This window comes from Haliotis cracherodii, unplaced genomic scaffold (genome assembly GCF_022045235.1).
Source record: "Haliotis cracherodii isolate W230 unplaced genomic scaffold, xgHalCrac1.p SCAF_24, whole genome shotgun sequence".
In the NCBI taxonomy this organism is placed as follows: domain Eukaryota; kingdom Metazoa; phylum Mollusca; class Gastropoda; order Lepetellida; family Haliotidae; genus Haliotis; species Haliotis cracherodii.
The window spans coordinates 3,972,658-4,087,154 of NW_027266280.1; the positions used below are offsets into that span (position 1 = coordinate 3,972,658).

Here is a 114,497-nt window from a genome sequence, read left to right on the forward strand (position 1 = left end):
TTGTACAGTTGCTACAGTTATTATAGTATTACTTGTAGAATTGCTACAGCTGTTATAGCGTTAGTTGTAAAGTTGCTACAGCTATTATAGTATTACTTGTAGAATTGCTACAGCTGTTATAGCGTTAGTTGTAACGTTTAACAGCTATTATAGTGTTAGTTGTATAGTTGCTACAGCTATAATAATGTTAGGTTTACAATTGCTACAGCAATTGTAGTATTAGTTTTACAATTGCTGCAGCTATTGTAGTGTTAGTTGTACAGTTGCTACAGCCGTTGTAGTGTTAGTTGTATAGTTGCTACAGATATTATAGTGTTAGTTGTATAATTGCTACAGTTATTATAGTGTTAGTTGTATAGTTGCTACAGCTATTATAGTGTTAGTTGTACAGTTGCTACAGCTATTATAGTGTTAGTTGTACAGTTGCTACAGCTATTATAGTGTTAGTTGTACAGTTGCTCCAGCTATTACAGTGTCACTCAATACCCGGCGACCCGCATCATCCCGACGATCCACCCGAGTATCACCTCTGCGAGTCTGACCCTTCTGTGCCCCCTAAGTGTGTGCATGTTACACTCAGTGCTAAAACACAGTGCAAACTCCTACTGACACCGGTGCAAGTTGTAATGTGTTGTAAGAACACTTGTCCTGAAAATCCAGCTCCGCTTATCAGCAATACCTCCAGGGTTCTGCCCTCCTATACAGGAAACACGCTGAACATGTCAGGTAAAGCTAACATGAACAGTCAGTACAACAACCAGAAACCGAAATCTTTCATTCTCATTGTGGATGAGAGTACGCCTTGTTTGCTCGGAAGAGATTGGATAAATATCCTGAAACTTGATTTGACAAAACATATGCCACAGCCAGAGACCCGCCATTACAGACCATCCCAGTCTTCCCAAGGTCACGAGATATCCCAAATATGCCAAACCGACCAGCCTGTCATAAGTGACATGTGCGCTCTTCAACATGTCACAAGTGACAAATGTTATTAAACACCTGATATTTTCAAGGATGGTATCGATGAGATCGAAGGTCCTTTCCGTAAAATTAACGTGGATTCTGACGCCATGCCGAAATCCTTCAAGCCACGTCCTGTTATATACACAATGAAACAGAACATGGAAGCTGAAATAGACTATGGTATCATTATGTCTGTCCGGTTTTCAGAGTGACACGCCCAACGTGTCTGTACTTAAGGGCGACGATTTGTGGTGACTATAAAGATATCATTAATCAAGTCTCAAAATTAGATCCATATGCAATTCCGAAGATTGACGATCTGTAAGCAGAGTTATCCTGTAGTAAAACGTTACCAAGACCGATCTCGCAAGCACTTATCTACATTTTCCGTTGGCGTGAGTGAGTATGGTTTTACGTTGCTTTTTAGCAATATTCCAGCAATATCACGGCGGGGGACACCAGAAATGGGCTTCACATTTTGTACCAATGTCGTGAATCGAACCCGAGTCTTCGGCGTGGCGAGCGTACGCTTTAACCACTAGGCTACCCGACAGCCCCTTTTTGCGTTGGAGAAGAAAACCCTGGGAGTACATTTCAATCAACAAACACTGTGAATTGTTTCGATATAAAAGATTGTCTTTCGGCATATCATCCTCACCATTTCTTTTTCAAAGATACGTTGACAACTTACTGCAGGGATGACAAATGTCGCGAGGTTGTCAAGATGACATCATCATCTCAGGATTGTATGATCCAGATAATGTACAACATGTTGATACAATATTCAGAAAGTTAGCTGACGCTGAGATCCGAGTGTGGAAAGAAAAGGGTGTCCTTCAGGCTACAGAGGTCACATACCTTGGCCACACGACTATAGCAGGAGGTTGGTTGGTTGGTTGGTTGTTTAACGCCACACTCAGCAGTATTCCAGCTATATGACGGCGGTCTGTAAATAATCGAGTCTGGCCCAGACAATCCAGTGATTAATATCATGAGCATCGATCCACGCAATTGGGATCAATGACATGCATCAACCAAGTCAGCGAGCCTGACCACCCGATCCCGTTAGTCGCCTTTTACGACAAGCATAGTCACCTATTACGGCAAGCATGGGTTGCTGAAGACCTATTCTACCCCGAAATCTTCACGGGTCATATACAGGAGGATTACACCCAGTGGCTGACAAAGTAGATACTATATCAAAAGCACCTGTGTCGACAAACGTGTCAGAATTGAAATCAAATCAAGGCTTCTCAATTACTATGGGAAGTTTCTCCCGAGCATCTCCACTGTTTTGGCTCCATTTCATCAACTCCTGCGTGAGGATGCGAATGAAAGTTTGTTGTTTAACGCCACACTCAGCAATATTCCAGCTATATGACGACGGTCTGTAAATAATCGAGTCTGGAACAGACAATCCAGTGATTGAAATCATGAGCATCAATCCACGCAATGGAAATCGATGACATGCATCAACCAAGTCAGTGAACCTGACCACCCGATCCCGTTAATCGCCTTCTAGGGCAAGCATGGGTTGCTGAAGAACTATTCTACCCGGATCTTCACGGGTCGCGAATGGAAGTGGAGTAGTAACCAAGAACATTCTTTCAAAGAGTCCAATAGATTCTTGAAATCATCACAAATCCTAGTGCAATACGACGCTAACAAGGACATGATGACTTGTTTGATAGGTATTACTTAGAAGTTGGCGGATGACAAGATAGACACAATTTTTATGGATAACAACTTCTTTAATACTGTAAAAAGCGACGTTTCGGTATACATCCTTATACCGTTGTCAAGCAAGACTGAATGAGGGACATAGTGCAGAATATATATAGCAAGTGGAGGATGAACAGTAGAGGATTAATCCTCTATTGTTAATCCTCCACTTGCTATATATATTCTGCTCTATGTCCCTCATTCAGTCTTGCTTGACAACGGTATAAGGATGTATACCGAAACGTCGCTTTTTACAGTATTAAAGAAGTTGTTATCCATAACAATTGTGTCTGTCTTGTCAAGGACCTGATGTATGTCAATACGGCCTCAGAGCTGGCCTGTCGCATCAGATGCCTGGCGGAAGTTAAAGACCCATATCTTTCTCGTCTTGATCCCTAAATCAAGCAGAACGTAATTACGCGCAGATTGAGAATCAGTAGGCTGAACATTAACGTCTTTTGCTGAACACTAGCTCCACTGGGTGAACGTTAACGTCTAATGATGTACACTATATCCAAGAGGCTGAACATTAACGTCTTTTGCTGTACACTAGCTCCACGTGGTGAACATTAACGTCTAATGATGTACTCTATATCCAAGAGGCTCAACATTAACGTCTAATGCTGTACACTATATACAAGAGGTTCAACATTAACGTCCAATGCTGTACACTATATCCAAGAGGCTCAACATTAACGTCTTTTGCTGAACACTATATCCAAGAGGCTCAACATTAACGTCCAATACTGTACACTATATCCCGAGGCTCAACATTAACGTCTAATTCTGTACTCTATATCTAAGAAACTCAATTTTAACGTCCAATATTGTACGTTATATCCAAGAGGTTCAACATTAACGTCCAATACTGTACGCTATATCCACGAGGTTCAACATTAACGTCCAATACTGTACGTTATATCCAAGAGGCTCAACATTAACGCCCAATACTGTACGCTATATCCACGAGGCTCAACATTAACGTCCAATACTGTACACGATATCCAAGAGGCTCAACATTAACGTCCAATGATGTACGCTATATCCAAGAGGCTCAACATTAACGTCCAATGATGTACGCTATATCCAAGAGGTTCAACATTAACGTCCAATACTGTACACGATATCCAAGAGGCTCAACACTAACGCCTAATGATGTACGCTATATCCAAGAGGCTCAACATTAACGTCTAATTCTGTACTCTATATCCAAGAAACTCAATTTTAACGTCCAATACTGTACGTTATATCCAAGAGGCTCAACATTAACGTCCAATATTGTACGTTATATCCACGAGGTTCAACAATAACGTCTAATGCTGTACGCTATATCCAAGAGACTCAACAGTAACGTCCAATGCTGTACGTTACATTCAAGAGGCTCAATAATAACGTCCAATGCTGTACACGATATCCAAGAGACTCAACTTTAACGTCTAATGCTGTACGCTATATCCAAGAGACTCAACTTTAACGTCTAATGCTGTACGCTATATCCAAGAGGCTCAACAATAACGTCTAATGCTGTACGCTATATCCAAGAGGCTCAACATTAACGTCCAATGATGTACGCTGTATCCAAGAGGCTCAACATTAACGTCTAATTATGTACTCTATATCCAAGAAACTCAATTTTAACGTCTAATACTGTACTCTATATCCAAGAGGCTCAACATTAACGTCCAATGATGTACGCTGTATCCAAGAGGCTCAACATTGACGTCTAATTATGTACTCTATATCCAAGAAACTCAATTTTAACGTCTAATACTGTACTCTATATCCAAGAGGCTCAACATTAACGTCTAATTATGTACTCTATGTCCACGAGGTTCAACATTAACGTCCAATACTGTACGTTACATTCAGGAGGCTCAACATTAACGTCTTACGATGACCGGGAGCTGCAAGAGGCTGCACATTAACGTCAAATTGCCATGCAACTACAGCCACTGACTATCTCCAGACGTCATATATCTGTACACTGTTGTCTACGGAGTAGTCGATTACTGTGACCCACGCAACCTGCTCCAGGGTTATCGGGACAGTCAAACTAGAGTTCCGCAGCTGCACAACTAGACAGGCGACACAACCCGACACCAGCATGGCGTCCTTCGTCCTTCTTCTAGCAGCCTCCTGTCTGGCCCTGGTGAGTTCTGTTTGTGGTACATAGTGTTTGCATGAAGGTAATAATTGTAAATTTGCACTTCTGAGGCGTCGCAATTACCTGCGTCCTTTAGAGATGTGTTCTTTATTCTTACCAAAACCTATCCCACAAACCCTCTGATCATGTTCCTTATTTCCTGATTTGTCAACACCATACCCGTGTCGCGCTTTAATTTCACCAAAGTGTTATACATCTAAGACCTGCAGCCCTTTTAACCTTACCTCCCAAATCAAGCTGGCACACAGTGAATTAACTGAAATGCTATAAAAATGTGATAAACTTACTTACTCTGTATTCCTATATTGTTATTCGACTCATGTCCCGACTGAAGTGTTAAAGTCTATTATATGTATAATAACCATTCCGGTTGCGCGCACATAAGAAGCGCCGTGAAGATCTGTGTCTTGGTCTTCACCAACCCATGCTTGTCGTAAGACGCGACTATGCTTGTCGCAAGAGGCGACTATGCTTGCCGTAAGAGGCGCGTTACTGGATCGGGTGGTCAGCCTTGACTTGGTTGAAGCCTGTCATCGTATCCCAAATGCATGGATCGATGCTCATGGTGTCAGTGTCATGGTGTCATGGTGGATTTTCCGGTCCAAGCTCGATTGTTTATAGACCACCGTCATAAAGCTGGGATATTGTTGAGTGCGGCGTAAACAACAAACAAACAAACACAATGCCATGTACTAACTCATTCCGCTGACTCTAGCACCAGTATAGGTGTACGCCAAGTGGGAATCGGAATCAAACATGGTAAGGGGGGATAGCCTAGTGGTTAAAGTGTTCGCTCGTCACGCCGAAGATCCGGGTTCGTTTCCCCACACGGGTACAATGTGTGAAGCCAATTTCTGGTCTCCCCCGCCGTGATTGCTGGAATATTGCTTGCTTAAAGCGGCACAACACATTACTCACCGACTCACCCAAACATGGTAAACTGAATAATGAGTTCAGTTAGTTCAATGTTGCTAGCGTTGTCAACTATTGGTCTGTCACTTCCAACTACACAACGTGTGGTCAGAGCGACAAAGGCACAACATTTGTCTCTACTCTTTATGTTCTCTGCCATTTTCTATGTAGTTCTTTTAACACTGAGACGTCAGTTTTCGTATGTTTGCAGGTGTATGGTCAGAACACCACGTCCTGCAGTACGGCCACGCAGTGTCCATCCTACATGTGCTGTCAGCAGGTCAAAGCCTGGCCCCAGGGGCCGATTGGCAAGAGAGCCCTAGGGGAGTGCAGGCCCATTAGGACACAGGGACAGAGTAGGTTGAATGGGGGTGAGGGTTCCCAGAGACCCCGTGGTAGTGGGGCTGGGTAAAGATGGCGAGAGGGTTATTAACCCATTTGTTTGTACATTCATCTGTGATGTAGATTAACTGTGTTGTATGTGGTATATACTGTGCTATATACGAGCTTTATGTGGTATATGCTGTGCTATATATTGTGTTATGTACGAGCTATATGTGGTATATACTGTGCTCTCTATTGTTATGTACGAGCTATATGTGGTATATACTGTACTATATATTGTGCTATATACAAGGTATATGTGGTATATACTGTGTTATATATTGTGTTATGTACGAGCTATATGTGGTATATACTGTACTATATATTGTGCTATATGCGAGCTATATGTGGTATATACTTCGCCATATATTGTGCTATATGCGGGCTGTATGTGGTATATGCTATGCTATATATTGTGTTATGAATAAGCTATATGTGGTATATACTGTACTATATATTGTGCTATATACGAGCTATATGTTTTATATACTGTGCTATATATTGTGTTATGTACGAGCTATATGTGGTATATACTGTACAATATATTGTGCTTTATCATATAATGGGTAGGTTTCTCGGCAGGATAAAGTCAACGGATAAAAACGGTATCCGTTGCGGTCATATGCGGATAGAGATGCAAATATCAAAGGTCAAGTAGGGACTACTTTCAGTGTTTATAAACAAACATGGCGTCGCCCTTGTCATTCGGCGATCGAGTCAGAATTAACCATCGGGAATCTGTTGAAACAACTGGGATAATTGCTATCATTATCAAAATAACAGACTGAGTCTAATATACTGAAAATCAGTGTCTAACTGTGCTGTATCGAAGGCATTTTATATGTTGTGGCAACTTTGGACATATAAATTTCGAAACAATTTTGCGAGGGCACTAGGCCTAGCCAACCGGGATCAGTTGCCATATCTGTGCTTGTATACCTCTGCGGCTTGGAACCTTTTCCACAAATTAAAATAGATGGATTTGGCCGAAATATGTTCGAAATGTTACCTTGTTTCGTTTTGTATAACGTTATGACAGGACAGACCGACTGTCAACAACATCTGACCGTGGCCGTGACGTCTCATAGACTAGGGTTAGAGTAGCTTCCCTTTGACAAAGGGCAGTTACTCTAGCGGACAGACCGATGGATTGCCGCGAAAGGCAAGTAAAAACAAATGTTGGTTTGCGTATATGTTGTTTCGCCACTGTATAAGAAACAGATTTCAGTTTAAACTATATTGGTTACTGTCACTGTCCGACTGATACATCACTTACCCTGTGACGTAATAAATATTTATGCGCGCATTTCAGGAAAACTCGCAATATTTCGGTAATGTTTGTGAGATGGAAAGCGATTTTCAAGCACAGAATTGAAGAATGACAGTACCTGATAAAGAGGTTATCACGCTTGTGTGTTTGGGGATGGTAACTATCCTGTATTAGGAATATGCACTATGTATTTAGCTCGCCAAGGCTCGCTAAATACAATGTTTATTCCTAATACAGGATAGTTACCATCCCCAAACACGCGTGATCACCTCTATATATACGAGCTAGATAGTATACACTGTGCTATTAGCTGCAGAGGCCGTATCCCTGTGTTGTTCCCTATACACGTCTTGAACTTGATACACAGAGCTAACGACTGTCCATCCCATAGTATTTTCCAATAAGATTCCCGATTCGAAACTAATGCACATGACTCGTAATGCCAGGGCAACTGCAACACGATTCGCCTCCTAAATCACTCGCCTTCAAACACGTGTACTTACATTTTCGAATAATCATCTTTCTATGTACTTATCGGGATGGAATCATAGTATACGGAGTTTGGGCTTATAAAAAGCCTTTACCGGTCCGGTGTCGTACTCAGTAAGTACATATATTGTTCAATATATCTAAAATATAAGTACTGATATTTGAAGACATGTGTCTTGGGAGTGAATCTTTTTGCATTTTTTATTAGACCACGAGGCATGCAATTTCCTAAAGTATATAAATTGCAGTGCAAATTTGTATCGGGCATCTATCAGGAAAACTCCACGTCAAATACTACGCTATGTGTGGTAAATACGTGCTATATGTGTTATATACTGCACAATGTGTGGTAAATACGTGCTATATGTGGTATATACTGCGCTATGTGTGGTAAATGCGTGCTATATGTGGCATATACTGTGCTATATGTGGTATATACTGTGCAATATGTGGTATATACTGTGCTATATGTGGTATATACTGCGCTATGTGTGGTATATATTGTTCTATATGTGGCATATACTGTGCTATATGTGGTATATATTGTGCTATATGTGGTATATACTGTGCTATATGTGGTAAATATTGTGCTATATGTGGTATATATTGTGCTACATGTGGTATATACTGTGCTATATGTGGTATATACTGTGCTATATGTGGTATGTACTGTGCTATATGTGGTATGTATTGTGCTATATGTCGTATATACTGTGCTAAATGTGGTATATACTGTGCTATATGTGGTATGTACTGTGCTATATGTGGTATATATTGTGCCATATGTGGTATATACTGTGCTATATGTGGTATATACTATGCTATATGTGGTATATACTGTGCTATATGTGATATATACTATGCTATATGTGGTATATACTGCGCTATATGTGATATATACTATGCTATATGTGGTATATACTGCGCTATGTGTAGTACATATGTTTTGGTTACAACTGCCTGTGTTACGAACACGAGGAAAACTTACTTTCATCCAAGATTAGATCTTTTAGATAGCATTGGTAACTGCAGCTGTCTTGGGTCACAGGAGTAACACTGCTGCCCGCTCAGACAGTACACGATTTACGTCAGCAGATTGTGCCACTATGTTAAGACCATAAATACGCAATTATCATAATTCAAAGATACACTGGATATATGACCTGTTAAAGTTGCGTCATACATTCAAATCTTGGACTGAAATGTTCTCACATGTTCAAATGTTTGACTAGTCATTTTCTGTCATACACTTAGAGTTTGGATCATGCTCAAATACTTTAACAAGGCTAAATGGTCGAAAAGGGGGATTTTACCAACCATTAGCAAGTCTGTGACCAAAGATGATTTCTTTACCGTGCGTTAGGACTGTATGTATCCACAACAAAATCTTGTATTAAAGGATTGTTCATGTTCAACGATCGTCGGGTCATAGGTTTTCGGACATCATATATTTTCGGACCGCCATGGTTATCGCGATTCCCCGCGCTATAACAAGGAGTGTGGCGTCACACAAGCATTGTAAATACTCAGATGATGACCTGTCTTTACGATAAAGTCGTCTCTTATAAGTGAGTGAGATGAAATTACAAATAATAGTCCGAAAACCCATAGCACGGAGATACTTGTACTTCCGTTTTCACATATTTTAGCCTAACGTGTACATGAAGTGATGCTACAAGTCCAACACGTGTGTTGAAAAGATTAGTTCTCTTTCGTAACGTTGTTGTCCTCAGGACTGTCCGGAGTGCGAAAGTTCGTTGGTTCGATCCCCTGGCTGAAGGTACTTGTTATTACCTTGCCTGGCGGTCGGCTTTAAGCTGAGAAAACAAGGACTTGTCGGCTTGGAGTCAGTGTGTTGCGTCTGAGTAGGGTATATATGTTGAGCTAACATCTCACCTGTGACGTCATCCCCATCACTCCCTACTGTGACGTCATCCCCATCACTCACCTACGGTGACGTCATCCACCACTAAGCTACTGTGTCGTCATCCCATCACTCAACTACTGTGATGTCATCCCTATCACTCCCTCCTGTGACGTCATCATTATAACCCCCTGCTGTGATGTCATCCCTATCACTCCCTACTGTGACGTCATCATTATCACTCCTCCCTGCTGTGATGTCATCCCCATCACTCACCTACTATGTCGTCACCCCATCACTCACCTACTGTGACGTCATCCCTATCACTCCCTACTGTGACGTCATCATGATCACTCCCACTGCTGTGACGTCATCATTTTCACTCATCCTTGTTGTGACGTCATCCCCATCACTCACCTACTGTGACGTCATCTCCAGGTTGCTGGGTGAAGAACAGGCCTCTTGACGGCACGCGCCCCCTGCAGGTTATGGACGAGTGTCCGTGTGAGTCGGGACTCAGATGTGTCGGCATTGGCGCCACCGTCGTGCCATATGGAGAAGCAGGTAAATCTACCCTCGTAGGAATTATTCCTGAGTAGTAGTAGCAGAAACAGCAGCACGGCTGTAGTCATTGTAATAGTAGCAGTAACAGTAGCAGTAATTATAGTAGCAGTAGTAGTAGTAGTAGTAGTAGTAGTAGTAGTAGTAGTAGTAGCAGTAGTAGTTTGTTTGTGTGTTTGTTTGTTTATTTGTTTGTTGTTTAATCCGCACTCAGCCTTATTCCAACTATATGACGGCGGTCAATAAATAATCGAATCTGGACCAGACAATCCAGTGATTGACATGATGAGCATCGATCAACGCAATTGGGATACGATGACATGCATCAACCCAGCCTGACCACCAGATCCCGTTAACCGCCTCTTTCGACAAACATAGTCGCCTTTTACGGCAAACATGCGTTGCTGAAGAACTAGCAAGTGGTTGTAGTAGCAGTAGCAGTAGTAGCAGTAGTAGCCGTTGCGTCACCGGCAGCAGAAATAGTAGTAGTATTGACGACGTTAGAATGATATAAGAGCGCCATGTTTAATATACAGCGCGGGGTGGAACTGCGCATTCCGACCAAGGTATAAGGCTGACAAAGGAAGAATCACAACAGAACAATAACACACTACACATGATGAACTATCGTAAGTTTGACATACATTTCATCTGTTGTAGGCAACTGCGCGATGTGAGGATCACAACGTTGTAATAACCGGCATTACGTGGGACGATCGTTTAATAAAGATCATAATATATTCTTGGCTTACTTTTTTACGCAAGCGAGTTATTTAAGAAAAGAAGGGATGTATTTTGTGATGCAAAAGCAGTTATACTTGTATTTGTATGTTTGAAAACAGCCCAGGTCTTACACTGGCTATTCTCAGGTGTTACCGTTATATATTTACACTTAGTTTTTCCTGATCTTCCGTATAAATGTCATATCTGATTTCACCTGGAACATGCATGTGTATAAATGTTATATCTGATCTCACGTGGAACATCCATTTGTATAAATATCATATCTGATTTCACGTGGAACATCCAGGTGTATAAATGTTATCTCTGAACTCACGTGGAACATCCAGGTGTAATAAGGTTATATCCGATCTCCCGTGGAACATCCATGTGTGTAAATGTTATATCTGATCTCACGTGGAACATCCAGGTGTATTGATGTTATATCTGAACTCACGTGGAACATCCAGGTGTATTAATGTTATATCTGATCTCCCGTGGAACATCCATGTGTATAAATGTTATATCCGATCTCCCGTGGAACATCCAGGTGTATTAATGTTATACCTGATCTCACGTGGAACATCTTACCCTACACGTGAATGTAGGATTCTGGCTGGCTGAGACCCATTCTATTATTTTCGAATGTACTAAACTGTTAAGTACATTACCTACATATTTCCATATTTCCCTAGCTACATATTTCCCTATTTCCCTCGCTCGAATTGTCGAACAATTGGCATTACATTTGCAACATACCGACCGCATTGTGTATCTCCATTTCATTATGTAAGATGACATTCCCCTACAGATATTTCCCTATCCCCTACAGATATTTCCCTATCCCCTACAGATATTTCCCTATCCCCTACAGATATGTCCCTATCCCCTACAGATATTTCCCTACCCCCTACAGATATTTCCCTACCCCCTACAGATATTTCCCTACCCCCTACAGATATTTCCCTATCCCCTACAGATATTTCCCTACCCCCTACAGATATTTCCCTACCCCCTACAGATATTTCCCTACCCCCTACAGATATTTCCCTATCCCCTACAGATATGTCCCTATCCCCTACAGATATGTCCTATCCGCTACAGATATTTCCCTACCCCCTACAGATATTTCCCTATCCCCTACAGATATGTCCCTATCCCCTACAGATATGTCCCTATCCCCTACAGATATGTCCCTATCCCCTACAGATATGTCCCTATCCCCTACAGAAATGTCCCTATTCCCTACAGATATGTCCCTATCCCCTACAGATATGTCCTATCCCCTACAGATATGTCCTATCCCCTACAGATATGTCCTATCCCCTACAGATATGTCCTATCCCCTACAGATATGTCCCTATTCCCTACAGATATGTCCCTATTCCCTACAGATATTTCCCTATCCCCTACAGATATTTCCCTATCCCCTACAGATATGTCCCTATCCCCTACAGATATGTCCCTATCCCCTACAGATATGTCCCTATCCCCTACAGAAATGTCCCTATTCCCTACAGATATGTCCCTATCCCCTACAGATATGTCCTATCCCCTACAGATATTTCCCTATCCCCTACAGATATTTCCCTATCCCCTACAGATATTTCCCTATCCCCTACAGATATGTCCTATCCGCTACAGATATTTCCCTATCCCCTACAGATATTTCCCTATCCCCTACAGATATTTCCCTATCCCCTAGAGATATGTCCTATCCCCTACAGATATGTCCCTATTCCCTACAGATATTTCCCTATCCCCTACAGATATGTCCCTATCCCCTACAGAAATGTCCCTATTCCCTACAGATATGTCCCTATCCCCTACAGATATGTCCTATCCCCTACAGATATTTCCCTATCCCCTACAGATATTTCCCTATCCCCTACAGATATTTCCCTATCCCCTACAGATATGTCCTATCCGCTACAGATATTTCCCTATCCCCTACAGATATTTCCCTATCCCCTACAGATATTTCCCTATCCCCTACAGATATGTCCCTATCCCCTAGAGATATGTCCTATCCCCTACAGATATGTCCCTATTCCCTACAGATATTTCCCTATCCCCTACAGATATTTCCCTATCCCCTACAGATATGTCCCTATCCCCTACAGATATGTCCCTATCCCCTACAGAAATGTCCCTATTCCCTACAGATATGTCCTATCCCCTACAGATATGTCCCTATCCCCTACAGATATGTCCCTATCCCCTACAGATATGTCCCTATCCCCTACAGATATGTCCCTATTCCCTACAGATATATCCCTATCCCCTACAGATATTTACCTATCCCCTACAGATAATTCCGTATCCCCAACAGATATGTCTCTATCCCCTACAGATATGTCCCTATCCCCTACAGATATTTCCCTATCCCCTACAGATATTTCCCTACTTCCTACAGATATGTCCTATCCCCTACAGATATGCCCCTATCCCCTACAGATATTGCCCTATTTCCTACAGATATTTTAAGAATTAAATAGATCTAAGGGGAAAAACTAAAATATTATCTTCTGTCGTCTGTTATTTTTCGATGAATGTGTAAAATGAAAGAAGTGGATAAACGTCTAACCGCGGTATTCTTACAGATTCAGCCCAAAGCACGCATGTATAAGACACACTGGAACATAATTAGGTGTCCGGTGGGATAGATTCGTGGTTCGCCACTCACTCCAGACCACCACTTCAGTTCATGCGTTAAGGGTGTTCTCGCTGTCTCGACCATTGGAAACCCGCAAAACATGCACAAAACTGTGTGAGATCTATGAACAATTCTCGAGATCTAGCGTTCTCGCATTTTTAGTTTCAAATGTCGAGATCTCAGGATTATAATTTACAGTAGTCTACATCTGACCAACCATATCTCGATTTTCGTGGAATATACACCAATCAGCAATACAATACACACATTCCACGGGATGCATCTAAAAAGGTTATATATGTTTATATAAAATAGCTAAGTTATAAATCGCAAAGAACAATGAACATCGAAGCGTGGTTTATTTCGCGATAAAACATTGTTCCATCATGACGTCATTTCCGGAGATTCAAAAAATGCGCTCGCAACTTGATGACATCATATATTGGACGACGTTATTTTTTAGAAGGAAGTGTCGAGTGAGTTGTCTCCCATAGATGTAGCAGATAAACGTAGTGTCCGGACGATCGCATCCAAAAGTGGCAGCGATATCAATGATAATCGGTATTAGGAGAAAAGGTACAGATAATTGACATGAGGATTGTGAGAATATGCGGGAAATACCGAACTTAACCCACCTGTTTGTAAAATGGACTTGTCCGACCTTTCTATTCGCGGATTCTATTCAGGGAGTCATCATTATTAAATTTTGAGTAAATATGTTTGACGTTTGTACATTTGAGAATAAACAACTCCCACAATATTTCTTATATTGGGTGGTGTGTTAGCTTGGGGGTGAAAGTGTTTGTTCGTCATGACGAAGTCCGGGTTCGCTTCCCACATGCATATGTGTGCAATATGTGTCCCCTGCTATTGCTAAACACAACGTGTCAGGTTGGTGGAGGTAAACCAGAGTGGCGCAGCCTACTGGGCCACCAGCCCCTCATGTTACCTGTATATTGAAATGTCAAGTAAAAGAACACATAACGTATACTCTCATTCATATATGTATTCCAATTTATTTTAAAAAGTCTTCTTGGTGATTTTCTTGGGAGTTTCTGTTAGGTGCAAATGCCTGAAACACAACAATGACTCTGTAACAAACCAGGTTAATTTGCTGACAGTGTAACACAGGTAATATATGACCTACTATTGCAAGGTGTGTGTGTGTGTGTGGGGGGGGGGGGGGGGGGGGGCGGGTGGCCAAGTCGTCTAAGGCGCCGCTATTCTCTGTGAAGAGATGCTTCCCTTGGGCACGCCAGAAACCTATGATTGTGGGTCCGATTATGTTTCTAGGTTTGTCAGCACCATACCCGTGCTCGTGGGTTTCACACAAGCGATAAACGTCCTGCATCACTTCGGGCTTTCCTCCCACATTAAGCTTACACGTCGCAATATAACTGGAATACTGTTAAAAGCGGCGTTAAACCCAACTCACTCACTATTGCAAGGTAAAGGAATCTGTCTGACAATAGGTGGCCATAGTAAGGGCCAATGGCGGTCAAGCATTTAGCTCGTTCGGTTATTACATAAATCACGACTTCGATTCCCTACAAGACTACATATAGTATGTGACACCCGTTGTAGGTGTCTTTCCTTGATTGCTTCAAGGTAACTGATTATCCAAGTGATGTCACAGGAATGGTTGGATGTATAGGGGCGTGGCAGGAGGTGGCCGGACGTGACGATGCGGCGGGATGTGACTGAATGTGATATGTGAACGGGCGTGACAGAGTGTCGGGATGGGATTGGGTGTGGCAGGACATGGCAGTTAGGACGTGACAAGAATTACAGGAATGTACAAGGCATCAACTAATGTATTGAACTACGCATTAACCAAGGCATTAACTAAGGCATTAACTAAGTCATTAGCCATGACATTAACTAAGTCAACAGCCAGGGTATTAACCAAGGCATTAACCAAGGCACCGGCTAAGGCATTAACCAAGGCACCAGCTAAGGCATTAACCAAGGCATTAACCAAGGCACCAGCTAAGGCATTAACCAAGGCACCAGCTAAGGCATTAACCAAGGCACCAGCTAAGGCATTAACCAAGGCACCAGCTAAGGCATTAACCAAGGCACCAGCTAAGGCATTAACCAAGACATTAACCAAGCCATCATCCAAGGCATTAACCAAGCCATTAACCAAGGCATTAACCAATGCAACAGCCAAAGCTTTACCAATTATTGCAACTCCATGATACCCACCTAGCGTCTTGTCGGCGTCGTCAATAAGTGTGCAGTTGTACTTAACGTTACAGGGGCAACTCTTCACCAGTCCATCAGGGCGGGGGTTGTTACTGCTGTTGAAGTGGTCAGCTCGGCAGTCTGCACAGAAGACGTCAATTAATGTACACAAGATCATTCCAGGTATCTTCAGCAGACAATGGACAAGATCAGACCAGAACCTTTCCCCATTCAATTTCACAGGGAGCTTATGCAAACATGAGACGGTCATGTTCTATTGATGAGTACAATGAATCAATCATGCATTTCCATTAAAAGACCAGTCTGGCGTTTCGTTTTCCCCTTTATGGTATACCTGAAGTTCGTCCGACATCAATTCACTCTACTTGGAAGTTTACCTGAATCGTAGTGTCCCAGCTTGTCACACACCCCGAGGTACACCCCCAGGTCAGCCCCCCTCCGCCCGAACCCCGGCCCCTGCACCCACTCCGCGCAGCACTCGTTGTCGGCGCAGTCGTCTCCGTCGTTGCATCTGCGAGGTAACGCCGCCCTATCAGACGCCGACCTCATACACACACCTGGAGAGAGTGAGTCAGTGGTCAGTATCACATATACCTGGATGTCACAACATGTGAAGGGAGTAAGAAGCGTGACACTCCGTCACTTTAAACCTTGCATCTAAGCATCATTCACATCTAACCGTCAGACGATGTTCAGGAAAGTTCAGGGAAGTCGTCCTTTCCATCAACCGTTAAACATCGACAAAAGCCGTAATTTGCATATCAAGACCTATAAATGGTATGATGACTAAACATTGGAAGATTACATATTATGTTTGAGACTCAGATGCATCTATACCCTACTTCTGAGATCCGACGTTTCAGTGAAACATCTCCCAGGTGGCGCTACTCCTCGTCTCCCGAAACGTCCGTCCGACTCGGTCACGTGTACACAACATTCATCATCCGGGCAACCGGTGGAGGAAAAGCACCACTTTTGACTTCCCGGAGGATATGGTCGCTGCAGCAACTGCAAGATGATCGGACAATACCACTAAATACTTTCCCCACGTAACATGTTTTCGAGCCCATAAACAGTACGTAACCATGCGCTTAATGACGTAATCAAGGTAGGCTCTTCAAAGCTCACCGAAGAAGTGTTCGCCACTTGTCACTGAAGTTATGTTGCGAATTAAGCAAAAGAGGTAAGATATACAATAGGTAATGAAAAGTTACTTTTTCACAAGTGCAGCGGCTGCTGTTTGTACACTTCCTGTCTGTAATGTCATGTGACTGATCATCTATTTTTAACTCGACTGTCATGGAGGGGCTCGAAATCAGGTGACGGTGACAAGATGGTGCCTGATATTCTCGTCTCGTCTCGTCTTGCTTGGCGAAGCATTATCATGATTAATTTGACCCGATGTAAACAGTTGTGAACAGATATAAATGTTCTCAAAGGTACATGTAAGGCTTAATTTTAGTGTATTGTGATTGTCATTAGACACGTAATGAGAAATGCTTCTTTTGGACTCGAAAACACGGTACACGAGGATACACTGTATCCTGACCCGCCGTGATATTGCTGGAATATTGCTAAAAGCGGCGTAAAACCTCACTCACTCACTCACTCACTCACTCACATTATGTCCTGAACACACTCAGGTAATCGAATCCTAGAGCAAGGCTCGGGTTTAGATGGACTCGAGTACCCAAGCTCACCTAGCGCGACATTCGGCACCACTCGACCCTTTCCGTAACCTGCAAGAAGACTCGTCCCCCTATCGATGAATGTTATGTGCGAAAATACGACAAATCAATTAGAATGCGCGTATGATTTCAAGTTCTTCATCCAAGAATCCCTCAGAAATAATTTTTGATTTTACATATGTCCTACATCTAAAATTATACCCAAGACACAGTTAAGTGTGTTCAATCACACTATAATTCTGCACGTCCCGATGTGCTTTAAATTGCATCTGAAATATGTATAATATATGGGTAAATATATGTAAACCATTACGCAATGAGTTGACAATTGTTTTAGGTATGCCCGTTTGCGCTAAGACGGAACCCGGTCGCATAAATGGCCATGAGAGGGGCACGAGTCGGTATTCGGCTTGTCCCGGAATAACACGAGTTGGTCACGAATGCTAGCGCGACTCCTTCGTTACGCTCTCGGGGTCATCCCTGCCACTGGTGTGCAAACGGCCATTACAAAAATATATATTTGCCCTCTAACACCAAATGTAGTGGCATTTATAGATGTATGTATCTATGTTGTTGGGGGAATGCCGTTATACTGAATTGAGAAAAAATGTAAGACTCATTTACCACGTACCAGATGAATTTACGTTTGTTCGTTTAATCAGATTCGGTCGATTTTGTAATGTAAGCGTTTGGGAGCTTTGATTGATGACAGTGATGGTATAGAGAGCTCCACGAATGCGCTGTGAAGAGCTTCTAGAGTGCCAGACCAGGGGAGGTAACTCGCAACATCACTTCTCTAACGCGTGTTCAGGCATTGACGAGAAGCAGTACAGTGGCTTGACGCATTTTAACTGAAATGATGGTGAGACAAAAAGACCAAAATGTCGATTGTGTAACAAGTTGTATTACTGTAGAAAACGGGTACTTGAGTTGGGGTCTCCCCTCCATTGTAACACACTATTGGACCGCCACACCCCTCCATAGTGAGTGAGTGAGTGAGTATGGTTTTACGCCGCTTTTAGCAATATTCCAGCAATATCACGGCGGGGGGACACCAGAAATGGGCTTCACACATTGCACCCATGTCGGGAATCGAACCCGGGTCTTCGGCGTGACGAGCGAACCCTTTAACCACTAGGCTACCCGACCGCCCCACACCCCTCCATAAGATAGGAAACAGTGTGTGTTTAATCAGTGTGTTAAAAGCTTTACACTGACGTGGAAGAGATTAATCAGGGTTTCAATCCTGCCCCACACTGAAACACGTGGTAGCTCTTGTGCTACTGTCTACCCAGCAGCGAATGGGTACCCGGCAGGATGAGATGGTAATGTGACTGTTAACCTTTTAGCGCCTCACAGGCAGCTTGGGTTGTTTACTCCCCAGGGAGATGAGAATGAAAATCGTTGAGTGAGTGAGTTGGATTTCACGCCGCCTTTTGCAGTATTGCAGTAATATCCCGGCAGGGGACAACAGAAATGGGATTCGCACATTGTACCAATGGGGATTCGAGTTCTGGAGAGCGAACGCTTCAAGTACTTGGCTACCCCAACGCTCCGGTCAATTTTACATCTACGATTGAACAGCTCATTATGTAAAAGACTGCACAACGTGAAATTACATGAAGTTACATCACGTGGAGCTGACACGCCGTAAGATGACTCTAATGCTGTTCAAAGAGACCAAACTGACACAGTCGTGTATAATAAGTATAACGCAACATTCTTACCTGGGCTGTCTTAAACAGGAATATCGCAAGTAAAATCTTAAACATTGTGTCGTGGTGTCCTGTAGTGCGAAGATAAAAGATAGAAGGCTCGCCTGAGGTCTTATCTGGCACAGTCGTCACACTTCTCACCCCACACACGCCGCAGTATAGAGTTACAGGCAATCATAGATTCACCTTTATGTTCTCAGTGTTAATCTTTTCACTCTAGGGTTTGTTTGTTTGTTTGTTATTATACGCCACACTCAGCGACATTCCAGCTGTGTGACGGCGGTCTGTAAATAATCGAATCTGGACCAGACAATCAGACGATTGATATCATGAGCATCGATCCACGCAATTGTCATATGTTAACAGGATGCCACATAGCGACAGGCTAAGAGAGTCGCCTCATCATCGAATCCAAGGTGTTGGATGTATAACAAATTCTGTTGCATGTTTGCGGGGCTGCTGAAAAAAAGCTTAATTTCCTGGAATGAATTTTGAAAGATATTTCTTTAATGAAGAGACGGGACATGAGGGAGTGCCAGTTGAATAAACTGTTTTTACGGACATCTTTATCCCCAATCCTACTCGGTCTATACTTAGTGGCATCGCTGCAGGTCAATGGGTTGGTTCAAGCCGATGTCATGTGTTTCCACACGAAATAAACCTGGATAACACCTTGCTATATTCCAGCTATACGACGATGGCATAAAAATACTCCATTCTGGACCAGACAATCCAGTGATTGATATTATGAGCATCGTCCCACGCCGTCGGGGTACGATGACGCGCGTTCAACCAAGTGACCAAGCCTGACCACCCGATCCAATAAGTCGTCTCGCATGACAAGCATAGGCTGCTGAGGACCAATTCCAACGCGGAATCTCCACATTCAGTTGTCGTGAGTATGACGAAACTTGAGCAAGAACTGGAGAATGTGGCAGATAGAGGTGATTCCTGATCTTGTGACCGAAGATGTTTCTCGCCGCTGTCAAGCCCGAGCTAAAAGATACTTAGCCATCATCATGATGACAACCTGTCTCTGGTCACTTTGCGAAAAGTAGCCTAGTTGTTAAGCGTTCGCTCGTCACACCGACACCGATTCCCGACATGGGTACAATGTGTGAAGCCCATTTCTGGTGTCCTTCGCCGTTATATTGCTGGAATATTACTAAAAGCGGCGTAAAACCATACTCATTCACTCACTTTGCGTAAACGCAACAAAGTGACGCCTAAGAACGCAGTCATAATAAGGATTTCCTTAAGCTTTCAAAGTTAGTCCCGTGAAGATTCAGGGTAAGAAGTGCTCTTCAGTAACCCATGTCGTCGTAAGAGGCGACTAACGGGATCGGGTGGTCAGTCTCGCTGACTAGGTTCATGCATGTCATCGTATCCCAATTGCGTAGATCGATGCTCATGATGTCAATCACTGGATTGTCTGGTCTGGACTCGACTATTTACAGACTGCCGTCATAAAGCTGATCGCGGAGTTAAACAACAAACAAACAAAAACAAAAACAAACAAATCAAAGTTTTACCGGCATCAGAACACTATATCCGACGAAATAGTTGTCATGATAAATATTACATTGGGAGCTGGTGGTATCAAACTGAATCCTGGAATTGTGGTTTGGGGCCGGGATGTTTTTTCGAGACCGGATAATTTTTCTGCCACTGCCGAACAATTTATTTTGCTTGCCGAACAATTTTGCTTGTTTGAGGGGCATGGTAAGGTAGATGTCGGAGTGCGGTTTCTGTACATGTAGTTGCATATTGCATGTCTGCAAGTGCATATGTAATTGTATTAAGTTTATGTATATACCAATGCACCCCTTCCCTTCAAAATACACCAATCATAATCCACATAACGACCAAAGGACAGTTTAACCTTTAAACGCTGGAGTTCTCACGGCCTTAATATAGGTAATTGTTTTCATAGATTAGTATTTGATTTGATATAATCTTAGATGGACAATAATGACCAGCCACAAAGGGTAACACTGACCAAACCCAGATAAGATACCTGATATAGTTGGGAACATAAAGACATGCTGAGTCTAGCTCTCCTCTGTGCTGTGGTAGGTGTGTGGCAGATCCTTTTTTTAACTGTTTAAATCATGTATTTAAAACCATTTTAAACCCGAAACCTCATTTCCAAACAATCAGTGTTATGTCTGTCTGTCTGTGTCAAGGGACTTTCATCAGTAACAATGATTTCATTGACCCTGAATAGGACAGCGAAACGTCTTGGCCCACGTGATCGGCAGAATGTGTTCAATTAGTAAAACCTTAGGTTAGAAACATATTACATGTCTTGGTATAAACGGGAATTATGTTTGGACTGATTTTCTTTGGATATGTAAGCAGGACAAACGTACCGTGAATATATTTATCTAGTCATGGTGAGTTTTCTTGTCAGTTATCCATACCTATTTATTTGATCATATCAGAATAAACTTACATTGGACCATGTCTGATAGTTTTCATACAATCTTTCAAAGCTTGCAGTAGGTATGAAATTTGACATTTCGAGTTGTCCAAAAACGATCTTTAAAATGCCTCCTGCTTTTTAAATTTGGTACAATGTCAATGGAGGCAGTACCGTCACAAATCAGGGGTTACCTGTAGTGATGCCGCCACACACATCGTGTACAGTTTCCTTCTATCAGATGGAGTGTCGGTAGAGGGTACATACTACATTTCAGATACAAATTACCACACATATGGTAGATATTTACGTATGTGTACTCAAGAGTGGCAAAAAGCGTGTATCTGACCATTCATACTTTGGGATGGGCTGTGCCTTATATTTTATTATTTGATCGCAAGTTGAATGATTTTGCATGTGCATAAAACCCATACAGGTATTCCGGGCATATATTGCCCCTGTACTTGTGGAGCTGACTCAATAAACTCATGTTGGTTGGTTGGTTGGTTTGTTGTTTAACGCCGCACTCAGTAATATTCCAGCTATATGACGGCGGTCTGTAAATAATCGAGTCTGGACCAGATAATCCAGTGATTAATATCATGAGCACCGATCCACGCAATTGGGATCGATGACATGCATCAACCAAGTCAGCGAGCCTGACCACCCGACCCCGTTAGTCGCCTTTTACGACAAGCAGTCACCTTCTACGGCAAGCATGGGTTGCTGAAGACCTATTCTACCCCGGAATCTTCACGGGTCAATAAACTCATATGGTTCATTTGGCGTATTGTGTGTCACTTTATCCCATGCTGTCAATCACTGGTTGGGCTGTTCCAGAGACGAACATTCTCTTACTAGCGTTTTCATGTCAGTACAAATAGGTTAGATAAGTCAAGTAGGATATTTCATGTCAAAAATGTGTGTGGACATCACGGAGTGTACCGTATCTCTCCCCAGCTGACTGTGTGGGTGGAGGGTGTTCCCACGGGGTGTCACACTGGGGCTACGTGTGGGGACAGGCAGTGTTGTGTGGACGTCAACACCGTCTCCAGTCGTCGTGATGCTGCTGCTGCTGCTGCCGCTCCCGGTGTATGTGTCGACATGGGAGGTGTCAGCGCAAGTAGGTGTCTCAGACTTGGTGTAAGACAGTGGAATGGAATACATTGCGTAAACGGTAATCGATAAAGAGTGGAACAGGGATGTAATTGTCGCTGAGGAAGAAGGGTGACCTTAAAAGGATACTTCACTACAAATTTAATCACCAATGTGTGTTATATATAAAAATACAATATAATATTTGTATTATATATTTGTATTGCAATTCCTTTCTATAATCACAGGAGTCCGTATCTAAAAATAGACGCCCTCGTGCATATTCATGACCATGTGGAGATGGTCATGAATATGCATGAGGGCGTCTATTTTTAGATACGGACTCCTGTGCTATAATATATATACAAAGTACACAATTCATTGAGATCAGTTTAGTACGTTAGCCATGTCAGGATCCACTATCTGCATCACTCTGAGTTTAAACACAATGTTACCAGATGGTTACAGATTGATGAAATCGAAGTTGAACATGCCCATGAATAATTTCGTAACGAATGATGACGACATGTTTCACATAAGCACATACTTTTGCCGCGCCTTATTCTTGCGACCAATTAAAGCCATCTACTGTCATGAACAATGTGTAAAGCAGCCAGGCTCTAGGCAACAAGACAAACAAATGTCTCTGAACGATTCACCTTGTCCAAAAGTTAAATGACAACTGTTACGTGTCGATTCCCAAATTGAAACAATATATTAACCCAGAAATCTGTGCGTAAAAGAACTTAGTGTGAAACCATGAACCAACCAACAAATGGTGTATAATCAACAAATGTATTACAATAATTATCTAGGTTTACAAATCAATACAAATTACTGCACAACAATTACAATGGCAGTACACAGTAGTGTGATTGTACAATATTCAACGGCAATGTATAATATAATGGCTGTGGTTAGTTGTCGTCAGATACAAAATTACAGTGGTGATAGGAAAAGTCAGTGATAATAATATATATTCACCCAGCAGCGACAGTGGTCAAGCTTCCGAGATGGGCTATAGCTAGGTAGGTAATCAGAGATGATGAGTGATCCTCACATGAAAGCTGGCCCCGAAGCGATGAAATGTGTTAGATATGTAAACACGCTTTTGTCCCACTATATATGTAGTCCTTCTAGCTACTGGAAATTTCTACATAGTGCCCTCACCAGTCAAGCGGCACTAGAACATTACAGAATATTCTGCATGAGTCCACGATATACCGGACATTTACGTCACACTAGCATCTACATATAGTAACTTCCTGACGACTGCGTACATTAAATTAGTCTGATACTGCCAGCTCCTATTGTATTATGTACCATGACAACCATTTCGTCGGAAACAGTGTTCTGATGCCCGTAAAACCAAGCCGAGTCAACTTTGATTTGTGTGTTTGTTGTTTAACTCTCAGCAATATTACAGCTATATGACGGTGGTCTGTAAATAATCGAGTCCAGACCAGACAGTCCAGTGATTGACATCATGGGCATAGATGAACGCAATTGGGATACGATTGGGATACCAAGTCAGCGAGGCTGACGACCCGGTCCCGTTAGTCGCCTCGATATAGCGGACATTTACACGTCACACTAGCATCTACATATAGTAACTTCCTGACGACTTGCTTACATTAAATAATTCTACATTCCTGACGACCAAATACAATGCAACGAGAGTCTACCGAATCTCAACAGACAGCCAGACAGTTTATTCAGTAAGAAGGCCACAGGCCCATAATACAGACAATGGTTGATTGCATGAACCACGCATGCCAAGGAAGTAGTCGATTTAAGTTTCTCTTAGCCGTTGGACTTTATATAGATATAAACATGTGTTATATACAACATCAAAGTTTTCTGATGAAATAATTTCAGTAAAAGATGTTACAGTTTGAAACTTGATATACTGTTTAAGATACATATTTCTTAGGGCTGAATAACGCTCACATACATTTAAAACATGAAATTCATCTTCAATAAAAGATATACCATTTTCTATACAATATTTACATAATCGTTCAGTGTATGGGACATTTGTGAATCTCAACAGAAACAATATAACACACTTACACTCATTGTTCAACTATAAAATACATTGCCATAGAACACAAAACTGTTCCATAAAATCAATACTCGCAGATATCAAGAACTGGTTACAACAACATCCATTCTTTGAATAGTCATGCCACAGTAATCCTGATCAGAACAAACAAATATCCAAAACAATTTCATGACCTATTCCATCAATACATTGTACACCGTAACATTCCACCTTGTTGTTCCTGAAACTCCCAGTGGTCAGCAATCTCTCCATTTCTTCTGGTGGCGTCAGCACAATCTTTCATGGTTATGTTGCTCTCTAAAACATACGGGGCGGTCGGGTAGCTTATTGGTTAAAGCGTTCGCTCGTCACGCCGAAGACCCGGGTTCGATTCCCGACATGGATACAATGTGTGAAGCCCATTTCTGGTGTTCCCGCCGTGATATTGCTGGAATATTGCTAAAAGCGACCTAAAGCCATACTCACTCTAATACATACCAAATAATCTTGTTAATCAGTTCCAGTCAAACGAAACCTGATTTTCATCGACAGTGACAGTTGCACCGACTAAAACGTATTGTTGTGACCTATATATCAATCCGTGTGACGTTCCACAAGTGGGAGTCTGAAAACGTAAACATGTAACAATACACCCCAAATATAGCCAAATACAACAGAATGAATCGTTAATGATGCAATTGCCGTCATATAGTTTCAAAATGATACATCACATCGTTATGGAATAGTTCCTGGTATTTATGTCTTGGTGAATGGATTTTCCCAAAGGAATTAATAGGTTTGTTGTTTTGCTTCGCATTTCAAAGGAATAAATGTATCTCTACGCATAATGTACCGTAAGAGTTCAACAAATTCGGTGTGTTTGTTTCTAAATGGGAAAAACTTTAAGGTGGAAAGTATATGATACATACAACTCACCACTCTTTTTCAATGTGGGAAATATCAATCTCGTCTCGTTAATCGGAATGTTCCAGCCGATGGCGAGGCATTTACTGATTATCTAAGACAAGGCTGATATTTTATTTAAAAACACTCGTGATGAATCCTCCTTATATTTCCAGAGTGCCACACAGCGGCCGGCTACGCCTGGCACAAGCCACAAGGACTGGTCAAGTTGTGTCCGTGCAGGACAGGTCTCATTTGTGGACCTGTCAACAGTTACGACGAGTTTGGTCAGAAAGGTACGGATTGACCTAATTCAAAAGAAGTATTGATTGAACTTAGCCAAGATCAATGTAGGATTACCATCATTCAGAATGTCCATATCCAGCACGTTCTGTTATGGGGCCTTTACACAGGATGGCGACCTTTGTGCCTCCAGTGTGCGACCATAAAATTTGCCAGGTCGTCGTTGGAGGCTCAAAGGAGGCAGAATGGTTGCCTGGGTCGTTCCAAGGTGGTACACAGGAGGTTCAGACATCGCCATGAACGGCATGGTCGCCGTCAATGAACATTGTTCAAAACAGTCGCACAAAGGTCGCCGAGAAGGTTGGTTGCTCAAAGGTGGCTCAAAGGAGGCAGAAGGGAGGCACAAGCATTGCCGCTGTTGCAGAATGAAGGCACAGTGGTCGCCCAATTGTCGCCACGTAACAGATGCGTTCTGCTGAAATATTTTCCTGTCAATCTGGGCGACGCTTCTGCCTCCCTTGTACCTCCTTTGGGCGATTAACAGCGTGCATTGAACGATGACTTTGGCGACCACCATGCCTCCATTCGGCGACCACGGCAATCCTTGAGACACCATGGCAATGCTTCTGCCTCCTCAGCCTGCCTATAAATAGAGGGCGTGTACCTGCAGTGTGTCATTGTGGTTACAGACGCTGAACAGCTCGAGCAGTTACTGCTGAACAACTGCTGGAGCAGTTACATGGAAACATGATTTTCGGGGTTTAGGCGACCATTGAACGTCCTGGCCAGTTTTTGTTAGGTCCGTGTGAAATTCGAGGGCCTCAGTGCTCCGTGCTGGACCAAGTGTGTCAGTTGGGCATGTAACAGTGGGGATGTTCTTCAAATGGGGATACACAACACAGAAATGTACGGGGTCGGCCTGACTTAGTTTGACTTCCAAAAGACCACATTTTACAATAATAAGGCTCACTTGACCTGTTAATAGTGTGGATAGGGATGTTGGTTATCACGTCGTTTCTAATTCTGCTATGTAATGATCCTACTTATTCTGGGAACAACATTAAAATTTAAATTCTATATATAGACCAATGGAGCCATATTATTCCAATACTATTCATACCAGCGTTAGATACTATAAGGAACACTATGTTACTTCCGTGAAAAACAAAATTCATTTGCTTTTCCTTGTGCCTTTTTTGGATGAACGGCGCCCCAATACGTGGATCCAACATTCTTGTATCTATATCAGCAGGAGAGGCAGTAAATATAAGTTCAATATGCTCTTCTGTTGAAGGTTACTGCTCCTTCGGAGAGGCAGTAAATATAAGTTCAATATGCTCTTCTGTTGAAGGTTACTGCTCCTTCGGCTAGGCACTAAATATAAGTTCAATATGCTCTTCTGTTGAAGGTTACTGCTCCTTCGAGGAGGCGCTAAATATAAGTTCAATATGCTCTTCTGTTGAAGGTTACTGCTTCTTCGGAGAGGCACTAAATATAAGTTCTATATGCTCTTCTGTTGAAGGTTACTGCTCCTTCGGAGAGGCACTAAATATAAGTTCAATATGCTCTTCTGTTGAAGGTTACTGCTCCTTCGGAGAGGCAGTAAATATAAGTTCAATATGCTCTTCTGTTGAAGGTTACTGCTCCTTCGGAGAGGCACTATATATAAGTTCAATATGCTCTTCTGTTGAAGGTTACTGCTCCTTCGGCTAGGCACCAGCAGCAAGACCCAACATCAACGTGGCGTAGCTCCGGCTTTCTTTCATCAACATTTTGGATTCAGTGTATTAAATACTCTTGGAATGCCTTGGTTTGTTGACTTCAACCTACACGTTAAGAGGACGGAGTAGGTAGTATGTGTACGTGCACTCGACAACACTCAACAGACGTGTCTGAGTAACACACATAACCTATAATCTTCAAAGGTGAAGTCGTAATGTTTGTTTGTTTGTTTGTTGTTTTACACCGCAATATTCCAGCTATATGACGGCGGTCTGTAAATAATCGAGTCTGGACCAGACAATCCAGTGATTGAAATCATGAGCACCAAACCAGTAGGTCAGCATAATATCTTCCATTGGTAGTCTGGCCTTTTTCAAGATAGCCAATCAGCAGAATACCCTTGGAATCCCAAAAGACTGAAGCCATCACCTTTCCAGCAGAAGGAACCGACTTGGCTTGGGGGGGGGCGCTGGTGATTCCGGATGCCTCCATTGTTTAGACTGAATTTTGGTTTCTGGTTGAAAGTGATGAATCCAGGTCTCATCCATGGTTATATATCGGGCCAAAAAATCTTCGGGAGATGCTTCAAAACGACATAAATTATCACGGGACGTCAGGAATCTGACACGTTTCTGTCATGCACCCGGGTAATGTTTCCGGAATGGTTGCTGTTGAAGGCCTTCCTGGACGCGGGTCATCGTCAAGGCTCTCTCTGTCACGCTTGAAGCCCACTTCTTTACAGTGGAAAAGGAAGGGGCATCATCCCCGAAAGTGGAGACCATGTCAGCATGTATCTGTGTTGGAGTTTCAGTACCCTTTCAGTTGCAGGTACTTGATGACTGCCCTGTAGCCAGTTTTGTCCATTTCTGGTGATTTCAATGGGTAGGTTCACAAGATGGTCTGGTACAAAGACAATGATAACACTACAGTTGCAGTTCTTATGTCTATGATTCATAAAATGATTGTACTTGTTGGTGGCAAAAGTTTGTTTCAATCCGATTGAGATATCCCACTTAGGCTTAGAACTTTTCAGCCAGCCCTCGTATGTTTCATTTCCATGGTTTTAATTGTAGAAATCTTGTGGGTTTTTTAATGCTTTGGCTAAAACTTACTAACAATCACCAGTAGCCAGAGGGGTGGTGTAAATCCTGCTTAATTATTAATTATCCTATTAATATATAGCTTGATTTGATATGGCTGAAATATTGCCGACGTGACTATAAACATAAACTCACCCACTCACTCTCGTTGCTGCTGCTTTTGTCTCAATAATTTTCGTTGTTAATTTTTTGTTCTGACATTGCACTTGAATTAAGCGCTTGAATTACCATAAGTTGAAAGTCTAGAAAAAAAGTATCTAGGGCGTTTGTGCTGTTATCTTTGCACACACACCAGCTGGGACATGTTGTTAATACGTATGTACATGTATAGTAATGTCAACATTGCCCATATTTGGGCATATATCAATATTCATGCGCATCCAGATTTGCAACCGATTTTATGTTGGTCTGTTAACGAACAAAACTTGTTATATGTATTTAATAAAATGCCACACTCATTCTGGTTAGATACCATTTTTACGAAACTCATGAACTTTCTGTGGTATCTGACCTCGTTTTTGCTCGGTCAGATACCATGGTCAGATTATTTTGGTGTCTAAGACTCGACGTTTTCACATTTGGTGTTTGAGGGGTCACAATTAAAAGGGGCCACAGCTGGCGTTTCTAGGGAAACGGTAGAAACTGGTTTGACAGATCTGGAGTTATCGCCTACAGCCTCCCTGACTTATCCCCGACTTATCCCTGACTTATCCCTAGGTTCTCCCGAGTATCTCTCACATCTTTATATTCACCTTTTAATGGTCGGCCATTTGATCATTTGTGACTAACACTTGTTATCGCACAGGTTCATTTTGACCCTGTCGGCCATTTTGATTGTACTCGCGGAGCGCTGACACTGTGACATACTTTTTGAGGTAGTTACTAATAGACCTTTATCACCTGAACTACAAAAATCCGTACAGCAAGTTTACCATTTTTATGTTAATGTCACCTTTTGAGGAACTGATACAGCTAGATGTATGGCTGTCTGTGTAAACACGAAGTCACGCGTACTAAATGAAAGCGTGAAAACACCCTTCGAGGTATAAAATAGTGATATATAAAAATACGTGTTATAGAAAATTGACATTCACGTTGTGTGTGTTTGTCAGCTCAGCAATATTCAGCTATATGACGGCGGTCTGTAATTAATCGAGTCTGGACCAGACAGTCCAGTGATCAACATGAGCATCGATCCACGCAATAGGGATACGATGACATGCATCGACAGCGAGTCTGACCGCCCGATCCCAGACATGGGCTTGACACATTGTACCCATGTCGGGAATCGAACCCGGGTCTTCGGCATGACGAGCGAACGCTTTAAGCACTAGGCTACCCGACCGCCCCTTAATTGCATGTTCAAAATAAGGTTTGTGATGGGACGGATCTTGATATTTTATTTCATTTTACATTAAAACACATAAACCAAACCCTTGTGAACATTGAAAGCAAATTTTGTTACATTGATGTATAAATAAAGATGGTACACCGTTTAAAAAATGAGAAAGCATTCAAAACGCCTGAAGGTAGACATGTGGGGAACAATTCCAAATTGGACCCGTGAAGATCCGGGATAGAATAGGTCTTCAGCAACCCATACTTGCCGTAAAAGACCGCTATGCTTGTCGTAATAGGCGACTAACGGGAACGGGTGGTCAGACTCGCTCACTTGGTTGGTGCATGTCATCGATTCCAATTGCGCGGATCGATGCTCATGATGTCAATCACTGGATTGTCTGGTTCATACTCGATTATTTACAGACCGCCGTCATAAAGCTGGAATATTGCTGAGTGCGGCGTTTAAAAACAAACAAACAAACATGCCCTGTTCATTTCAATAATGCTGTTACTTACATACTGCAGTTACATTATACTGAACTTCAATCAAACCGAATACATTACAAATGAGTTTATCCAACTTAGCACATGAATTCCGATCGGATTAATATATACATTCAGACAGTAATAACTGTTAAATATCAGCAAATGTCGACAGAAATACTACGTCAATGTTCCACTGAAGTCCACCATATTGTCAGTATCAAAGTTAACAATACAATCTACACGTCAAACCACGCAACGACGTGTCATGTTAGAACAGAAAGCATTCGATTGAACACTGAATACTCAAATACAGATTGAACGACGATCAACAAATAAGTGTCATTGACGGTCACTGGGCCTATTGTTGATCTTAACTGATCGCCTTTCTCCGGAGACGGCGATAGAGGCATGCCTGTCTCTGAAAGCGATAGTTTGTAGGGGGTATTGAGAAGGTAATCGGTCGATCTCGAGTGTCGGGTCGCTAGGTTTGGGAGGCTTGCACTGTGAGAGGGACCACAGTTACACCTCGACCGCGTTAGCGTGGCTGTATCTGACACTCGTCTCAACCCAGTCTGAGTATGTTTTTGTTGTTTGGTTGTTTTTTATTGTTTAACGCCGCACTCAGCAGTATTCCAGCTATATATACAAGTAAACTGGATATACCTTTTATAACCATCTTTTTGTGTTTTTTGTTTGTTTTTTGTTTAACGCCGCACTCAGCAATATTCCAACTATATATAAGTAACTGGATTTATCTTTTAGAACATCTTTGTTTGTTTCTTTGTATTTTGTTATTTAACGCCACACTCAGCAATAATCCACCGATAATAATGACAGCGGTCTGTAAATAATCAAGCCTGAACCAGACAATCCAGTGATTGACATCATGAGCATAGATCTATGCAACTGGGATACGATAACATTTATGAACCAAGTCAGCGATCCTGACGAACCGATCACGTAAGTCGCTTTTTTAACGACAAGCATGGGTTGCTGAAGACCACATCTACTCCCGATCTCCACGTGGGTCACCCTGATCATGACCTTGTCACACGTATCGCTTGGCACATGTCGACACTCGATAATTTACATAACTCTTTATTTGCTTACGTTTGCTTTTCTAAAACCTCAATGTGTATGCCTAATTTCTATTTAGTACTGAATAACCTGTCTTCACGGCCAATCGTGGATCTAACATGTCCGGTTTACAGTGAATTCAGGCAGTATTACTACGCCATTGCTTAAGAAGCAGTGGGCCCGAATGTATTATGTAGCGGAATAAGCCGAGTGGACACGAATGTATTATGTAAGTATCGGAATATGCCGATTGGATCAGAGTGTTATGTAGGTAGCGGAAAAAGCCGAGTGGACCCGAGTGTATTAGTCGGTAGCGGGAAAAGCCGAGAGGAACTATAGATTTTGCCGTAGGAAGGGTCAAGGCGATGTACGTCCTACTCGTTTACCCACTTTATTTTGCTTACAATTAAAAGATCGATTCAGGCGTTCAAGGACATGTTCAGCATATTCTGGCACAACTAAGGGAGACAACTATGTACAAAGCAATGAGGCGCCTTGCATCCCTGAAGACTCCAGAATTTAGGACTACACGGTAACGTTGAGAGTTTCGTCAAATGTAAAGAAATGTAGGCTGAATTTTAGTTTGACAAATAACATATTAAGCCAGTTATCCCAATGTGGAAAGGATCTATGCTAGATATTCTCTGTGTACAAGTTGCCTTGTCGACTGATAAAAAAATAGCCGCTTTTGCAAACTTGATCACACTCCCTAGATCACGTGATCTCAACGAACGCCACAACTATGACCACTGTCCTTGACCTCAACTGAAAGCATGGCATAGGAAAATGAAGAAGGAATTACCACAAAGATTAAATCCCTGTTGAACATTTCCCCGTGTAAAAGACCACGGTGCGTCTTCAAGGTCGTGCCAATGCGGTCAGACGGTGTCTGGTCGACGGATCCGTGTCATCGCGACTGAACAGTATAACGGTAGCTGGCTAGCAACTCCATGGCTGCGGGAACACCAGGTTTACATTCCGCTTTTCGTAAGTTCCGTTAAATACCTCAAGGGTGATCCGCCCCGTGTAAGGTAGGTATATATACTTATGTCATGTCCACACAGAACAGTCAGAAATTGGCTGAATGTGCTCTATGTCATCAAATGCCGCTGTTTTAGTTCTGTTTATAACAAATACATATGAAGCCTGTATCATGAGTTTATCAATTTGTCATTTTAATATTTCCCATTGTATTATTACTTTCGTGTATCTAGACTATAATCTACAAAACAATCGCACAGGTGCAAAATTTAACAATTTCAGAATGTTATTAAATATACTGTCAGTGGTATGTGTGATTACGGTGTCCATGTCGTATTGTCACGTACTGTTCCTGTACACCCAAACAGTGTGGGGTGGGGCCGTGTCCGTATTGTCACGTACTGTTCCTGTACACCCAAACAGTGTGGGGTGGCGCCGTGTCCGTATTGTCACGTACTGTTCCTGTACACCCAAACAGTGTGGGGTGGGGCCGTGTCCGTATTGTCACGTACTGTTCCTGTACACCTAAACAGTGTGGGGTGTGGCCGTGGTGTTATCACCCGTTGAGTTGATATTTGTCGTTATCGAGTGTGGACTCACCCTTCCTCAATCCGCGGTGGTGTTATAAGGCGCCTACAGCATGGTAGGTTCAGGCGTTGTCGATGATGCATACCTTTTGTCAAATATCCACAACACGTAAATAGTGTATATGTAGTGATATGTAGATATGCAGCTTACCATTGTGTACACATACATACTTTACTACCATATGGTCTCTGACATTACTGTAATTCCCGTTGCCTAAATATGGAAACAACCCTACCCATAGCCTACACATGGATACCACCCTGTCGGCCTACCCATAGCCTACACATGGATACCACCCTACCAGCCTACCCATAGCCTACACATGGATACCACCCTACCAGCCTACCCATAGCCTACACATGGATACCACCCTGCCGGCCTACCCATAGCCTACACATGGATACCACCCAACCGGCCTACCCATAACCTACATATAGGTACCACCCTGCCGGCCTACCCATAGCCTACACATGGATACCACCCAACCGGCCTACCCATAGCCTAGACATAGATACCACCCTGCCGGCCTACCCATAGCCTACACATAGATACCATCCTACCGGCCTACCCATAGCCTACACATGGATACCACCCTACCGGCCTACCCATAGCCTACACATGGATACCACCCTACCGCCGTACAGGCCTACCCATAGCCTACACATGGATACCGCCGTACAGGCCTACCCATAGCCTACACATGGATACCGCCGTACAGGCCTACCCATAGCCTACACATGGATACCGCCGTACAGGCCTACCCATAGCCTACACATGGATACCACCCTACCAGCCTACCCATAGCCTACACATATATACCATCCTACCGGCCTACCCATAGCCTACACATGGATACCACCCTACCAGCCTAACCATAGCCTACACATAGATACCATCCTACCGGCCTACCCATAGCCTACACATGGATACCACCCTACCGGCCTACTCATTGCCTACACATGGATACCACCCTACTGGCTTACCCAGGGCCTACATATGGATATCACCCAACCGGCCTCCCCATTGCCTACACCTAGATATCACCCTATCGGCCTACTCATTGCCTACACATGGATACCACCCTGCCGGCCTCCCCATTGGCTACATATAGACACCATCCTACACACTGCCTACATATAGATACCACTCTACCTGCTGCCTACACATGGATACCATCCTACTGGGCTACAACGGATACCATCCTACTGGGCTACCACGGATACCATCCTACTGGGCTACAACGGATACCACCCTACCCGGCTACAAATGGAAAACACCCCACCGATGTCAATGTGGTATTCGTCTAGGACGTCCGCCACTTCGGGCTTTCCTCCCACATCAAGCTGGAACAAGCTGGCCGCCATGATATAACTTAAATACTGTTCAAAGCAGCGTTACACAAAACACCCTCTCCTCCCTCATTCAAACATTCATCTATCCACGGTATTAGATACCCATAGTATATGCTATATATTAGAGAGACGTGGATAGTAATAACATCACAACATGATCAGAAGTATCTAGTTATAGCGCGGTTCATAGAGCCATCGAAGGAGACCCGCGTGACATGAGCTAAACACCCGTAAATATGCCGCTCTGTGCCGAGATTGTCAACACACCTGTAAACATATCCGTGGGTATTACAAGGTTTTAATCATTGTTCGCGGCCACAAATAAGGAATTCGTCACAATAATAATTGCGGCTTATCGGCCGACAGTGTGTACACGACAGGCGACTTAACATGTTTATAGACGTATCTGGTTATACCTGACAAACTCAATGTCGACTCGATATCCATCAGATGTGATGGAGTGTAAACATACTATTTTTTTATGAGTGGGCCTCAATACTATCAAGCGGCAGAGTGAGAACCTGACACTAGTCATCGTCCTTGCCAAACGGCCCAATAGTTAAGGTACCATAAGGACAAGAAGAAATTTGTCATTTTTACGGATTTTGCTATATGTTATCATAATAAGGACAAGTAGACTAAAACAGTTGGTTTCTATCACTGAAGAGGGGTGTTCATATTCATTAGACCAGACACTTTTTTAGTTTAAGAATCGTTGGCCCCAAAAAATAAAAAAATAAAAAATGTAATGTTAAATTGATTTAAGAATTGACAAGCTTTCACACTAACCGCGTTTCTAACGAACGATTTTAATCCAAAATATAACGTGCCACTTGTAAATGCACGCAGTATAAGCTTGGTGATCGATATAAACAAGAACGGCCTCCAAACGTTGAAGTGCGTTTAAACAGAGAAACAAATGGTCCACTTAGCCTGTTTGGCATGAACTGGGCGCCCAATGCATTTAACACTACCGCGTGAGCACGGCCGTTTAATAAGAACGTACCCCCTGCGGAAACATTAAACCCATTAAACCCCAGCCATAGAATATAAAGGACTTGTGGATAAGAAACATGGCCGCAAAGTCAATAGAAATGGTGTAGGGTTGCACACTTACTGATTTCAGTTGTGCTACTGAGAATGTTGACAAGTGGCGTGTTTACACTGGGCTGCCGATTACTGAATAGTGTTATTGACACTGGGAGATATAGCATGCTGTTTTGACTTCCTATAAACCCGGGAGGACACAATGAAAGCTTACTTGAGAGAGAACGAATGCCGGTGTTGAATTATGATGATTCTGTATGACCATTTGTGGTATGTCAGAAAAAATTATGAAAATGGTTTGGATTTGACGGGGAAAAACTGTTACAAGGCATATTTCCATTGGTTTGATATTCAAACTAATTCTAAACTATCATTGTATGTCTTATGTACACTGGGCGAAACAACCACAATTAAAAATGACGCAGAGCTATCTGCTTGCAATATGATTCGTCGCAATCATCGAATTGTTTGCGAATAGAATACATAATAAATCTGCAATATCTACAAAAAGAGACACGGGTCAGACCTTTTGAGAATTGATTAATTCACATTCGTTACGGTCTATTAGGTAAGGTTTAACATTGTGTTCAACAGCAAAATAAAATTAAAAGAACGAAATGTGTCTATTAAATATGCCTTTATCGAATCGGAATATGAAATATAGATTACACGAGTTGTGACTAAGATACATTTTATATGACAGGCACGAATGCTTTCATCTGTTTTTCACACAACCTAAAATCACAAGATTTTAACATTTAATCGATGCATATTTTGTCAGTTCTCGTGATCGTGGTGGCGCATTAATTCATTACACAACGGCCACAAGTGACGTCACCTGGCTTACTGCTGACTACTGTGACCCTCCACGAAAAGGTTTCCGCCATATCTGTGGATTACCAAAGCGATGATGATAATGCAAACCAGATAGATCAAAAACGTTTAATAAACACCCCGAAACCATTAAGTTTCGAAACAGATGTAGGGACATTCGAGTGAAGCACGAGAAAATTATCAATAAAGTTCAATCATAAAAATAGTCTGTCATCATGTGACCTCAGGTCATCCAATCACGGACCTGGAATTCAATCTACAACCAACGTGTGATGCCTGTTGTGTGTTTCTCACCAACAGGTGTGTGAAAAAACAAATATCAGAGGACAAAATTATTCTCAGATCTGTTTTTGCACGTTTGCACGTGCAAGAGCTCATGCAGTTTACGTTGTATATGATTTCTTTCCATATTTCCAGCCTCGGTACATATGTACTAACATACGCTATCCCGCAGGCATGTTGTTAATACGTTATCTTACAATTGGAGGTGTGATATCACATTTGATATGGGTATCAAACAAAATGTCCATGTAAGTCATAATGCCACGCTGTGCAAACCACTCTGTATTCATTACTGTTTAATTTCGGCTTGTTTAAATACAATCACACGTATGCGACTCGACAGAATATTAATAAATTAATAACGAAGTACGACAACTACAGGCAGGGTAGAAACTGAACTATGGGTTATTCTCTCGAGCTTTGAATTCGCAATGCACAACCAATATATGAGACGATGTGATTTAGTTTAAGATAACGGTATTTTTAAATGTTGGACCTGTTCCAATTTAATGTGTGTGATCCGATCGGGGATTTTACTGTGGCGTTTACTTAGTATCATGGAAGTGTGTTCTGGCTTAACGGGCGTTTCGCTGTGAGTCGGACATCAAGCAGGGGACTGGGTTCTCAAGTGGAGGACATTTTTTTACAAATAACTTCCTTGTACCCCTATAACACATCCATAGTGGCGTGTGGCCCCTTTAACTTACCAACACAAGGAGTGTGGCCCCTCTAACTTACCAACACTAGGCGTGTGGCCCCTCTAACTTACCAACACTAGGCGTGTGGCCCCTCTAACTTACCAACACAAGGAGTGTGGCCCCTTTAACTTACCAACACTAGGCGTGTGGCCCCTTTAACTTACCAACACTAGGCGTGTGGCCCCTCTAACTTACCAACACTAGGCGTGTGGCCCCTCTAACTTACCAACACCAGGAGTGTGGTCCCTTAAACTTACCAACACTAGGAGTGTGGCCCCTCTAACTTACCAACACCAGGAGTGTGGTCCCTTAAACTTACCAACACTAGGAATGTGGCCCCTCTAACTTACCAACACTAGGAGTGTGACCCCTCTAACTTACCAACACTAGGCGTGTGACCCCTTTAACTTACCAACACTAGGCGTGTGGCCCCTCTAACTTACCAACACTAGGCGTGTGGTCCCTTAAAATTACCAACACTAGGAGTGTGGTCCCTTAAACTTACCAACACTAGGCGTGTGGCCCCTCTAACTTACCAACACTAGGCGTGTGGCCCCTCTAACTTACCAACACTAGGAGTGTGGCCCCTCTAACTTACCAACACCAGGAGTGTGGTCCCTTAAACTTACCAACACTAGGAGTGTGGCCCCTCTAACTTACCAACACTAGGAGTGTGACCCCTCTAACTTACCAACACTAGGCGTGTGACCCCTTTAACTTACCAACACTAGGCGTGTGGCCCCTCTAACTTACCAACACTAGGCGTGTGGTCCCTTAAAATTACCAACACTAGGAGTGTGGTCCCTTAAAATTACCAACACTAGGAGTGTGGTCCCTTTAACTTACCAACACTAGGAGTGTGGTCCCTTAAACTTACCAACACGAGGAGTGTGGTCCCTTAAACTTACCAACACTAGGAGCGTGGCCCCTCTAACTTACCAACACAAGGAGTGTGGCCCCTCTAACTTACCAACACTAGGAGTGTGGCCCCTCTAACTTACCAACACTAGGCGTGTGGCCCCTCTAACTTACCAACACCAGGCGTGTGGCCCCTCTAACTTACCAACACTAGGAGTGTGGCCCCTCTAACTTACCAACACTAGGCGTGTGGCCCCTCTAACTTACCAACACTAGGCGTGTGGCCCCTCTAACTTACCAACACTAGGAGTGTGGCCCCTTTAACTTACCAACACTAGGAGTGTGGCCCCTCTAACTTACCAACACTAGGAGTGTGGTCCCTTTAACTTACCAACACATGGAGTGTGACCCCTCTAACTTACCAACACAAGTAGTGTGGCCCCTCTGACTTACCAACACAAGTAGTGTGGCCCCTCTGACTTACCAACACTAGGCGTGTGACCCCTCTAACTTACCAACACAAGTAGTGTGGCCCCTCTGACTTACCAACACTAGGCGTGTGGCCCCTCTAACTTACCAACACAAGGAGTGTGGCCCCTCTAACTTACCAACACTAGGAGTGTGGCCCCTCTAACTTACCAACACTAGGAGTGTGACCCCTCTAACTTACCAACACTAGGCGTGTGACCCCTTTAACTTACCAACACTAGGCGTGTGGCCCCTCTAACTTACCAACACTAGGCGTGTGGTCCCTTAAAATTACCAACACTAGGAGTGTGGTCCCTTAAAATTACCAACACTAGGAGTGTGGTCCCTTTAACTTACCAACACTAGGAGTGTGGTCCCTTAAACTTACCAACACGAGGAGTGTGGTCCCTTAAACTTACCAACACTAGGAGTGTGGTCCCTTTAACTTACCAACACATGGAGTGTGACCCCTCTAACTTACCAACACAAGTAGTGTGGCCCCTCTGACTTACCAACACAAGTAGTGTGGCCCCTCTGACTTACCAACACTAGGCGTGTGACCCCTCTAACTTACCAACACAAGTAGTGTGGCCCCTCTGACTTACCAACACTAGGCGTGTGGCCCCTCTAACTTACCAACACAAGGAGTGTGGCCCCTCTAACTTACCAACACTAGGAGTGTGGCCCCTCTAACTTACCAACACTAGGAGTGTGGCCCCTCTAACTTACCAACACATGGAGTGTGGTCCCTTAAACTTACCAACACTAGGAGTGTGGTCCCTTAAACTTACCAACACAAGGAGTGTGGTCCCTTAAACTTACCAACACTAGGCGTGTGGCCCCTCTAACTTACCAACACTAGGAGTGTGGCCCCTTAAACTTACCAACACTAGGCGTGTGGTCCCTTAAACTTACCAACACTAGGCGTGTGGCCCCTCTAACTTACCAACACAAGGAGTGTGGTCCCTTAAACTTACCAACACCAGGAGTGTGGTCCCTTAAACTTACCAACACTAGGAGTGTGGCCCCTCTAACTTACCAACACAAGAAGCGTGGTCCCTTAAACTTACCAACACTAGGAGTGTGGTCCCTTAAACTTACCAACACTAGGAGAGTGGCTCCTTAAACTTACCAACACTAGGAGTGTGGGCCCTTAAACTTACCAACACTAGGCGTGTGGTCCCTTAAACTTACCAACACTAGGAGTGTGGTCCCTTTAACTTACCAACACAAGGAGTGTGGTCCCTTTAACTTACCAACACTAGGCGTGTGGTCCCTTAAACTTACCAACACTAGGAGTGTGACCCTTTTAACTTACCAACACTTGGCGTGTGGTCCCTTTAACTTACCAACACTAGGAGTGTGAACCCTTTAACTTACCAACACGAGGAGTGTGGCCCCTTTAACTTACCAACACAAGTAGTGTGGCTCCTTAAACTTATCAACACTAGGAGTGTGGGCCCTTTAACTTACCAACACAAGGAGTGTGGTCCCTTAAACTTACCAACACTAGGAGTGTGGTCCCTTAAACTTACCAACACCAGGAGTGTGGTCCCTTAAACTTACCAACACTAGGAGTGTGGCCCCTCTAACTTACCAACACCAGGAGTGTGGTCCCTTAAACTTACCAACACTAGGAGTGTGGCCCCTCTAACTTACCAACACTAGGAGTGTGACCCCTCTAACTTACCAACACTAGGCGTGTGACCCCTTTAACTTACCAACACTAGGCGTGTGGCCCCTCTAACTTACCAACACTAGGCGTGTGGTCCCTTAAGATTACCAACACTAGGAGTGTGGTCCCTTAAACTTACCAACACTAGGCGTGTGGCCCCTCTAACTTACCAACACTAGGCGTGTGGCCCCTCTAACTTACCAACACTAGGAGTGTGGCCCCTCTAACTTACCAACACCAGGAGTGTGGTCCCTTAAACTTACCAACACTAGGAGTGTGGCCCCTCTAACTTACCAACACTAGGAGTGTGACCCCTCTAACTTACCAACACTAGGCGTGTGACCCCTTTAACTTACCAACACTAGGCGTGTGGCCCCTCTAACTTACCAACACTAGGCGTGTGGTCCCTTAAAATTACCAACACTAGGAGTGTGGTCCCTTAAAATTACCAACACTAGGAGTGTGGTCCCTTTAACTTACCAACACTAGGAGTGTGGTCCCTTAAACTTACCAACACGAGGAGTGTGGTCCCTTAAACTTACCAACACTAGGAGCGTGGCCCCTCTAACTTACCAACACAAGGAGTGTGGCCCCTCTAACTTACCAACACTAGGAGTGTGGCCCCTCTAACTTACCAACACTAGGCGTGTGGCCCCTCTAACTTACCAACACCAGGCGTGTGGCCCCTCTAACTTACCAACACTAGGAGTGTGGCCCCTCTAACTTACCAACACTAGGCGTGTGGCCCCTCTAACTTACCAACACTAGGCGTGTGGCCCCTCTAACTTACCAACACTAGGAGTGTGGCCCCTTTAACTTACCAACACTAGGAGTGTGGCCCCTCTAACTTACCAACACTAGGAGTGTGGTCCCTTTAACTTACCAACACATGGAGTGTGACCCCTCTAACTTACCAACACAAGTAGTGTGGCCCCTCTGACTTACCAACACAAGTAGTGTGGCCCCTCTGACTTACCAACACTAGGCGTGTGACCCCTCTAACTTACCAACACAAGTAGTGTGGCCCCTCTGACTTACCAACACTAGGCGTGTGGCCCCTCTAACTTACCAACACAAGGAGTGTGGCCCCTCTAACTTACCAACACTAGGAGTGTGGCCCCTCTAACTTACCAACACTAGGAGTGTGACCCCTCTAACTTACCAACACTAGGCGTGTGACCCCTTTAACTTACCAACACTAGGCGTGTGGCCCCTCTAACTTACCAACACTAGGCGTGTGGTCCCTTAAAATTACCAACACTAGGAGTGTGGTCCCTTAAAATTACCAACACTAGGAGTGTGGTCCCTTTAACTTACCAACACTAGGAGTGTGGTCCCTTAAACTTACCAACACGAGGAGTGTGGTCCCTTAAACTTACCAACACTAGGAGTGTGGTCCCTTTAACTTACCAACACATGGAGAGTGACCCCTCTAACTTACCAACACAAGTAGTGTGGCCCCTCTGACTTACCAACACAAGTAGTGTGGCCCCTCTGACTTACCAACACTAGGCGTGTGACCCCTCTAACTTACCAACACAAGTAGTGTGGCCCCTCTGACTTACCAACACTAGGCGTGTGGCCCCTCTAACTTACCAACACAAGGAGTGTGGCCCCTCTAACTTACCAACACTAGGAGTGTGGCCCCTCTAACTTACCAACACTAGGAGTGTGGCCCCTCTAACTTACCAACACATGGAGTGTGGTCCCTTAAACTTACCAACACTAGGAGTGTGGTCCCTTAAACTTACCAACACAAGGAGTGTGGTCCCTTAAACTTACCAACACTAGGCGTGTGGCCCCTCTAACTTACCAACACTAGGAGTGTGGCCCCTTAAACTTACCAACACTAGGCGTGTGGTCCCTTAAACTTACCAACACTAGGCGTGTGGCCCCTCTAACTTACCAACACAAGGAGTGTGGTCCCTTAAACTTACCAACACCAGGAGTGTGGTCCCTTAAACTTACCAACACTAGGAGTGTGGCCCCTCTAACTTACCAACACAAGTAGCGTGGTCCCTTAAACTTACCAACACTAGGAGTGTGGTCCCTTAAACTTACCAACACTAGGAGAGTGGCTCCTTAAACTTACCAACACTAGGAGTGTGGGCCCTTAAACTTACCAACACTAGGCGTGTGGTCCCTTAAACTTACCAACACTAGGAGTGTGGTCCCTTTAACTTACCAACACAAGGAGGGTGGTCCCTTTAACTTACCAACACTAGGCGTGTGGTCCCTTTAACTTACCAACACTAGGAGTGTGACCCTTTTAACTTACCAACACTTGGCGTGTGGTCCCTTTAACTTACCAACACTAGGAGTGTGACCCCTTTAACTTACCAACACGAGGAGTGTGGCCCCTTTAACTTACCAACACAAGTAGTGTGGCTCCTTAAACTTATCAACACTAGGAGTGTGGGCCCTTTAACTTACCAACACAAGGAGTGTGGTCCCTTAAACTTACCAACACTAGGAGTGTGGTCCCTTAAACTTACCAACACTAGGAGCGTGGTCCCTTAAACTTACCAACACTAGGAGTGTGGCTCCTTAAACTTACCAACACTAGGCGTGTGGTCCCTTTAACTTATCAACACGAGGAGTGTGGTCCCTTTAACTTATCAACACGAGGAGTGTGTCTCCTTTGACTTACCAACAGTAGGAGTGTGGCTCCTTAAACTTACCAACACTTGGCGTGTGGTCCCTTTAACTTACCAACACTAGGAGTGTGACCCCTCTAACTTACCAACACGAGGAGTGTGGTCCCTTTAACTTACCAACACTAGGCGTGTGGTCCCTTTAACTTACCAACACGAGGAGTGTGGCCCCTTTAACTTACCAACACTAGGAGTGTGGCTCCTCTAACTTACCAACACTAGGAGTGTGGCCCCTTTAACTTACAAACACTAGGAGTGTGGCCCCTTTAACTTACCAACACTAGGAGTGTGGCCCCTTTAACTTACCAACATTAGGATTGCGGCCCCTTCAATCTATCAATACTAAGGAGGTGGCGCTCTTTTACTTATTAATATTAGGTGTGTGACCCTTTATCTAATCCATAGCTTAGGGCCCATACATGTATACGCTGACAAAGAAATATTCTTGTTTAAATTATGTTATAAAACAATTATTGACCACAATTCGGGCAATATCATAAATGGTTAATAATTGTATAAAAGTGTGGTTTATGGATAATTGACAAGTTATCTATTCCATAATGAATAGTTTGGTATAATCAATATGTTCAATACATTCATAAAATGAGATATGTATTAACGATACAATTAACTCCACGGCTCTGTGTTCGCCGTTGTGTAATTACAGACCAAGAGTCATCGACCTGGGACCAGAGGCCAGAACAGTAACAAGAACTGCCGTGTCTTTCATCAGCAGATGTCAACTAGAAGCAATATTCGCACATTCACAGCTGATCGATCTATCGACTCCAGACGCACGCCAGACGTGGGGGGAATCTCAAGCACTCTGACGTAGAATGCCGTAGATTATCCCAGTGAGTGATGAACTTCACCGAACTCAGCATGTGTGTGAACCGCCATGCAATGACTGAGATCTACTGATACATGGGTAAACATGCCTGGACGAGAGGCAGTAGAAAGAATATAGCATTTAGACTTAGTTTACACGGCTCTCAGTCTCTTGAAGCTGACGAAAACATCCCTGTTGCTAGCAAGTCTGTCAATATGCCTAGCGTCGGTGGCAAGTTCACCCAGCCCGTTTCTCTAGAAGGGGAGAGACGGAAAGCCATGATGTTGGTTCACTCTGTGGAGAAGGACATCGTGCTCTTCAGAGAAAGGTACTTCCGGAAACCCCAAAACAAGTTCAACGATGACACCAATGATTTCATAGCGTTCGTGTTGGAGAAAACCGGCTCAACCCGGAGACCGCCGAAGAGTTTCCGGGAGTTTTCCATGCTGGTTGATAAGACTCGCTCTAGTGCGGCGTTGCTGTATCGAGAGGAGATGGCCGTCATGGACGCTGTCGTCGAGCGGCAGATGATGTTTGAGGAGCTCATGATGTCGGGGATGGAACGTTTAGATGACGCTTTGAAAAACCATATCGGTAAGTTCTGCCACAGCTTCGTGTCTGAGGCGGAGGGCATGGATGTGAGATGTGTCATGGACTACGAAAACAACATAACAAGATGGAAAGATGTTATTAACGATGGTAAAAGTCTGTTGAAGGACATCACACAGAGCCTGAAAGACCATGGCACGCCATTTCACCATTTCGTAAGGAATTATAACAAGATCCTACACTATATTGGTCTGTCGCTGGAGGTATTCCCGCGCATCTACAACCCGCTGAAAGACTGGGTGACGGCCGACGAGGCCTATGCGCGAAAGGTGCAGGACGAGCTGAATCTCGTGATGAAGCGGAAGATGGACATTACTGAAACGGGCAGACGTCAGCAGATGAGAGCCGACAACATGAGTCACAAGGTCCAGCATCAGAGCTACCAGACGAAGAAGCTGAGGGGACGGCTGTATGATGCGATGGACGACCGGAAGTTCTGCCGGAGACGGGAATTGGCACTCATGGATACATATGCTAAGGTACGAGTGAGTGAGTGAGTATGGTTTTACGCCGCTTTTAGCAATATTCCAGCAATATCACGGCGGGGGACACCAGCAATGGGCTTCACACATTGTACTCATGTCGGGAATCGAACCCGGGTCTTCGGCGTGACGAGCGAACGCTTTAACCACTAGGCTACCCGACCGCCCCTAGTCACGATGGAGGTCGGTTTGGAGTCAGTATACTCTGTCTGAGTGGGGTATCTATGATATCTTGCCCCTGGCATCCCAGTGTGCACCATACACCATAGCACCATAATACCGACATTAGTCCAGACTAGAGGAAGCAGACATACCAGACATACACACATACACGTACGCGCAGACACACACGCACGCACACGCTTTATAAGTGCAGCAAACATTAAATACTCATATCCCCCGCCAATATGACATGTCCGGTTGTGTGGAGCACTACCACCATTTCCAGTCAAAGCCGTTGCCATAGAAACTCGAAAAATATTTTTTTCAAAAATCCTTAACTATCAAAAGGCACCAGTTCACTACCAGACATATAAATGTGCAAAGTTTGGTATCTCTCATGGGTTTTTTTCTGTTCTGTTTCGGAAACGAAACGTGACGGACGGCCAGCACCCATTCCTATCTCCCCCTTCCACTCCGTAGCGGGGGATAATCATCACAAACCCCATTTAACCTCCATTCCCTGTCTCCTTCCAGAACGCTAGCCAACTGGAGCAGAAGCACCACTACCTGGAGGAGACTCTGAGTCGGCTCTACAGCCAGGAGCCGAACGGACGTCCCATGTTCGACCGCCACCTGTCCTCCGTCGCCTCCCTGCAGGAGGACATCGACAAGCTGGAGAAACGCCAGGATACCCTGCAGAAGAACCTGGCCAACATCAAGAAGGAGAGGTACCTGGTCCAGAAGGAGGTACACAAACTGCAGGTGAGTTGGTTTTATGCCGAAAGTTTTATACTAACGATAAACCTGGGCTATCCTCAACTGCAGGTGCTAACGATAGACCTGGGCTATCCTCAACTGCAGGTGCTAACGATAGACCTGGGCTATCCTCAACTGCAGGTGCTAACGATAGACCTGGGCTATCCTCAACTTCAGGTGCTAACGATAGACCTGGGCTATCGGGAATCAGGATTCGAACCCTAGTTCCACAATCATAGGTACTAACACACTTCAAGTCAACGGACCCGTGAAGATCCGGGGTAGAATAGGTCTTCAGCCACCCATGTTGCCGTAAAAGGCGACTATGCTTGTCGGAAGAGCCGACTGGATTGTCTGCTCCAGACTCGATTATTTACAGACCCCGTCATATAGCTGAAATATTACTGAGTGCGGCGTTAAACAACAACCAAACAACCAATCAATTCAAAGTATGACTGTATAACCCTCTCTCGATTCTGCTTTCTGCAAGGTGATGTATGACAAGAGCATCAGGTCCGAGGACGTCGTCCATACCAACGCAGACTGTCAGGTAGCGGGGGTCAAGGTCATACAGGACGAAAACCGAGTACTGGCGGAAAAAGTCGAGATTCTCCGTAGAATCAAGTCGCTGAAGTCACATCCGCACACAATCAGACACATACACAACGAGGGCTACATTCCGGGCCGCCGTATAGATATATCAGGTAGGTACAGGGCAGAGACTCGGCGGTTTGACGGCCGGCGAGCCATCGAAAATAGGGGATGGTTAGCTTATCAAATACAGTAAACTACGGTTATAACGAACACGCTTATAACGAACTGACGGATATAGCGAACTAACTTTTTAGTCCCGACTATTTGCTGTAGTTATGCTGTATATATGCTTATAACCGTAGTTTACTGTAACATGTTTATCTCTTCGAAATAAACTCGCAAATTATTGACAGACAAATGTTCCATATGCATCCATTAAAACTAACATTTTTAGTCCATTGGTCTATAACACATAATGATAACAGATTGAAAAGCCCTTAAATATGGCAATTTTTAATAGGACTAGTGCAAATTTCTAATGCTGCATTTATAATGTATTTGTGTTTGGAGATCTTCATTATATTACTATGAAAACCAAACTTGTTTGTTCGTTTGTTTGTTTGTTTGTTGTTTAACGCTGCACTCAGCCATGTTCCATCTATATGACGGTGGTCTGTAAATGAGGCAGACTGGAAATAGCAAAGTGTCAAGTGTCATTTCCCTGAACACAATGTCATATTGAACCGAGTTATCCGTAGTTGGGTTAACACTAGATGAGAGTCAGGATAATGATTCTGCCATTATAATAAGTTACAGCGTGTTACAAAATACACATAAAGTGTATCTAAATTAAAATGTGTTCCAGATCGCCTCTTGACCGCTTTCCGGATCGTGGCGCCGGATGTAGGGCGCGACTGGGCGTTTCTCTATCAGAAACTGCCGTTCAGTCCGCTGAGGGATGCCGTGACTCGGACTCACGACATAGAACGTAAGTAACACGTCACGGGATAAGTTTACGATCAGTTGTTGAACAGAGTCAACAGACCCCTTCCTGAAAGAGGCAAAAAATGATCCTCAGGAAGCCAGAGTGATACGTGACCCTTAGGATAGGTCCCCATTACCCAATACATGCCGTAAAAGCTGACTTAACGTGAGTGGTTACAATGTGTGACCAGGGCCAACTTGCACAAAGCAATCTTAGCGCTAAGATGATCTGAACTCCCATACTTTAACATAGGCTTACGATAGTCTGAGCGCTAAGCATAGTCGCCTTTTATTGCAAGCATGGGTTACTGAAGGTCTATTCAAACCCGGATCTTCACGGGTTGCAACGCAGAGGAACGCAGTTTTAAAATCTCTGCGCAAACATTTCTTTTGTAGTTGACTCAGCATAGGTAAAGCTTGCTACTGAGCTTATGATTTGTTTGTTTGTTTGTTGTTTAACGCCGCACTCAGCAATATATTCCTCCTATATGGTGAATGAGTTTGGTTTTACGCCGCTTTTAGCAATATTCCAGCAATATCACGGCGGGGGACTCCAAAATTGGGCTTCACACATTGTACCCATGTCGGGATTCGAACCCGTGTCTTCGGCGTGACGAGCGATTGCTTTAACCACTAGGCTACCCGACCGCCCCTCCTCCTATATGACGGCAGTCTGTAAATAATCAAGACCAGTCTGGACCAGTCAATCCAGTAATTGACATCATGAGCATCGATCCACGAAATTGGGATGCGATGACAAGCATCAACCCCGTTAGTCGCCTCTAACGACAAGCATGGGTTGCTGAAGACCTATTCTACACCCGATCTTCACGGTCCCTCTGTGGTGTAGCTAAAAGTTGCTAACTGGGGCATTAAACAACATTCACTCTTTTGTCCACGCTAGTTAAAGCCTAGGTTTGAGTCGGGTTCACAACTCACTCACTTTGATTATTGTTCATGCTGCATATGTCTTTACAGTACTGGATCTGTCCTCACAGCGGAACGACCTGAGTCTGCGTGAGACGGTGTTGAAGAGTCTCGAGCGATGGAGGCGTCTCAGCCATGACGCCACAGTTCCAAATCTCGTGAAAGCTCTCAAAGATATTCGGAAACGAGATCTGGCGAAAAAACTCGAGCGGGAGATGCTAGTGACCAGTTGATGTCGCTCGGACATTCCGAATGTACACGAACTGACGAATTGCATCTCGAAAAACTCTTCCTTTCAGCTGGTCGGGACGTGTCTGTGATAAACTGAACTGGGCTTATATATCTTCGCCTATAATTTCGTTATTTGTTTCGAAAAATATCTCAATCAAAACAAGAGGCATTGTATTTATATTCTTGTTTTTACACTACACAGGCATTTATAAGAGATGCACGTATAAGTATACATGTCTTCATCGCACTTATCCTTTAAAACAAGACGGTACAAACCTGATCTGTCACTTGGATACATCTCACAAAATAAAATCATGCGTCACAAGTACACGTCATAGTTTTGGGGATTATGCGGGACATTGCCTGAAAATAAGGTACATAAATATGTTTTAAACATAAAGCAGTGTTTTTTGCAATTAATTTTACTCCATGAGAGGAAATTCAATGTCCCACATATCTGTGCAAACTTGCATTGTTCGAGGTAGACTCCGTGCCCATAATTCTCGTCTGACGTTAATTCTTAATATGGACAACACAGAGAAACTTACCCCATCCCTCACAATCACAATGCATTTGAGGTGAAATGGGGTTTAACGTCGCGTCCAAGATTATTGCACTTATAATATAGCGACGTGCATGCACGTGTATGTGTGTGGCTGCTTGTACTAGTCCGGACTGATGCCGATTTATAGTGCTAGCCCACTGAGATATCATGCCGCAGTTTAAGATGAATACCCCACTCAGACACAGTATACTGCCTCCGAGCCGACCAGTCCTTGTTTAAGCCCCTTATGCCGAGCGCCAGACAGTGTAACAACAAGTACCATCTTTTAACGTCTTTTGGTATGACGCGTCTGGGAATCGAACCCCGGATCTCCCGCTCTCCGGGCGGACGCTCTACCATTAGACCACGGAGGCTGTCCCAATGCATTAAGGGGCGGTGGCGAAGGGAGTCGGCTTGAGATGGCGAGTGTTATAGGCCACTTATGACATTGTTCCGGCCACACCACCACGGAGACAAGGGGAATATTTTAGGGGAAGTCCGCAATGTTTAAAAACTACGTCAAATAGGGACAGTATCATCACAATTCATTTTTGATTGTGCACATTACACCACACTAATGTCAAAATAAGTTTTCAATTTCGATCTGTCATGTTACAACACGGATTACTTGATCTACTTAAAACGAAGAGAAATCACAAGTCTCGACACCGTCCTGCAGCGGGAGATCCAACCGCGCCACCTCAAGCCGTTATCCCGGTCACCAGCAGCTAATCTAGCCTTAGTATGACTAAAAATACACCCAAGGCACAATTAAATGTGTTCAATCATACTGTATAATTCCGCATGTCCAGATGTGATTAAAATTGCTTCTGAAATATATGTGAACCCCAACGCGACGAGTTGACAATTATTTTAGGTATGCCTGTTTGCGCTAAGACGGAACCCGGTCGCAATAATGGCCATGAGAGGGACACGAGTCGCTATTCGGCTTGTTCCGGAACAACACGAGTTGATCACGAATGGACCAAAGCAACTCGCCTTGTCTAGTTCGTCTTAAATAATTAAAGATTGTTTTTTTGGATTGTTTTCTTATGAATAATGTTTCTGTCAGCATAAGGTTTGAAGTGTTTGTTGACGTTCATCAATCCTTAATAACCTTAGACATGGTGATGTGAAACATACCAATAAAAACGGTATGATACTCTACACTGTCATGTTGATTTCGGTAGGCGAGACATAACAATGGGCTCGTGAAGATCCGGAGTAGAGTAGGTCTTCAGCAACCCATGCTTGCCGTAAAAGACGAGTATGCTTGTCAGAAGAGGTGACTAACCGGATCGGGTGGTCAGGATCGCTGATTTGGTTGAAGCATGTTATCATATCGATCTAATTGCGTGGATCGATGATCATGATGTCTATCACTGGATTGGCTGGTCCAGATTCAATAATTTACAGACCGCAGTCATGTAACTGGAATATTGCCGAGTGCGGCGTAAAACAACATACAAACAAAGACATGACAAAGGACATGGTCATGGTTATTCTGAACAGGGCAATGACATTCAAGAGCTGACATTCACACTTGTCCACACAAGGTTACGTCCCGCTACAAATATTGTGTTTTTTTAGTGCAGCACACAGATAAACTCCAGCTATATGATGGCACGCCAAGGCTCGATAAATACAATGTTTATTCCTAATACAGGATATTTACCATCCACAAAGTGGCCCAAAAAAGACACTCGCGTGATGTTTTGTTTTTGTTTTGTTACACACTTTTGTTTTTGTTTTTGTTTTGTTGAACATGGTACACACTTTTCGTGCACATTTCACAAATGAATGCTCATCTAAACTTGGCTAGAACAGCATTAATGAGCCTTTTTATTCACTTTTATTTTGGGATGCCATTGCCACACGTTTGTGCAGATATGTTTACCTGATATTTGTCTCGTAAGATTTAATGCAAAGTTATGTTTTTTTACCAAATCTGAAACAATTTCGGTTTGCAACAGATGAAAGACTCCTGTAAGCGTCAAATGTTTTTAATTTGCCATACTGAATTCGGAAAATGCGTAATTTCATAATAAATAACATGAACATGCCAAAATGTCAATTTACAAATCAATAGCGTGTGTGTCCACCTCTGGTTGCGATGCCAGCAACACATCTTCGTCTCATGGAATGGACCAGGCGTCGCACAAAGTCCTGTGGGATATCTGTCCATATCTGCTGGAGCATGTTTCGAAGTTCCTGGAGTGTCTGTTGAACACGTGGTTGACTCACGTTGTGCTCGATTGGTGAGAGATCAGGGGCGCGAGCTGGCCAGGGGATGACATTCTCGTTGTTTTGTTGAAGAGAATCGAGTGAGTGAGTGAGTGAGTATGGTTTTAAGACGCTTTTAGCAATATTCCAGCAATATCACGGCGGGGGACACCAGAAACGGGCTTCACACCCGGGTCTTCGGTGTGACGAGAGAACGCTTTAGCCACTAGGCTACCCGACCCCGCCATTATGTTTAAGTAAGGAGAGTTACTCGGACATTCACCTCATAGGAGACCCTTTCTCTACACTGCTGTCTCGTGCAATCTACCAGACAGGATAGTAAATTCGCTGTGACTGGATGCTGTTATTTAAGTTAGTAGAATTCACAAGGTTTTGTTTTCTTAGTGTACGCGCTTTGAAAATTTATTATTTAATGAAAATTTGCAAATTGCATTTGCAGGCACAAATCCGTCACGCTCCGAACCTGAGCGTGACGTTATGTCATGTGTGACGTCATCGCATTCTTTGACGTCACAATCCAAAATGTTTGCGACGGCGTCACAATAACTGAAAGAATACCACAATGGCGTCCTCCAGTAGTTCCGAGAATCAACCCAAAGCGGTGAAATCGTCGAGTTCTACATACACAGTACTGACCAGAAGCAAGAGCAAGAATCTGTCTGTATGTAGATCAGCAGATTCGTGGTGGGACAAACTTCCGGACGAGGCTCTCATACTTGTGTATGGCTACCTTGAAGACCACGACAGAGCCTCCATGTCCTCGGTCTGCAAACACTGGAACAGCATCTTCAAGACGCCTACACTCTGGCGGGAGCGTCATTTTATATTCGTTGGTATGAGAGCCCTAGACCACACGAAGAAAGCATGTGAATTTATTACCAACGTGGGTCCTCATCTAAGACGCCTTGTACTGGAATGTGGACATCCAGTTCTTCACACAGCCAGACCCATTGCAGAAGCTGTGTCAACCTTTCTGGGACATACGATCAAAATTCCCCAAATGAGGATCAGTCATTTCAAAGTCGTATACCTTGACTGCTACCACAGCTGGAGATTCTTCGACCTGTCAAGGGGGAAACTTATAGACGCTTTGAGTAAATTTATAAGGAAACAGAGGACTTTACGAAAGCTTGACCTCTCCGGAGCTCATTTGACGTCTGCAGAAGGCATGAGATGCCTCTCTTCCGCAGCGCAAAGTCCTGCCAGAAAAACCATCCACTATCTCCACATCAAGGACCTATTCGAGTTACGTTACCCAGCATTCCAAGACAACCGCTTCCGGGACAATCTGGCTCGCTTCACCAGCCTCCGACAGCTTTATCTCAACTACTTGTACGTTGATGAGCTCGTGCTGCAAGTTCTACGAACTAATAGCAGAACAAGCCTCCAGTATTTTCGGATCGTTGTGGATTCGTGTGAACCATGTAATCACAGCATCTCGGCGTATGCGTGGCGGGATTTCTGTGACGGCTGTCCTTATGCTAAGGTTGTGTTTCATTTTCTAGGGAAGCTGTCGACTGAGGATTACAGGAGGGTGTTTGCCCGGTGTGTTCCGATATATGAGATTGATATTCTCAGCTGGGATCGCTACCCGAGTGACCGGGATCCCAATTCAGAGGACATGTCAGCCGTGCTCGCCCACATCATCTCGACATACTCAGCCCAGCTAGGTATATATACCGACCTACCTCCACCCGATATATTACATATAGTACGACCACCTCCGTGTGGATAGAGCGTCTGTTCGGAGAGCGGAAGTCCGGAGTTCGATTCCCGGCCGCGTCATACCAATAGATGGTTGGTACGCACACTGACACGTGCATGCACGTCGCTATAAAAGCGCAATAATGTTCAACGCGACGTTAAGCCCCATTTCACCTCACTTCACATATAATACATTGTGGTCGGAGCTTCATGTGTTTTGTGGGGGGAAGGGTGGCCCAGTCGTCAAAGGCGCCGCGATTCGCTGTGCAGAGTTGCGTCCCTTGGGCACGCCAGAAACCTATGATTGTGGGTTCGCCCCGATTATGTTTCTAGGTTTGTCAGCACCATACCCGTGCTCGTGGGTTTCACCGAAGTGGTAAACGTCTGAGACCTGCATCATTTTGGGCTTTCCTCCCACATTAAGCTGACACGCCGTTATATAACTGGTAAACTGTTAAAAAGCGGCTCACTCACTCACTCACTCACTCACTCACTCACTCACTCACTCACTCATGTGTTTTGTGTACACCGCGTTCCCCATCGCCCGTTCCCCTGTAAATACTCACGGCTGCTTTCCAGTGTAGTCGCTCTTTTTAAACAACGAATCAAAACATGACATGGTTCCAGCAATATGGAAGCCAGCGTGTTTTCAGAACAATGAGCGTTCAGCATAAACCGCACAAACAGTTGTACCATTGTCTGAACTCTACGCATTGCCACAATATCAGGCAATAGTAAGGTTCGCACAATGTCCATGCACGGAGTATGAGGTGAGGTGAAATTGGATTTAACGCCGCGTTCAAGATTATAGCTCTTATATATGCACACGTGTGTGTGTGGCTGCTTGTACTCGTCCGGACTAATGCCGATCATATAGCTAGCCCACTGAGATACCACGCCGCAGTTTAACATGAATATCCCAATCTGAATACTGACTCTGAGTCGACCAGTCCTTGTTTTAGCCCCTTGATGCTGAGCGCCAGATGGGATAATACCAAATAACAGCCGGTCGGGGATCGAACGCACGACCTTCCGCTCTCCGGGCGGACGCTCTACCAAAAGTCCACGGAAGCGGTCGCCTCATTGTTGAGGTTTTAACGGCCTCATTGGCTTACATGGAATAGACATGTGCCACTATTACACCGCACGGTATTTATTATATACTTCAGTGTGAATTACTGAGTTTTCTGAAGTTGAGAAAAGTGATATTTTCATTGCAGTGAACCTAACACTTGATTTTTCACTGCAGTGAACATTACACTTTGACGGAACTATTCTCACACAAGAGCTACCTCACCTTACATTGTCTCCCTTTATCGAAAGTGTCTGGCTCGTACACAAACTGTTGAAGTCCTTTTTACGTTAGTTACACATTGACAAGGCAAACAAATTACAGATGGTCACTTATGAAATCGCTTCTTGCAGTTTGTTATTCTCTCGAAAATGTTTCGTTATAAACTGTATATATTTCATTTAACTCGTCAATCGAGACTGTTCGTTCGATTTTTGTTACTTGACAAGGGTGTATTCCTTCACTTCAAACAGCGGTCTCGTAGTTTCCAAGAATAGTTTTTGTTGAAGTTGATTTTGTATGTAATCATATCTAAATGTATGATAAAGAATTTAAGTGATCCCTAAATATTATTTGATACTTTTGTTTTTATGTTTAAGATTTTTCAAACACAAAACTACTTTTTAAGTCGCAAATACAAGGGGTGGGCAACCGTTCCTGTGTGTTAGGTAAAGGAGCTTAACGTTTCAAGGTCTTACATTTGTAATGAAATAATTTAATTATCCGGTAGACAACTACACACAAAGTATATAATAAATCGGATATTCCATGTGTCTCGTGTAATATCATGTTTCTCTCATCTCGTGACAGGAGAAGAGAAGATATTTTTACTCATGACAATGCCATTGGTAAAAATATCTCCTTTGCCCACCGTCACTCGAATAGAGGATGTTTTCATGAAGTGAGTTGAGTTTAATGCCGCTTCGAACAGTATTCCGGTTATATCACGGCGTCAGAGCTTAATGTGGGAGAAAAACCGGTGAAACAGGTCTCAGACGTTTACCACTTCGGTGAAACCCCCGAGCACGAGTATGGTGCTGACAAACCTAGAAACGTAATCGGAACGAATCGGGATTCGAAAGCCGCAATCATAGGTTTCTGGCGTGCCCAAGGGACGCAACTCTGCACTTTGACCTCCATTTTTCATGAAACGAAGTGCCCGAGCTGACTCCGGGTTAGAATAGGTTCCCGGAATCTGTGCCGATCGTAAAAGGGGATAAAAAGGATCGGGTGGCCGGTAACTTGGTTGATTGTGTGTCATGGTACCCCGACGGCACAGGACGTTGCTCATAATATCAATCCCTGGTTTGTCTGGTCCAGACTCGACTATTAACAGGACGCCGTCTTTGGCTGGAATATTTCAAGGTTAAGCAAATAATAGTCGTACTTCTCTTGCAGTGAACTTCCGACTCGCGTTTGATCACCTGAGCAACGAACCAATCGACTCGGCGCTTGTGATGTTGCTCGACAGGTGCACGAAGTTGAAGGACGTGTGCATCAACACTGCCATTAGGATCGACACGGTGGAGAAGATTTGTGCAACACTAAAGAAGAAAAGACCTAGAGGTACGACCCGTGAAGGTCCGGGGTAGAATAGGTCTTCAGCAACCCATACATGCCGTAAAAGGTGACTGTGCTTGTCGTAAAAGGCGACTGACGGGATCGGGTGGTCAGGCTCGCTGACTTGGTTGATGCATGTCATCGATCCCAATTGCGTGGATCGATGCTCATGATATTAATCACTGGATTGTCTGGTCCAGACTCGATTATTTACAGACCGCCATCATATAGCTGGAATATTGCTGAGTGCGACGTTAAACAACAAACAAACCAACCAACCAACCTAGAGGTACACACACACACACACACACACACACACACACACACACACACACAAACACACACAAACACACACACACACACACACATCAAAAGTTAGGTACAAAAAGTTAGTTAATAAAAGCAAATAAGTTCATACATAAGTTTATCCGAATATATGATATTAACAATACGAAGACATACTCGGCGCTAATCTCTATTGATCATATAAAGGATAATGTTGTAGATATTATTACCTGTGAAATATATAAAAGTGTACATATGGGATCATCCTCGATTCATACGTCCGTCATAAGTTCGCTTCTAGACTGGAAGCGCACCCTGTTCCCAAAATTATCTTTTTTTAAATATTAACGATCCGATGTTATACTTTCCTCGTCTCCGATGCGTTTCAAATGCATAAAGAGTCTGAAAACATAAATGTTCTTATATATCTGTATCAAATTGTATTCTCTTGTTGCATTTTTCTTGTATGCTGAGGGGGAGGGGGCTACTATTATCGACAGGAGTGGTTGTTTCACGGAGTCGTCAGGGGAATTCTAGCCACTGTAATGACTGCTAAGTTTCCATGGTGCAAAATCCCGTCTAGTTGTACAATTTATTTAAAGTACAGCGTCGTGAATCCTAGCCTGAAAGTAGTCCCGATCGATTTCTATGTAATAAACATTTTCAGACATATATTTCCATCTTGAAACAGTCTCTATTTTATCTTATAGAACAATATTCGGGCGTGTCTTTTTTGGGGTGGCATTTTGTTTGTTTCATACATTATGTACATGTTCTTATAATAAAATTAAGACTCATCCCGTCTATAGGTAAAGCCAGGAGACATCTTTATAGGTGACAAGTCGTATAGACATACCATACAGCCCATCTAAATATTTTTTTTATTTTTTTTAAATTTTACAATTCCACACGTACACTTAATTCCCCGTTTCCATGTTTCAGTGTTGGAACACCTGGAGTTGAAAGTTCGTGACCTGACCCCAGAAGAAGTAGCGAGGTTACGGGGCATCGCGGTTTTAAGCAGCGAGGAACTCGGTCTGAGGAGCGTGGAAGTCCAGCCAGACGACTAACCAATCACAGGCCTTGCCACGCGGCAGAGACCAATCGGATACAATCAGATTAAAACGTTAAGGTTGCTCCCAATGTCCCCCGATCATGATATAACAATTGCAGTTCAAGGCTTGTGAAGGATATTTATTCTGTATCTTCATCGATCTATTGATGTATGAAACCGTGTAAAAAATGACTTATTTTATGAAGTGTCTCAATATTTCTCGTGCAATAAAATATATTGAGAGTTTGAGTTTTCGTCTTTCCAACTTTTAGGTGAAACGAAAAATTGCTTTGATTATTTCTATTAATGACAATTTCGACATTTCACTGTTTGGGGCGAAAGGGTAGACAACCCATGCTTGCCGTAAAAGGCGACTATGCTTGTCGTAAAAGGCGACTAATGGGATCGGGTGGTCAGACTAGATTGATGCATGTCATCGATCCCAATTGCGTGGATCGATGCCCATGATATCAATCACTGGATTGTCTGGTCCAGACTAGATTATTTACAGACCGCCGTCATATAGCTTGAATATTACTGAGTGCGGCGTAAAACAAACCATCCATCCATCCTTAATCATACACCCCATATGGTACGGTGCGTGAAGCCCCTGCCATGTGTCCCCCGTGGGACATTGTATAAAAAGCGGGATAAAACCAACTCGCTCACCCAATGGTCGGAAACTGGTGGCTGGTAATAAACTGCGTGCACTCCGTGCTCCGTCATACGTATTCATAGATGTAGTGGGCATCTGTAGATAGATGTAGACGTGGGCCACTGAGAGTTGATTTTAATTTGTGGACAATGAATTTGTTTTCGTGATTTCTTGACGCTTCTGATTTGGTTTGATACTCTCATTTTGACGTGTGATATGACTGATTATTGGTCACATGATGTGGCACATGGCAACGGATGTTTGTTCATTAAACATGTCTTCATCCCTCTCCGGATCGGCCTATGTAGAACCACGTCAGTTGCGCGCGCCAGATCGTGTAGTTATCACTGTAGACTCAGGAACACGGGTGTTGTGCTGACCAGATCAAAGATCATTTCTTACAAAAGAACATATTTCTTTTTCATTTCACACTCCTGCCCCGTTTTCTCTTCTTTATAATGTGGGGCGGTCGGGTAGCCATGCATCTTTGTATCTTACCTTAAATCAATTAGGATGCATCAATTTCGCTTTTTGAAAAACACATAACATCAGACACAGACATTATACATATCTCAGGACATTCTTATGTTGACAGCGATCCAGATGGGAAAAAGTGTTTGGCCGTGATAGGGACAAAAAAGATGTTTGACCTAAAAAAATCGAGTATTTCTCGAAAACTTCCCAAAAATGAATCTATGACGATCCCATTGTTAATTCAGAGACTCCTTCAAGACACAAAACTCTTCTCATCAAATGTTTGACACAGGAGTAAATATAAATGAAAACTCAAACAAATAGGTAAATATAATAAAATTTAATACCTTATCACAGACTCACTAAAGCTATCGCAACTAAAAACTAAATAATATCAACAACAATAAAATATACACAAACATAATTGCTGATGTCCATAAGCAAAAGTAAACATATCGAAGCCACTGTGAAAAACAAAGAAATATCTACCATGCAATATAACTTTGAATACACAGCCATATAATCAGATAAAACTTGATGCTTGTCTAAGACTAGGTTCTGACCACATATTATAATGATAGCATAACAGAAGGAGCTAGCGGTCCATTTATGCAAACATATCGAGAAACTATATATATGAATATAGGACAGACAAAAATCGAAAAAATCGGTACATATTTCATAAAAGCTACTTTGATTTTAGAATCATGATTTGTTAATGGAATATCCCAACAACATATTATCCTACGGGCAACATGAATCACTTTGCCTTTTAGCTGCATCATTGAATGGTTAGGGGTTATGGAAACAAACAAAACAACATGGAAATAAGTGTAATCTCATGTAGCAAGAGTTAGGTTTTCACAATTTCAACACATTTGTAATCTGTTTTAAAAAGTCAAAGAAGTAATCCCACTAGCACCAAATGACAGTTACAAAATATACCTGTGTCAGAGTGGTATTTGTTAGAGCACCAACCACGTATGAAAATAATCGCAACCTGTACCCCAAAAAAATATGTAGTGGACAAATATTATCATCACAGTTACAAAAGGGAAATGTCATGAAGGGACAGTCTCACATGGTGAGTGAGTGAGTGGGAGTGAGTGAGTGAGTTGGAGTGAGTGTGTGGGAGTGAGTGAGTGGGAGTGAGAGTGAGTGAGTGCTTGAGTGAGTGAGTGCTTGAGTGAGTGAGTGAGTGAGTGCTTGAGTGAGAGTGCGTGCATGAGTGAGTGAGTGAGCGAGTGAGTGGGAGCGAGTGAGTGAGTGCGTGAGTGAATTAACTGTATTTTATATTAGGGCGTTTCATCTTGTAGAAAGAAAGCAAATCTTATAAAGTCAGACATAGTTCTCGCTTCCACAAAAAACGGGTGGCAAGAACTAAAATTGTATTTTAATGAGATTGAAAGAAAGCCCTAAGAGACGTGTACCACTTTGGCCACCCCTACAAGTTCAAGTATGGTGCTGACAAACCGAGGAAGAAGCAGAGATCACTGGGATTCGAACCCACAGTCATGTTTCTTGGCAGTCGCAAGGGACACAACTCTGGACAGAGAATCACAGCGTCTTACATGACTGGGCCATCCTGCTCCAGTGTTCCTATAAGAAGGGTGTTTATTCCAGTTACCAGGTAACCATTCAACAAAGTGATATCAGACACAGGCATATTATCTGCTGTCAAAGAATGAAATTAAGTTTGACTAGAAACAATCGGTATTCTTCACAATTATAGTCTGGTGGGATCCTTGACAAACTGATAATTACTTAGAATATCGCAAACACACTTTTATTTGTCACGTTTTCTTTATTTGCACCGGCCAAGGTCAAATCTGTTACACAAGGGATGGGATACCGGGTAATCTCATAACAGCTTATATCTTATATTTCTGTTTAAACCATCACGGTGACATCATGTTATTATTGTTGCAGTTGATTCTGAGCCAGGAATTCACTGGCCATTCAAACGTACATTTTTAACAAGTAAAATTGATGGTCATTAAGCAAAATTATAGGTCATTATGCAATACTATAGATCATTACGCAAAATTAATCAGAAATCATAAAAGTCAGATTAAACCATAATAATAATAATGTCATGCTATTGATCTTGCAGTTGATTCTGAGCCAAGAATTCACTGGCCATTCTGAACGTGCATTTTCACAAATCAAATAGGTAATTATGCAAAATTAAACAGAAATTATAAAAGTCGGATTAAACTATCATGAAGATATCACACTATATTGATGTTGCAGCTGATTCTGAGCAAGAAATTCACTGGCCTTTCTGAACGTTCATTATAAACAAGTACAACTTTCGCAACTATAGGTCATTATGCAAAATTATAGATTATTTATATATCAAGCATAACATGGTATAGGTCACAGAAATAAAACAAATCTGTTAATAAATTATTCAGAATAAAAAATCAATAAGCCCCGTCCGGAACCAACAGATTCGAGTAATTTCTCCATTACAGTTTCCTATGCGAGCCTGTATGATAACCAGCCATATGATCATGATTATGCATTGTTTTCTACCACATGAAACACAGATCATGAATGGCGCGTCCTGTGAACCAAAACCCTACAAATAACATTATGGAGAGGTATGAAGCATAACTATTACATGAAGCTGAAGTCATGACGGTGCAAAGCCTAAGGCATGCGATCATTGATCGTTTGACAGCCGATGAGTATTTTCTATGATTTTGAATCAACAAGACGAATCCGCAATTAGCATGATTTGGGTCGGAAGTATCCATGAAATGCTAATTTCAGGATATAATGAAATATGTACATGCTACATAAATACCAATGCAGATTATTCAGTATGTTTTAACAAAGGTAACATCTTTAAACACACGTTTCTGTCACATTTTCTTTTTAAAAGATATGAAATAAACAATTCTTGTGCCTTTTTTTCTTCAAAGATCAAGAGACAAGGTAAATTAAGCGAGATAATTCATGCAAAGCCTTTTAACTCAAATGTCGTCTAAACAAGACAGTAACATGACCTCAGAGAGTTGACACTTGACAGTAACCCAACTGAATACAATGGCGGGAATCACGTGAGACCCGAACCTCGGTTTCAAGCCTGGGTTTCAAGCATAAGATCTAACATTAGGAAAGACTGATGTTTATAAGAGTAGTTTGACACACAAGTATACAGGCAGGTCGGGGAGTCCGTAGAAAGTGAGTGAGTATGGTTTTAACACCTACAGCTGTTAGCAATATTCCAGCAACATCATGGCTTCACACAGAGTGTTCTGTGCTGAGTTCGTAGAGAAGAACAGATTGTGACATGAAAGACATTTGAAACACAGTCATGCCCAGCCACACAAAGTGGCCATCACTTCACATATAGACATTATATACATTGTGGTTACCCTAGTCACCTGTATTACATTACATTCACGCTAAAATTCAAAGATTTGAACATGACTTTAAAAGGACTCTTATGAATAATTTCACATCAACGCGACATATACACATTGTCTGAATGTGTTCAACAAACAAAATATTTGTAAACTTACATGTCATAAACACAATAATTCATATCTTAATTATAGAAACTTCTCCAAACCCTATCTGTATTGTGAACTAGGTTTCGTCCTTATTGCTGAAGTGAGTGAGTGAGTTGGGTTTTATGCTGTTTTTATCCTACATCATGGTGGGGACACCAGACGTTTGCTCTGGCTGAAGACGTTATGCACTATGATGTAACAGCCGTTCTATTGCACAGACGGAGGTGTCACAGCGGAGACATGGCCGCCTCCTGCGTCTCACTCACGTTGTTGATGTCCACTAAGGGTGACCGTTCGCTTACGTTGCTACGCCTTGACCGCCGTCGCTTTGATTTGGCCATCTTGTCTGTGGTTGATGATGTTGGTGTGGAGTCTGGCGTTGTAAATGACGCTGCGTGTGAAGGAGGAAGGTCGGGGCTTGAGAAGGAGCTGGAGGAGTCGTTGGAGGAGATGCTATGTGACTGGACCAGCTGCAGACACAGGCAGATGATTGTTACCATGGTGATGATAAAGTGTTGCATCATCTACTATCTAAACTTGTTGGGGGGGGTTTCAGAGGCAGAAATATTTTCAAAAATGAAGAGATATGTTGTGTTACAAATATGGATTTCTTCTGTTTTATAAACTATAGTTAATTAACCATCAATGTTAACCATGACAAAGCTTCTGTATATTGTCTCCTGAATCTAGCCTAACTCCGAGTGACATGAGTGAGTGAGTGAATTGGGTTTAACACCGCTTTTAACAGTATTACAGTTATATATGACGGCGGTCTGTAAATAATCGAGTCAAGACCAGACAATCTAATGATTGACATCTTGAGCATCGATCCATGCAATTGGGATACAATGACATGCATCAACCAAGTCACCGAGTCTAACCATCTAATCACGATAAGCATAGTCGCCCTTTACGTTAAGCATGGGTTACTGAAGCGCTGTGTGTGTGAGTGAGTGAGTGAGTGAGAATGAGTGAGTGAGTATGAGTGAGTGAGAATGAGTGAGTGAGAATGAGTGAGTGAGTGAGTGAGTGAGTGAGTGAGTGAGTGAGTGAGCGAGCGGCACCTAGATACTGTTTAAATGGATACACCACTCAGACACAATATACCAACTCCGAGCTGACCAGTCCTTGTTACATCCCCCCACAGCAGCCATCAGGTGAGGTTATAGTCTGACATACCTTGAACTTCTTCCTCAGGGCTCTGGTCATGATGGGGGTGAGGCCCTGCCCGGTCTCCCTCTTCCTCTTCTTCTCCTGGCTGTCAATGATGGGGGTTCCCCCCGGACTCCTGGAGACATGAATGTGTGAATTACTTTGTGTATAATACAACCCAACTTTTGAGGGGAAACGTGATGTCTCGTATGTCCAGTCAAACATGACATTGTATAATGTATTGCTTCAGGTGAATGAATATGAGGTATACTATGTCAAACTAAATTTTGACTTAAATTAAAGATTACTGGACATAATAATTTATTTATTGAATTGTATTTCCTGTTTCAACAGGCATTTGATATGATGTAAGATTAATATTATTGTGTGTACTTGTCTCGTACAATAAGCCTGAAATATTTAAACTCATTATGCCTGAAATATTTTAACTCATTAAGCCTCAGACTGGGTAACAACAAGTACCATCATTCAATGTCTTTTTGTACAACCCCGAGACCTCCGAAAACCAAGGAGTAGTGAGAAAAAGTACTACCCCTGTACAGTGTATAAAGACATAATCTGGCCCGCCTACCTCTGCACAGAGAAGGGATAATCCCTGGCCCACCTCCCTCTGCCCTGAAAAAGGATAATCCCTGGCCCACCTCCCTCTGCACAGTGAATGGATAATCCCTGGCCCACCTCCCTCTGCCCAGAGAAAGGATAATCCCTGGCCCACCCCCCTCTGCCCAGAGAAAGGATAATAACTGGCCCACCTCCCTCTGCCCTGAGAAAGGATAATCCCTGGCCCACCTCCCTCTGCACAGAGAAAGGATAATCCCTGGCCCACCCCCCTCTGCCCAGAGAAAGGATAATCCCTGGCCCACCCCCCTCTGCCCTGAGAAAGGATAATCCCTGGCCCACCTCCCTCTGCACAGAGAAAGGATAGCTGGCCCACCTACCTCTGGATGGTGAATGGATAACTGGCCCACCTACCTCTGGACGGTGAATGGATAACTGGCCCACCTACCTCTGCACAGTGAAAGGATAACTGGCCCACCTACCGCTCGACGGTGAATGGATAACTGGCCCACCTACCTTTGGACGGTGAATGGATAACTGGCCCACCCACCTTTGGACGGTGAATGGATAACTGGCCCACCTACCTCTGCACAGTGAAAGGATAACTGGCCCACCTACCGCTCGACGGTGAATGGATAACTGGCCCACCTACCTCTACACGGTGAATGGATAACTGGCCCACCTACCCACTGGACAGTGAATGGATAACTGGCCCACCTACCTCTGGACAGTGGTCTTCCTCAGCTTCATGCGGTTCACCAGGACCTCCTGGACAAGCCTGGACACAGCAAGAAGGGACATCACAAACTATCGCAAGTTTCATAAAATATTAACATAATGGTTAAAATATATAACATCACATTGTTAAATATTGTCAACAGTTCCAAAACATCTGTTGGAGTAGATGTCATCTGCATATTAAAACATTTCACTGCATTTTATCAAACAAACTCATCAAAACTGTGAACCTTTCAATCACAATCAAGTCGTAAGCAATGACTTGTAACCATGGTAACCGATTGGCAATGGGTTGTAAATGTGACAATGTCTGTAACAAGATCAATAACGACAGTCTTCACAATGTTTGTTATACATAAAATTTATGAAATTGGTTCAAAATATTGTATGGACATCATGAAATTTGCAATGGTTGGCATCTGTGACTATGTTTTATTATTTGTTTCTTGTTTACGCTGCACTCAGCAATATTCCAGCTACATGACGGCGGTCTTTAAATAAAGTAGTGTAGGCGATATGAGGTGTAGGCCAGATGAGGATAGGCCGATGACATGCATCAACCAAGTCAGCGAGTCTGACCACCCGATCCCCTTAATCGCCTCTTAAGCATGTTAAGACAAGCATAGTCGCATTTAACGGCAAGCATGGGTTGCTGAAGACCCATTCTACCCCAGATCTTCGCGGGTTGTGACTACTCTGTGGGTACAGGAGCATCTTACATGTGTTGTATGTTCTCCTTGCCGAGCTCCCCTAGGGTGATGGCTGACTGTGTCTTCCTCAGCGACACGCGCTTCAAGTCCTCCACACTCACAACATGTGCTTGACTGTCTCCCTGTGACAAGGAGTCAGGCAAGAGTGAGTAATTGAAATCCCACTAAAATCATGGGTACAGTTTGTTTGTTTGTTTCATTATTTGTTGTTTAATGCCTCTCTCAGCAATATTCCAGCTATATGACAGCGGTCTGTAAATAATCGAGTCTGGACCAGATCATCCAGTGATTGATATCATGAGCATCAATCAACGCAACTGGGATACGATGACATACATCAACCAAGTCAGCAAGCATGACCACCTGATCCCATTAGTTGCCTTTTACGACAAGCATAGTCACCATTTACGGCAAGCATGGGTTGCTGAAGACGGATTCTACCCCGGACCTTCACGGCAAGCATGGGTTGCTGAAGACGGATTCTACCCCGCACCTTCACGGCAAGCATGGGTTGCTGAAGACGGATTCTACCCCGGACCTTCACGGGTTCATGAGTACAATAGAACATGGATATAATGAACTACAAGGGACCAGAGAAATCAGTTTGTTATATGCATTGTTTGTTATGTAAACGTTTTCACTCGGAAACGTCTGCCATCTTGGATAAAACAAACACAATACACGTAACTGCAGCTTTGCCCCCCATGATAGCATGTGCTAGTGAAGTGACACTTTGACATGATCTCGTGAAATTTATGTCTGTCATACAGATAAGATTAGTCCAGTTACAGGTAAGATAAACATAAAGTTCAAAAAGTTTGAATTGTCACCGCTGATTGAGTTGATTCGCCGCTGATTGCATATCGCCAATTATCAGTGACACTTGACACTTGAGTGAGATTTCTCAGTTCTCTACACACATCACTAATTAGGGGTTTGGGCTTGTAGGGCATCAGATATTAGTTCACTATATACATTTGTTCGCTGCTCCCTTAGTTCTCCTCCCCAACCCCATCGGCATCTATTCCAAATCTCAAAATTCCCAAATTATATATAAGCAACACCTAAAGCCCCCTCTTGGGTTGCACAGACCACCTTCGCCCCTTTCGGAAACACATTAAATGGCCTGGCCGGGCCCGTGTGCGAAAAAAAGCATCAGTCGGAAAGCGCACGTTAAATCTCCTAAGTAAGTAAGTAAGTAAGTAAGTAAGTGTTCGCTGTAGAGAGTTCATTATACTCACTTTTTATATGATAATATAGAGGAGATAAATCGGGGATTTTGTAACAGTTCGTTGTCTCCATTTGTTCTCTCTATCCATGAAGTACTACTGTAGTCAATTATACAAGTTGTGTGCACATTCAGTATCGGAAATAATTGCCTGCCTGTGGCTGGAAACGTTTCTGTCGGGCTGCATGAACTTTTCCTCCATCTGCCCGACTGTCTGGGCAGATAATTTTACGACGAATTATGTATTCAGTTTGATTATGACTCCTTATAGATTCTTAAGTACTTGTTTGCATTATTTCAACTGAAGCAAGACATGATTTGTCTATTAGTTTTTTTTGCGATATATTCGTAATGTCTGAGTGTGGGCAGGAAAATTTGAAGATAGACAGGCAACACTTATGGGTCACCTGCCTGACTCTCCTATTGGGTTTTAAAATGATTTCGAACAGTGTGCACATTTGGTCAGGTTCATAATGGAAAATATTTGTATTGACACATCTGACCTAAATATGCCCACCTGCATAACTGACACTGTTAGATGCAGCATTTCAATAATCAAGTGGCAAATATTGCAAAACTTAAATTTATTGGTCATTTGTGGATTCAGGGACGGGGAGCACGGGCGCACAACCCTCTCCTCCCTTTCAAAACATGCTAATTATGTCAACACATACAAAATTAAGAAATGGAGTATTTGGTAACATTTTTCAACAAAAGTAATATTCAATTGACTAATTTTAATAATAAAAACTGTTTCCTGAATTATCATTATGCAATCATCTCACGTTTGACTTTTTGTGCACTCCTTCCCTCCTTTCCCGAAAACTGTATCTTCTTTTAGCAAAATAAATGTTCAAAAACTTTAAAACACACATTATAGTAATTAGAAAAAGACACTGGTCTAAATAATCACATACGTATGACCTTGGCCAAACTGTATCGCAGTGACCATGTCATCTTTATGCTGTGATATCTCAGTACCTGTTCGTGGTTTCCGTGTGGGGTGTCTCGCGGCGTTGACCTCAGTTTGACCTTCAGTAAGTCAGCTGCTGTAACGACCATCTTCCCAGATGACTTGTTTTCCTCTGGTGTCTGAAAGGAAGGTCCACGTTCAGTAATATTTATATTTTCTTAATTAATCCCCTTTCTTTCACAAATACAAACATAATGCTAAGAGAAGCGGCAATGTCATAGCTGAGGCTATATACACTAACCCACAAAAGAATCGCGAATACCATACATGTGGGTTAATATATGAAGAACTACTCATATTCCTGAGATATTAGATTGGTTCCATGCAAAAATGAACATACTGTTAGTGTTATGTTTTGTGAACTGACGCTGATGAATGCCTCACGTCACAGATCCATGACTCGAAATGCACCATTTGTCTTGTGCAGGAATAGCGTGTAAAGTTTGGAAATAACGTGCAGCATATCATGATAAGAATAAGGACACTGTGGTAACACTTGACTGATTGTTAGTTTTGTCATTAATTGGTACACATTGGAAACATCTCTTCTTTACATACATACTTGTCTAAATGTTGCAATGGTTTGTGTTTCTTTTATACAAACATAAAAACAAAAATCTTCATGTCAGTCGCAACGGAAAACACATGTTAAACATGTTAAAAACTACTGGTTTGAAAAGTAGAATTTCAAGGTGTCCAAGGTAGTCAATGTATTCAAGGAGTTCAGGCCGGAGGGATTTTACGGAAAGCTTTAATCAAACTCGCTGGGGTCACACTTGAGTAGGCTAATCACAGCGATAGAATTTTTAAGTGTCAAGCGCACCCATCTCGCATACTAGAGACAGTAAGCTGTCTTGCGTACATGTTACATCTGTGACTGTTCATAGACCCCAATATAGATTGTGTGGGGATCCAAGGACATAGGACATTCCAAACCATGACAAAGATTGATGTTATACTCCCACACCTGGTCATCACACCTCTTTTTCTTCTTGAACACCAGCTTCTGGAGGGGCGGGGGCGGGGGGCGGCGGTGGAGGTGGAGGGGGTGGAGGGGCACAGGGGGGTGGGGGAGGAGGTGGTACCCCGCAGGCCGAGCCAGGAACAGCCTTTTTTGCATCTTGAACCAACGTTTCCTACAAAAGAAGATAATGGTATGAGTGCACAGTGTCAATGTCACATTAACATCACCATCCTTGCCACTTCGTAGGCTTCCCACATTACTTGAGTTAGGACTCAATATATGTAACACATGTTATATTTGGGATCACACTTTCTCAGGCAAGTACAAATTCTAGTACTTTTGAGTCCCATCCAGGATTTGAGCCCACATTTTCAGAGTCAGGCACTCAATCACAAGCACACAAATACTGTTACTAAACCCTCTCGGACACCGAGGCTTCCACAAACATGGTTGGACTACACAACAAAGTAGTCGCACCTAAGGGTGTGTGGTATTACCGATACACCAGATATATTCTGTGCAAATCTTCAGCAATACATATTATTACGATCTGTTTGTAAACGTAGCAATATATTGGGGCAAATATAAATAAGTATATTTATGTGTTTCTAATCGATATGGAGATGGAAAAAAGCATCTTTCTGATACAACTTGCCTCTGACAATCTTTTTATCAATTAGCTTGTACACATCGCGAATATCAAGCTCCTCACAGCTATAGCCCGTTCGCGGAGCTCTCTAAACTATAACGAAGGTGTCACGTGCTGGGAAGGAGCTTGCTACCATGTGACCATATTATCTCCCTTGATGGTTGCTGGGATACAAAATGGCAGATGATTTCGACATCACAAAGTGATTGCACCACGCCACAAAGTGGTCGCTCCACGCCACAAAGCAATCACAGCATGCCACAAAGCGGTCGATTCACGCCACAAAGCGGTCGACCATCAAGAAGTGATCGTGCCACACTACAAAGCTGTGAATTACTGAAGATGATGTAAACTAATCAGTGAAAAACATTCCAGACACAGTTAAGGCTGATATTAACCACTCACAATAATTTCATAGTGCAACACTTTCCAGATTTACAATGACAGATGAGAGATTCACAAAACAAATTTGTTTGAGATAGTTGTGATTGAGCCAAGACTATACGTGCCTTCTCTTGTCGGACTGTACGAAGCTCGTGCTCCAGCTCCTGGACCCGCTGCAACGTCTCCTGTAGTTGCTGCTGGTACTGAGGCTGCATCATCCACACGCCCCGCACTCTCTCCACACCCTGCAAACAGTTGACTGTTGTCACAGGCCTCCAACCAATGCATTGAGACATCGAGTATGTACTCACAATCATTCTCATTGTGAGCGATTTCTTTGGGTATCCAAAAGGGGTGAAAGGATACATTGGTGCACAGGTGAATCATGAGTTTTCATGAGATGTTACGATACACAATATTTTTTTTCTGTATCGATACAAGACATACACTTGCTGAAATAAATTACTTACTACTCAGATTAATAACCCCTGGCGTTTTTGTCAGTCAGATATAGCAAATTGTGTTGTAATTAGCATTTCAAGTTCACTACTAAAAATAGCCGCTACGACCATGTGTCTGCAGCAGCTTTTCCTTTTGAACCTGCTCTGAAATATTTTTGTCAAGACGTTTCCATGTGATTTGATGTAAATATGCGTATCGCAATACGCATCGTGACCTACATACCATGATATGTATCGTGAACTTGCTGCATTGTTTCACCCCTAGGATCCATATTATCACTGATTATATTTGAAATCACATGGGTCCAGTCTATTGTGTATCTTTATACTAATAAGCAGTCATTTTCTAAAATAATTCTGTGCAACATGCTGATATGAAATGTCAGTATTAAACAGATATATCATCTTTGGGACTGTACTTGAAACATAGAAACAAATAAAAGTTAGTCTCGTTTTTTCACACTACAGTCGAAATCATTCCAGCAATATACATCTGTTAATAATTGCGTGAGGGAGTATGCTTTTAGCTATACCCCAACAATATCATGGCAGGGAACACCAGAAATGGTCTTTTCGTGTGGTACCCATGAGGGGATTCAAACCCGGCCTTCAGCATGGTGAGCGAATGCTTCAACCACCAGGCTACTCCATCACCCGTCATAGTTGAGCATAGACTAGACAAGTCAGTGATTGATATTATGTACACTGAACAAAAAATATGGGATCATGAACTTTTTGTGGATGTTTTATTGTAGTATGAGCACACAATTTTATAAAAAAACAAAAACAATCATGATCCCTAACTTTTTTGTTTATTATATAACATATAGATAATGCCCCATGTCACTGAGGTACAGGGATACAATGACATGCAACCAACCAAATAAGTCTCCAAGTTTGACCATCCTATCCATAAATTGCCTCTAAGATGAGCATAGGTTACCATGGTTACTGGGTACTTATTGCAGAGGGGAATCAAAATGAAGAAAATGTCTTACATTTCTTACTGTGTGAAAGCTTTGCTGACACCAGTCGAAAATGTTGTTGATGCCAGTTGTTATGGTAACCAGACTACTATAACCTGAAATGTGATCCATGATAGCAGTTGGTGACAGCTGGTTGCCACGCCAACCAAGTGGAGTAATAGTGTTAGGACCGTCTCTTTTCTGCCTGCAAAATAGATTGAGTAATTTGTTGACAATAAAGTACACTTACATAATGTTAACCAACTACTCTTTCATGTCGCTGTGCTGAACAAAGTTATGCCTATTTCCAGTCTAGGTGGAGATCCTTTTTGGTGCCATGTCTGTGTCAAGTGAAAAAGTCTGTTTTGGTGACTTTAAGTTCATACAGAGAATTTCACCAGTGTATTTTGATATCAAATATATCAACACTTGTCAATAAAAGTTTAACATGTTTAAACTCATAAAACTCTTAACTGCATAAAAATCAAACTAATAACTTGGCCTGCTAGTCAATAAAAGTTTAAAACTGGTGGTGGTTCATTTGATATTAAAGACATGAGGCTGAGACTGTATTTATCATCGAACATCATTATTTTAACTTCTAAAACTTTTATTCCATACACTGCAAAACTTAATATGAGAAATTCAAAATTAAGCATGAAAGGCAAGACCGAGGCCCTTATGATTGCTCAAATGTTAAGAGATTTAGGCTGCCCCTAGAATCAAATACTATGGGAGCACATGTCGACAGGTCAAGGACCACAGGACACCCCCTCATTTCCAATACTGCTTATGTAGCGACCAAACATTTTCCGAATCCTGTAATGGGATTCGAACCACGGACTTTCTCATCCGAGGTCGGACGCCTTGTCCACATGACCAAAGAGGTTAACCCCGTCAGGAAGCTGACAAGGTAAGGATGTCATCTGTGGGATGACGCCACTCCCTGCTATACTAAGAAGCTTTTTACTAGCCTGTCAAACCCAAACTGATTAAATGAAAAGTGAGTGTAGCCATTACTTTAGATCTAGAGCGGTCCCGCATGAAAAAATCAGATCGACAAATGGTCGACAACATGATCAACGCTGCGCGCTGTTTGGATACAATAACCATAGGATCATCCAAGTCGACAACCACCCAATCCCCAGATGATCACAGGCTAATACTAGGTACAGTTGTGGGGCGATCTGCCAGCTGTTTTTCATCAAATATACAGATGTTACCGTATTGCATTTGTCAAATAGTTTGGTAAAACACGTACGCAAAGAATAACAACTGAAGTAATGGATAGAAATCTGCATTACCTAGTTTCGAAATTCTTTTTCATCAGGGCTGATATCAGATCATCATAGTCTGTCACAAACGTTAACTCCCCTGTCGCGGGCGGGCCATTTGAAGTAACCGGGCGTATGTCAACAGGAAGTGACTTTGAAGATGGCGCTTGCCTTACGACCAATGAAACGCGAGGTTTTATTTTCCGAACCAATCAGAAAATGTTTTACATGATCCGGAAGTAAACGTTTCAAGATGGAGAAAAGTGTCGAGACTTTGGAGGCTATGGTATGAAAATAACTGTACAATGTGTGAAGATCACCTTTATTCTGACGTACATAGAATAATGTAAATAAAGAATATTACATTATGAAGCGGCAGTTACCAATAAGACTGCAGAATGCATAAAAAATTGTCCACGGACATGATTTCTTTAACATGATCAGTGTACGACATTCTAGATCTATAACTGTTTACATCGTCACAATTTCATTCACTAATCACTGTCATGCAATACAGCCCAAGGCAGGCACGAGCTGATGATCTTACGGAAATAATTGCAATCTTGCTAATCTAAGCCTAGAACCATATGAACTTTGTGAGATACGAAGTACAGACAGTGGCAATGTATCGCACGACTCTAAAGTAACCCTGTATCTCCGCAAGCTGAGATTGGTCTAGGCACACAGGAATAGTTAACTGAAACAACTGCTTCACGTTTTCTAGCAGCTTCTTGAACTAGCTAAGTTTGTCACAGCTGAGACCTGCGATGGAGTCCTACAGTCAAGTTATGTCTTGACTGGAGGGCCCAATCGCAGCTCTCAGCAAGGTTTGTCATGATTTGTCTCAGTGTTGATTTTGTTTTAGTTCCAGAAAACAGAGTCGGATCTTGACTACCTGTCAAGAAAGCTTGACTTTGAGTTTGACAATTCCGGTAATGCAGAGGTAACTATATTGTAAAGCATGTAACCAGAGACCATATAATCTCTGATTTAACTAAATCTGCTTCATCACCTTTTACCTCACGCTTCTATTTATTGCCTGTTTTTCATATTTACACAGCCAAATTTATCAGTAACTATGTCATATGCAGTTTGTTTAAATCAATGAGGGCTCAGTGGTACCTGGCTCCTGACATTCAAAGAGATAGTGGTTTCAACTTGTTCAAGATCCTTTTTCCTTGATAGCCCAGGTGACAGTCATAAACTTAGATTTAAAGCATTGCTGCAGTGTAAAATTAAGGGGTGTCCTTAATGTTTTGTTTGTTGTTTCACTCCGCACTCAGCAATATTCCAGCTATATGACAGCGGTCTGTAAATAATGGAGTCTGGACCAGACAATCCAGTGATTGATATTAATATTGAGCATCGATCCATGCAATTTGGATACAATGACATGCGTTAACCAAATCAGCGAGCCTGACCACCCGATCCCGTAACGACAAGCATAGTCACCTTTAACGGCAAGCATGGGTTACTGAAGACCTATTCTAGCCCAGATCTTCTCAGGCGGGGTCCTTAATGTCTTCTATGGTATTTGAATCTTGGAAGTCATAAATCTTTAACTTATAACATTAGGGTTATGTCTTATGACAAGGACAAATTCAAACATAATTTCAAACACTGTACCTCTGAGTATGGTGATGATCTATTTGGAGATTTGACATAGTTTTTGTTTAAACAAATCCTGTATACATATATTATTAACTTAGCTTATTATTTGAACTATGGGTGTCGTGATAAGCCTACATGTTAATACCTATCAGGATACTCAAGTCATAAGATCTGATTATATTGAGACTGTGATTCATTCAGCGATATATTGTTGCATCCCTACGTCTCATGGTATACATTATTTGCTTCCATGTTTTTTTCTCAATTTGTATTCATGCAGGTGCCTTATTTTGCATGATCCCGACCTACACCATGTACACCATGTACCTAATGCTTCAGGTTTGTGTGGGGTGGTCGGGTAGCCTAGTGGTTAAACATGTTATAGCGTTTGCTCATCACGACATGGTTGTTCATCATGACATGGGTACAATGTGTGAAGCCCATTTCTGGTGTCCCCAGTCGTTATATTGCTGGAATATTGCTAAAAACGGCATAATTTCTTCTGTGCAGGCTAACCCAGTCCGCTTGATGCAGAAGGTGTCTGAGATCAAGAAGGAATATGGCAACATTGTCCAGGAGGCGGTCGCCATACAGGAGACGCAGAAGGTTGGTGGTGTACAGCAAAGTGAATTGAACTTTTACAGGGCTCCAGATAAAGGCTGTATCGACGTATGCATGGATAAAAATATGCACAATACAGTGGGGGATAATCATGATAATTTAGAAAACATATCAGATATGTATCACGGCATGTATGTACGAGCTAACATTCATAAATATATGTATTTCCCCCAAAATACATTCTGATTTCTAGTGGCATATTTTCTGGAGTATAGTGCACACATTTTCCCACAGAAACAGCTGTGTAAAGGGATGCACGTTATATACTCCATAATCAGTTTGGATGTTTTTCCCCCCAACGCAAAGATATTACGGTGAGCATGTAACACCGCATATCAACAAATCCGTACTGAAGCACGCAAATTAATCATGTAATTACAGTGTCTGATTACAAATAGTGTTCATTGTATATCTGGACTTATGTGACTTATAATACTTGATTTTTCCCCAAAAAAATACTGAATATTCTGGAGGGAAGTGCGCATTATACAACCAACATACATGTACAACGAAAACAGTATTATTTATTTTGTATTTACCTGTTTACACGAGAGTAGCAATGCTGCAGTGCATATCCCAGATGAAATACAAGATTAATCCATTAAATTCCATACCGTACTCTAAGTGTAGATTTGCCAGTACTCCTATATTGAAAAAAAGAGTATGTACCATGTGTACTCCTGATGCTGAAAAATCATCTGGATCCGTGTTTTTACCATCAGTGTCTGCATGTTTTAAAAAAGGAATGTCACATTTTTAACACCCCCTTCAGTGTGTTTGTGGAGGGTGGGAGTGGGGGGGGGGGGTCACTGGTCAGTATTCACATGTATTTTTATACAAAAAGGTATTTTAGGGGTGGGGGAGGGCGGAATAACATGCTTTGATCCTTCATTTTAACTATATTATCATGGTAATACTGGTGATATTATTTGACATTCCACCTTGACCTTTTTTAACCTTACAATCTCTTTGGTCGGCCAGTGGTATCAAATCAACATTAGCAATTCATTTGTCTGTTCGGTTTAAAAAAATATTTGCTGGTATAGACTCTAAGTTCGAAACCTCTACATGAAAATCACAGTATGTTTATCTCCTAGTTTAGGCATGAATATAAAATTTCATTTACATTGTTTCTTTTGGTTTTGAATTAGGCTCCTTTGAAAATTGTACTTGCGACTGAAATACTGCATTTGCTAACAGGAAATCCAGGATTCTAATTAGCAGATAGACAGTTGCTTCCAGGTTGATTTCGGCAGTAACAATGGTAGCCAAGTTACATGGCATTTCCATCATGCAATTTCAAGGGCAGTAGTAAGCCATGAATAGTGATCAATGGTTGCAGTCATGAATGTGTTATTTTGATGATGATTAACAATGTGTTTGAATATTGTAATGACTAATTTGATGCCCCTGGCAGGAGGCAATGGACTATTTCCGCTCTCAGCTGCTGTCGGCCTGTCAGATGCTCCAGAAACTCCAGACAGACACGGAAGCCGAGGTAAGGCCTAGCTCAAGTGTTGAAGTTTATTGACTTCCCAGTTGACCAATATGTTTACCTGCTTAAATAATTTGCCATTTCAAGACAAGCCAACAAAAAGGTTGCCTTGCCTACACAGTCGGAAGCCTTTGTTGAATGTGTGGTGACTAGATTTGAAAGTTGAAATTAATAGTTGAAGTTTGTTGGTAGAACTGTGGCTCTGAACAAGTTGGTACTCCTGACAGAGTTCATCAAATATGAAGGCGCTATTTCGATACTAGCATCAATCTTAAAGTCAATTCTAGCCTCATCTGTTCCATTTTAAACATGCTATTAAGTTGTACCCCTGGCCTTCTGATGGCACTCTCACACTGGCTCTCTCACACCTTCACTCTAACACTGGCTCTCTCACACCTTCACTCTCACACTGGCACTCTCACACCTTCACTCTCACACTGGCACTCTCACACCTTCACTCTCACACTGGCTCTCTCACACCTTCACTCTCACACTGGCTCTCTCACACCTTCACTCTCACACTGGCTCTCTCACACCTTCACTCTCACACCTTCACTCTCACACTGGCTCTCTCACACTGGCACTCTCACACCTTCACTCTAACACTGGCACTCTCACACTGGCACTCTCACACCTTCACTCTCACACTGGCTCTCTCACACCTTCACTCTCACACTGGCACTCTCACACTGACGCTCTCACACTGGCTCTCTCACACCTTCACTCTCACACTGGCTCTCTCACACTGACGCTCTCACACTGGCTCTCTCACACTGACGCTCTCACACTGGCTCTCTCACACTGACGCTCTCACACTGGCACTCTCACACCTTCACTCTCACACTGGCTCTCTCACACCTTCACTCTAACACTGGCTCTCTCACACCTTCACTCTCACACTGGCTCTCTCACACTGGTACTCTCACACCTTCACTCTCACACCTTCACTCTCACACTGGCTCTCTCACACCTTCACTCTGACACTGGCTCTCTCACACTGGCACTCGCACACCTTCACTCTCACACTGGCACTCTCACACCTTCACTCTCACACTGGCACTCTCACACCTTCACTCTCACACTGGCTCTCTCACACTGACGCTCTCACACTGGCACTCTCACACCTTCACTCTCACACTGGCTCTCTCACACCTTCGCTCTCACACTGGCACTCTCACACCTTCACTCTCACACTGGCTCTCTCACACTGGCTCTCTCACACCTTCACTCTCACACTGGCTCTCTCACACTGACGCTCTCACACTGGCACTCTCACACCTTCACTCTCACACTGGCACTCTCACACCTTCACTCTCACACTGGCACTCTCACACCTTCACTCTCACACTGACGCTCTCACACTGGCACTCTCACACCTTCACTCTCACACTGGCACTCTCACACCTTCACTCTCACACTGGCTCTCTCACACCTTCACTCTCACACCTTCACTCTCACACTGGCACTCTCACACCTTCACTCTCACACTGGCTCTCTCACACTTTCACTCTCACACTGGCACTCTCACACCTTCACTCTCACACCTTCACTCTCACACTGGCTCTCTCACACTTTCACTCTCACTCTGGCTCTCTCACACTGACGCTCGCACACTGGCACTCTCACACCTTCACTCTAACACTGGCTCTCTCACACCTTCACTCTCACACTGGCACTCTCACACTGGCTCTCTCACACTTTCACTCTCACACTGGCACTCTCACACCTTCACTCTCACACTGACGCTCTCACACTGGCACTCTCACACCTTCACTCTCACACCTGCACTCTCACACCTTCACTCTCACACTGGCTCTCTCACACTTTCACTCTCACTCTGGCTCTCTCACACTGACGCTCTCACACTGGCACTCTCACACCTTCACTCTCACACTGGCTCTCTCACACTGACGCTCTCACACTGGCACTCTCACACCTTCACTCTCACACTGGCACTCTCACACCTTCACTCTCACACTGGCACTCTCACACCTTCACTCTCACACTGACGCTCTCACACTGGCACTCTCACACCTTCACTCTCACACTGGCACTCTCACACCTTCACTCTCACACCTTCACTCTCACACTGGCTCTCTCACACCTTCACTCTCACACTGGCTCTCTCACACCTTCACTCTCACACTGGCTCTCTCACACTGACGCTCTCACACTGGCACTCTCACACCTTCACTCTCACACTGACGCTCTCACACTGGCACTCTCACACCTTCACTCTCACACTGGCACTCTCACACCTTCACTCTCACACTGGCTCTCTCACACCTTCACTCTCACACTGGCACTCTCACACCTTCACTCTCACACTGGCTCTCTCACACTTTCACTCTCACACTGGCACTCTCACACCTTCACTCTCACACCTTCACTCTCACACAGGCTCTCTCACACTTTCACTCTCACTCTGGCTCTCTCACACAGGCACTCTCACACCTTCACTCTCACACTGGCTCTCTCACACCTTCACTCTCACACTGGCACTCTCACACCTTCACTCTCACACTGGCTCTCTCACACTTTCACTCTCACACTGGCACTCTCACACCTTCACTCTCACACTGACGCTCTCACACTGGCACTCTCACACCTTCACTCTCACACTGGCACTCTCACACCTTCACTCTCACACTGGCTCTCTCACACCTTCACTCTCACACCTTCACTCTCACACTGGCACTCTCACACCTTCACTCTCACACTGGCTCTCTCACACTTTCACTCTCACACTGGCACTCTCACACCTTCACTCTCACACTGACGCTCTCACACTGGCTCTCTCACACCTTCACTCTCACACCTTCACTCTCACACTGGCTCTCTCACACTTTCACTCTCACATTGGCTCTCTCACACTGACGCTCTCACACTGGCACTCTCACACCTTCACTCTCACACTGGCTCTCTCACACCTTCACTCTCACACCTTCACTCTCACACTGGCACTCTCACACCTTCACTCTCACACTGGCTCTCTCACACTTTCACTCTCACACTGGCACTCTCACACCTTCACTCTCACACTGACGCTCTCACACTGGCACTCTCACACCTTCACTCTCACACCTGCACTCTCACACCTTCACTCTCACTCTGGCTCTCTCACACTTTCACTCTCGCTCTCTCACACTGACGCTCTCACACTGGCACTCTCACACCTTCACTCTCACACTGGCTCTCTCACACTGACGCTCTCACACTGGCACTCTCACACCTTCACTCTCACACTGGCACTCTCACACCTTCACTCTCACACTGACGCTCTCACACTGGCACTCTCACACCTTCACTCTCACACTGGCACTCTCACACCTTCACTCTCACACCTTCACTCTCACACTGGCTCTCTCACACCTTCACTCTCACACCTTCACTCTCACACTGGCTCTCTCACACCTTCACTCTCACACTGGCTCTCTCACACTGGCACTCTCACACTGACGCTCTCACACTGGCACTCTCACACCTTCACTCTCACACCTTCACTCTCACACTGGCACTCTCACACCTTCACTCTCACACTGGCTCTCTCACACCTTCACTCTCACACTGGCACTCTCACACCTTCACTCTCACACTGGCTCTCTCACACTTTCACTCTCACACTGGCACTCTCACACCTTCACTCTCACACCTTCACTCTCACACTGGCTCTCTCACACTTTCACTCTCACTCTGGCTCTCTCACACCTTCACTCTCACACTGGCACTCTCACACCTTCACTCTAACACTGGCTCTCTCACACCTTCACTCTCACACTGGCACTCTCACACTGGCTCTCTCACACTTTCACTCTGGCACTCTCACACCTTCACTCTCACACTGACGCTCTCACACTGGCACTCTCACACCTTCACTCTCACACCTGCACTCTCACACCTTCACTCTCACACTGGCTCTCTCACACTTTCACTCTCACTCTGGCTCTCTCACACTGACGCTCTCACACTGGCACTCTCACACCTTCACTCTCACACTGGCTCTCTCACACTGACGCTCTCACACTGGCACTCTCACACCTTCACTCTCACACTGGCACTCTCACACCTTCACTCTCACACTGGCACTCTCACACCTTCACTCTCACACTGACGCTCTCACACTGGCACTCTCACACCTTCACTCTCACACTGGCACTCTCACACCTTCACTCTCACACTGGCTCTCTCACACCTTCACTCTCACACCTTCACTCTCACACTGGCTCTCTCACACCTTCACTATCACACTGGCTCTCTCACACTGACGCTCTCACACTGGCACTCTCACACCAGCACTCTCACACTGGCACTCTCACATTGGCACTCTCACATTGGCACTCTCACACTGGTACTCTCACACCAGCACTCTCACACTGGCACTCTCACACTAGCACTCTCACACTGGCACTCTCATACCTGCACTCTCACACTGACACTCTCACACTGACACTCTCATACCTGCACTCTCACACTGACACTCTCATACCTGCACTCTCACACTGACACTCTCATACCTGCACTCTCACACTGACACCCTCACACCTGCACTCTCACACCTGCACTCTCACACTGACACCCTCACACCGGCACTCTCACACCGGCACTCCCACACTGACACTCTCACACCTGCACTCTCACACCGGCACTCTCACACCGGCGCTCTCACACTGGCACTCTCACACTGGCACTCTCACACTGACACCCTCACACCGGCACTGTCACACTGGCACTCTCACACCTGCACTCTCACACTGACACTCTCATACTGGCACTCTCACACCTGCACTCTCAGACTGACACTGCCACACTGGCACTCTCACACCTGCACTCTCAAACTGGCACTCTCATACTGGCACTTTCACACCTTCACTCTCACACCTGCACTCTCACACTGACACTCTCATACCTGCACTCTCACACTGACACTCTCACACCGGCACTCTCACACCAGCACTCTCACACTGACACTCTCACACTGGCTCTCTCACACTGGCTCTCTCACATTGGCATTCTACCATGTTGTGATGTGTTGTCGCAGTCAGAGAGCGTGGAGAAGCCGGCAGCCCTGTGTCAGCTGGAGCAGCTCCTGGGTGTCGACACAAGCTCCATCACTCAAACAGCTTCAGCAGCTGCAGCAGAAACACCGCATCAGCAGGACCAGGGAGGGGGGGATAACTCCGCACCAACACAAGTTGCCGAGGCCAAGAGTGAAGCTCCAGGTAACCATGGTAACCAGAGTATATGTTTATAAGGTACTTAGACCACCTGCACTGCATGATGATACAAGTATAATTCTTTGATCCTAGGTTCAGTGGAATACATGTTACATCGCATTGTTTATGACCACATTAGACTAAAATAAAATAATAGACATGGTTCTCAGGCACTGCCTGCATCATCATAAAGTCTGCAGCACGTTTTGCTTTTATTTCCATTTTCCCAAAAGATATAAAAAATCCTAATACTTAAAAACAATGCGATCCAATGTAGCAGTTACTTCCTTCGCTCGTCATGCCGACGACCTGGGTTCGATTCCCGACATGGGTACAATGTGTGAAGCCCATTTCTGGTGTCCCCCGCCATGATATTGCTGGAATATTGCTTAAAGCGGCGTAAAACCATACTCACTCACTCACAGTTACTTCCCTTTAACATGCACACTGCTTTTGAGCATCTCGTGTTATGGTCATGGCGGCAATAGGAGTTTGTATGCTTGTTTATGTAGGGAGGCCCTTTCAAGAGTCATTGCCTGATAAACAATTCCTTAAATTTTTTAAGCCTTACATGAAATAGGAACTTTCGAATTCCTGATTGGGAATTTTTACTGACGATTGCTGCCGATTTGGGGCCAGATATCAGCCTCTGAGCAGGTCTAGATACATCCTTGATTATGATTGTGATTTGAAGAATCATGTCTCATGTTTGCCCTGAATGAATCTGATTGGTTGCATGTTGTTGATTGTTTGTTGTAACCATGGTGACGTGTTGATCACATGACGTGTGGATCTAGTCAAGTGTTTCTAGTAAAGTGTTTGAAACACAATACTTCAACAACTATCATTTATGGACTGTTACAATCACATTGTCACAGGAGAACTGATCCTTCATCTATGGTAGTCACTGATTGGAATTGATCACCAGCTACCCATGTTTGTTGTACAAGGTGACTTGATAGATCGGATTGTCAGGCTCCGTGACTTGTTTGATTGCGTATAGCTTGGATCGTTGCTCATGATATCAATCACTGGATTGTCTGGCTCAGATACAATTATTTAAATGTCGCTGTCATTCAGCTGGAATATTGCTGAGTGAGACATTAAACCAACAAACAATGTTGTTGTATTGCAGGAGCCGAGCCCCAGGCGTTGCCGAGCTCTCGGAGGGAGGGATGTACAGAGATGGTGGAAGTGTCACAGGCAGAGTTTGAGTCCGTGTCTGCACTGGTCAGGGGCAGAGTCAAGCTGGCCGACGTCAATACTGTACGTGCAGCAGTAGAAACTAACAGTTTTAGTACACTGGTCCTGTTGATGATAACATATAGCAAAACCCTTAAAATGGCAAATTTCTACTCGTCCTTATGATACCTTAACTATTGGGCAGTTTGGCAAGGACTACTGGATTAGTGCCAATTTCTAACGCTAACATGTTGTGTAGTAGTTACATCTTACTGATGCAATATGATATACAATATACTGTCTGCCCATTATGATGCAGCCTTTGAAATTCACGCTTGTCCTCTGGACCCAGACTGCTGGAGTATTGGTGACTCTAGTCTTCTGGACCCAGACTGCTTGAGTATTGGTGACTCTAGTCTTCTGGACCCAGACTGCTTGAGTATTGTTGACTCTAGTCTTCTGGCCCCGCCGTGATATTGCTGGAATATTGCTAAAAGCGGCGTAAAACCATACTCACTCACTCACTCTAGTCTTCTGGACCCAGACTGCTGGAGTATTGGTGACTCTAGTCCTCTGGACCCAGACTGCTGGAGTATTGTTGACTCTAGTCTTCTGGACCCAGACTGCTGGAGTATTGGTGACTCTAGTCCTCTGGACCAAGACTGCTGGAGTATTGTTGACTCTAGACCTCTGGACCCAGACTGCTGGACTATTGTTGACTCTAGACCTCTTGACCCAGACTGCTGGACTATTGTTGACTCTAGACCTCTGGACCCAGACTGCTGGACTATTGTTGACTCTAGACCTCTTGACCCAGACTGCTGGAGTATTGGTGACTCTAGACCTCTGGACCCAGACTGCTGGACTATTGTTGACTCTAGACCTCTTGACCCAGACTGCTGGAGTATTGGTGACGCTAGACCTCTGGACCCAGACTGCTGGACTATTGTTGACTCTAGACCTCTTGACCCAGACTGCTGGAGTATTGTTGACTCTAGACCTCTGGACCCAGACTGCTGGACTATTGGTGACTCTAGACCTCTTGACCCAGACTGCTGGAGTATTGTTGACTCTAGTCCTCTGGACTAGTCTTAAAATAATGGAATTCTAAGGCTGATGATGTTCAAACAGGAAATCTGTTAGAAATAAAATGTCATTACACCTCATTTAGTCTGGAATTGTTCCTGGAATTGTTCTCCCTTTTCATCTGGGTATCCTTCGATAGTACCCTCGATAGTACCCACATAGTTATGAGCTATGCTATGTACAACCAGAGTCAAATTTGTATTCAAAATGAGGTACAGTCAAACAATGTCATCTTCTGTTTTGAGCTGTAAACAAAAGTGAGTCCAAGGGTACAAAACATTATTTTTTACGAAACAAAAACATGAGAAAATCCAAATAAAAGTTGCTGCACTGAGGGGGGTTAATTACTTTCATCAGAATTTCGGTTCCCCTAATCAGTAAGTTTAGTATGACACAAGCATGTCACAGCAGTGGGTAAGTCTCCCCGTGAAGGTCGGTTAGATGCTTGTCGTGAGAAGAGGCTCGCTGACTTGGTTGATGCATGTCATCGTATCCAACTTGAGCAGATCGATGCTCATGATGGCAATCGCTGCATCATCTGGTCAAGACTCGATTATTTTACAAAATGCTGTCAGTTATCTGGAATATTCCTGAATGAAGTGTTAAAAAACAACAACAACAAAAAAACAATGAAGATGAGGCCAGAAGTGGTTATACTAAAGACAGGAGATCTTTGTTTTCAGACATACAGCGTGCTGTGGAGACACTTTAAGGATGAAGGCAAAAGGTGAACATCGTTACAGAAATAATTAATCTTGACAAGAGGGTCCGATCCCTGAGGTAGTCTGACTGGTCTAAGGCACATGTTATACTGAAAGTATCTTTAAAGTTAACGAAGCCTTTAGACCGTCCTCTGTTTCACTACAGTAACCTAGCTGCGAACCGTGAAATGTTCGTACCAGACGCCATCTTGTTTTCTAGCAGACGAGTCATTAGTCATCACATGACCGTCCTCTGTTTCACTACAGTAACCTAGCTGCGAAACGTGATATGTTCGTACCAGACGCCATCTTGTTTTCTAGCAGACGAGTCAATAGTCATCACATGACAGGTAAAAACTGATCATGTGACAAGTCAGTATTTGAGGTCAGTGTCAGTCAAGTAATTTTAGGGTCTACATTGACATCCACTGTTTTATCACGTACGGGTTAACAAATGGAATTGCAAGATTCTTACAGAGGTACAAGAATTATCATCAACAGTGTGGTTGATGTGACTGGGGCCCAGCTTGTTATGGGGGAAAGCCTTGATGGAGATTGGACAGTATGTCTAAAGATAGTACACTGCAATTATTTGTAAATGTATTTGTCATTGATTTTTTTTTTTTCATTTGGCCATTTAAAATTGCAATTCATCATTAATTTGATCATTTATCAACTTTCGCTATGAACATGCTTTGCAATTTTAACTTTCATCAATTTGCGTTGAAAAGATACGATGGTGAGATTGTCCTTCTCACTGTTACGGGGCGGTCGGGTAGCCTAGTGGTTAAAGCGTTCACTCGTCACGCCAAAGATCCAGGTTTGATTCCTGACATGGGTACAATGTGTGAAGCCCATTTCTGGTGTCCCCCGCCATGATATTGCTGGAATATTGGTGAAAGCGGCATAAAACCACACTCACCCACTCACTCACTCCCTCACTGTTACAGCGCGCCCCTGAATGCGTCCGACATGCACAAGATGGGGCTTCGCGTCACCGGAGCCACGGGGGAGGCCAAGTTGAAGGTTTGTGCTGATTCAAAGATGGTGCATAGATTGTCAGCCGAGTGTGTGTTGATGTTCCTGATGTTTGGTAGTAACAAACAGAAACACATGAGGTGAGGTGAGGTGAAATTGGGTTTAACGTCGTGTCCAAGATTATTACACTTATATAGCGACGTGCATGCCCTGTGTGCCTGTGTGTGTATGGATGCTTGTACTAGTCCGGACTGATGCCGATTTATAGTGCTAGCTCATTGAGATACCATGCCGCAGTTTAACATGAATACCCCACTCAGACACAGCATACTGACTCCGAGCCGACCAGTCCTTGTTTTAGCCCCTAATGCCGAGCGCCAGACAGGGTAACAACAAGTACCATCTTTTAACGTCTTTTGGTATGACGCGGACGGGGACCGAACGCCGGACCTTCCACTCTCCGGGCGGACGCTCTGCCACAAGACGACGGAGGCGGTTAGAAACACATGAGGGAATCAGTCTCTATCATATGATGCCATTCTCAAAATATTCATTTTAAAATTATTTTCATTCACTAAAGTACCTTTAGATCCTGCACAGGGATACACCATCTGAAACTCACTCACTCACTCACTCACTCACTCACTCACTCACTCACTCACTCAAACTTGGGGAAAACTCTTATCGATTGCTTGGCCAATATTTTTTTAGCAAGAAGCGTCAGTGACCTGTTTTGCATGCACACATATATAAAAGATAGCTTGATAATAAATCGCAAAGTACAATGAAGAACAAAGGGTGGATTATTTCACGATATAGCATTGTCCTACCCTGTCAACATTTCTGGAGATTCGAATATGCCCTTGCAGCTTGATGAGGTCATATCTTGGACAGCGTTATGTTTGAGAGGGAAGTATTTTATTAACATCCTTAGAGCTGTACATATATTTTGAAGTCTTATATAAGACATAAACGACTCATGATCGTTGTTTATTGTACAATAAAACATAGCAGGGAGAATAAACATGCGCTCCTCATGGTTTATTCTCCCTGCAGTGTTTTATTTTACGATAAACAACGACCATGAGTCAAATATAAGATAATGACACTGAGTTTATCAGACTGGCTTATCACGCCCATAACTCTAACACGAATTAGCATGATTAGGCCACACTCACTTCTGACAAAGTAGACACAATTTATGGATAACAACTTCTTTATTATAAAGGCGACATTTTGGTATAGATCCTTTTACCGTTGTCAAGCAAGACATAAATTGTGTCTACTTTGTCATCCGTCAACTTCTAAGTAATGCCTATCAAACAATTCACACTCACTTCTGCTGTTTCCTGATTGGCTGTTAACAAAGTGGGTGGATCTTGTGTAGCAATACTGCCCTGAATGGTGTGACTGTTTCCGTATTGTTATCTACAGATCTTTGTGTTGTGGTTAGTTGAGCAGTTAGTGGAACTGTTATTGTCAACTTATTTATTTATCAGAATAGTGGATTTACTTTTATGCTTCTAAAAGTGCAGAAACAATTAACTCAACTCTTAAGGGGCACATAACTGTGTACTTCCGCCTATTGTCCTCGTGAAGTGATGAATGTTGATTGTATTTTATTGTTAAAATTTCCTCAGTTTGGGCACATATTTTAACAAATTTTTAACCAGAATGAAGAAAATGTGGCCTTAAGTTCGCATGTTATGATGATATATTTGAATTCCTGTTATCAAGTTCCTTCTTTTGTAGGTTCTGCGAGCCTTGAAGTTACTCAACATGACAAGGAAAGGGGAAGTAACTCTAGTGTGACTCCTTCAGGGATGACCTGCCTGGTTCATTAACACTGCCGGTACTATCTAGTACTTGGAGATAGTGCAGTATTTTCTTCAGGGTTTTGCTGGTTTAGCTAGCTTCAGCAATTGCTGAATGATTCATATTCTGGTGGAAAATACTTAAGAGATCAGTTGATGGGTATTTGGTTGAGTGAGTGAGTGAGAATGGTTTTACGCCGCTTTTAGCAATATTCCAGCAAAAAATATCACAGCGGGGGACACCAGAAATTGGCATCACACATTGCACCCATGTCGGGAATCGAACCCAGGTCTTCGGCATGACAACAAGACCAGTAAAGATCCGGGGTTGAACAGATGTACAGGAAACCATGTCGTAACAGTCGACCATGCTTGTCGTAACAGGCGACCATCACTGTCACAAGAGGCCATCGTTCGGTCAGGCTCGCTGACTTGGTTGATGCATGTGATCAATCCCAATTGCCTGGATCGAGGCTCAAGATGTCAATCACTGTATTGTCTGGTCCAGACTCGATTATTTTCAGACAGCCGCAATATAGCTGGAATATTGCTGAGTGCCCTGTTAAACAATACACAAACAAACAGAAATATGACAAGCGAACACTTTAACCACTAGGCTCCCGGAAGGGTAAGACAGGATTATGTTAATGAGATAAAACATCCCTCAGAGAGACATCTAATGTTTTTCTTCTGTCCTGGACTCATGTTTTACGAATATACACAAACCACGCAAGTGACTTTATAAGCCACCATGTTGTTTTTTTTAGATGAGAAGTTACCTGTTTTAGGGTAATTTTGTTTATTTTTGAGTGGTGTGCTATTGACATAATTTCAACATTCATCAAGAATTTGTATTAGTCATATGCATATACAATGATGGGGAAGTCATGCACCATGCTCAATTCACACATTCATTTATAAAATAGTGCATCAGAAAATACAGTAAGGGGCCTGCTTGCGCTGTAGTTTTCTTACCTGTGCTACAAAGTTACTTGATTGACATATCACAATTTAATTTCAGCATTACTATCAATAAATCTCTAATTTGTAAACCATCTTTGTTTATGCCACCATCTTTGTTTATGCCGGATGGTGGGGTAGCCAAGTGATTAAAGCGTTTGCTCGTCACGTTGAAGACCCGGGTTCGATTCCCGACATGGGTACAACGTGTGAAGCCCATTTCTGGTGTCCCTCCCCGTGATATTGCTGGAATATTGCCAAAAGCTGCGTAAAATCATACTCGCTCACTCACTTTCTTATACCATATTCATTTGTACAAAATCTTTCTTTTTTTTTTATTCCTCCCCAATGGTACTGATTACGAATAATTTGATCTGATTATATCATGTATTTGCTCAGTGCTGTCCCTACCTAATATGGAATGTAGGTCAGGTGATACCGAGTGTTCTTGTGTACATTGCGCACATTGCGCACTTGAGTACAATGCTTTTTGAGCATTGTGCAGTCGAAAACTACAGTGTTGACTTCAGGAGAATAAACATGTAGGACACGACAAACTTGGTCGATGAAAATGAGAAATTTGAGATAAAATTTTCTGTTATGCTGGACATTGTTTAATATGCAGAGATTAAAATCACTGTAACTTCTTTCAGTGGCATTTAGAAGTTGGCGTGATGAAGTAAGACGAGTTCTATGGATGAACAACTTCTTTATTACAATTAGTGCGGCGTTTCGGTGTAGATCCTAACACCTTTATCAAGCAAGTGTAGGTGTTAGGATCTACGCCGAAACGTCGCACTAATTGTAATAAAGAAGTTGTTCATCCATAGAACTCGTCTTACTAAAATCACTGCGTGTATTAGTCACATAAACTAAATGCAGAAATAGAAATCCGCTGTACACACATTATCTCCCAATCTACCCGTGATTCATTTAAAAATCATGCAATAATATCACTTATAAGAATCTCGCTACAGTGAACGGATCAAGTCGTATCTGAAACTGTAATTTACAAGGACTAATATATTCCATATCGTGTTATATTAGTTGGAGCTTTAACTATGTATTTTTTGTGATAAAAACAATAAGTGTTGCATGACAGCCTATTGCTGTATCCGGATATGTTTTACGTATGGAACAATTTGTCCAGTCACTATTCAGGCTTCCTGCCTTTGGCTACTACAATTGTGAAAATGGTATGGTTACATATAATAGTCAAACAACATCAAATATGACTTTTAACGATTTAAAATATGGCATGTATGATATATAGATCCAAACTCTGTCAACTATTGTCAAGGCATAAACGCATAAGTCCAGATACACAACAAACACGTTATTACCAGATAGTGTAACAGCTGGATTCAACTGCACAGAATCAGGAAAGATTTGTTGATATTCTGTTTCGAATGACGCAGATGTGTATTGTGGGAATACAATGAATTTTGCTGGCTGCATTGATCACCCCATTGTTAAGTTGGTCCATGAAATCATAAATGATGTTATCGCGAAGTATGACTGTGGTTTCGTTTGTAAGTTGGCACCGGGATATTTGTAAACACGTTGTTGTTTGAAGTTCAAGAATAAGATTCTTAAGGATAAAATGTTTTACCAAGCTACAATCCTTTCAAGTTATGTTTAATTGATGACTGAATGGAAATGGTCCATACAGTGAAATTATTGGCACATACATGCAAATTAGGGCCCATAAAATTTGTGAATAAGGGGCCACAGGTGCGGGAAGAAAATGGCCCTCCCCATCACTGTATAATACTCTCCGTCATATCTGATATCCACTCGGGAATCGTGTGTCTGGAATATTTGGAATTGTCTAGTGTGGCAGTGCGTTAAACAACAAACAAATATCAGCCAATGAGGTGGCCCAGTAGTTGAAAGTTCCGAGTTCGATTCCCCACACGGTACAGTGTGTGGAGTCTGGGTCTGGTGTCTCCAACCTCTATGGGGATTCCAGTAATACCTTAAGTCCCTAGCAATCTTGTGGTAAGAGTCGAGTAAATGGAGTAGGATTTCATCCTCGCCAACTTGGTTGATTGTGTGTCATAACCTATAGCTATCTGTTTCACTGAAACTTTGCCAACCCTCATTATGACTCTGGGGTGCCGCAATGCGCTGTGCAGAGTTGTGTCCCTTCTGCACGCCAGAAACCGGGGTCAAATACTGGTTCAACCCGATTATGTTTCCGGGTTTGTCAGCACCATACTCGTGTCAGCACTAGTGGTGGGATGATACGCCGATGCATCGGTGGATCACGATAATTAATTCCGATACAAGTATCAATCACAATCTCACACTAAGTAAAACATATATCGATTCCTACCTGAAATGATTACTTTAATGGCTGTTTCACCAAACACTATATATAATAGTGAAAAAGTAAATATTTTCATCTATTGCGCCATACTTGACACTGCTAACTGTAAATCGTCAGTGTGCCAGGTATTTGACTATCCTGTCTATGAAAAAGATGGCTCACACACCACAGATAAGAGCGTATCGGATCGTGAACAACTTATCAGATCGCACAGTTGCTGTATTGGCCCAGCCCTAGTCCGCACCATACACAGTGGGTTTCACCAAAGTGATAAACGCATCACTTCAGGGCTTGCCTCCCATTTCACGCTGACAACGGCAATACTGTTTACAGCAGAATTGAACCCAACTCACTAACTCTTTTGACATCAGATGTGATGATGATTTTGAAATCATTTTGTTCGATAGTCTGGTCGTAAACTGTTTACTTGCGGATCTATATGCACTGTCAAGATTTGTGTACATGTTTATTGTATGTATTTTGTTTTGTAATGAGGATTTGTTGATTTGTGTAAATAAATGTAAATATAATTTCTCTGATATAGTTTTTGTTTATGGTTGGTATATTTCCTACTGCAGTAGCCAGATGACCCGTGAAGTTCCGGGGTAGAATAGGTCTTCAACAACCCGCTCATGATGTCAACCACTGGATTGTGTGTGTGTATATATATATATATATAACCAAAGTATATGTACAGCTTCTTGAAGGATGTTCATAAAATATACACTCTTCAAAAATATTGATCTGTATTTATATAATGATGATTCTGGTTTTATATAAACAAACACCACGAGTCGTTTATTTCTTATATGAGATATCAACATTATGTACAGCTTTAAGGATGTTGATAAAATACTTACCAAAATTTCAATAATGATGACTCCCTGAATAGAATCCTACCTCGGAAATGGCGGTCAAGTCCAATTTAACAAAAGGGGAGTTAGGTTAGGTTTATTATTTCCCGTGTACTATCACAATCCCCACGTCGATTATCTGTACCTTTTTCTCCCAATACCGATTGTCATCTCTCTCATTTAACTCTGAATTCGGGGTTCGAAGCAAAAACAAAATATTGACATACAAGAACTTCATCCCTGCTAACATAGCAGACTTCTCTTCATCTGTACTGTTAAAAGTGGTAGTTCAAAATATGAAAGAATTTCAACCTACTTTATGGCTATAACGGGGGGCTCGGGTGGGCCAGTCGTCTAAGGCGCCGCGATTCGCTGTGCATAGTTGCGTCCCTTGGGCATGCCAGAAACCTATGATTGTGGGTTCGAATCCCGGTTCGCCCCGATTATGTTTCTAGGTTTGCCAGCACCATACCCGTGCTCGTGGGTTTCACCGAAGTGGTAAATGTCTGAGACCTGCATCACTTTGGGCTTTCCTCCCACATTAAGCTGACACGCCGTGATATAACTGGAATATTGTTAAAAGCGGCGTTAAACTCAACTCACTCACTCACTATGGCTATAACGATTCCGGTTTGTGGCATTGCGATATTGTCTCGTCTGTGGTATTTTGGAAATCAATATTTTAGAAACCGTGGTCTTATGTGCTGGCATTTCTTTATGCTACCTTTTCACATCATGTTAAAAGGTTCAGCTGTGGTTGATAAACATTTTACCATGCACGTTTAGTAATTCTGGAGATGTCAGAACAAGTAAATAAGTCACGAGGAGAGCATTTCAATGTTCTGGAATGTGTACGAAGTTAAGCGAGTGGTTAAACATTACTTTCTACATTATCATCATGGCGTGCAGACTGACCTGCCTGAAGCCTGCAGTAATCCGGTCTTAACCCCTTTGGTGAAACTCACTAGCACGGACGTGAAACATAGTCACGGTTAACCGGGATTTGAACCTATTATCATGCACATCTGTCCCGCCTTCATTTGTATATCGAATAAAAGGGGGATATGTCAAATCACTTGAAACTGAGATCATAAGAGTAGGTTAAAGTCTTAAATAATGGACGAAACTATATCCATACATGGCTATACACTGGTACATTCAGAAATAACATAGAATAGGTCTTCACCGTCCCATGCTTGCCGTAAAAGGTGACCATGCTTGTCGTAAAAGGCGACTAACGGGATCGGTTGGTCAGGCTCGCTGACTCTGTTGATGCATGTCATCATATCCCAATTGCGTGGATCGATGCTTATGATGTCAATCACTGGATTGTCTGGTCCAGACTCGATTATTTACAGACCGCCGTCATATCGCTGGAATATTGCTGAGTGCGGCGTTAAACAACAATCAAAACCAGAACCAAAAAATCTGAAATAACTGATAATGGACTTTATATAAATTGCACAAAAGCTCCAAGAATTTGCTTGACCTTTTACAATCTCACAAAAGGAGCAGGTTCAGCTCTGTCAAAGCATTTGATTTCTTTTCAACTTTGTACACCGCTCTCCCACATGACATAACTTAAGGAAAATGTTCATTCCTTGATCCATGGGCTTTTCTTACAAAACAACATGATGGCGATAGATACAGTTACCTATCTATCTTCAGTGATTGAGAAAAATTTGTCAAGAAAATGAAAGCAAATGCCATCTGAAGCTTACTGAGAAAACGATGTGAAATGCCGTCTTTCTCACTGATAACATCTAAGTAGGCATCCCTATAGGCACCAGAAGGTGCTTCCCTCCTTGCTGATCTGTTTCTTTGTGCAGATGAATTGGACTTTTTGCTCGAATTGAAGTAAAAAAAGGTTATTAGGCCAAGATTTTTATCTTAAACTTCAGGTATATCGAACTAGAAATAAAAGACACATGTGAGACCGCCTCAACTGTTTCATATCTAGATCTATGCATGAAGATTCAGTGGAAAACACTCTCCACAAGACTGTATGACAAGAGAGATGACTTCAACTTTCCAATAGTCAACTTTCCCTTCATTTCCAGCAACAGTCCAGCAGCTCAAGCCTTAGGTGTTTACCCTTAACAGCTTTTGAGGTGCAATCAAGCATTTGTCTTTCTACGAATATTTCAAAGAGCGTCATACGACTCTTGATCAGAAGTTGTTTGATCAAGGTTACAACATTCAAGGCCTCAGTAAAGCTTTCATAAAAGTTTATAGTAGTCTTGTGGAGGACATTTCCAAATTTGACGCATCAGTGGCAAAAACGATGTCGGATGCTGATCATGCTGTGCCTTATTTTGACTTGTACCATATGTCCTCGTGCATCCCAGGTGAACAATTGACTTGCCTTTGCTACACTAGTGGGACAGGATAAGTTTACATTTTCGCGAATATAGAAAGGTGTTTGTCGCATTTATTTTATTCGACAATTATTGTGTCGATAAAAGAAACTTTCATGCACAATTTCAGCTGTATTATCCCAACCACCGAAAATGCCCATAAATCATTTCGGTAAATTGAAGTTCAGAATTCGCAATGATCAGAGATAACTCAATGGTTTAGGTGGTCAGGCTCGGTAATTTGCGTGGCATCGTACCCGACAGCATGGATCGTTGCTGATACTATCAAATCACTGGATTGTATGGCCCAGACTCGGTTACAAGGCACCGACATATTGATGGAGGAGTGCGGCGTTACACAAAAACACAAATGAATCACATTTGTGACAGAGAGAAGTAGTATACTTCAGATATCATTACATACATATATATATATATATATATATATATATATATATATATATATATATATATATTTGAAAGTAGAGCATACGCAAGTAACTTTTTTAGAATTTGATGATGTAAATAGAAGAGTGAGTGAGTGAGTGAGTGAGTAAGATTTTACGCCGCTTCTAGCAATATTCCAGCAATATCACGGCGGGGGACACCAGAAATGGGCTTCACACATTGTACCCATGTCGGGAATCGAACCCGGGTCTTCAGCGTGACGAGCGAACGCTTTAACCGCTAGGCTAGCCGACCGCCCCTGTAAATAGAAGAAGCCTATAGCTACACGAAGAGTGTTTTATATGTTTACAAAGAGCATATGATCGTCTGTAATCTGCATCTGTAGATGACTGAACTAGTACCAGATATCATGGCTGTGTCAGCATCATATTTCAAAACAACTGTCGAGATTATTTTACAGATTATTCAGAGAGTGATATAGTTGTTGTCCGATGTGACCGACAAGGATATCAATAGTTTCCTTTAGAAATAACAACCCCAAGAGACCTCGCTAACTGAATCTCAACAATGGAGATTTGACATACATGAACGTCAGCTTGGGAGCCAATATGGATTAGAATCCAGCCAAGGTCAAAGCCATCAGAGATCATTGTGAAAAATATTCAGGATTGATTTAATTTTAGGGGGGTTGTCCTAAGAAAGCTTAATTAATAATACACTATAAACCTATGAGTGTCATGGCCATGTCGACTTTGAACGCAGTGCTAATGGCGTTTTCAGATTTAACAAGTTTTGTTTGTTTGTTTGTTTGTTTGTTGTTTAACGCCTTACTCTGCAATATTCAAGCTGTATGACGGCGGTCTGTACATAATCGAGTCTGGATCAGACACTACAGTGATTGACATAATGAGCATCAATCCATGTAATTGGGATCAATGACATGTATCATCCAAGCAAGGCCTAGAATTGATAGGCAGTCATTGAAAACAAGGCCTAGAATCAATAGGCAGTCATTGAAATCAAGGCCTGGAATAAATAGGCAGTCACTGAAATCAAGGCCTGGAATAAACAGGCAGTCACTGAAATCAAGGCCTAGAATCAATAGGCAGTCATTTATAACAAGGCCTAAATCCAGAGGGAGTCATTGATACAAAGGCCTAGAATAGATAGGCAGTCATTGATAACAAGCCATCGAATCAATAGACAATCACTTATAACAAGGCCTAGAATCGATAGACAGTCATTGAAATCAAGACCTGGAATCAACAGGCAGTCATTGAAAACAAGGCCTAGAATCAATAGGCAGTCATTGGTAACAAGGCCTAGAATCAATAGGCAGTCATTCATTACAAGGCCTAGAATCAACAGGCAGTCATTGATAACAAGGCCTAGAATCAATAGGCAGTCATTGATGACAATTCATAGAATCAATAGGCACTCAGTGGTAACAAGGCCTAGATTCAATAGGCACTCATTGATTTTGTTTGTTTGTTTGTTGTTTAACGCGTTACCCAGCAGTATTCCAGCTGTATGACGGCGGTCTGTAAATAATCGAGTCTGGATCAGACAATCCAGAGATTGGCATAATGAGCATCCATCCATGCAATTGTGATCGATGACATGCATCAACCAAGCCAGCAAGCATGACCATCCGATCCCGTTAGACGCCTCTTACGACAAGCATAGTCGCCTCTTACGGCAAGCATGGGCACTCATTGATAACAAGGCCTAGAATCAAATAAGGGCCCTATCTGACACACCAAAACTGTTACGGAATTCATTGAAATATGGGTTTGAATCTGATCAGTCATGTTTGGATAGCATGATGAACACATATATGGCTCTGTTTCAACGGGGTTTCTTTCTACATGTTCCATAAGATAATGGCTGATGTTAAGATACATAATAAAATATTCGCCGCCATTCGCATGAAGTTCAACATCGCAGTAAAAGTTCGAGAAGCGCGGTAACCACTTTACTAATCTCAACACATTTCGCGATCAATAGCACTGTATTAAATATGACTTACACGATGTTGAAGCTGGCATGATTGGGGTGATGATGATTATAATTCTGATTTTGCGCACTCAGTGTTTGGCATTTCAATTCACAGTTAAAATGTACATTGTCCCATATATGGTCCCGTGGCACTAAGAGGGTGTGAAAAGTAAGGGGACCTCATATGGACCCGTGGCACCAAGAGGCTGACAATCACCAGGATGCTGGCTGTGATTCATGAACACATGCTCATTATGTAGTCGGAGGTTTCTTTTGATTCTGAAATGATTTCTCGCTTCTTCTTCTTCTTTACAAAAACAGCACAACCCCAAGTCTATATTCATATTCACCTCTGAATCTGAGTTGCTGAGGAATATCTCCACGTGTCTGTCTCTATGTGGGTGTGCCATCTGTTACCCTATAGTTCCCCATGGTCTCAAGGCCAGCATTGACTTTTAAAAACAATATTAACACACCGGGATACCCGGGACATTAAACATATATTGACATTTATTATTGGATATTTCAAATACACTAACAAACGTCATGCTTTATTCCGATATCGATGGAACGCTTGATCCGTCCAAATGGGAACTCATACTTTCAGTGAGTGAGTTAGTATGGTGTTACGCCGCTTTCAGCAATATTCCGCCAGGAGACACCAGAAATGGCCTTCACACATTGTACCCATGTGAGGAATCGAACCCGAGTCTTTGGCGTGAAGAGCAAACGTTTTAACCACTAGGTGAGGCGGTCAGGTAGCCTAGCGGTTAAAGCGTTCGCTCGTCACGCCGAAGACCCGGGTGCGATTCCCGACATGGGTACATTGTGTGAAGTCCATTTCTGGTGTCCCCCGCCGTGATATTGCTGGAATATTGCTAAAAGCGGCGTAAAATCATACTCACCCATTTGACCACACGTTGACCCCACCGCCCCTTTATATATTCAGTTAGTTGTCTACAATCTGTTGCACAGTCCATAGTGTAAAACTGCAAGGCGGGCATTCTATTGAGTCTTTGTCACTGGGTGGCGTCAATGTTTCAACTGTCGATATGATGGTGATTGTTTGGCCACGTCGAGAAGTGTAAGGACCTTGGGGCATAGCAGTCATGGCGCAAGAGTGAGTGAGTGAGTTGGGTTTAACGCCGCTTTTAACAGTATTCCAGTTAAATCGCGGCGTGTCAGCTTAATGTGGGAGGAAAGCCCGAAGTGATGCAGGTCTCAGACGTTTACCACTTCCGTGAAACCCACGAGCACGGGTATGGTGCTGGCAAACCTATAAACATAATCGGGGCGAACCGGGATTCGAACCCACAATCAAAGGTTTCTGGCGTAGCCAAGGCACACAACTCTGCACAGCGAATCGCGCCGCCTTCGATTACTGGTCCACCCGTGCCCTCCTCATAGCGCAAAAAAACAGTGATAACATTGCGTGATAACAACTTTTGTTTGTTTGATTGTTTGTTGTTTACGCCGCGCTCAGCAATATTACAGCTTTATGACGGCGCTCTGAAAATAATCGAGTGAAAATAATCAGCCAAGTCAGCGAGTCTGACCACCCAATCCCGTTCGCCGCCTTTCACATTCATATTTAACATGGCTTGATATTTATTGATACGGATACTGCTAAACAAACTTTAGAAATGTCATTGTGAACACCGCATGTTGGTGGCAGTTGGCGTTCCGCGTACAAGGGAAGAATCAATTTCCACAGAACAGAGGCGTGCGTTCAAGTATTGAGCTTAAAGGGAAACGCTCAATGTTTGAAAGTCTTGAAATATGGATAAGTATTTTCTTCGCGGATTCAAAATTTGCTGTGCGAAGCGACACCTACCGGAGGATCGAAGAATGAGAAGCCGAATATCATGACAACTGTATACAATAAAAGGCTGCAGCGAACCTGACATGCGTTGTGTTGTTGATAAATGCATGTTCGATTTGAAAGGGTGTCGATCGATCAACATCATACAATAAAAAACTAGGTAAACAAACATGTGATGCCAAACTTGATCAATAGATATGTGAAATTCAGATAAATTACCACTAATTATCACATGATGATTTACTACTTAAATTGTATTTTCTGTTCTGCTAAGCATTGTTTTATATGCAGAAATAAAGCGCCGTCATATAGCTGGGATATTGCTGAGTGCGGCGTTAAACAACCAACTAACCAACGTAAACGAAACCGGAAATAGCAATCGGCTGTATACACATTTTCTACCAACCTACTATTGATTCGGTTAAAAAATACACAATAAATATAACTTATAACTGACGCAGATGTATTTGCAAGGAAGAAGGTTATAGTAAGCATCATCCACTCAAATGCTAAGATTGTTGGGGATAAACCCTCACTGTCAACGGGGTTTTCCAGTTGGCCCCTCGCTGGACAGAAGCCCAGTTTGTTGGGTCGCTTGCGCTAATTGGCTTCTGGCGTTTACCCGGGCTAATTTAGCTCATTTAAAAGGCGCTGGCGAGAAAACTGAACGTTGGAGTGTTGTTTCCCTTGTAAATCGTTGCCGTGGCTATTCTGGTCTACACGTAGCCGTCAACTGACCCACGAACAAACCCTCCTACCCTGATACTGTTTGTTTAAACAATTAAGTTTGTTTAGCAGCAGAAACACGTTGGAACACGTTGACATCATTAAAAATGAAATGCTGAGATTATTTTCATTAACTCGAACTGCTGAAATAAAGTCGATCGAAAATATGCTCACCGCCAAAAGAAACGCGAATCATAGAAACATATAGTAATCATTATATATGAACGTTAAGAAGAGATGTTTCCAGTGTATACCACGTAACGACAACACTAACTATCAGTCAAGTGTTACCAAGGTGTCTTTATTCTCATCACGATATGCTGCACGTGATTTCCAAACTTTACACCCTAATCCTGCACGAGACAAATGATATATCTCGAGCTATGACGTCACATGTGATGCGTTCATTGACATCGGTTCACACATCATACCAGAATATTCGTTTGTACATCGAACCAATCTAATATCTCTTGAATATGAGTAATTCTTCATATATAAACCAACATTTATGGTATTCGCGTTTCTTTTGTCGATGAGTATATATCGAGTCACTCGTCGTTCGAAACAATCAGAATGTCGACTCTATAGCCGCATCACATGACCAGTTCGAGACGTTCGAGCAAACGTAGTTTCACTGTGAACGATATGCACATTACTTTATCTTTTGTTGGGGGTAGAATAGGACTTCAGCAACTAACCTATGCTTGCCATAAAATTGCTTGTCGTAAGAGGCGACTTACAGGATCGGGTGGTCAGGCTCACTGACTTGGTTGATGCATGTCATCGTATCCCAATTAGATGGATCGATGCTCATGACGTCAATCACTGGATTGTCTGGTCGATTATTTACAGACCGCCGTCATATAGCTGGAATATTTCTGAGTGCGGCTTGAAACAACAAACAACAAATTATCGTTTGTTGAACATATTTGATTAAGTATTCAAGCTACCATGACCACACATATCAAGTTCTCTTAGTTTATATTCGGCCACAGCTGTCTTGTGGACATACAGGAAACGTCGATCAAAATCGCGGGTCGTGATGGATGCCTGATAGTATAGTATCGACTTGAATGTCGAATTCGGTTTCAGATGAATATGCCAATCAACTTGAATTGCGTTTTCTCTTACAGATAAGACCGCCTCCGTGGTCTAGTGGACAGCGCGTCTGTCTGGAGAGCTGGAGATCGGGGTTCGATCCCCAGCCGCGTCATACCAAAAGACGCCTACAGATTGTACTTGTAGTAGCCTCGTGGTATCTCAATGGGCTTGCACTATATAATCGGCTTTAGCCCGGTCTAGTACAAGATAAGACACACAAGATGGACGGATGGATGTCCTGGGGACGATCTGTGGTGTGGTGTGGTGTGATGTGGTATATACTCTAGACTCCATGTTGAATGACTTGGTCACTGCCTATGTGTTTGTGAACAAAATATGCGAGAACAATAGTTCCAGGAAAAATACATTTATTGGTGTAGATAGTTTAATGTATAAATATCAAAAATACCTTTGTGAATTTCACCTGATACCATAACAGTCACCGAAAGTGTGAACAAGCACGAACAGTGTCAAATATTGGCTGATAAGTAAGTAATAGGCATTGTGCGCACAAGTTAGGTACTGACTCGCCCACATACAGGATGATACACAGGAACCAGGATATGTAGGCTTCAAAACCAAAAGCCTAGCATAATCCCCCCCCCCCCCCCCCCCCCCCCCCTTCCACTCACTCCCCACCACCGCCATGTGGGTAACAGACATCTGAAACCTGCATCACAGTGGTTTATCCTCCCTCCCACATATATCTGACTCACATAAATGGTCGCAGCCCCCTCCCCCCCCCCAAAAAAAAAAAAAAAAAAGCCAACGCAACTGTCGCTATAAAAGCGTTTGTAAATACGTATAACCTTGGACGAGGAGATAAGACATTGCTCTGACTTATCCCAAGATCGCGTTAATTCGCGCGCTTTCAACAAAGAACCAAACGTCACACAACCATATCACAACCAGCATACTCATCATCGCTAGAAGTCAACCCCTCTCGGGAATTGTATATAAATATTAACATGAAGTGTACTAAAAATTGCAAAATCCTTATTCAATAAAATAAAATATATAAATATATATGAATTAAATATATGTGTATTATATAAACATGAAGAAAAAGTCACTTCAAAAGTAAATATCGCAGTTCAGGCAAATACACCCAGAGATGTTTGATTAGCTGTCAATCATAAGATCCGACTGGAGCTTGAAGTCCACGTGCCTCTCCTTCATCATGGGTGTGAACTTCTCCCTCAGATAGCTAAGCTCCGCCCACTCCGTGTCTGTCAAACCGCACACCGTCACGTGCAAAACTTGGAGAACTGAAGTAAAAAATAATCTGATTGGTTCATACGACATCTAAACTCCGCCATCTTTGTCTATCCTCAAAACGTCATTCGTCACCAGTCGCCCTTTTCCGTAACCCTTCGGTTTGTCCCGAAATGACACGAGTGGTTATGTATAATGTGTTAATGTTTTAATGCCACTTTCTACAGAATTACTGTTCAATCGTCCCATGTCAGCTTAGTAATTCGTGTTTAAGGTCGCCTTGGACGGTTTTTCAGTTATACCACGGTGTGTTAGGTTGGTGTGGGGGGAAAGCCCAAAGTGATGCTGGGCGTGGAGGTTTACCACGAACACGGGTAGGTGCCGACAAATCGAGAAAGAGAATCAGAACACTCTTGGACTCGAACATAAGACTTTAGGATACAAGTTAGTTTCGTTATTATTAGGGATAAGATACCAGCCTAGCAAGGCGTTGATTGTGGCATGAATTACAGGGTAATGTTGTAAAGCAAAACAAGAACAACACCCACACAATAGCGTCTCTAAGAGAGCAACCATTTGATGCGATATTCTAGGGAGGGGTGTTGATGGGATTAAATAAAAAATAAATTGTCACAGAAAATGCTTGAAATAAAACATAATGCTTTAGACAGTTGGAAAAACAAGGCATGTTTGAAAGTTTTATTCATCTGCAGCTAAAAATATATCTAGTCTCCGAACAATATTGCTGCTTGCGGCGCTTAAGGGCAAACGAACCACTGTGAAGCTTAATTCCTGTTCAATGGCGTTACGACCCACTCACCCAATCACCCGCGAACGAACGAACGACTTACAGATCTTATTCTCCTGTATCATCTCACAAATGGCCTCGATCGTGAACACGTGCAGCACTGCGTTGATGGTGAGTTCGTGTAGGCACGTGCATCGCGACAGCATGCGCACGAGGATGTCATCCACATACTCCTGGTTGTTGTCAAGTTCCAGTGAAAGGCTCTCTGTAAACAGTGAAAGGCTCTCATTAAACAATGAAATGCTCTCATTAAACGAAAGGCTCTCAGTAAACAGTGAAATGCTCTCATTAAACAGGGAAAGACTCTCTGTAAACAGTGAAAGGCTCTCATTAAACAGTTAAAGGCTCTCTGTAAACAGGGAAAGACTCTCTGTAAACAGTGAAAGGCTCCCATTAAACAATGAAATGCTCCGATTAAACAACGAAAGGCTCTCAGTAAACAGTGAAAGGCTCCCTGTAAACAGTGAAAGGCTGTCATTAAACAGGGAAAGACTCTCTGTAAACAGTGAAAGGCTCTCATTAAACAATGAAATGCTCTCATGAAACAACGAAAGGCTCTCAGTAAACAGTGCAAGACTATGCCCAGACAAGAAAGGCTCTCGTGTAATCAGTTGTGTATTAAAAAAATGCGGCATTGAGTCTTTATGATGTCCTAGTGATTAAAGTGTACAGAGTCGTGGTAACTTGGAGATAGAACTAGGTGTATGCGAATTGTGTGTGTTGTTTTACGCCGCATTCGGTAAAATATAAGCTACATTACGGAGGCCTGCATCTAATCCAGTTCTGACCGGGCAAACCAGAGCAACATTCAAAGGGTCTGGGGACCAACTACAACCGGGGCACACACGGGGAATCTGCAAGAGGGTTCTGGGGACATATTCTAACCCAGGGCTACACGGGAACATGCAAGAAGGTCCTGGGGACATATTCTAACCCAGGGCTACACGGGAACATGCAAGAGGGTCCTGGGGACATATTCTAACCCAGGGTTACACGGGAACATGCAAGAGGGTCCTGGGGACATATTCTAACCCAGGGCTACACGGGAACATGCAAGAAGGTCCTAGGAACATATTCTAACCCAGGGCTACACGGAACCTGCAAGAGGGTCCTGGGGACATATTCTAACCCAGGGCTACATGGAGAACCTTTATCATAGCAAGGTGTATAAAGAAACAATTGAATTTACACGGCGGGCTGAAATTATTATAAAAATATATTTTTGTACCATTCTCTAAAATTTTATTCCAGATAACAAATAATATCGACAAGTCGGAATCATAATACAGTTAAACCTAAATATTAAAACACAAATATAAACGTTGCTCGTCACTCCTATGCAAGCAGTGTGGAACTGGTCTTATTTCGGACTCACGGGTGTCAACTGGTTCCACTGCTGGTTTTTCGCAGCCATAAACAATGTCTACAACTGGAAAGTTTGTTTTGGGCGATACAAAATATGACAAATTGCCCTGTTAGTGTACAATGTCGTTGACACCAATTGCACTTCACAAACACACTTCATATTGTCCCCTAGCTATTTGTTTTCATTCCAAATCGGGGACCAATGAAAGTTGGAGTTTACTGTCGTCCAATCGAAACCTGCGAGAAATCGACCACCGCCTGCCCGTCTACTCGTATAGGTAGACAGGAGCCCAGTCAATCTCAGATGTTTTTACAGACTTACGTAGCGTCTTCTTGTGGTGAACTCCGAGGTAGTTGATGGTTTCCGACAGATTCCAGTCAGTGTCATCATCATAACCGCTCCACATGTGCATGTCCTGCAAGGGCATTTCGGGTACGAGGATAGGGATCACTTCAGAGGACATTCCGATACTCTCGAACCAGACTTCGACTGTCAAATCTGGGCACGAGGTCTTCAACAGTTTCCACGTCCTTCCAGAAATTCGATGGAAATGTGGGTCTGGCTTGTAAACCTGTAAAAGAAGAACACAGATGTGGAACACTACCATTCAACGCCTTTTCAAGGCTTTTCAAGACTTAATAAGGCTTTCAACTGTCATTTTGAAGACTTTTCAATAGGTTATTACCCTTAGTCTGTCAATTAAAAACATACTAAAATTTTCATCACAAATTTTCAAATAAGGTTTTTTTTTACAACCAATTAAAGTAATAAATAAAGTCTGGCATTAATTAATAAGTAGATGTCATTTTGTACAAGTTAAAGGCTTTCAAGCTATTTTTGGTGATTTTCAAGTTTTTTTAAGCTTGACACTTAAACTTTAGGCTTTTCAAGTGGGACCTTAAAATTCACGGCCTTTTGAAACCCGTATGAACGTTGAATATCGAGTAGCACGGGACATTTACTTTGGTGAATAATAATTGAATCAAAACACTGAATGGAGGATCGGCGTAAATATAATATTGAAGTTTTTGCTGAAAGTTATTGCTGCGTAAAAAGACGCTCAGTTTCACTTGGTGACAGTTTTCTCGTGGGAGGCTTATCTTGTTTTATGTGAAGACCTCTTATAACCAATTCTACCATGCCATTGATGAATGCTTGATTCTGATTGGTTAAAAAGAGGTTTCCTTTTTGCTACGGAAACCCCTTTCAAATATAGTAAGCCTTTTCACAAAAATAACCGTGCGTATGAATACATAGATAGCCTACATATCGATTCACAGAAAATGGCTGCCGATCTATCACCCGCATATGAACTGTAAAGCGCTCGGTTCAAAATTATAATAAAGAGGTATCTATTCTACAGTGGGACTACATCAAATTTCAAAACACAGTAGGTTTATCTCCTAAATCATTGCCAGTAAAGGGAGATGTGTATGTGAACACACCATGCATTACCGTGTGTTTCTACAATGTACGTGGCACCCTTTTTAAAACAGACAATAGTATATAACAAATTATGTGTCAATGGGAAAATTATACATTTTTTCATGCCGTTGTGTGTGCATAAGCTCCTTTATAAGTGATCTATCATCTCTACACATAATGTCATTGAATAAGCCCAGCGATATTGATAGTTTTCCATATGTATATTTTTTCAATATATATATTCTTTTTCAGTATCAACTTGATTCAAGTTTAAAAATGGATTATAAATGGAAACTAATGTGCATATTTTATTTTTTTCAATTGATAGTTTATGGAAAGGAATGCATTTTATTAGGTATATATTTATTGACATTGCACAGAATCTAAACGTAGCCGGCCCGAACACTATCTATCTACCTTGTGATTTCTTTTGCAATAAGAAATTTAGATTTTGGAATGACAAGGATACGAGGATGTGCGAGCTGTGAGCTGGGTCAAAGGGCTTGTACCCCTTCTAATGCATGTTCAACATGGGAACCGAATACACGAAGCCTGCTAATAGACGCTCCTGTCAAAGTAATGTTTATGTTATTGTTTTCACGTTTTCAGTTGTATTTAATTTTCTTACAAAACGTCGAGTGAGCAGGGTGAAGTAGTTTTGGCTCCAGGAAACTCGTGAATTTGAACCCAAGCCTCTTTCACTCACTACACTTTTTCAGTAATGATTCAAAATCTGACCCGTGGAGATCCCGGTTAGGATGATTTTCAGCAACCCATGCTTGCCGTAAGAGGCGACTAACGGGATCAGGTGGTTAGGCTCGGTGATTTGGTTGATGCATGTCATCGTATCCCACTTGCGTGGATCGATGCTCCTGATGTCAAACACTGGATTGTCTGGTCAAGACTTGATGCATGTTTGGTGTAAATATACACACATAAGTAAACGCCTTCACATTCACTCACGTTTGCATAATTACACACGTATGCAAATATACACTCATATGTATACCCGTGCATGTGGACGGAGCACTGTGCACATAGTTTAACAGTGTGGACGTAAGTCAGTCGGTTAGTTGTCGGGCTAATAATCGCGAGTTTGCGTCCGGCGGATTCTCAATAAAACTGGTTGCCTGTCTTTGAGACATGTGACCTTTGTTGAGATCGTCTGCGCGAGAACTTGTGGTAGTATCCTAAAGGTTCTCCGGAAAAGGACTTTATTCCTATTCATTGACTGATCACGTTGTCAAAGGAGCCGCGATTTGCTGTATCGAGCCAGGATCCGCTGACTGTCATATTGAATCAAAGATTCGCCCCCGTTATGATGTATTCACTGCGTACACGATATAACGTACTAGCTTACGGTGTGTAAATAATTTCATATGTTCTGAAGCGGTGGGTAAGCCTGGTAGACCAAGGTTAGAATCCCGACATGGGTACAATGGTGTGCCACGCCGTGATATTGCGGGAATATTGCTAAGAGCGGCGTAAAACCATACTCACTCACTCTTATGTTCTCAAATATTATGTACAATGTAATGATGCAAAAGGATATATAGGTGTTGTAACCTTATGCGACTAGAATTAAATGCTTTCGTAATTAAATGTAATGTTTAATTACCAAAATAGATACCAAATACAACCTGTTCGCTGAAATATGACTCCGACGAATGTCACTGATGAGGTCGTCGCACGCCATATGGAACTTCTATTTTCGAGTACTTTTTCGATGTCGATGTCCAATTTTCGACGTTTATGCACCGCTTTGATATTCAGTTTCAAGGTTTTCTGCTTATTTAAGCTATGTCGGTCTATTTTCCAAACAGTGATGCTGTCGCGTGCGGCTTTTTCAATAGCGTCAAACAAACATGGCGGATAGGTGTCCGGTCTAATGCATGTATACCAAAAATCGAATACCCAACGAAAAAACACATACCCAAAGAGAATCATTTCGTGTGAGTTGGTAACCGGTGCATGTGTACCCTCATTGCTTCTGAAAAAAATATCTTGAGCGCTCAACGGCTGCTACAAGCCGGCAAACTTACCTTCGCTCGTCGACTTACCTTTATGAGAATGCGCGTGAGTTTTCCCGCCAGATTTTTGTTAAGAATGTGCAAAATGTCCTCGGAGAGACAGCTGTAGTTGATAGACAGGTCCTGAAGCGCCGTGAAGGTGCTCATAGTGTGTTTGAACCGCTTCACCTGATATATAGCTAGCCGCGTGTGGAAGAAATCTTCAATTCCGAGAGTTTTCAAAACATGACCGGAAAAATTACCCAGGCTCTCCAGCAACTTGCAACCATTTGTCAAAGAACACTGCGCGGAGCTCATGTCAAACTCTTCTATGTGACGTTGCGATCGGAAAAATCGGCAAAGACTCTCAACTACCTTTTCTCGAAGATGATCAAATTTCCAAAATCGGTCAAGTTCCAATCTTTCCAAATCAAACGAGAGAAGGCGACAATCTTGAATTTTCTGTAGAAAACTGTCGATATTCTTCTGTACGACTTTGGACGTATGGTTAGACGGATGGTTACAGTAAAGGATCAAATGCCGTAAGTATTTCCCATGCTGGTCGGCAAAGCTGCATGCCCTAACTCCGGTGATGACCGCGCGGTATCCCCCAAGCTCCACGCTGCGATGCCTCCATAAACACGGTGCATGAAATGCACGGAGCCAGCTGCGGCACACAAGCGCCATGTTCGCCCTGTCCTGGTCATTTAAGTGACAATATATTTCTATCAACGCCGTGTCCGGGAGATAAACCCAGGTCGAGGATTCCATTGTGCCCCACAGTGACGATGTAATCCACCTTTTGACGTTCCTAAGCCATTGCAGATCCATCGGCAGTCCTCACAACATGAAGTCCACAATGCCGTTACGTCATACGTTCTTTCTATGACGTCATGACATTATGACGTCAAAATGTCGGCCGCATGAATGAAAACCAACCCGTTGATTGTTGATTTGCTTAGCAACATGGGTTTCATTCTGGGTTTCATAATGTTGGAAAACCATATGCGGGTCCGGACAGTTGTCCCGCTGTTGTTATAGACTGTGTTGAAGATGATTATTTATTCAGGATCTGAAACGTCCCTTTCCCACTTTTGATCAACGTTGCTCCCGCATGATCCGCACTGCAGATCTTATATTCGGCAACAGATAATTGCTTTTTGTGATATGTCAGTGTAGATTGTACAAATGTACAACCGGAAAAAAGGACAGAACAAAATTATATTCTTTATTTCTGGCAAAGACAATCGTTACAGCTATAAAAATACGGCCCCAAAAACAATAAATGAAACAAACACGAAGGCAGACACCGGGCATCAAGTTTTTGCAATCGTATATTGACCATGGAAATACTATGATAATAATTTAAGTCAACACGGGGATATCGCTTTCTAAACTCTCATGGTGCCTGGCCGTCAGCTGGCTTTGCATACCGCTCAGTGCCACACTGTGATGACGTCGCGGTTTGAAAAACGTATACATGGTATAAAAAACGTTTTTATTTCTACACACAGAGTTGTAGATTTCTACATGGGTTGATTGTCACTCAAACATTATCTTAATTCAGAAAATACAAACGGCATATGCACTGCCTAGCCATTGATGAAAGTGCCCGAAGTTTGCTATGTATTTCATGTTAACTGTCCCAACATTGAAGCACCCGAATGCTGCAAGTAAAGTCTAGCAAGCGCCATTGTTTGAAATCTAGATCTCAAACAATGCATATCACCGTAAAGTCAGATCCTAACGATGATAAACATTACATTTATGTCAAAGTATACATTCACTTAGAATTGTCCGTGAGTTTAATTAACCGATAAAAAATCCCTTTGAAATTGTCAGTGTTTTCGACGTCAAAACAAAATTGACGAAAGTGGTCGTAATCATGCGCAGACTGTTTTAAAGATAATGACAGTTTGGATTTTTTATATCTTGATGAAAGCCAGCTTACGCCCATATAGATTTCAAGGTCCGTGCTCTTTCATCGGTGATAAAAACAACTTCGGGGTGAGTGAAATCGGACATTTTCAATGGGCAAAATATTAAAGAAGGTTAAACAGCTAAACAGTCCTCAAATTGACATCGCTCAGTTACGGACATCATTTTTATTTCATAATATTAATCGTACAATCGTAATATCACCCAAGAGTAATGTAGATCACCCATGTAAATTTAATCAACATCGTTGACACGTTTTCATTGGCAGCGAATCTATTTATCAAACCTATTTTCGATCACTCGAAGCTCGGGCGCTATGACATACGAGCATCGATTCGTTGTGCAATCACGCAGACCGCTTATGTATACTTCGGGTGTTTTGTTGTGTTGTTATTGGTTCAAAGCTGATTTTAGAAACATGATATCATTGGACAATTTTTATGCTTGAATTTAAAAGCTCAAGAAGTGTGGAGTGGGCTATATTTAATACCGATAATCTTCGCAGATGAAAGAAGAAAAATTTATTGTCTTTACAGTACAGTAAGTAATATCTAGATTACGTGGAAGAGAAAATTACGAAAATATTAATTCCTTGGATTAACTTGTTAGAAAAACAACATGTTCTTTCATATTATTATTTTCATAAATGCGATTTTAGAATTTTATTGCCACTTGATATAACATGTACATATTAAAACATACGTTTATTTCAAGCAAAATCTACCATTTCATCTCATTCTACTAAAGGAAAGGTTTGAGCAGATAATGGTCGTTGACCAATGAAACTAATGGAATTATTTGTCATATTTATGTGTAATTACTATTACTATATTTGGTTAATTACTATTACTATATTTGGTTATCAATTCAAACATTCGAGATTATAATGTGTATGGCTAAAATATCAAAAAGGCTGTTTCAACTTGGACCCATTATGACAGCTTTCTCCATTCCCTTACTCAACTATTTCCCCATTATTGTTTTAGAGTATCACGCCTTCGAAAAGATGTGAAAAGCACATTTCAACATAATTGTTGTTACTGTTAATCCTTCACCTACATGTACTATATATATTCTGTACCATGTTCGTCATGGCAACGATACAGGAAGGTCACGATACGATACGCATCTCGATATTCTGGTCACGATACGATACGATACTTATCTCGATACGCAATGATACAAAAACAAAATGTCAAGATTGAACCTTTCATGATTTTGGAACAGACAACATTATTTTATAATAACAAGACTACTGAATCTGTTAAGCTTCAAATTGGAACTTTCTCTAACTTTCCTTCAAATCAAGTTCAAACACCAGAAAATAATGAATGTACTTCACCAGTGATACACAGCTTCAAAGAATTTTTATGCAATGGTCGAAGAAATTGTATCTGAAATTATTGTTTTATCAAGAATAATATATTCCAATATCGTGTTACCTTAGTTGCAGCTTTTACTATATATGTATTTAGAATTATAAAAACCACAAGCGTAGCATTTTGGTTCTGGTGATATTTTTACGTATGGAACAATTTGACCAGTCACCGTAGGGACTTCCCGTGCGACAGGTATTTCAATTGCGAAAATGTTATGTTGACATATATTAGCCAAATTGCCACAAATATGACTTTTAACGAGTCAAAGTATGGCATTTTTAATATATGTATCCATTCTTTAGCAACAAAAGTTCGTTTCAATGCGTCAAAAGCGGTAATATGACGGTGGTTGCTGTATCTCTTCACACACGATTTCACCTAACTTAATGAAAACAAGATTACATGAAATTTTGAATAAAATTAATAAAATATATTACAAACACATGTCCAGATATACAATGAACACGTTTTAATAACAAGAATGTATAATGATGGTATTGAATTGCGTACTTCAGTTCGGTTTTGCTGACTAGTTTTTCCGGTGTTATATGCTTGCGGTGATCATCTTCCCGAGGCAAGAGAGTTAACTGACTACAAAAGTTCAGTTTCCACCCTTGCCGAACTAGGCTGGTATTATGGAGTTACATTTTGGCTGGACTAACGAGTCTTTGCATAGTCCAATCAGAATCACGCACCGAGATCGAAATCCGGTTCGTAAACTGTCGTGCAGATTTCGGTCGATTGAAGGATTTGCAAAGCATGTGCACCGCCAACTCGTTGGCAGCAGATATTTTCCAAATCTTTTCACGTTTTTAATCAAGGTGCTCACGTGATTTGATGCATTTCGCGATGTATGGCCCGTTTTTGCACAATATAGATCTTGATCGATCAGATCGTCCTGACTGGGCGCCACCTTTTCGTGTGAAGCAAACGCAAGTGATAAGAGAGGTGGAATCTGATTGGTCCATAGGAGAGGCTTAGAAGGGACATAACTGGTAATAGCCACTGGTGGCGCTACGATCGAGCCCAGTAATTCCAGCCGAGTTAGGCAAGGGTGGAAACTGGACTTTTAAAGTCAGTTAACTCTCTTGCCTCGGGAACATGGCGGTGATCAGCTGATAATGTTTTTTGAGATGGAGAAAAACAACTGTCAGTGTAAAACCTGAGCATATTAAAAATGTTAGTACGTTTTGGGGAGCTTTTTTTTGCGTTACCGCGCTATAACCAAGTTAGCCGTTTATTGAAAGGCACAATAGCGAGGAAACGCTGTTCTTGAGATTTGCCTTCCGTATCGTGGCGCATCGATAAATGGGCCCACGTTTATCGTATCGTGGGTCAAGTATCGCGATGCATCGGAATATCGGTGTATCGTTTCACCCTCATAAACAATATGTTTCAATCAGCCTAGCCACCCGTTGTGCTGACCGACAAAACTTCAATATTCTGCTACAAGTGTTACTTCAACACGTACGGAAGGAAACTATTCTGGTCCCGCCTCTGTATAACTAGCGTTATAATAGTCTTTGATATCAAAGACACTTGGGTGAGATCCTTTAATGAACTACTGACCTTAGCACGCACGCATGCACGCACGCACGCAAACATTTAAATGCCTTCAAATCAATGACATCATTTTTGCATTTGTAATATGGCTGCTGTGGCATATTTCTATGTGTAATACTAGACGTTTTTATGCCGACTCCAGGACATTTACCAAGTCCACTATTTTATCCAAGTTTATGTTATTATACCAAATTCAATATGCTATTAACAGTGTTTTTAGGGTTATTTTAACTGAGTTTCTCTGATTATTACAATGGAAAAAAGCTTATTTTGAATTCCACTGGACCTTAACCGTTTTTGTTTCGACGACGATCATTTTTCAAAACACACAAACGTAAATCAATAATGTTAGTCAATATTTCATGATTTTTGCACAATGCCAACACTTATTGCGGCATATTGCAGCATATTGGACACTTACTGTCGTATAACAATGGCTGACACGCGCAGTTTATACTGGTTTATTGACGTGTACATGCATGTTGCGTTCCGACCCAGAACAAGCCGTGGCGATACACTATATTACAGCAATTAACTGTTACACAAATAGTGCCAAACCAATGGAAAAGGATCAAAATCATTGTTAATTACAGAAACTTAAGTCATTGTTGTGAGTCTAATATAGAGATCCGGATGCAGGTAACACACAGCCTGAAATGATGGGGTATGTCTGGTCGTCTCCAAATATGGTCCTACATTGGATGAGTCCGTGTTTCGGCAATAGAACTGTTTGAAATCAATCAGACCATCTGAGTGAGTGAGTGAGTCAGTAAGGTTTTACGCCGCTTTTAGCAAAATTCCAGCAATATCACGGCGGGGTACACCAGAAATGGGCTTCACACATTGTACCCATGTCGGGAATCGAACCCGGGTCTTCGGCGTGACGAACGAACGCTTTAACCACTAGGCTACCCGACCACCCCTCAGACCATCTGAAGCTCTCCCTGTGCAATAGTCAGTCTCTAACATCAAAAATTCTGAGACAATTATCGCAAAACCTCAGCTTATAATTGACTGGTAAAAGCTGATAACAGGATCACATGAGCATGCAGCCTTCGAAATTCACGTTAGTCCGCTGGCCCGAGACTACTAAATTGTGGAGAGGACAAGTAAAAATTCAATGATAATAGTTCACCAGTAGCATTTGAGGGCAATAATTCTGAACCAGTTCTCAATGCATCGATTTTGCTACAGATTGGAAATGAGTGAGTGAGTATGTTTTTACGCCGCTTTTAGCAATATTCCAGCGGGGGACACCAGAAATGGGCTTCACACATTGTACCCATGTCGGGAATCGAACCCGGGTCTTCGGCGTGACGAGCGAACGCTTCAACCACTAAGCTACCCAACCGCCCCCAATTGGAAATGAATATAAAAGACAGAAAATATAGACTTAGTAAACATTCATTTTTGTCTTGTTCAAGCAGGACTGGCGACAAACTGTCTTTTAGGCACGAATTTCTGACACATGGCTCTGATTTCCCCACAGCCATTCGTTAAACAGAATCGTCAGAATCATGCACAACCGTACTCTTTGGTGAAACTGACATGGATGTAAAATATGCACATATCGCGATCGAAACATTTACAAACATGCCCTACCATTCGGCCTAGCCTTCTCTGTATACGACTTGACTGGAGTGGACTTTTTTAATTTAAACATTTAAACATAAAATTGATGTAACTGTGTCTACATACAGTAGCATGTAGAAAACGTCAACGCCAGAAAATCACCAGTCTCAATTATTTGCCGAAACAGATTCCATTCAGAGCAAAAGGCAAAATACATTAGTAGTAACAATTATATGAATGGAGAACTGAAAATCAGTGATAACACCAAGTGTTCGAGAAAAGGAAAAGCAAGTCCTGCCCTAAGTAGCACAGCCACTCACACAACGCGCATCAAAAGAGTAAGTTTGTTTCTTAACGCCGCTCAGCAGTACTCCCGTGGGACGGCGACCTTTAAACGGTCTTGACCAGACAACCATCTGAACATAGCAAATATAGGCAGTCTGAGGACCATTCACATGTGAACATACAGGGTATAATTGTACGCCTGCCTCGTTCATTGCCATTATGTTGTATTTTGTATCACAGAACCATACACAATGCGATATGTGCATTGTTCTACATACAACAGTGTCGTAAAGCTCATTACTTTCCGGGGATACATGTGGTTACTAAATAGCACAGATGTGACACAGACTTTGCGGGAGATATTGCGGAGTGTATATTAGCGAACGGAGACCAATCACATATCACCAAATATCATCAGCGCTATATGCATATATAATCCTCAAGCTTCTGTAATTGTCGGAAAGGTCGTCACATAAGAGCATTGGCGCAAACCACCCAGGAAGTGTTCATACATGTGAGGTGTTACCTTGTCACACGTCGACTTCCATGTTGAAACAATAATATTATGTTAACCCAGAAAGCTCTGCGCAAAAGAAATCCGTTCGAAACCACCAATCAGCAAATTGGTTTAGTTGGTTTGTTGTTTAACGCCGCACCCAGCAATATTCCAGCTGTATGACGGCGGTCTGTAAATAATCGACATCAGCATCGATCCACGCAATTGAGATCGATGACTGCATCAACCAAGTCAGCGAGCCTGACCACCCGACCCCGTTAGTCGCCTTTTACGACAAGCATAGTCACCTTTTACGGCAAGCATGGGTTTGCTGAAGACCTATTCTACCCCGGAATCTTCACGGTGCCAATTAGCAAATAAATAATATAAATTAACAATTGTATTGTAAAATAACTTGGTTTAAATACAAATTACTGCAAAGTATATTACAATGACAGTACACGATAGAGTGGCAGTACAATATTCAGTGGCAGTACAATTACAATGGAAGTATTAAATACAATAACGGTGGTAATAACAGTGATAATAATATTTACCCAGCAGCAACAGTGGTCAAACTTCCAGATTAGGCCTAGGATGGATATTCAGGGTAAAAAAGACGATTTTCACACAACTGCTGGTCTTGATGTAATGTGAGATGATATAGCCACGCACTTGCCCTCTCATATGGTCTAAATCTCTTCTAGAAAGTTCCATAACAAGTTTGATTAGTCTGTAGCTGTTCTATAAGATTGCAGATTACATTTGACTCCAAACGCATCTAGTATAGTATCATCCATACCACTAATTACATTAGATAATACATTCTTGACAACTAAGTTTCCTTGAAAGATAATGAACCTCTACTGAATCTTAACGGAAACAATGTTATACATTTACAACATTGTTTAACATTATATGACACAGCCACATAACAACCTAGAGACAGGGTATCGATCACCCATTACTAATCTAGCCACGTTGAAGGACTGTTAAAATTTGCCATGAAATCTGTATATTTATATATATTCTCTCATTATGACAAGAGCCGCAGGCTAGGTTAATTCAGCCCTCGCTCGTCATTCCCAGTTTCATGGATAAAGAACTAAAATATTGCTGGTATATTGATGAAAGAGGTCTTAAACTATTCCTATTCATTCACTCATTAGCTTGATACAAGTACTGTCATTACGTCAGTGGCGCTATTCGTGTAACATTGTTATTTCATCCATGTCACGGTACGCTTTTCAAAACAACCATTTGTTCCAGATAGAAATGGAGAATAT

General features: G+C 42.7%; 7 protein-coding genes across 8 annotated transcripts; 4 read left to right on the forward strand and 3 right to left on the reverse strand.

Moving 5' to 3' along the window:
• The first annotated feature begins 4,714 nt into the window (after positions 1 to 4,714).
• Positions 4,715 to 11,072, forward strand: LOC139472434 (venom protein 164-like). The gene is made up of 4 exons (XM_071254912.1): positions 4,715 to 4,837; positions 5,976 to 6,120; positions 10,210 to 10,335; positions 10,993 to 11,072. Exons 1-4 carry the CDS (start codon positions 4,793 to 4,795, stop codon positions 11,007 to 11,009), a joined length of 333 nt encoding a protein of 110 aa, XP_071111013.1. The 5' UTR covers positions 4,715 to 4,792; the 3' UTR covers positions 11,010 to 11,072.
• A 3,627-nt stretch (positions 11,073 to 14,699) lies between these two features.
• LOC139472477 (uncharacterized) lies at positions 14,700 to 19,404 on the reverse strand. The gene is made up of 5 exons (XM_071254953.1): positions 19,332 to 19,404; positions 16,759 to 16,924; positions 16,294 to 16,473; positions 15,917 to 16,036; positions 14,700 to 14,780 (listed from the first exon to the last, which is right to left on the reverse strand). The coding sequence occupies exons 1-5, from the start codon at positions 19,374 to 19,376 to the stop codon at positions 14,767 to 14,769; spliced, it is 525 nt and encodes a 174-aa protein (XP_071111054.1). The 5' UTR covers positions 19,377 to 19,404; the 3' UTR covers positions 14,700 to 14,766.
• Positions 19,405 to 32,665: 13,261 nt separating this feature from the next.
• LOC139472386 (uncharacterized) lies at positions 32,666 to 49,055 on the forward strand. Of its 2 annotated transcripts, none has more exons than XM_071254858.1 (6): positions 32,666 to 32,739; positions 43,857 to 45,106; positions 45,806 to 46,033; positions 46,518 to 46,731; positions 47,427 to 47,549; positions 48,524 to 49,055. In XM_071254858.1, exons 2-6 carry the CDS (start codon positions 44,114 to 44,116, stop codon positions 48,703 to 48,705), a joined length of 1,740 nt encoding a protein of 579 aa, XP_071110959.1. In that variant the 5' UTR covers positions 32,666 to 32,739; positions 43,857 to 44,113; the 3' UTR covers positions 48,706 to 49,055. The 2 variants fall into 2 exon arrangements, with proteins under 2 accessions (XP_071110959.1, XP_071110960.1); XM_071254859.1 differs by having other exon boundaries at positions 32,697 to 32,783.
• A 2,998-nt stretch (positions 49,056 to 52,053) lies between these two features.
• LOC139472234 (F-box only protein 39-like) lies at positions 52,054 to 57,182 on the forward strand. The gene is made up of 3 exons (XM_071254614.1): positions 52,054 to 53,161; positions 55,666 to 55,833; positions 57,055 to 57,182. Exons 1-3 carry the CDS (start codon positions 52,054 to 52,056, stop codon positions 57,180 to 57,182), a joined length of 1,404 nt encoding a protein of 467 aa, XP_071110715.1.
• A 3,389-nt stretch (positions 57,183 to 60,571) lies between these two features.
• On the reverse strand, positions 60,572 to 72,014 carry LOC139472374 (proline-rich protein 11-like). Its single transcript, XM_071254845.1, is given in 10 exon segments — positions 60,572 to 62,289; positions 62,999 to 63,107; positions 64,272 to 64,328; positions 65,008 to 65,120; positions 67,208 to 67,318; positions 68,167 to 68,215; positions 68,217 to 68,335; positions 69,322 to 69,441; positions 70,656 to 70,827; positions 71,927 to 72,014. Coding segments are annotated over 10 exon segments (1,116 nt in total). The 5' UTR covers positions 71,950 to 72,014; the 3' UTR covers positions 60,572 to 62,046.
• Positions 72,015 to 72,141: 127 nt separating this feature from the next.
• LOC139472449 (SKA complex subunit 2-like) lies at positions 72,142 to 86,776 on the forward strand. Its single transcript, XM_071254926.1, has 9 exons — positions 72,142 to 72,182; positions 72,762 to 72,839; positions 74,018 to 74,113; positions 75,546 to 75,626; positions 80,662 to 80,842; positions 81,972 to 82,102; positions 83,788 to 83,831; positions 84,756 to 84,831; positions 86,536 to 86,776. Exons 1-9 carry the CDS (start codon positions 72,150 to 72,152, stop codon positions 86,593 to 86,595), a joined length of 780 nt encoding a protein of 259 aa, XP_071111027.1. The 5' UTR covers positions 72,142 to 72,149; the 3' UTR covers positions 86,596 to 86,776.
• Positions 86,777 to 100,277: 13,501 nt separating this feature from the next.
• LOC139472503 (F-box only protein 39-like) lies at positions 100,278 to 106,827 on the reverse strand. The gene is given in 4 exon segments (XM_071254981.1): positions 100,278 to 100,423; positions 101,222 to 101,383; positions 102,866 to 103,115; positions 106,030 to 106,827. Coding segments are annotated over 4 exon segments (1,356 nt in total).
• Positions 106,828 to 114,497: the final 7,670 nt, after the last annotated feature.

Bases quoted from the DNA above. Each gene is read 5' to 3' on its own strand.
- LOC139472434 (XM_071254912.1), top strand. From the start codon at position 4,793: ATGGCGTCCTTCGTCCTTCTTCTAGCAGCCTCCTGTCTGGCCCTG. The intron at 4,838-5,975 runs GTGAGTTCTGTT...GTATGTTTGCAG, and splicing joins CAGCCTCCTGTCTGGCCCTG to GTGTATGGTCAGAACACCAC. The intron at 6,121-10,209 runs GTAGGTTGAATG...CGTCATCTCCAG, and splicing joins CATTAGGACACAGGGACAGA to GTTGCTGGGTGAAGAACAGG.
- LOC139472477 (XM_071254953.1), bottom strand. From the start codon at position 19,376: ATGTTTAAGATTTTACTTGCGATATTCCTGTTTAAGACAGCCCAG. The intron at 16,925-19,331 runs GTAAGAATGTTG...ATCATCTTGCAG, and splicing joins TCCTGTTTAAGACAGCCCAG to TTGCTGCAGCGACCATATCC. The intron at 16,474-16,758 runs GTAGGGTATAGA...CACTCTCTCCAG, and splicing joins TGAAACGTCGGATCTCAGAA to GTGTGTGTATGAGGTCGGCG.
- LOC139472386 (XM_071254858.1), top strand. From the start codon at position 44,114: ATGGGTAAACATGCCTGGACGAGAGGCAGTAGAAAGAATATAGCATTT. The intron at 46,732-47,426 runs GTAGGTACAGGG...AATGTGTTCCAG, and splicing joins CCGCCGTATAGATATATCAG to ATCGCCTCTTGACCGCTTTC. The intron at 47,550-48,523 runs GTAAGTAACACG...ATGTCTTTACAG, and splicing joins TCGGACTCACGACATAGAAC to TACTGGATCTGTCCTCACAG.
- LOC139472234 (XM_071254614.1), top strand. From the start codon at position 52,054: ATGGCGTCCTCCAGTAGTTCCGAGAATCAACCCAAAGCGGTGAAATCG. The intron at 53,162-55,665 runs GTATATATACCG...CTTCTCTTGCAG, and splicing joins GACATACTCAGCCCAGCTAG to TGAACTTCCGACTCGCGTTT. The intron at 55,834-57,054 runs GTACGACCCGTG...TCCATGTTTCAG, and splicing joins AAAGAAGAAAAGACCTAGAG to TGTTGGAACACCTGGAGTTG.
- LOC139472449 (XM_071254926.1), top strand. From the start codon at position 72,150: ATGGAGAAAAGTGTCGAGACTTTGGAGGCTATG. The intron at 74,114-75,545 runs GTTGGTGGTGTA...TGCCCCTGGCAG, and splicing joins CCATACAGGAGACGCAGAAG to GAGGCAATGGACTATTTCCG. The intron at 75,627-80,661 runs GTAAGGCCTAGC...GTGTTGTCGCAG, and splicing joins AGACAGACACGGAAGCCGAG to TCAGAGAGCGTGGAGAAGCC.